At 42.4% G+C, this 113,015-nt stretch overlaps 2 protein-coding genes and 2 pseudogenes across 4 annotated transcripts; all 4 read left to right on the forward strand.

Moving 5' to 3' along the window:
- Nucleotides 1-20,443: 20,443 nt before the first annotated feature.
- On the forward strand, nucleotides 20,444-21,191 carry LOC127024213 (myosin-1B-like; annotated as a pseudogene).
- A 1,231-nt stretch (nucleotides 21,192-22,422) lies between these two features.
- Nucleotides 22,423-24,537, forward strand: LOC127024214 (myosin-8-like). Its single transcript, XM_050908670.1, is given in 5 exon segments — nucleotides 22,423-22,614; nucleotides 23,278-23,379; nucleotides 23,466-23,570; nucleotides 23,811-23,906; nucleotides 24,418-24,537. Coding segments are annotated over 5 exon segments (615 nt in total).
- Nucleotides 24,538-36,558: 12,021 nt separating this feature from the next.
- Nucleotides 36,559-56,719, forward strand: LOC127023889 (myosin-1B). Of its 3 annotated transcripts, none has more exons than XM_050908195.1 (38): nucleotides 36,559-36,762; nucleotides 36,854-36,997; nucleotides 37,343-37,499; nucleotides 38,093-38,120; nucleotides 38,219-38,333; nucleotides 38,413-38,505; nucleotides 38,619-38,682; nucleotides 38,765-38,863; nucleotides 38,969-39,072; nucleotides 39,154-39,292; nucleotides 41,156-41,274; nucleotides 41,374-41,523; nucleotides 42,159-42,329; nucleotides 43,014-43,341; nucleotides 43,964-44,037; nucleotides 44,340-44,427; nucleotides 44,514-44,631; nucleotides 45,452-45,575; nucleotides 45,652-45,788; nucleotides 46,517-46,772; nucleotides 48,346-48,588; nucleotides 48,694-48,870; nucleotides 48,957-49,102; nucleotides 49,194-49,284; nucleotides 49,373-49,762; nucleotides 50,408-50,534; nucleotides 51,426-51,544; nucleotides 51,869-52,065; nucleotides 52,484-52,667; nucleotides 52,754-52,919; nucleotides 53,092-53,216; nucleotides 53,413-53,721; nucleotides 53,823-54,026; nucleotides 54,951-55,076; nucleotides 55,170-55,340; nucleotides 55,427-55,531; nucleotides 55,812-55,907; nucleotides 56,567-56,719. In XM_050908195.1, the coding sequence occupies exons 1-38, from the start codon at nucleotides 36,559-36,561 to the stop codon at nucleotides 56,717-56,719; spliced, it is 5,841 nt and encodes a 1,946-aa protein (XP_050764152.1). The 3 variants fall into 3 exon arrangements, with proteins under 3 accessions (XP_050764152.1, XP_050764153.1, XP_050764154.1); XM_050908196.1 differs by having other exon boundaries at nucleotides 43,014-43,323; XM_050908197.1 differs by having other exon boundaries at nucleotides 43,014-43,319; nucleotides 43,966-44,037.
- Nucleotides 56,720-77,104: 20,385 nt separating this feature from the next.
- On the forward strand, nucleotides 77,105-112,390 carry LOC127023904 (myosin-4-like; annotated as a pseudogene).
- The last annotated feature ends 625 nt before the right edge of the window (nucleotides 112,391-113,015 follow it).

The raw sequence follows: 113,015 nt of genomic DNA on the forward strand, positions 1-113,015 counted from the left end.
GGGGGGGGGGGGGGGGGGGGCGGGCAGGAGGGGGTAGACAATGCAGGTTTCTTTCTGGATCTCAATAACAAAGGTCCAACAACAAATGGCATAATAAAATAGCCAGCTGGATAAGACAGAATAAAAAGATGAACATAGCTGCTGAGTAAATCTTATATCCCTTCAGATGCTGGGCACCCTGTGTACATGCAGCCTCGGGTGGACCCAGGATGGATTTTCCCATGGTACAGTGCACAGATCCCACCTGTGGAGAGGTTCCTTGTTTTCAAGTCACTCGTGCTACTACAATTTTCTTACAAAAAAACAATTCCATTCATAAAGGATGTCCACATGAGAACTTCTTTTTGCACTTTTAGATACAGGCAAGGCCATGCAGATGGTGTAATCACCGGTACCGAGGGGAAGCTGCCTGCAGGGTCTTCCCTTACAATGATCTGGCTGAGTGTGCCCTGCAGCCAAGGGATTTGTGCAGCACAGCACAGCCCAGCCCAAAGGCCATGCTGGATGGGCAGCACAGCACGGTGCAGCACGGGCCTGGGCATGCTCAGGTTAACTGTGATGTGGATCACTGATTCGTCCATGTATAATGGTCTCCTGGTCAGGATCAAGACATTTCACCCCTTGATGCAGACACAGTTTACCTTTCTCATAGATATTATAAGTTAAAGCTTATGTTAATAACGTATGGCATTCTCAAGCCCTAAGTACAAGGACCAACAGAGTAGACATGGCTTGTTCAAGATCACTGACTCCTCAAGTACAGTGTCTTACACAAGGCTTCCAATACAAATGGCCTCTAATAAGATTCATATTTTAACCCATCACCCCAAATCAAATCTCTGGCACAGCTCTAAGGTGAATTTTCACTGGAAATGAAATATAACTGAGGAGTATGAAAATAAACAAATTCACACATTGGTGACTGTGACTTAAAGGATGGATGCTAGTCTGGTTTTTATCTCTATGGGATCAAGTTAAAACCATCTCAATTCAGAGATAGATTCAGTCTTAATCATAGTTACCACAAAAATCCATAGACTCCAAACCCCAGTACACACAGAGTCACTCTCGCACTTTTCAGTGACAAGATACTATATGAAATGCAACTGCTGCAAGACTGCACAATAGTCACATAAATAAACCTGTGTCATATAATCACTCTACTAGTGCCCACGAATTTGCAATCTCATTCATCTCTGATGTGTTTTTAGTGGATATTCTTTATCTCCTAATTCAGGACTAAATTCACAATTGCACTTGAGTGTTACAGAGCCTGAAGGGGACTGGTAAAGTTAAGGATAAGAAGTACAGGGACACAAAGAGGCGGCCTTCCAGTGCTGTAAGACGAAAAATGGAAAAAGCTATTATCTCAACACATTTGAGATTTCCTTTTTTGTTTAACACCAATTACATAGTCTTCTTCCACTTGCTTGAACAAACTTTTTCTCTCTTCAGTAAAACACATTTTCCTTTGGACTAGCTCCCCAGAAAGACTCACTTTCAGTTAATTGCAGTGCAAAGTTGTCCACTAAAATGAAGATGCTGTTGCTGTCATACAGGTGTGGTGTCCTCTGCTGCATCCTGGAACATTAAGATTCTGAAAACTCTGAGTTAACCATTTTAAAATTAGAAAAATGTCATTAAGGTCTTTCCACAGAATTACAAAACAGAACATCACATCTCCTGATCCCTTCTATAGAAATAGAGAGACAAGCTGAGTAATGGCCTAAATGGACATTACTGGGCCTTGGAAAGGCCAATGGGGAGGGGTGAGTACTGACAGAGCCAATACACAAAATTTAGATGCCCAGATTCCCACTCTGCTTCTGCCTAATTCTGAAACTGAGGCTTATGGGAACAGACCCAAAGCATGCAAGATTCTCCATCCCAAAGTGGAGAACGGTTTAGCAGAAAACCTGCACATTATACCAGCAAGCAGCTATCAAAGGTTAGGTTCTTAAACCTCTGTTCTCTCCACATGCTTTCCCCACCCCACCAGACACTACTTAACTGCTCTACTTCTGACCAATGTTTAATAGAAGTAAAAATTATGGCCTTCTTTAGCTTGATAGGAAATCTGGAGATAGTAATGGAAGCAATGGCAGTGAGAAATGATTTATGAGAGTTACATAGTGATGCCAACTTACACATCTTAGAATTCACAATTCCTCATTTAGACGTTGAAGAAATGTAGTATGGAAAATGTTTTTGTTTTTTTTCTGAGAAGACCTCTTTGTGTACTTCTAATATGAGCTCCTCAGTGGTGAAGGTTAATATTCTTCAGTATTTCATCAGGAGAACATCAGATAGGAACTGTCATTGAATCTATATAGTGTGTGAAAGAAAGGCATGAAAGTGCATCTTAGACTTGTGCACTACTAAAACAACACATGGGAAAGCATTGGACCAGCATATGCATGTGGACATGACTTCCAAAGCATCCATTTCTGCTGTATTTTCAATTACATGCCCTATGGTGATTCTGTCTTGTGGTGTCAAAGATAGGCAGCCTGCTACCTCACACTGCAGTGCAACCAAACCTCATTTTGTCTCCATCAAGCCTCATTCAGTGAGGGCCCAGCTGTCCTGTGAGGATATCTAGAACTGGCTTCCTTTTCAGGTAAACTTTATGGTCCTCAGGTGAACCTTAGTAAAAATTTCGGAGAAAATATCGCATCAGTCAGAAAACAGCATGTGCACTTGGTCATGCCAAAGCACCATCGAAATGCTGTGATGTATAGTAGCTTGCATCCAATCCTGTCCACATACTGCATATTATGCGCTCAACTGGAAGCTGGAGATGGAGATTCATGTATATGCTTCACGTGCCAAAAACTCTGTACCAAAAGGTAGGTTCAAGATATGAAAGTCATCATACTAAAATAGCACGTTTAGTGGCTGACAACAAAAGTGAGCATATTGTGGCAAAAGGTCTGCAGGTGCCTGATGTTTTATCTTTGGGAAGAATAGGTGCCATTGGTGTGGCACTGCTAAGAAGACTGAAGGAATCTTACAGAGATCCTATTAGATGTTCCTGATATCAGAGGGAACCTGTTGTGATTTTGTCACCTGATTATAAAACATGTTGTGTTGTGGTGCTTGTTTTCAAGGTACTCCATTATGCTATCTATATAATTGAGCACTGGCACTTAAAAAAATAGATCTCTAAAGAGGAATACCAGCACCTCTTCATTTTTTGCCCAAACATCTTCAAGACAGCTTTAGTTCATGTATTTGGCTGTCTGAAACCTGACTGCTGTTTCCTGGACAGAGCCATGTTTGCCAGTTTGTGTTGCACAGTATTTAGTGGAAGAACGAGACAACAAGAGATGAAGGCTAAGAATGTGAAGCTAAAGAGGGATCACAGCCACGTGAGCCTATTACTGCATTTTCATTCTGCCCAAGAAAACCTAGAAGGCTGCATCTCAAACGATATTTTAGCAAATCATTTTGTGCAAAATGTCTGTCTATTATGCCTTTGAAGTTCAGTGGGGTTTTGATATTCAAATAACAATTATGCAGGCAGTAGCAGCTCAGATTTCTGCCAGGAAGCCACATTAGAAAATCTGTAGGTACAGATCTTCTAAGTGATACCTGTCCCCCATCACACTCTCAGAAGTGAGGTTCTCCAGGGTCTGTATCTAATGGGGGGGGGGGGGGGAGGAAGAGGGAGGGGAAGAGAGGACATGAGGAGAAGATATGGAAAATGGTCTGGAGAGATGGAATGTAGAGTTTGAAGGCTCTGCCTAGGAAGAAGAGATGAAGAGGAAGGGTCATCAATCAGTGTTGCAGCTGCTCTCTCACACACAGTAGCTTTCTCCTGCCTTCCAATCCCAGAGTCTCTGTCTGTACAGAATACTAGGTATTACCAGCTGCTGGCGGGTCATCTCCTTACTGCCTTTCTCCCACTCCTGTCACTGCTGCTTTACCCTGATGTGTCCTGGCACATTCATATAGCATGAAAAAACTTCTCTTTCTGAGGTCATGAGCTTCTTCAACATGATTGCCAATCTGTTCTCTGAAGTTCTTCAAGTCCTTTTATGTCTCTGGCTGCACCCAACAGCAGTGGAAAATTTTCAATAAAAATGTTAAAGTCTTTCCCTCATCCTGTTTATGAAAGGACATCACCAGTGCATTTCCCAGTTCAAACCAGCACTAGAGATGGCACAATCTACTTTACAGTCCCCCAGATATAAAACATTCTCACACAAACAAAATATCGGCCAAATTCCACTGTTCAGAGAGAGCATGATGGATTGGGGAAGGAAGAAATAAGAGAGGAAGAAAGAACTGATGCCCAGTACATTGAAAACTGGATACAACAATGGGTAACTGTCAAGCAAATGAAGAATCCATGTCAGAGTAAAAGCTCAAGGTTATGGTATTGGTCTGATCATGACATGTCAGCAAAAGAACCCGTTCAGACCAACCAGAGAGACATATCCTACTGCTACTTTGCAGTGTCTACTTGCAGTTGGTTAGAGCTGCTCCCTGTCCTGGGACACTTGCCATGTGTATTTCTTGAGCCCATGCTGAGAGAGATGCTGCTGCATTCTTATAGGCTCAAGCTCCAACTTCTCTCCTCTTGGCAGACTTGACAAACAATTAACCATGAATAGACACCACTTGGTATGGATTGCCCCAAAGAATGCAATGGTTACTGGTCCTATGCAAATATCCTGCCCAACTAAAACAAAGCAAGACAATTTTCTGTTCATCAAAGCTGATGGAGATGGAGGAGGGACAGGACCCAAAGCCAGATAAGGTAACAGCATCGGTAAGGCTGGCAGTTTCTGTTTTGCTGTGGTGAAAGCAGAGATGCCAGTCAGCCCAGAAAAGGTTCAGCCTGGGCAATGACTAACATTACCCACTCAGTTAGACTGGGCAGAGTAGAGAAGCTTCAGACCACATCAGTGAAGGGCAGGATCAGAATTTACAGTCTGGGACAAAGAGCCCAAGAGGAAAACTCTAGGAGTCCATCAGCCATGGGAAAAAAGGAAAAAGCACCTAATACATTAACTAAAGAGAGCTTAATATAAGCTAGAGCCCAAACACCAAAATGCCTCCGTGTGAATTTTAGTTACAGAAGATATTAGTGTGGGCATACCAGAGCCTGCACGAGCTATTATATTGCACCTACATATCATTAACCTTCACAGATTTCTTGCAAGTATTAATGATGACTTTTCTGTCTTTGACTGTCTAGTGTGCTACCTTGAAATCAGTGGGAGATATTGGATGAGGATAGTAGCATAAAGACTGTATTGCTTATGAGTAAATGCTCCTTTCAGAACAGTGCGTTGTTCATATCAGTTATTCCCACTTGAAATGTAAAAGTCACTTCCACGGCAGAATGAACAGGGGAAGATTATTTCTCTCAGGGGTCTTGGAAGGGGCAGGCCATAAACTGAGAATTTTGAGATATTTCAACTTTATTTTATCTGAACTGCTGAAATCACCTGTCTGTCCTTTCTGGCCCCTCTCAGCATGGGGGAAGGGAAGTCATATCTTCGGAACTGGCAGAAAGTGAGGCAGCTGCCTGATTTCCATCTCAAGAAGGATCTGTTTTCAGCATAGCCGAATCCCCCCTCCTCTGTAGGGAATGTCAGCACTCCAGTGCCTTGCTCACACTGCATTGCTGTGCAGGATATTCTATATCCAGAGATGGCTTTCAATCAACCACTTCTTTTTGGCTGTGCTGTGTTTTGCTTCTAGTGCCAGTGGAGTCCAATCCTGCATAGATGGAAACAGAAATGGCACAAAGTCAATTATTGGCAGGACCCTACTTGTTTTTCTTTTCACATCCAAACATTGCTGGCTCTTTCAGGACTGTCTGCATTGTCTAGCTGAATCTTGATTAGATATGGCATGTGGATTCACAGACTGAATGCAATCCTATTGTCAATTTCAGAGGCCATTCTGTATTTCTGTTCATAATCACCTTCTCTTTTGTAGGAACAATTTTTGTGTTTTGTTTTAGGGGTTTTTTTGGCTAAAACACACAAAGTTATACACCCCTCCTCTCTCCCAGAATTGTCAGCTTCCCTTGGATTGTACCTACCTGACACTAACCTGTGCACATTATTTGCGTTTCCCTTTGCTGAATATCATGAGATTCCTGTCTTCCCATTTCTCCAGCCTATCAAGATCCTTCTGAATAGAAGCATACAACACAATAAGAGCATTCAATAACATCAATTCAAGCAACAGTCTCTGTGACTGATCAACAAACCCCCACAACAGAAGAAGGCCCAGAGATGGTAAGCAAGGATGATGTGCTCATGAAGCTCAGAAAAGAATGTAGGAAGTGATCACAGCTATCCTAAAGGGAGCTGAACTTAACACAAAGGGGACCTTTGTTTTAGATAAACAGCTATTTCAGTTGAGTGGCACAACTGTTTATGTAAATGATTTTCCCTAAAACAACCAGTATAAAGTATAATCCTCCTGAGCCAGTCAGACCAGGCAGGAGGGGAGAAGGGGTGAGGGGGAAGTGTGTATGTGGCTCAGGCCAACATAGACTATAAAAATCAAACAAAAAGCAAAATGAACTTTGAAGAGAGCAATAGGCTTGGGCTGGCTTCAACCCCCATATTCCTTCCCAGTGACTGGGGATGCCCAGCATCATGATGGTGAGCATCTAGAGACTGGTAATGGGAATCACGTTTGTATTGTGATTCAACTGTATATTGCAATTGCTATATTATATTTGTGTTGTGATTTCCATATTTTGTGGTATCACTCTGCTAAATCAAAATACTGTGTAATGTCAAATATCTTCAAATAGCTAAATCTGGTATTAAAACTTTAAACCTTCTTTGTGTGGAATATCCAAAAGAGCCTGGTCAGAGAGTATTGGAACCTGACAGTCTGGAAATTTCCCTTTAAAACGCTTTATTTAACAAAAAGGAAATTATAATTATTAAAGTGCGAAAGTAAAAAAGAAAGCTAAAATTGGTCCTAAATGCTTTATCAAATTAACCTTCTTCTTAAGTTTGTTTAAAAAAGTGTTTCTGAATACTGGCTGTGATAGCAGAGCTAACAGGATCAAGTAGGTACATAGCATAGCATTTGGTGTGATGCTCCCCTGGTGCTGAAACACAGTAGCTGTTTTGCAGTTTTCCAGTTCATAGACCTCAGTACAATGAGGACTAAGCTGCAGCTCACTACAGCGACATGTATAGCATGATGAGGAAGGCATGTGTTGCACTACGTTGCATTAGGATATAGGTGGCCTATTCAGTAGCTATATTGTCTGTCTGGAACAGATCCTGGGGTGAACTCATGTATCCCATTGTGCCATAGCTGCCAGGTGGAGAGAACCAGCTGGTGTGCTCCAGATTGGATTCTGGGAGCAAGGTATCATGTCTGTATGCGGAGTCACATTGGAGCAAAACAATGAGACATGCTGACAGTAACAACAATTTCAAAGAAATCTCGCCAAAGTTCTCCATCACCTCTGCTTGGCCCTGAAAAGAATAATGTGCATCTCCTCTACGCTATTCATTTGACAGCTGTTGATACGAAAGGTTTAGTGTTTCCAGAGAGGAAAGCCGTGATTATGCCATGCTCCAGACTGAGATGAGATGTGTAAAGATCCCAGGGATCCAAAGAGTGGGAAATGGCATTGAAAAGGTGGGAGCTAACTGCAGGCTGTTTTAGATTGGCAGGCAAGCTGGCATCCTGATGATGCCACGGAAGAAGCATTAGCTCCAGCTTTGGATAGTCCCATGTTATGCATGATATCCAGTGACATCCCTGAGATACCGAAGTTTGTTTGGGATCCCCTAGTTTAACAAAAACATGGGCGCAACTGACAAAACTGCAAACAATACGCAATACAGGAAATACAGGGCCAGAAAATATAGGTTCAATAGCATTTAACATCATCATTAACAAACTGGATGATGGGACAGAACACTCAGCAAGTTTGCACACAATACAAAATTGGGAGGAGTAGTTGATAAGGACCTCGGCAGCAGGCTGGAGAAAAGGGCTGACATGAAGTTCAACAAAAGGAAACGTGAAGTCCTGTACCCGAGAAAGAATAGCCACATGCACCAGCACAGGCTGAGAACCAACTGTCTAGAAAGCAGCTTTGCAGAGAAGGACCAGGCAGTCCTGGTGGACAGCAATGTGTCCTTGCAGCAAAGAAGGCCAAGCATCCTGAGCTGCATTAGGAAGAGCATCACCAGCAGATCGAGGGAGGTGATCCGTCCCCTCTGCTTAGCACTGGTAAAGGGTAAAATAAACTGCAGAAATCATCAGAAAAGGGAATAGAGAAAAAAACAAAACAAGTCCCCAGATTTTTGCTGCATTGCAATATAGGTATATAATACCTGAATACAGCGGCTGTTCTCATCCCTCATCTCAAAGAGGAGATAGCAGAACTGGATAAGGTCCAGAGAGAACAATAAAGATAGTGGTTTAGAGATTTGAACAGGATTGTCTACCTGGACGTGGACCTATTCTCAAAAAATTAGTCTAAATTTTTATGAAATTAAAAAAAAACCCACACAACAAAACTTGTTAATTCTTTTTAACTCATTTATCCTTTGACCTTCACAGTGTTCTGTGGAAATTATTTCTACAGTTCAATTGTGCACTCTTAGAAAAACTACTTCATTGGTATCGGGTGTCCCTTAGCTGTTTTTCATATTCACTTTGCATGCCTGTCATTATTTTCCAGATTTTTTGAGACCTAGATGGAGATCAGCCACTTCCATTCCAAAAAAGAAGGGTCCTGTCCTATGTAGTGTCCTTTATGTGCAGGCTACTCCTGATCCCTGATCACTCTCCCCTTTTTTTTTTTTTGGTTTCTACTACATACATACGTTTTTAAGCGGCATAATCACTCCCTAGGCGAGTTGTGGGTGCCCAATCAATTTAATAGCATAGCATAGTAATGTTTCCTGGTTTTACATTCTATTCTTTTAAGTGCTGCCAAGCTCTGACCTATTTTCTTCTTCTTTGAGTACCACATTTTTTACTTCCTTTTTCTAAAGTTTCTGAGATGTCTGATTATGCCAGGACCCTGAACTGATCAAAACTTGGCAGCTGATCTGCACAAATAATTTTTGTAAGGTGATGAAATCAACACTATTATAGGACTATTATAACCCCAAACCTGATCCTACTATGAAGGACAGTTTGTAAGAACACAAAAATTCAGATACAGACAGATTGGAAGCATAAAGATTTTATAAATAAATCTCCCCTATCCTTTACATCCTGGCAGGCTGCTTCTCCCATTCTGTGACTTTCAGATTTGTTGTGAACTCTCTGTGATCTGCTGTAAGAACATGGGGAAAATACATCCAGAGTCAACAGTCATTTTGTATACTGCAATAAATTACAACTTTGGGTGAAAGAAGCCTGGACAAAGAAGGGACGTAGGAGTACTTGGGAAGTTTCTTCAGCAAGGACTACCTGTGGTCATGCTGAAGAGGGGATATCAGAGGAAGCTGTAGAGCTATTAAAGAGCAACTTCGAAGGAGCTGTGAGGACTATTCATGGCCAGGTGCGGTTAACAGGATGGCCAGCAGCGTGGAGCTGCTACAAGGGACAGCAAGCAAAGAACACTGACCTGCAAATGACTCACACTTGTGGGCATTCATGTCCTAAACTCTGACTCCAGGAAATGCAGAGTCAGGTAGTAGCCAGAGAGTCTCAAGAGAAAGAGGACACTAGTGACTAATTGTGCCCTTTCACATATTACTCTGTTTTCCTATCATCTTTCCAATAATGCACTCTTTAATTAAGCCTGTTTGTTTGTTGATACACTAGCAATAGAAAAGGGAGGGTGCTCAGATCAGCTGATCAAACTTTCCTAGGCTTCTGGGTGAGGCTTTGAGCTGGTGTTTTAATAAAGGCTCTTAGAACTCAAAGCTTGTCTTTTTCCACCAGCCAAGTCATGGTGATAGGGTTATCGCTGTTCTTATCTATCCCTGGAGTTGCAGCTGAGAAAGAAAGTTTAATTAAAGGCATTTTCCAGAAATTCTTACGGCCAAGGTATACCGGCTTCCCTGCCTAGCTCCAACTAGCAGGGAGTCAGGAATTACCTTGCCAAAAATAAAAATTTATAGAGGAGTTCTTAAATTAAAGATTGAGAGAATGGGGGTGGATGCAAGAGAGTCATAATGGTGAGAATACACACCTGAATTTCCTGAATTCTCATCATAGTTGGGCCCCAATAAATGTCAGTGACTGATTCAAACAGTTAATGATGCTGGGAATGTAAGTACGGGATCAAGGAACTAAAAAGGAGGTCACACACGAGCCAAGGAAAAGCACCAGGAGCAGAGTTCTGTGTCCTGCCTTCTCCACACAGCTAGAGGAAAGCCCTGTGATAGACATAGAGACTGTTGTCCCTTCCCCGCCCCCAGCACTTCCAGCTCTGGGAAGCAGCCAGGGAGCCAGGAGATCCAACAGAGGCATGGCACTGGGAAAGATACAGTCCAAGTGTCCCTAGCAAAATACATCAGTACACAGGACGGATGGTCATGTCTCCACACACTACAGAGGGCCCCATCCAGACTGCAACATCCACTGTCCCAGTTCCTCATTCCTCCGCTCTTATATCTCCCCAGAGGTGTAAAATGACCATCAATATTTCTCACCTTTCTCTGTACCCTCATTATCTGTTTTTGTTGTATATCACCTGGTTTTCTGAATTTACTTACCAGTCTGTTATTCTGTGGATGTTCTAATATCATTCAGACATGCCTGTCTTGAGACAGCGTCAAGTCTGGCAAGCCCATGATAGTGAAAAAACAGGATCACGTAGTTGAGTAACAGGGAATATCTGACCTTAATAAAAAGAAACTCACAGATTCCTGTCCTTATGTATGTTGAAGTAAGGCTATCTAAGCACCTCTCTCCAGTCCTTCCTGTCTCAGACCCACCATTGCAGAAGAGAGGTCCATGTTACTTAACTCAGCATCAAAGAGCAAACTGCTATATAAAATGAATGAGGAGCACCATATTCTAACACTGCACTTGATGCTTTACAGCTACTCCTACATCTGTGAAAGCAATTGTCCAACATGGCAGAAGAAAGAGCCTCAGGAAGCTTTTCTGCAGACTCCTGGAGAGTAGGAGCATACAGCTTCGCACTCTTTCCCCACTCCACACCCAAAACCAGCATTGGCAGAGACCTCTGATGTGTCTGTGGAATTCTGTGCAGCAGTAAGAAGGGGCCTGACATTTCTGTTTACTGGACCTGACTGGTTTCCAGTCTGCAAACTGTTTACATTGGTTTGGCTTATCAAATTAAAAACAAAATCTGACATTTAAGTAGCCTGTCTGTCTAAATTCCAAAGAACACCCACATTCCCTGTTACTGAACATGCAGTGCTTCCTTAGGATTTTCCAGCTTTAGTTTGGAAATTCCTGAATCCTGCGTTGCTTTGCCCTTGTCTGTTTTCACAAATAATTAGTATACAAGGAAATACTTGGAAGTGCACTGTAGCAGTGTTTTAACCTACAGCATTATCCACCCTTATATGTTGTTTGCTTACATTTCTTTCTAGAGTGTAACAGGTTAGCCCTGGCTAGCAGCCCTCCCACACACACACTCTCAGTGGGACATGGGGAGAAAATAGGAGCCATGGAGCCCCTCATCCTCCACTTTCTCTGACCTTGGTATTCCCTCTGCTGTTTCTCACTCCTTTTGTTCCCGCCTCCTCTCTCTTTCTGACATTTTCTACACTTTTTAAAATATACTTCCACAGAGGCACCACCAGCTTCACTGATGGGCTCAGCTGTGTCTTGTGGTATGTCCATTGCAGAGCTGGCTGGAACTGTGTCCAGCAGGGAGGGAGCTCCTGGTCTCTTCCCACAGAGGCCATCCCTGCAACCCCTGCTACCAAAACCTTGCCACAGACACCCAATACATAGAGTTAAGTCACTTACCACTGTTTTTTTTCTTGCAGTAGAAAATGTCTCTGCTGTATGTTTAAATAAAGATCAAAACAAGAACCTAGAGAAGACAGCTGGCATAAAGTTAATGGGGGATTTTAACCACCCTGATATCTACTGGAAGGACAATAGAACAGTGTACAAGCAGTCCAGAAGATTTGAAGGCATTTATGATAACTTCCTGACACAGGTGATAGAGACACTAACAAGGGAAGGTGCTCTGCTGTATCTGATACTTAGAAACTAGGAAGAATGAGATATGAAGGTCAGGGGCAGCTCTGGCTGCAGTGACCATGAGATGCTGGGGTTCAGGAGCCTGGGAGGAGGGGAAAAAAGCAAATTGCAGGATCACAACACTGGCCTTCAGAAGAGCAGTCTTTCACCTGTTTGGGGATCAATTTGGAAAAATCCCATGGGAGACTGTCCTGGAGAGAATGGTCCAGGAGAGCTGGATGATTTTCAAGGACCAGCTCCTCCAAGCTCAAGACTGGTTCATCCTGACATGCAGGAAGTCAGGGAAAAGTGGTAGTGGCATGGATAAGCAAGGAACTCCTGACTAAAATCAAACAGAAAAGAGGAGGCATACAAGAGAGGGAAGCAAGGTCATGTGTCCCAGGAGGAATATAAAGACACTGTATCAGTGCAGGAATTGGGTTAGGAAAGCCAAAACTCATCTTGAGTTGAATCTGGCAAAGGGATGTGAAGAGCAAGAAGGGCTTCTACAGGTATATCAGCAGCAAAAAGATAACTAGGGAAAACATGGGTCTGCTGATGAATAGGGCAGGGTGCATGGTGGCAGGGGACATAGACAAGGCCAAGGTACTGAAAGCCTTCTTTCACTTTCATTTTCGCTGGTAAGATATGTCTTAGATATCTAATCCTCAGAATCCTAAGCCCAGTGGGAAAGTATGGAGCAATGAAGACCTACCCTCAGTAGAGTAGAATTAAATTAGACAAAAATTAAAGAATTCGGACACAGTCAAACCCATGGGACCTGATCGGACACACACGCAAGTGCTGAGGGAGTTGGCTGATGTCATTGCAAAGTCATTATTGATTATCTTTGAAAGGTCATGGTGATTGAGGAGGTTCCTGAGGACTGGAAGACAGCAAATGTCACCCTTCAAGAAAGGGAGGAAGGTGCAAACTACATGCTAGTCAGCCTCTCCTTGATTCCTGGGAAACTGCTGCAAATCCTCATCGAAATTATTTTCATATACATTGAAGGACAAGAAGATCACTGGGAGTACTCAGCAGGAGAAATAACACCTGATCAACATAATAGCCTTCTGTGATGAAATTACTAGCTTAGTGAATAGGGAAAGAGCAGGGTCTGTTGTTCAATTTGACCTTTTGACCCTTTTGATCCTGTGTTCCATAATGTCAGAGAAGAAGGAGGGGGAGGAGGTGCTCCAGGCACTGTGGCAGAGACTCCCCTGCAGCCCATTGAGACAACCACAGTAGAGCAGATATTCACACTGCAGCTCATGAAGGATCCCACACTGGGGCAGGTGGAATTCTCCTGAAGGAACTGCAGCCCGCGGAGAACCCGTGCTGGAGTAAGGGAAAAGTATGAAGAGGAAGGAGCAGCAGAGAGGAACAGTAATGGACTGACTGCTACCCCCCATTCCCCATCTACCTGCACCACTTGGAGGTGGGGGCAGAGTCGTCACAAATGAAGAAGTGAAGTTGAGTCTGGGAAGTGTTGGGGAGAAGGTGGTGTTTTAATTTTTGTCCTTGTTTCACACTAACTGCATCTATTTTAATTGGCAAAAATTAAATAAATTTTCCTCAACTTGAGTCTGTTTTGCCTGAGGCAGTAACTGGTAAGCAGCCTCCCTGTCTTTATCTCGACCCGTGAGCTTTTCCATCCTATTGTCTCCTCTTGTCCTGTCAAGGAGGGGAGTCCAAGATCAACACCGTATCACAATGACTTTTCTCTGTGGCATGCTGTGACAAGGGGCAATAGGCACAAATTGAAACATTGGAAATCCCATTTAAACATAAGAAAAAATGAATTTAACAGTGAGGGCATTCAAGTGCTGGAACAGGCTGCTGAGATAGACAAAACCTGGAACAAAGTCCAGACTCCTACTTATTCCATTCAACACTACAACTTGTAGTTGCAACTCCAAGAAAATTTAAGTTACAAACTTTTTGATTATTTCAGTTATGACTTATCTGTTTAATCATTTTATTTCTGCAAGAGTAATCAGATTTTTAGAAAACAGAACATGATAAAATGATAATTAAGCAGAAAATGGGATGAACCTTGTAGTTGTTCCAATCTGTGTGAATTTCACTCCTCTACATCCAAGGTGATCTAAACATGAAAAACAATACAAAGTGCTGACTAGATTAAAAGTAGTTTCATTAATAATTTATAAATTAATTTCACTTTGAAATTGAATGAATTTTCAGTTGTTGGTTATATTTTCCCCTCTTCCTCCTTTTTTTTTTTCCTCTGATCATTGCAACATAGGGAGAATGAATAGAGAAGAAGGTTTTTTATTCTTTTCTAAGTATTTTTTACTTAATTTCTCTTTTTCCTCTCTGTAACTTTTAAAAACTTAAGAGGCCCTCAAAAGTTACAGGACACTTAGTGAAGTGAAGAAAAGGAAGGAAAAATAATTGTGCTAGAAAAGATTGCTTCTATGATTAAATAAATAGATAGGGGAATGAGGGGGGAAAAGAAGGGAACTTTAGTAAGTATTTTGACATTGTATCCTACAGCAATCTTATTCAGAAGAATGCATTGAATAGATGGACTATTAGGTTTACTGAAAATTGGCTGGACCCCTGAGTTCAAGGGATAGTGATGAATGGCTTGATATTCAGTTAGCTGTCAATGACAAGCACAGTAGTTCAACACTGTGGCTCTTATTGTTCAACATTTTCATCAGCACCTTGGACAATGATGATACAGAGTGTATACTTGGCAAATCTTCAGATGACAAATGTGAGTATGAGCCAGTAGCGCACTCTTATTGTAAAGGAAAAAACCCCATATATTAGGCTACATTAGGAAGAGTGTCACCATCAGATTGAAGGAAGTTATTATTTTCTCTCTATTCAAGAAGGATGTGAAGAAACTGGAGAGTGCAGTGGTAGGCTACCAAGTTGGTCAGCACACACAACTCGCAAGGAGTTCAGTCTGGCAAAGAGGCTGGGCAGTGGTATAGCAGCCTATAACTACTTGACATGCCATTAAAAAAGTGATGAAGACAAACTCTTCTTGCTAGTGTCAGATGATAAAACACAAGTAGTGGCTTGGAAGGTTCAGCCTGGACATTGTTTTTCAGTAAGAGGATAGTGCACCATGGCAACAGATTTTTGAGAGAGGTGGGATGTTTTCATGACTTGAAAACATGACTAGGGACCTCCAGAGGTCCTTTATCACCAACACTTCTGCGGTTCTGTGAAGTTATTATTTTTTTTCTATTGCAGACATGAATTTGGGGAGTAAAAACCTGCAAAGCATCAAGTAGAAACTGGCAAAGGAGAAAGGTGCGTTGAAGATTGAGATCAATGACTTGGCCAGTAGCATGAAGTCCACCTCTACAATCAATCACAGGAGAAGTAGAACCATCACTCCTCTGTATTTATGAATTTTTTTTCCATCCACAAGTGAAAAACTTTTATGCAGTCTTTTCCAAAACTTGAAAACAGCAGGAAGTGGCTGAAGCACAAGTTGACACTATACCATCCCAGTTTCTGTAAAAATCCTTGAGTTTAACGGGAGCATGAGAATGTCATAAACATGAAAAATTATTCAGAAAATTCACAGAACATTAAATTGTCACTTTTTTGTAATAATAACTTGCTGGTTTCTTCTTTTCTAGACATTGAAGATTACAGAGATTACTGCAAGCAATAAAAATCCAAATTTGAGGGTATACTATGGATCTGGCCAGCTTTGACTTAGATTCTACAGATACTTGCATTATGATGTTGTCTACTATGCTGTAGCATTTGTTCATTCTCTATTGCACCCTTATGTTGTTGGCTGTGGGAAAAAACATCAATGCACCACGAAAATAAGAAAGATGCTTGAGCTTGAAAAATTCCCAAACTGACTTTTGATAGTTGTGCCTTTCCATTCCACCAACTGTTTTAGACCCAGAAAGTGCTGAGTGTAGGGTAGTGACCTTGTTTAGGAAAGCCTTTATCTGACCATAGCCTTGCTTCTCTAAAGGTCTCCTCAGGAATGGGAAATCTGATATTGAAGACCAGAGCAGTGTTTCCTGGCTGGGACTGAAGATGCCTTTTGTGACTGTCTTCCTTTGCTGTGTTCTTACCTGGTGTTAACACCCCAGGGAGAATCAGTCTCACTCAGCAGATGGAACAGGGAGTTTTAGGCCAAATCATCCTACGCAAAGGAGGAATAGCTCACATCATTGCTCTTTATCCCCTCAGCAGGCTGAGGGTCAGGATAGTGGTAAGAGGAGCACCTCATCTCTTATACAACAAAGTGAGGAGAAATGCTTCTGCCTTGGCAAGTCCTCTTTCCAAACAGGTAACGGATAGAACCTCTTTCCAGACTATTCAGAGTCTCACTTTTCCAAGCTAGATGGAGAGGCAAGGCAATCCACAAGAACTCAGGGCCCCAGGATGGCTTTGGGACCTGATGGTGTACTCACTATGGGGAGAATATACGTGAGGTGTTATTTCCTGAACCAGGCAGATGAAAGTCATGCGTTGTAGAAGGTGGTCCTTTATTACGAGGTTTCTAGCAAGGGAAGTTAAAGACACAGGGAACAGAAAAACAAGTCTTCTGTCATTCCCTCTAGAATCTGTTGCCTTCCCAGATGATTCCCATTACCCTAGGAGGTGAAACAAAATACAAGATGTCAAACTGACAGAGAGGATGATATATCAAGTATGATCTTTGAACCAGTGTACTGGAATCCAAGTCATCCTCTTTCATTAACATGTGCAGAGGACCCAAGAAGGAAGCTGAAATATAAAGAATAATTTTGCAGCTACTACTAGACACATAAACACAGCAATGACTGTAAAAGTGGATATTACTAGGGCCACAGAAAGCCTTAATCAGAATTAAAAGGATGAGAGGTTTCTTACAGCTGTATGGATTTCAGCTGCTAAGCTTTCAGTTCCTGCACATCTTGGAAGTCACTATGTCAACAGTCAGAGACAAGTTTATCAAAAAACTACAGATCCAACTTGGAGTTAATTTCACGTGTCATATAAAGAACAGTAACAGTTCTTTGTTAAACAATTATATAATGTGTTAGAAGAAGAGGGGGAAATCTATCCTTTCTTTCTCTCCCTTTATCCTGTTTTGCATGCTAGAGGATGAATGAGACCTTTCCATTTTCTTCAATGACATTTCTACAAGTACTCAATATTATTTTTCAAACAGAAACTATAAAATCTCTACATTCATTGTTCAGAAAGACATTAGCAGCCTATGAAAGAATACTTGATCTTAGATGTTTCAGCTGTACATGCAGTGTTGGAAACATACAAAAGTTCTTTAAAGCAGTGAGTTGAGAAGACTGGTCATCCTCTCTGACCCTTCTTACAGTGCTTCACCTCCCAGACATTTGGGGGAGAGTGTGAGCCTTCAGAATATGGTACAGAATCACAGCACCTCACCCTAGCTCCATGGAAGAACTTCAAATAGCAGATCATACCTAACTCTTTGCAAAGGAAATGACAGCTCTGCAGGACCCAGAAGGTATTCCCAGACACCTCATGAATCTCAAACTTTTACTATATAGAGCAGCTAGAGTGTTCTACTTGTGTCTTTTCCCCCTACACCCTTCCCACAAGATATGATACAAATTTTCTGCTGTCTAATGTATATCTGTAGCACCAGAGATATGGTCACACCACATTCCCTAAAGTGGCCATAGCCTTAAAATTCCCTATGAATTGCTAAAAGCCATGTGAGTGGCTTTTTCTCCCAATTACTTAATGCATCTCTTCCCAGGTTTACCTAATGTTCACCTTCACTGAGAACTACCATGCTTAGTTTAAAAGCTATCATCTGCACAACTAAACTTAGTTGTACATAGATAAACAACGTGCCTGTCTTAAGACACAATGCATTGTCATTGATGTATCGGAACAAGTCAAGTGCTCTTCTTCCTCTATGTAAACAACATCCAAAACCTTCATGAATTTTGCTTAAACTAATGATTCTTTTTTTGTTTGTTTGTTTTAGAAATGACAAGGCATTTTCAGATTAAGAAAAAACTTCCTTCTTGATCTAGATTTGTATTCTTAGGGTGAGGTTTAGGTTGCTTTTGTTAATACTTTCTGTTGAATGAGGCTTCTGGCAGAATAAATGTACCTAGAATACTTAGGATTTGCACTGGACTGCCATGGGAAAAAAAAAAAAAAGCCGTGTCTACATCCACAGGTTAGACATGTCAAGACCCGGAGCCTCCCAGGAGTTCTCTAACTTTCTGTGGAGTTTGTGTTTGTGCTTGGGAAGGCTGGAGGAGGTGTGCTTGTGATCTAAATCCCATTCTTGCATTTGGTAACTATAGCCACTGTCCAAGGTCTCTACAATAGCAGCAAATTAGCGAGTTAAAACTACCAATAAATCTAAAAGATGAAGGACGCAAAATGCCAGTAATCACTGCTAATCTGACCTTACTGAAACTTCTGCTAGACATATGTCTGAGCAAACCAGCACAGCCAGATATGGAGAACAGCAAAACAATACCTTTAAAATCCAATTTCAAATTGTAGCCAGTTGGCAATACTTCAGAAGAAGGTAAAAGATGTAATTAAATACATGAATCAAGGGGGATAAACAGTCTTCTCTGATCTTTTCAAAGTAGCCAGCAAAAAGCTAAGGAGTTGTAAATAGGTGCAGTAACACAAGCATGATATTGTTGTCTAAACTTTTGGAATTAGATGTATTAGATTGTTCCTATTTATTTCCAGAATATTTCAGAATAGAATCTCCCCAAAGCTCTTTGTAACAGTAATCCTTCTCACTACTGCTGAGTCCTGAGACACACAAATCTTACATGTCAAACAGCAATTCAGAGTCAGGAGAAGAGAAGCCAACAATCCCAAGTCCCAGTGTCCTGCTCTATTTCCTGGACAGCACTTCCTCCTTTCAGATTCCTAGTCAAAATATTTATAGATTTATTCACATAGCTAGTAAGACTTCAAATATTTCTAAATATATCCACAAGCACGAATGGGAATCGTGCACTCAGTCAAGTTTGCCAAACAATACTTTGCCAAAAATTCTTTGATCTAAGAAAGAGGAGGAAGGAGTTGTATGTGCAGACCAGAACCTATAAAAGTGCTGGTAGGACAAGTCTGTTCTGTCTCCACGGAAAGTTCCAAGGTAAGAGTGTGAAGGGCTGGGTGCTGGCAGAATCCCACTGCATTCCTGCTGCCTGTGGAACTGCTTTCCTCAAAGGACTGTCTGTATCAATAGAGATTTTCTTTCTGCTTTCAAGTCACCGGCATATTTTTGCCCTGTGACTTATCCTTGGCATTCTGTGCAAAAATAAAAAGGCAGTTGTCATTTCTGTTTTTCGGTATTGACCAGCTTCCAGCCTGAGAGCCAGCTGGTATCACAAGAGGTAAGACTCTGATTTACCTACTCCATAGGAATAGACTCTTCAAGATGGTTTTTTTAATGCAGCTGTATGGGCCCTTCCCATATTCCTTTACATCTGTGCATACTAATGCCGTGCAATTCTACCTGAGCTGTGGTGTCTAAAACAGCAAATTTCCTTTCATAACTGGGTTGGACGCATTTGTTTGGTACCTGCTGGGTAATAGTTGACCTCTTACCACACAGAACTGTTAACAGGAGATTGCCTGTAAACAGAAATCCAGGAAAGAGAAGATGAATGAATAGCACATATATAGTTAAGATTTGTCAAATCTCTCTGAGTGTTTTTCATTGAGAAGTTTTCCTCTTTTGGTACAAGTTAATCTTAAAGGATCAGCTTGAACTGGAAAAGGCAGAACAACCAGAGAAGCTAAAACTCTGATTTCTAACTGAGGAAAAAGTTTTGCATAGAAAATTCACACCTGTACTTCTGCTTAATCCACAACTTTTTTCTTATGTTGCTCCATCTCTATAGTCGATACAAATTACATGGTCTAAAATGTGCAAGAGAGAAAGGATATAACTGAGCTTTCATAATTACAATAAGATTACTTCCCTTGGTATCTCTGCTGCTTCGTATAGAAAATTTTTAATTGTGCCAATCAATCCAATTTTTCTGTATAGCCTACTGAAACATACTAGATCTAAAGAACCGAACATGTAAACTGGAATAGGGGAGAGAAAGTTAAAACAATCTAAATCAAAGACACCTAACTTCTTTAGGATCTAAATAAATTAAAGGATATCTAGGGTGAAAAGCAGACAAGACAGAGAGGGAGACCATAAGAATAGGCAGAGCAGAACACTACGGAGTCAGGTGTGTCGTACAAAGTCATTTCTTCCTTCACTCAGCACTGTAGTATGTCTTTCCACTTCAGCCCCATGCCGTGCTGCACTCAATAAACAGCAGCCATGTCATCAGACTCTGAGATGGCCATCTTTGGGGAGGTGGCTCCTTACCTCTGAAAGTCAGAAAAGGAGAGAATCGAGGCCCAGAACAAGCCTTTTGATGCCAAGACATCCGTCTTTGTGGTACCTGCAAAGGAATCCTATGTGAAAAGCACAATCCAGAGCAAAGAAGCAGGAAAGGTCACTGTCAAGACTGAAGGTGGAGAGGTGGGTAAAATGCAAGATTTACAAACAGCATTTAATTCCTACTCTGAGATCTTAGCTGATATGCATGTACCTTTCTTTCCATTGACAGACCCTGAATGTGAAGGAAGATCAAATCTTCGCCATGAACCCTCCCAAGTACGATAAAATCGAGGACATGGCCATGATGACCCACCTCCACGAACCCGCTGTGCTGTACAACCTCAAAGAGCGTTATGCAGCCTGGATGATCTACGTAAGTACCAGCAGCAGTCTTCCTTTGGGTAGCTAGGAGGAACTGCTCTGCCAGGCTAAGTGGAAGCCAATGTGCTCTCTCCCTTCCTCGCAGACCTACTCGGGTCTCTTCTGCGTCACTGTCAACCCCTACAAGTGGCTGCCGGTGTACAACCCAGAGGTGGTGTTGGCCTACCAAGGCAAGAAGCGCCAGGAGGCCCCTCCACACATCTTCTCCATCTCTGGCAATGCCTATCAGTTCATGCTAACTGAGTGGCTCTCAGTGCGATTCTATCAAAAAGACATTTTAAAACTAATCACAGAGTTTCCCTGATAAATATGCTGATATTTTCTTAAGACATCATTAGAATTTTATTTCAGTCATAGCATTAATCACTGCTAATTTAAACAGGATTTTTTCACATCAGTATTTCTAAAAGGGAAGTGTATTACCACAGATAGTGTGGCAGGAAAAACGATAAGCCAAATTGACTAGGTGGAGCAAGGAATATAATTATGTCTGTAATGAAATAGTGAAAGCAAACAGGGTATGAAATCCATGTGTGATGTGAAAATTCTGTCTAATGATGTGAAGTTAATTCAATAAAGGGCTACGAGAATCATCAATATCACAAATGTTCAGATTTGTCTTGATAAAACCATGGCATGAAAAAATGAAATAGAATTATGTATTGCTGCTGGCTTTGCTTCCACCTTTTCATTCCTTTCTTTCTCTGTGCCGCTGAGTTCAGAACTATTACCCATGCTCAGGATTCCTTTGCCGTGGGTCCTTACTCTCCCTTTCTCTACCGCTCTAAACACAGTCTGTGTAGCAAAAAATTAAAAAACCAAAACCAGAAACAATTTACTGTATGCAAGAGAAAAAAGACCATAGAGTACAGTGGGGAAGAAGCATATAGCCCTTAAAGGGTTTTCAATGTTCATGGAAAAGCATTATAGTATCATAGAATCATAGAATGGTTTGGGTTGGAAGAGACCTTTAAAAGTCATGTAGTCCTTCCCTCCGGCATTGGGAGGGACATCTTCCACTAGATTAGGTTGCTCAAAGCTCTGTCCAACCTGACCTGGAGTACTTCTAATGATGGGGCATTCACAACTTCTCTAGGCAACCTGTTCCAGTGGCTCACCACCCTCATCATAAAAATTTCTTCTTTATATCCAATCTAAATCTACTCTCTTTCAGTTTAAAACTGTTGCCCCTTGTCCTGTCACTACAAGCCCTGGTAAAAAGTCTTTCTCTGTCTTTCTTATAAGCCCCCTTTAAGTATTGAAAGGCCACAGTAAGGTGTCCCTGGAGCCTTCCCTTCTCCAGGCTGAACAACCCCAACTCTCTCAGCCTTTCTTCATAGGAGAGGTGTTCCAGACCTCGGATCATTTTCGTGGCCCTCCTCTGGACACACTCTAACAGGTCCATGTCTTTCTTGTACTGGACACCCCAGAGCTGGAGGGAGTATTCCAGGTGGGGTCTCACAAGAGTGGAGTAGTGGGGCAGAATCACCTTCCTTGCCCTGCTGGCCACGTAACTTTTCATGGAGCCCAGGATTATGATTGGCTTTCTGGGCTGCAAGTGCACATTGGCAGCTCATATCCAATTTTACATCCACCAGTTCCCCCAAGTCCTTCTCTGCAGGGTTGCTCTCAAGCCAGTCATCCCCCAGTCTGGACTGATATTGGGGATTGCCCTGACCCAGGCGCAGGACTTCGCAGCTGGCCTTGTTGAACTTCATGATGTTCATGTGGGCCCACTCCTCAAGCCTGTCAAAGTCCCTCTGGATGGCATCCCTTCCGACTGGTGTATAAACCGCACCACTCAACTTGGTGTCATCTGCAAACTTTCTGCGGGTGCACTCAATCTCACTATGTATGTCATTAATGGAGGTATTAAATAGTATTGGTCCCAGTACAAACCCTTGAGAGACACGACTCATTAAACATTTGGACATTGAGCCTTCGACTGTAACTCTTCGGATGCGGCCATCCAGCCAATTCCTTATCCATCTAACGGTCCACTCATCAAATCTTTATCTCTCTAATTTAGAGGCAAGAGTGTTGTGGGTATGTTTAGAGGTAAGAATGTGGTGCAGATTGCTTTGCAAGGAATTCAATTTGAAAAAAAATTATTAGAAGTAAACAAAGGAAAAAAAACCATGCAGAATTTTTTTCTTGTCATAGTTTACATTTACTGCATTAATTTTCAGTTTTTTGTATTCTTCATTTACAAAGTCTATTTGTTTCTGCCTCTTTCACAGATCGCGAGAACCAGTCGATCCTGATCACGTATGCACACCCCTTGCTCGGGTCCCTGCAGGGCTGCCCAGTGCCAGGGGACCTCCTGCCTCACCACTTGCTCTCTGCCTCTCTGGTTTGGATCTGGAATGGACAGTTCTGGTTTGGACTAGAACCTGGACTAGATGGTGAAGGACCTGCAGCACCGTCTGGATGAGGCCGAGCAGTTGGCACTGAAGGGAGGCAAGAAGCAAATCCAGAAGCTGGAGGCCAGAGTGCATAGGGCTTTTATTTGTGCATGAGTAAGCATGTCACTTGGAGAGATACCAGGGAAGCTCCAAAGATGGGCTTCTCATTGCAGGTGCGGGAGCTGGAAGGGGAGGTTGATGCTGAGCAGAAGCGCAGCACTGAAGCCATGAAGGGTGTGCGCAAGTACGAGAGGAGGGTGAAGGAGCTGACCTACCAGGTAAGGCAGGAGGCTTCTTTGTGTTGACACACTCTTCTTCCAGGAAGTCAAAATGTTGGCACATTGTCTTCCAGAGGGATTTCTTTCTATACCTCAGTCAGTGACACAGTTAACAGGATTTTGACGTCTGTCCTTCTGGACAGCAATGCTCCATAAGGAATTTTACTCGCTCTGTTTCACATTTATGAAATTTAGAGAAAGAGGCAAACAAGGGTTTCTATTACTTGCCATTCTCTGTAGTCTGAGGAAAATTGGAAGGATGTTCTCAGGCTCCAAGATCTAGTCAACAAGCTGCAAGTGAAAGTGAAGTCCTACAAGAGGCAAGCTGAGGAGGCTGTAAGTACCACTCTGACCAAGGCCAGACTTCCTTCTGGTGGAGGTGGAATTCTGTGTTGGTGTTTTCTTCTGTCCAACTTTTTGAAACCTTGACTGTTTTGATGCATTTGCTGCTACAAGACAATGGGGAATATAAGGCTAAGAATTGCTAGTTTGGGGAGGAATTATACTTCCCCAGCTCTATCTGTTTTGCTCTAAACCTCACTTCCCGTCTCTGTTTCTTCCTTCCTACCCTACTCTGGGTGTCAGAGGCAGCTGCTAGTCTGTCTATTCAGGACTCTGCCATGAACTCTGCCTAGACCATGCTGTGTGTAATGTGGCCATGGCCTTTTTGACACTCCAATGTTCTTTTCTCTTCTGGCACACTTAACGTGCTGAGCAGCTTCTTACCTTGGTTTTGAGCCTGCCCTGCTTGCCCAGCTGTGGCATTTAAATTTTTGTTTGCCCAGTTTTCAGATATTAAATGTCCACACACTGCCTGTTGTTTTCACAACTCCCTCTCCCCGCACAGGAGGAGCTGTCCAATGTCAATCTCTCCAAATTCCACAAGATCCAGCATGAGCTGGAGGAAGCTGAGGAGAGGGCTGACATTGCAGAGTTGCAGGCCAACAAGCTCCAAGCAAAGAGCTGAGAGTTTAATAAGAAGATAGAAGAGGAGGAATGAGGATCCCAAGGCTAAAAAGTGACCTGAGGCATGCATAAAATGTAAATCTCTGTGTTGCTTTCTTCTGTAATTATCATTTATGTCTAGGTAATAAAGACAGTAGAGACCTTTACATATGCATAGTGACTAGCATGCTTTATTTATTTATTCTAACGTTCATTACTTTTCGAGTACATGTACACAGCTCATGTTCACATTTAAAAGTATATTAAACAGCAATAAGTTTTTACATTTACATTTTTAAAAATGCATGAGGAATAATAAGACTACTGTGCAGACTCCTGGGCATAGGTAAAACCAAGTATTTTATGGACAACTGAAAGATAATTGAACATATATTAAGACAGATAAAGGTGATGGACTGTTTTCTTTTTTTTCATTATAGATACAATATAATGTAAAAAAGTAATGTCATAGATGAAAAGAACAAGTTTAAGTGAAAATCACTTTCAAGAATGATAACAGTTTCTACTGAGGTATTAGTATGGTATCAGGAAAGTCTGCTACACTTAACCAGAGATTGGATTTGGATATGGATAGGTTTTGATATGAAATCATATTCATATGATTCATGAATATGAATATGATTTCTATATCATAAAATAGAGATATAATTCTGGAAAGTGTGTTCTCATGTTGACTTCCCTCATACAGACTGAAGATCAAACATGATTGGTGGTTTTGTATTTCTCTAGCAAGCTGTTTGTGAAACATGAGGAGGTCACAATCTACCACTGATTTTGCTAAGTAGCAGAATTAGAAGCAAATATTTAAGTGCAAAATAATAATCTTGTAAGTGATAATAGATTGATTCAGTTTAAAAGAAAGGATACACAGAGTCTACTTAAATCACCTTTTTAGACAGTAAGGAAATATTTAAACATAAAAATTGATGGACATAAAAGTTGAGAATATAAGAGGTGCAGCAACTATCAACAGTGGATGGAGCACTCTGTTGACGTGCTCATACTTAAAAACTGCCTTCTACAGAAATCAAACATTGTTTCATAATGAAATACATGTTCTGGGTGAGATTCACCTGTCATATTCTGACACAGAGTAGACACCTATCAAAGAGTTTATCTCATCTCACTGCTTCATTTCACTATTCCCTGCATGCATGCTTGCTGTAGGGAGACTTGCAAAAGAGTCTCTGTGAAAAGCAAACATACTCTTCAGGGTTTTCTATATTCTCTGCATTCTGACATGCACAGACAATTTGTGTTTGGACATCAAGAGGGATGAAAGAGTATCTGCCTCTCCTGGAGGAGCAGGACCAAAAGAAGGAAGTCCTGTATTAGAAGAAGGAGTCCCTGAAGACAGATGCCCTGTGGAAACAAGAGGAAGATAGAACAGGTCTTTCCCAACAGGTCAAGCCCAGCCAGCCAGTGTTGCATGCAGCAGCCCTGGGAGAAGATGGACTGTTAGGTACAGAATACTGCTTTCCTCATCTGGCAGCAAAGGAGAGAGATCAGTCACACACCCACACTAGTCTTTACAGGTCTAAATCTTGGGAAGGGTCCCATGGTCAAGAATACTACAAGAGATACCCCTCAACAAGATCCCCAAATACATTGACAATCCCCAAATACAATGACATGAGGAAATGGAATGAAGCCGCATCAGGGGAAGTTCAGATTGGATATAGGAAAAGGTTCTTCTCTGAGAGGGTGGCTGGTCACTGGAACAGGCTCCCCAGGGAAGTGGTCACGGCACCAAGCCTGTCAGAGTTCAAGGAGTGTCTGGATGACACTCTTCATCATATGGTTTAGTTTTAGGTAGTCCTGTGAGGAGCTGGGATTTGGACTCTATGATCCTAATGGTCCCTTCCAACTTGAGATATTCTATGATTCTATAATTGACAATATTGTGCACCTCACGGTTGAGGAATTGCACTGATCATCTTCAGGAACCCCACTGACCGAAAACCTGATGGTAAAGACAGGGCAAAGACAGTCCAGTTGGGGTACTGAAGAATATGATAAGGGAGAAATAAGCTGGAAGATGACCAGAGCCAACACTGGCAGATTTCTGCATTGCAACAGAAACTTTCTAAGGTGGCAAAAAATCTCTCTCCTCCTAGCTAAGAACACTCCCTTACCCCTCTTTCCCTATGTGCATGCCCTCCTGCTCCATGACCAGTGCTCAACACAGGCCAAGTCCCAGCCAACTTCACATATACTCCTAAGTGATTCCAGCCAAAGTTCAAGGAATCTCATGCAAAGGCCTAAGAAAAACAATCTGTTCTTCAAGCTCTTACGTTACAGTAATGTCCTGTAATGTTGGACAGTAAAGTTGGACAGAAGAACAGCTGGATGGTCAGCTTACTGGGACAACTGAGTGAGGACTATCGAATATACACATGTAGTAGTGTACCTGTACCACCAAAGCAGGGAAAAGGTGCTTAGTGGAGAACTGTCTTGTGCTGTTCAATTGTGAGAGGCAATCACCATGGCTCGTCATCCAAAAATCATAAAGTAAATCAGACAATCATCATGGCGATATGTTTTGGCAGCAAGCAATGCCCTCTTAGAAGAATGTGTCAGAGGAGGAAGGTACCAGGGGGGATTCCTGGGAGCACATCTGTTCTCTGAATTGTCTCTACAAGTAGAATAGTCACTTTAAGGAGATCCCTGCTCAGGCCAGTCTCCTAAAGGTCTCCTGCTCTCACAAACCAATGTCTTTGTTCTGAAATATCCTGTGTTGTCCAGAATGTAGGGTACCAGCAGAGACTGGATTCTCTGAGGGAGAATATAAGGGATGTTGTGACCATGGCTGGAGGCTCTTTCTACCACACACTGTGTGGGAACACAGCAGAATCAGGCTGGATAAAGGAGTGATACTTGCTACAGCCTCTGGGTTCAGAGTCCTTTCACCACAGGGAAGACTCACTGGGTAAATAAGGGGCAGAAACCACAGGGTGATTTTCCTCAAGCCCCTCATTTGTTTTTCACACTGCATTGCCATTTATTTCACAAGCTCCTTAGAGGGCTGAAGGGTGTCCTAGAATTGGTGAGCATTTGGTTTAGCCATCACAGTATATTTAATCTATTTATAATTTGAGTCAAGCCCTCCCCTGCCTTTCTAGGAGTCTTTACTCCCTCTTTCTGTCCAGGGAAAGTCTATTGCAGAGCCATCCAAGAATGGGCCTAGGAAATGGTGGTTTTACCAATGTCCAGATCCATAGCAAAGGTACAGCTGCCTCCTCATAGAAGAGGAATGACACGGCAGTGACTGTTGCTGTTGATCATTCACTTCTAGATGAATATGCCAGCCAAGCAAGGTGGTCCTCTCTGTCAAATGCAGTGCCATTGTCTTATCACACAGGTCCACCACTATCTTCCTGCCTACACAACAAGCTCCAGGGCAGGGAAGCCTCCAGTCTGGGCAGTTGCTTGAAAAATTTAGTTCTTTTCCCTGAATGATTAAGGCTACGTCTTGACACCAGATGGAAGGAGTCTATGCTCGTTACCACAACTTGACCACTAAGGCTAGCACTGTGGCCAGACATGCCATGCTGTAATAAATGTTAGGCTTCCAGCCATCCACAAGAAATTAGGTGGTGACAAGGGGGTGATGCATTCATTACCCTCCTTAGCAGGTAGAGGAGGCTGCTGCACTGTGTTAAGATCCTCTATGAGCAAAATGAGCTGACCTTTTACTCAGTCCATGGGCTCACTTCAAGCCTTGGTACTAGTGGCTCTGCCTGACCTACTCAGGTCCACCAACTCTCCTGCCTTCTCTCTCCCCTCCTCTCCTCACCCCTTCCGCTCGCCTTCCTCTGTCCACACGCTAACTGTCTTGCCTGTCATTCTCAACATACTGGGACTGTTCATTTTCCTAAGAACAGATTATTAGCCCAAAACATAATATTTTGTGTTAAACTGAACTAGACATTCAACATTCATATGTCGATTGCAAATGTAACATAAGATAAAGTACAGCATTGATTGTGTAAGGTGTCTAACCACTGATCACACTTTACAGACAGGTAAGTAAATTAGATGGTTTGGGAATACATTAAATGTGTCTAAGGGCTCTGGTAAATTAGAAGTGAAGCAGTATAAGGACTCTTGTTACTGCTAAATAAATCTGGTTTTGCCAATCCACAGAGTGTGAGATTGACTTGGTTGGTATTTTTGGCATATGTGACAAGCTTCAGCAGCTACCTCAAACTTGCTGTTTATTTAAAGCAAGTGCTAAACATCTTTGGCCATGCCACCAGAATTGTCAATCCCTAGCTGACCTTCATATGTCCTTTTTGGACATCTTTTCTAATCCTCCAGCCAGCCTTCAAGTGCTGTAAAAACCTACTGCCTTCAAATGCTAAGGGTTCTTAATAAAACATGTAAATAACATTTGGGCAGCAGAAGACAGTTGGAGTTAGGAAGGGACACTACTCCATCCATTTTAGAAATGGTAGTTCAGGATCCACCATAGCTGGGCATCTCTGGTGCTTTTAGTGCCCCCTGAACCCTTTGCGTTATTGTGGCACCCTTTGTATGAGCAGCACCTGTTTTCCCTGTGACACTGGTAATGCTAAACACAAACTGCAGTGAGAAGAAGCAGCGCCCATCGCAGGATTTGTAAGTGTACTAACATATGACCTGCTATTCTAAGGGTTCATCAGAGACTTCCATTAATACGTCACAGTTTTTGGTACCAGCCACATTTCAGAAAGGGTGGCAGTAGGTGAACAAGCTGTTCTGCTAATGCACTTACTCATTTGGCCATGCACCAGGAGAGGGATCGTTTGTATTTCCCCTCGTAGCTGCTCACCTGCATCCAGCTCCTCTACCACAAAAGCAGGGCATGGGAGGAGAGCAGTGGGAGGCAGGCAGCTGATGGTCGAGCGCAGCAGGAGAGACGGGAAGCGTCTGTCAGTGCCTCACACTGCCCTCTCCTGTGAGGCAATGGCCGCCGCCCTGGTTGGCTCTTGAGGAGAGGGACCCTACCAGGGGAAGCGTGCAGGGACGTAGGCCCGTGAATGCCAGCTACAAGCTGGTTTTAAAACCCCTTTCGGTGGTCTGTTCAGCTCTCTGGGAATTTCAATAGTTCCCTTTCTCTTTTCACTATTTTTTCAGCCTCAGTCACCCCGTGCTCTGCGCCTGATGCCTCACACCCAGCACCTGCCTGAGCTCTGGCCTGCTCTCCTTGCCCATGGCACAGCCTGCTGCAGGCCTGGGCAGGCCAAGGGCCCCACCAGACAGCTCAGAGCATCGCCAATGTCAGGCCTCTCCTTGTGGCAGTGCTGCACAGCAGCATGGATGCTGGTGACACTGCTGGAGCCCCACAGACCATCCACACCGCAGCCCCTGCCTCTGGGGTCTTCTGCTTAGACGTGGTGCCCATCCAGGTTGGCTGCAACCTCTGCATCGGGGCAGCAGGATGAGGGAGGGGAGCATGGGGTGAGCCTGTCAGAGGTCGGGGATGAAGAAAAATATTGTGGCATGATGTTTATTTAGTGCTTTCTTCTACTAGTCAGAAATGACATTGCCTATGTAGTACTGGTGATGATAGATAGGAAAGTATCAGTGACATCAATAGACACCCAGACAACTTCTGGAGCATACCTAAAATGGGAAATAATTTATTTTGTCCTCTATATGCATTTACTCGTTATTCTGGAATGTATCATATATAAGCTAGTCCTTATGCCCTTTCAGTTTGTAGTAGTTTGTTTAGTGAACGTTCAACAGTGACCAGTTGTAATTGCTCTCTGGTTGACATTTATCAGGGATTACAATTTATCATTGTTGACTTCTTGGAAAGCTGCATTGTTAGCCCAAACTGAATATGTTATAAAGGTAAAGCATGAAATAGTTATAATACAAAGGAGAGATTTTTATTGGCATAGTTTTGCCATTATGCTCAACAAGCAAAACTTGTCCTTTGTAAGTGCCTCAAACATTTTCCTTTTGAAGAAGCCACCACCTTTCAACAGGTCTGAGAGCTGGCTGAAGAGGCTGCTCAGGGTTCCCATTTCACTGCAGCCTCTCTAGAAGGATTTATAGGTTCCTCTGCGCTCAGACAACTGCTGCTTCCCCTTTCTCAAGCAGCACTGCAGCAATTTTAGCTTCAGTAACTGTTGCCAGCGTGGACACCCTCAGAATGAATAAAGGGGCAAAATGAGCAGGAATTGGACACAAGGAGAGGAATTTCAGTCACAGATAGATGTGCAGTACTAGGTTTGGGTTTGTTACATGTGTGGGTGAGATTCAATTCCAAACTCAAATATCTACATTTAGTCATCTTCATGCCTAAATGAATATGTAGGTGAGTGAGCTGAATGTCTAAACTCCCATTGTAGACACTACTATTAGAGTCAAGCAAATGTTTCGGTTCAGTCTAAGGTAGGCAACCACATTAGGACAACTGAATCATTCTCCAGACTCCATTAGCTCAAGCTCCATCAATGATAATGGGGTCTCAGATGCCTAGCTCGCAGGTATGAGAGTATGTCTGCATATAGTTTGTTGTGAAGCGTTCTTGTGGATGGAAGACTTGAGTAAATGGGGAGTGCGTGTATACAGTAGGAGGGCTATACTTGTGCAGGTAGTAGAGAGGGGGTTGCAGTGGATTTGGTAGAGAAGGGGAGGCCTTGAGAGAATATTATAGCTGGCAAAAAAATGCTACAATGCCTTTTGTGAAAGGCTATGAAAACTTGTGGCTGTTTTCATTCTGCTTGATTGAAACAAAACTGTTATATTAAAGCAAAAGATTTCCTGACATTTTGGAGGGGAAAAAAACCCACATTTTTTATGAGCTGCCACAATTATTTTTTTTTTATTTGACTTTTTTTCTTTTACTACCAAAGGTAGCAAAATAAATTTACAAGGCTTAATCCCCCAGACACACATACACAACATGCACACACACACACTTTTTTTCTTGACCTCCAGCTTTTACTTGTCTGTATTTTTTCCAAGTTTTTCCAATTCAGAAAGTCACAGTTTCAGTTTTTCTTTGACAGCTACAAGGTTTTTCCAAACTAAGAAAACTTTGCTCTTAAAATGACAAAAAGGAAAAAGCAAAAGCAAAAATACATACAGATGGAAAACCAATAGTCACATTGTATTCTGTTATATTGACTAGCAACATAAATGCAAACAAGAGCAAGGGAAAAATATGAGTGAAAACAGACCAAGCAAAATGTTACAGGTTGTGGAAATTTTCAATTTCAATATAATTTTGAAAAATACTTTGAAAAATTATTTCTCATATGTCCTTTTGAGTCTTCAAAAAGTTATGAATGATTCTTTTTCTATTTGAAAAATTCTTGCAAATAAAGACTTCTGGCCAGCTGTTAGCTTTATGCCAGTATTATATATGACTGTGGGAAAACCATTAGTTTTTCTTTTTTTTTGTAGCCAATTTTAATCCAGGTCAAAACTGCATGCAACAGCAAAATGAGACAACATACAGAGTCATTGAAATACCTGAAATTCACAGTGAATTCCAGTTCTCAGACAATGTAATTGCATTAAAGACATGAAAAAAGTGCTATTTTATACTCAGGTGAGGATCTAGCTGTTAGGGTTAAACTATAGGCCTCAGTCTTACTCTTCAGTGTGCATTTACTCCAAATGTGAAGCTGACCTCTGCGAATTTCCTCCCCACCCCCAGGATTACAGTGCCATCACAGAGACAGAGTCAGCTGAGAGAAGAGGAGGAAGGAATTTCCTCACTTTCTTATCCAGACCTCTGAGTAAGTGATGCTAAGAGGGAGTGGAGCACAACAGGTGCTGTAAGTGGGGAGGCAGTACTCAATGGGATCATGTGAAGCTGCTGAGATGTCATTCAGTTCAGATTGCATTGTTTGTCATAGGAACTGTAATTCGGAAAGTGAAGACCAACACATGAAAAAAAAACCAAAAACAAATTAAGATCTGTTGCATAGGGATGAAATTGTTTCTCAATAAAGCTAAGGGTTCCACTGCCCTCTTCACCACTCTCCTCCTTGTACTGTTGCAGAACATGTGTAACCCCCTCCTTAACCTGGGTGGGCAACATCCCAGGGATCGGCACAGTAGATATTGGCTTTTTTCACAAACTAGCATGGGGTTCAGCTCCTTCTAACAATAACTGTCTCTCTTCCAGACTAGCATAGGACATGACTGTTTCTCTTCTAGAGAATGTAAATTTATTAATTCTTTCCCTAGCACACTTCATCTAGCACACTTATCCCACAAAAGTAGTGCTGAATGACTTCCCTATGTTGAGACAGCACCTATTTCTCCTGCTTCCAGTGGGATACATGTCTCAAGTTCAGTACAACGGTTCCATAGTCCTGTTCATATGATCTTTGAAACCCTTCAGCCCCAGAAACAAGAGTTGAATTTCTATGCCTTTCCTCTGGGATCTAACGTGGTGACTTAAGTCTTAGAGGCTTCTGTCTTCAACTCCAGACTTAACTTGTTTTGCCCTTTTATTGGTCCTTGTGTCCATGGTGACTTGCTGTTATCCCCTTGGAATCACACCCCTATTTACTTCCTCTTCCTTAATCACTTCCTTGTCACTACCTTCAGACTCATCTTCCCCCCCTTCTCTTGCTTTGGCTTTGGTCCATTTTACTACTTGGTCATTCATATCATCCCTTGATTCTCACTCCTGCAACTTCTGTTCCTATTCAGATGCTTCCTCCTGCATTGGGATTCCCTTCCTCTAACAATGACCCTGCATCTTAGTAGGACCCCTCATGCTTTTCTACCTTGCAGACTCAGAGCATCCGCAGCATGCAGGAGCCTGTGCCTTCACCTCTCCATCCCTATTGTAATGTTTCCTATTACAATACACTGGCTTTTACTCTTCACTTCTCTGCTTGAGTCAGCATTCGATGGATTACAGTACCAATGTAGCCCCTTTCATCTCCTTTAGCACACTCTCCTGCTTTCCCCGTTCTCAGACTCTCTTGTCAAATTATTTATAGGAGGTTGATTCACAGACCTGTTATGTCTAATTATATCCATTCAATTCTAATATGAACGGCAATTCTGCTAGGAGTTAAGATTGCCAAAAATGTTTTGACCTAAGAAAGAGGAGGTGGTGGCTACATATGCAGATCAGACCCTATAAAAGTACCCCGGGACCAGTGTGTCTTGTCCTTCCTCAGAAATCTCTAAGGTAAGAGCGTCACAGGCTTTGGACTGGGGAGGTGGGGGATGAAGGGAAACTGACCCTGCATTCCACAAGCACCAGTGCATTCCTACAGACGCTCACATTCATTCAATGGGGGACTGCCAGTGTCAGCTGGGATTTTCAGTCTGCTTTCAAGGCATCCATATGTTTTCTGTCTATAAATTTTCTCTGGAATTCTGTGCAGCAGTAAGAAGGAAGTTGCTAATTCTGTTTTACAATATTGACCAGCTTCCAGTCTGCAAGCCATTCGTCTTGTCTCATAAAAGGTAAGATCTTGATTTATTCACTCTTTAGGAACAGATAGAGATGCTCTAAGGCAGGGCTTCTACGCAGGTGCTGGCAGTCCCTGTATTCCTCATATTTATGTCCATTGTATAAATACAGTACAAGAATTGGGCTGGATTGCTGATATCTTTGCCACAAGATTCTCAAAGACAGTGGTCTTAAAAGTAGTCATCACTGCTGCATTGCCTACATTCTCCCCAGGATTCTTCCATAGAGAGCAGTTTCCTACTTTAACAGACATTAGGTCCTAAGCTTAGGAGAAACTGTCCTAAGAAGAAAAACCCCATCAGGAAGTTTTTTCCAATTACTTGTCCATAAATTAAATATATTCTCGAAGCAAACAATTATCTTTTTTTTTTCGCATTTACCTCAAACATCAAGGGTCACTGGCATGAGCTGTGAAGCAACAGGAAAAGACATATGTATTTAAATAATGTTAATATTTTCTTTTTTCACAGGGAAGCTTGGGGAATGGGGTTAGAATGTTGTGTATCAAAACATCAAAGTGCTAAAAGAAAGCATTTCAGTCTGAGCTTCCTTATAAGCTTGCTTGTGCCTATGAAAATATTGCACAATTGTGATATAACTATATAAGCAAATATTAATAATCACCGGGAAATGAAGAAAGGATGATACCTACTTGGATAACTAGAAAAAGAGAGATGGAACAGCAACTAAATTCAAAGTTTTAAATATTTACACCTAGGAAAATTAACTTTTCATATTTACTTTTTACATTAATCTATATTAATTTTGTCAAATATTGTCACTGAAATATATTCCTCAAAATTAGAAAATGTCAATAAGCTATCATGTGTAAAGAATATAACTAGAATGCTTTGAATAAGTGGAGGAGAGTTAGCATATCATTGATTTCAGGAAAAATCATATAAAACAGTCAAAAGAAAACAGTCATCAAATACTTTAAAAAGGCAATCTACTGACATATATATATAATATGCTAACATAATGTATACTAACCTACCATATATACTATACATTGTAATAATACCATAAAGATACATTGTAATAATAGCATACAATATCTATAAAAAAATACAATATACAATACATATGCGTTATACATAATATACACCAACATACCATAATATTTACTAACGTAATATATACTAACATAGTATATACTAATACATATAATATGCTAGTGTTATTCCCCTTAGGAATCTTGTAAGAAAATGTGAGATATTATAGGCAATGATAAAACTGCTGGTGAAAAACTGGGTCCCTTTCACAACCTTATGTAACTATTTTGTGAAATGGTCTGATTTGATTAATAACACTTTAATGAAGTGGAAAATCATGCAGTTGGAAACAAAACCATCAGTCAGGAGATTGTACCCGTGCATTTGAATTGATAACACTAAGTTGTGTCTTGAAGTCTGTCTTTGCTGGCCAAGAGGGCAAAGCAATTTTTTTCACGTATAAGCAGTGGAATACTGAGTGGAACGAGTTTTATAATGTACAAAAATACTGTGATCATTATCAAAACACTATTTCTGTTAGGCTGGCCATACTGAAATAATGAGGTTGCTAAATGGTAAAGAGTTCAGAAAAGAGTTTAAAAAAATATTCTAAGTTCAGAATATCTTTCCTGTAATCAAAGTGAAACTGTTTCTCAAGGAGAAGTTAACCAATTATTTGATTTTCACCTAGAGATCTGCCAAAGGTGAAAGTATTGATAGAGAAATGAGCTTCTTAATTTATTCAGAAAAGCTACTCAAAATCCAAATTGTAGGTGATGAACCTAGATAAAATTAGGCTAAAAAAAAAAAAAAAAGAATAAATTTGTAACAGTATTAAGTTTGGAACAATATACCTAAATTCCAGCTTCACAATTGCATGAAACTTTTCAGTCAAGACAATTGTTTGGCAATAATAAACAGGGTTACTGATAATTTTTTTTTAAATAGTACTGGATGAATGCAAGATTACTTGGTTTCTGTTATGAAAAAGATCAAAGTGGAGAATATCAGCTTTGTTTGTTAGCAGATGGATCTGTGGAATAATTGAAATATTTGACAACTTGGGCTCTTTTATCCCAAGGGAATGTCTTTAATAAGAAGTGCTAATAATATTAGCTCTCTGCATATCCAGCATACTGTGCCTCTTCCAGTGTTTTATTGTAAAAAAATCTCATAGTCTGAAAGGTGCTAAACAAAAAAGACATGAGAGGGCTTTCACAATTCCAAAATTGGGAATATCTAGTGAGTGCAGTGTTTGGAACCTTGGAAAGGATCTGTTTAGCCTGTTAATTCAACAAATGGAAAAAAAACCAAAACAAAACACAGAAAGCATTCCTCTGTAAATGCAGTCGTCCAGTAGGCCTAAAGATCTGACTACATAAAACAGAAATAAAGGAAAGAAAATTATAGAACAGAGGTCTAAATTAGCAGAAAAATGAAAGAGTCAGTTCAATCAGTTGATACATACAGCAGAGCACCATACAACACTACACTGTAGGGGTGTTTCTTCTATCATGCACTATTGTAACGTGTTTTCTAGCCTCACAGATACTTGCTGCATTACCCTTAGTAAACAGCAGCCATGTCATCAGACTCTGAGATGGCCATCTTTGGGGAGGCAGCTCCCTATCTCCGAAAGTCAGAAAAGGAGAGAATCGAGGCCCAGAACAAGCCTTTCGATGCCAAGTCATCCGTCTTTGTGGTACATGCAAAGGAATCCTATGTGAAAAGCACAATCCAGAGCAAAGAAGCAGGAAAGGTCACTGTCAAGACCGAAGGTGGAGAAGTGAGTGAAAAAAAATCTAGGTTTGAGAATACAATCTAATGCTGCTGTGGACTTCTAGATGGCAAGTATGTATCTTTCTTTTCTTTGGCAGACTCTTACCGTGAAGGATGATCAAATCTTCTCCATGAACCCTCCCAAGTATGATAAAATCGAGGACATGGCAATGATGACCCACCTCCATGAACCTGCTGTGCTGTACAACCTCAAAGAGCGTTATGCAGCCTGGATGATCTATGTAAGTACCAGCAGGAGGAGACGACTCCTGCTTTTGAGGAGTTGAAGGCACCTTTCAATCTCTCTGAAGAGCTTCCTGACTTCTTGCCTTCTTCTTTCCTCGTTTTTCTATTTCTTCTTTCTTTCTCACGTTATTTCCTCTTGCTGTCTACATCCTCTCCTTCTTCTTCCTTCCCACTTTTGTCTTTCCTTGTCGTATGCTATATCTCACCCATTCTCTGATAAGTCATTCCTCCACTTTATTTTCTTTCACTACCCTGATGTCCCCAGAACATCACTCACTTCTGCCTTATCTGCAACTCTCCTCAGCTTTCCAAAATCAGCATCCTGTCCCCCCTCCTTACAGACTTATTCGGGTCTCTTCTGCGTCACTGTCAACCCCTACAAGTGGCTGCCGGTGTACAACCCGGAGGTGGTGTTGGCCTACCGAGGCAAGAAGCGCCAGGAGGCCCCTCCACACATCTTCTCCATCTCTGACAATGCCTATCAGTTCATGCTAACTGGTGAGTGCTTGACCTCCCTCACAGCAATCTAAACCAAAAAGCCCCACTGATCTCACTGGAGCATGTGACAAGCCAGCTAAAAACACCTAGGAGTGTGACTCAGAACTTGATCGAGTTATGCAGGAATTAATTTCAAGTGAAACTGACCCAGAAGCATGCATGGACTCAGCAGTGTGTATTATTTGCACTTTATCGTATGAAATTCTACACTCCCCCACTGCAGAAATACTACTTGACTTTGTTTGCTACTTTTTTCCATTGATGGGACAGAAAGAATTATTATTCCATATAATCCCCTATTTTGAATACAGATAGGCAGTTTGATTAGATTTCTTGTTGAGAACTGTGTGAAGGGCAAGAGGGTACACAGCTTGTGTGAGGACCACATGCGTCTGACAGCTCTATGCATCCATTTTGGTTTATACTTTCTACTGTTGGGACCTGGAAGGGAATCAGGTAGTCTTGGACTATTTGGACTACTACTCTTGGGCTTGGAAGAAGCCCCAACTTCCATTTACAGCTTTGTTTCTCATTCAGCTTAGTGTTACTCAGGACAACTGCTAACACTAACTTTCATTCTGCCTCTTTCACAGATCGTGAGAACCAGTCAATCCTGATTACGTATGTACACTGCCTGCTCGGGTCCCTGCGGGGCTGCCTGGTGCCAGGGGACCTCCTGCCTGACCACATGTTCTCTGCCTTTCTCTTTGGTTTGGCAGTGGAGAATCCGGTGCAGGGAAGACTGTGAACACAAAGCGTGTCATCCAGTACTTTGCAACAATTGCAGCGAGTGGGGAGAAGAAGAAGGAAGAGCAGCAGGCAGGCAAAATGCAGGTGAGGTCCCAGGGGTAGGAACCTGCAACTGTCAGATTTATTTATGAGCTATATCAAGACAATAAGATTTCTATTTTAGGGGACACTTGAGGATCAAATCATCAGTGCCAACCCACTGCTGGAGGCTTTTGGTAATGCCAAGACGGTGAGGAACGACAACTCCTCACGCTTTGTAAGTTGTTGCCTGGGACAAAATTACTTTTTTCGTATCAGCACACTGACTCAAATATTCTTGCAGTCAGGATTGGTAAAATAGATCTTGATTGACTTTTCTGCTTCTTTCAGGGTAAATTCATCAGAATCCATTTTGGTGCCACAGGGAAACTGGCTTCTGCTGACATTGAAACGTGTAAGTCACCCTCCTGGCCTGATGCCTTTCCTTCCAGCCTTCCTCAGTTCTTGTGCTAACTCTGTCCTACCATCCTTGCTAGATCTGCTCGAGAAGTCCAGAGTCACTTTCCAGCTCAAGGCAGAAAGAAGCTACCACATATTTTATCAGATCATGTCCAACAAGAAGCCAGAGCTAATTGGTAGGAAAGATCACCAACTTCTCCAGATAAAGGTCATGGAACAACATCTAATTCCTTTACGTGCCAATTACATTTGATCTGTATGTGTTTTGTCCTTCTTTTCAGAGATGTTACTGATCACCACCAACCCGTATGACTATCAGTATGTGAGTCAAGGTGAGATCACAGTTCCCAGCATTAATGACCAGGAGGAGCTGATGGCCACGGACGTAAGTAATGCACAGAAGTTTTCTTAGGCGGACTCTGACCTTTAGCACGCATGGTACTTACTCCAATGATTCTTTCGTCAGAGTGCCATTGACATCCTGGGCTTCACTCCTGATGAGAAGACAGCCATTTACAAGCTGACGGGGGCTGTCATGCACTATGGCAACCTGAAGTTTAAGCAGAAACAGCGTGAGGAGCAGGCAGAGCCAGACGGCACAGAAGGTACCAGCACAATATATACCGGAGCACTGTATATACCGGAACACTCACTAATACAAGCAGTAATTCAGGGTCCGAATCATTGACTCAGCCTGTGCATTTCCCCAGATGTTAGTATTGTGTCCTAACCAGAGGACTTTCCTGGAAGAACACAACTCAGTGGACGACGCAGATAATTTTGAACTATGCAAAGTATAAGGTCCAGTGAATCCTAAAGCATGCTTCCATTGGCTGACAGTAGGAGTTAGGCAGAAGAAAAGCAAGCTTTGCTGCTATACTGAATGGCAGCTTCCCAGACCTGGCACAGAACTGGGAGCCACTCTGCTCACTGATTTAATTTTGTGTACCCAGGTAGCTACTATCATTTACCATCAGCTGTAGTCACCTCCTAACAGTATTTTTCCCAGGGGACAAGAAGCCAGAGTCCTGAAGCTGCTCTGCTTCAAAGCTTATATTCTGGAGACAACTCACAATGCCTGAACTGAGAGCATTGTGCTACTTCATTGTACATGGGGGGTTAAAAAGGAACATCAGTTGATACTGCAGCTGTGGCTCATAGATTCAACATTTTCTGTAGAGTCTCAGCATGTCTCCAGGACTTCTGTTTGAAAAATAGACATCTAAGATATGTGTATCATTGCGTTTGCTTTGCCTAGAATTGTTCAAAAGTGCATTCCTTTAAAAGTTCATGGAAGTATTTCCATGAAACCAGAGTTATTTGTATATATCATAAACAGGTACTATTAAGGGGGGTTTTTTTTGAGTTGTTTTTGTGTGTGTGTGGTTTGGGGTCTTTTTAGGAAAGTTAAGACATAAGTGAAAATGACTGCAAGGAATACAATTGCAATGAATCTGATAATGATGAATAGTAATAGTAAATAGGCTACAAATAATAGCTGTAATCATTGCACGAATATAACCAAAGGAAAGAGTTATAGAAGAAGTATAATAGAATTAGATTAATATTTAATGATTAAAAAATAACTCTACAAAAGTGAAATAAAACATAACCTCCAATGTTGTTCTTGTTTCATACCTTACTCTTTCTCGTGATAAATGTACATTAAATACTTAGTTGTAAATAACATATACAATAGAAGCAGCTCAAAATTAGCATCTGTGTGTATATATATATTCTATAATGAGGTTTGGCCTTCTCACACTAAAGGACTCTGTAAACCCTACTGGTGCTCACTATCATCTTTGCTGTGAGAAGAGACAGGCAGCAAACTGGAAAGTGATGACAGGGTATATCCAGTGCTCTAGTGCTTGTATTTAATAGTCTAGATTCAGAGAAAACGAGAGCTGGAAAAGACCTATGTGTGTGATATTTAACTTTAGGGAGAATGTGGTCCCACCATGAAAGTTGTATGAGATATCCTATTCATACTTTTGACATAATACTTCACTAATCTATCTCTCTATCTCATTAGAGTTTCACTGACTACAATTTTCAATACAGTGTACTTCAATACCAACCAGTTTCCTTTTCTGTTTATTCATAAATTGTGACTTGTTTGACCTGCAATTTTCATGGCCCTTTGCCCTTTTCATGGCCCTTTGCCCTTTTCATGGCCCTTTGTCCTTTTGATGGCCCTTTGCCCTTCTGATGGCCCTTTGCCCTTTTGTCTGTCCAGTCACTTGTTTCAAAATTTGCATGTTCATTGTAAAGGCATTTGGAAGAATCTTTACATTCACAAATCATCTAAATTAAATGGGAAAAAAATCAGTAAATCAAGAAAAATTACAATATTTTAAAGTATGTGACAAAGTATATGTGGCTTCTGCAGAAACAATTCTGAATTACTACAAGATACATCTACTGGAGAGCTAATATTAGATCCTGCTGTATGCTTGTTTCCTTAGTTGCTGATAAGGCTGCCTACCTGATGGGTCTGAACTCAGCAGATCTGCTCAAAGCCCTTTGCTACCCCCGAGTCAAGGTTGGGAATGAATATGTGACCAAGGGTCAAACCGTGCAGCAGGTAAGAAACAAGTGATGAGAGAAAACAAATGACATAAATTAAAAACTTTGAACTTCCTCTTTTGCCCTTGATGGTAACTTTTCTTTTACTTTTCTTTAGGTATACAATTCAGTGGGGGCCCTGGCAAAATCCGTCTTTGAGAAGATGTTCCTGTGGATGGTTGTTCGCATCAACCAACAGCTGGATACGAAGCAGCCCAGACAGTACTTCATTGGTGTCCTGGACATTGCTGGCTTTGAGATCTTTGATGTAAGAGGAGGATCTTCATACAAGTTTCCTGGAAGGGGCATTAAGAAACTGGAATAGTTTTGGGGTTGGTTTTTTTTTTAATTATGGATTGGTTTTATTTATTGGATAATCCTGACATTCCTGTAGGAATGGCACTCTTCTGATTCTCATAGTATGTATTATGCCACAAGGGCTGCAGATTTTTATAGATGTCTGTTGTTGCATGCAGAAGTGAAAATTGCAATGAAAACTGATACGAAAATGTTGAACAATGATAGGTAATAGCAGAGACAGATTTTGAGGAAGTTTAAAAATGCCATCTTGAAGGAAGATTTTGTTAATGCTGAAGCCAGATTCGCTCTGAATGCTTGGGAATAGACTGGCAGTGTAGACAGATTCAAGCAGATGAAAAGCTGGACTTGGACTAAGCTCTGCAACTCTTTTCAGAGCTCAGAAATATGTTGAGACAGTGCCAGGGCCTGAAAGGGTAGATATATTAGAGGATGGAATATGCCAGTCACCTGTCCAGTCCCATGACTAGAAATTCAGAATCTCACTCATGGAGACCTTAATGGGTTGAAAATAAAACCTATTGGAAGATGGAAAATGTTCCTGGAACTGAACTTTGCAAGTAAGTAAATCTCTGCATTCTGCAGTTCAACAGCCTGGAGCAGCTGTGCATCAACTTCACCAATGAGAAGCTGCAACAGTTCTTCAACCACCACATGTTTGTGCTGGAGCAGGAGGAGTACAAGAAGGAGGGAATTGAATGGGAGTTCATTGACTTTGGGATGGACCTGGCTGCCTGCATTGAGCTCATTGAGAAGGTTTTTGGGTCCTACACACTTAATAGTTTTCCAGATGTAAAAAGTAAAAGGAATCTTCTATGTTCAAATTAGGCCACTCTAATGTGTGGCACTTACACTTAATGCAGCACATAAGACGATTTTTTCTGGTCTTCATGCATTTCATATACATTTTCATTTGTCTGTTACTTCACTGCTTGTGGGATTCTGTCGTGTAGTACAGTTGATTTACATGCAGCGAAAATTTCAGTCCTAGTCACTGTTCTGGAGTTCATACTCAAATGCATGTATTTTTTAATGCATGCTGAGTGAGTAAATACACTGAGCAACTTCTATTTTACTATGTTTAAAGAAATTTTCTATCTTGTTTCCAAGAAAAAGCATTTAGGAAGTGTAAACTCTTCCTTATATCTGAATGCTACTAATTTCATTCATTTTGCTTTCCATCTTCAAGTAACACGCACATAGTGAATTTCTACATGCTAGATCTTTATTACTTCACAACCCTGAAACTTATGGGTGAGCTTGTTTTCATGTAACTGATGGCTTATCCACTAACAAAATGCCTTTTCTGGAAAAACATAAGATTACGCATTCTGAGGATGGTTTTTTGTATAATTTTTATCTTCCATTCCTCTCTCATATACATTCTCTCTGCTTCTTGCTTCCACACTGTCTTTCTTCATGTGTTGCTTTTTCTCCCAGCCCATGGGCATCTTTTCCATCCTGGAAGAGGAGTGCATGTTCCCCAAGGCAACTGACACCTCTTTCAAGAACAAGCTCTATGACCAGCATCTGGGCAAGTCCAGCAACTTCCAGAAGCCCAAGCCTGGCAAAGGCAAGGCTGAGGCCCACTTCTCCCTGGTGCACTATGCTGGCACGGTGGACTACAACATCACTGGCTGGCTTGAGAAGAACAAGGATCCCTTGAATGAAACTGTTGTGGGGCTGTACCAGAAATCATCCCTGAAGACACTGGCCTTACTCTTTGCCTCTGTTGGTGGGGCAGAAGCAGGTGATTTCTTTGAAATCAGTTCTACTATAATTTACAGAAAAAAAACTGTGCAATAAAATTTTGCTATAATATTTACATTTCAAAAATAGAAAACCCAAAACCTCATCTACTTTTTGGAACTCAGTCACTCAGATTAATAAAGGATATTACATTTCCCTAGAGACCTTAACAGATCTGTAGGTTTTAAGACCAGACAGCTGTACTACAACATTAACACAGGCTAGTTGACAAACCAAATTTCTGCAATACGGGGCATTCCCAAACACTTCAGGGAATACAATCAAATGTATCAACATGATGCTAAATTTATGCACACCCTTAGATGTAAAGATACATAAAGACTGCATTTGGTGTATTCACTAGTGATTTATTTAATTCCTTAAATATCTCACTATGCAAAATGTTAAATTTTATTTCCTGTTTGCATTTTCTTAACTTCAGCTTTCAGTCATTAGATTTCATTCTGCTTTCATCTGAAAAAAATTGTCTCCCATTGTAACTTTAAACACTGTATGCATTTGCAAATTTTGATCATATTATTACATTTTCTATTTTTTTAAGATGAACACACAAAGTTCTTCAGATTCTAACTGTGTGCTTTTGTTGTTCATTGCTTTTTTAAAAAAATATTATTGTTTAGAGAGTGGTGGCGGTGGCAAGAAGGGCGGCAAGAAGAAAGGTTCTTCTTTCCAGACTGTCTCGGCTCTTTTCCGGGTACTGTAGAATAATCATTATAAATTTTATCGCATTGTGAAAAAAATATAGAAAATTCAGTTCAGAAAAGCTTTAGATTGATCTAATATACAAAATCTTTATGTTCAGAAAGGATAAAGGCACGTGCTTCTTAATAAAGAAGGATTTTCATTGAAACCTTGGAAGTATTCTTTCAGAACTGCCCAAAAGTTCTGTAAAAAAAAAATACTGATCATGGTTTTATTGCAGTGTTTTTACTCCATCTAATATTGAGATTGTGTAAGCGACATTTTTAAACCTAAGTATTTGCTCTTGCTCTTAAGGAAAATTTAAACAAGTTGATGAGCAACCTGCGAAGCACACATCCCCATTTTGTGCGATGCCTTATTCCTAATGAAACAAAAACACCTGGTAAGTTGTTAAAGTTTAAAGATGTGATAAATCTGTTCTTCTCTGTGCAGTACAATGAAGTACCAATTCATTATGTCATTTATTAGGTGCCATGGAGCATGAGTTGGTGCTGCATCAGCTGCGGTGTAACGGCGTGCTGGAAGGGATTAGAATTTGCAGGAAAGGATTCCCCAGCAGAATACTCTATGCAGACTTTAAACAGAGGTTTGATTCCATGTCATCTACCATCCACCATATCCACTAATGCTGAATAATTTGCATTTCCTAATTGTTTTAACTACTGTGGGAGTTATGGGAGGCGTTCACTGTACCTACATTTAGGCATACAACAGTCAATTATCCAAGTTAGTCATCTAGTTTCTTTCTATAGCTAACTAGAAGAACAGGCATTTTCAAAGGGCAATTATTTATTCCTGTCCTTGATTCATATTCTGGTATGGGATAAACCATTTTTTAATTAACTATCCAGAAATGAAGTTGACTAGCTTAGACTTAGTTAACTTCTGGGTAGCAAAGTAATATGACTTGCAGCCATCAGCACAGAAATGTCAATAAAGAAACTACAAGATATTCTAGACTAACTTGTTGGAAAACCAAATAAAATAAAAAGATCTTGCTTCTTGTTCTATATCAGCTGGAAAATACTCAGGCAGTATGTACTGCCACTATTTTGGATGAAGAATTGCTTCTCCTCTCCACATATTTTGTTCTTGCACATAAAGTTCTCATTTGGAGTTAAGGCATTAGATAACACGGCATGTGAAATATGTCAGCAGTTACCCATGGAAATCAGTACCCATTCTGTGTCAAGAATTTCTGGACTAAGGAAAGTGCAAGATTTTTCCTAAAAACATATTTACCCATGAAAATGTGATTTCTAAACAATGGAACAGAGTTCAGACTTATTCACCTCTCTTCTGCTCTTGATCCCCCTTCAGAGAATCTTAACAATGGCATCAGTTGGTACAGGTTTGATTGAGCTTTCAGGAATCTGACCTTCTTCATATTCTACTTCCTCCCATAGGTACAAGGTGCTTAATGCAAGTGCCATCCCAGAGGGACAGTTCATTGATAGCAAGAAGGCTTCTGAGAAACTCCTTGGATCCATCGATGTGGACCACACCCAGTACAAATTCGGTCACACGAAGGTATAAATGCTGCTTGACTGATGTACTGTGCTTGCAATACCTGTCAATTATGAAATGCAACATCCTCTTTCTCAAGGTGTTCTTCAAAGCTGGGCTGCTGGGACTCCTGGAGGAGATGAGAGATGAGAAGCTGGCACAGCTCATCACTCGCACACAAGCCATGTGCAGGGGTTACCTGATGAGAGTGGAGTTCAAGAAAATGATGGAGAGGAGGTAGATACTTATACTGATTTGGCCTGCTGGGCCAATCCTCATCAGATACCAATGACATAAACAAAACTGAAAATAAGCTGCTTCTCACCAAATCTCATTTATTTCTCATTAATTCAGTTTACAAATATGGATGTATTTGGGGGTATACCCTGGCAGTACATGAAGCAGCATAAAACCCCGATTCAGGAAAAAAATTATCGTTTTTAACTTATATCACCCTTTGTACTAATTTTTGCTAAATTCAGTAAATGGCTACATTATGTGTATGTCCAGAAAGCAGATATCTAGTCTAAGCTAATTATTTTAGGTCACCATTATAATCAAAGGTGAGAAACACATACTTCTAGCACAAGAGAAGTAACCTCTTCCCTTGGATAACTTTCATGAAAGGGACCAAGTCAGCTTCTGGAGGTGTTCCTTTTCTTTGGCCATGAAAGTGAGCCAAACATCTGGACTTCAAAAATGTCCATACAGGTTGACAATCTACATCACACTAGGGAGTTTTCTTCAGAGATATATATTTTTATATAAAATTTAAATATACTAAATATTATTAATAAATATATATATAATAATATATAATAAATATTTTTATACACACAGATATATAGAACTATAACTATAAAGTATTATATGTAGAACTTCATGTTAGACATATCAATATATACAATTAAATATGTATTATAAATTTAAAAATATGTAACAATATATTTTTGATTACCTTTCAGGGAGTCCATCTTCTGCATCCAGTACAACGTTCGTGCATTCATGAATGTCAAGCACTGGCCTTGGATGAAGCTGTTCTTCAAAATAAAGCCTTTGCTGAAGAGTGCAGAATCTGAGAAGGAGATGGCCAACATGAAAGAAGAGTTTGAGAAAACCAAGGAAGAGCTTGCAAAGTCTGAGGCAAAGAGGAAGGAGCTGGAGGAGAAAATGGTGGCCCTGCTGCAGGAGAAAAATGACCTGCAGCTCCAAGTGCAGGCTGTGAGTATTGCTAATGTTTTTGGCTTCTAATGTCCTGCATAAAATGATCCCAAATGTCTCCGTAACAGACACATTATCCCAAAACAGTATTTATTTTAAAAACATACACCTATTCTATAAAATAGGAAGGAAAACTGCATAGAAAGGCTAAGCTGAAATCTACAAATATTAATAAATTTGCAATGAATTATTGCAGCTGGTTCCTTACGCTTTTAAATCAAGAAAGAAGTAATCATTTTCCAGTCAGTAAATACTACAGTTTACAATATGACATTTTAAATCATACATGGCAACTTACAGCGGCAATTATCATGTCTTTATAAAACTTTATATACTATATAATTTTGATATGTTATCATCTGATCAATGAAGGTAGTCTGGAGGTCCTATTAACACCTTTTATTTCGAGAATCACAAGTGGATTCAGGTGCAGTAGGAGGGGCTGAGAGCATCAGGCATTTCTCTAGCATTTATGGTCCCTGTCTCCTCAGGAAGAACAGTGATGAAAGTGGAGTCCTCCCCTTTTTCCCTGGAAATAAAAAAGTAGCAACAATAATCCCCTTAAAACTGTCTTTACCACCAAGGATTAGGATTCATCTGACCCCACTCTGATGTCTACAGCCTAAAAGTCTACGTCTGAGCTAGTAGCCTCAGGTTCTCTTCATCTTCAGCAATGAGAAGCTCATCCTTTTAGAGTATCATATAATTTGTCCAAAAATGTAAATTTTTTTGGTTGAATGGACTGCATCTTGATATCATGGCAGGCATCTAAATCTACATGAGACAAACCCCAACCTAGCTATCTTGCTGAGCTATAAAAAGTCTTCTGCCTGGATGGTATCATTGCTCTTCACTAGAACAAAGAGGAAAAGAACAAGCAGTATATAGAAAATAAAGATTACTTCTTAGTAACTTGCATCTTAGAATGCATGTAAATTCAGGTAATTGATACTGCTCTGGTAAACACCAGTCTCCCTTCCAAACTGTTCTTCTTGACCACAAGGGCTAGAAACATGCCTGGTTCAACTACTGCCTTTGACACAGTGATCTTAACACAAAATTTTGCCAAAACTAAAAATCAAATTCATTCTCAGTAAATCTTTTTGGGAGAGTTGTAATACGATTTTCTCAGCTGAATGTTGGAGTTTTTAGCATTCAGGTTTTAAACACTGTATGCTAAAAAATCTGCCTACATGGTTCTCTTCACTAGAACTCTGTGCCAGTTTCCAGTCCAGTCAAATGCAACGTAAAGCAAAATGATGAGAAGATACAAGAAGAGAGATACTGCCATATCTGATTTCAGGCTCTATCTTCACATTAATGTTGGAGTTGCATGAGCATTTAAAGAGTATAAAAAAAAAAAACAGTCAAAGCCTATATTTATAGTGTGATAATATATTCCTTTATTTTCTGGGCTGGAGACAGTCCAAAACAAATAGATACTCTTATAATAATGAGTTTTAACTACAAAGGGCATTGTAAAGCTGCTTTGAAAATAATAATTCCTTATTTGACAATAAGTAAGAAAAAATAATTATTTGAAAACTATTTTATTTAAATGAATCATGTGTAGGAAGCTGATGGTTTGGCTGATGCTGAGGAAAGATGTGACCAGCTCATCAAAACCAAAATCCAGCTGGAAGCCAAAATTAAGGAGCTGACAGAGAGAGCAGAAGATGAAGAAGAGATGAATGCTGAGCTGACGGCCAAGAAGAGGAAACTGGAGGATGAATGTTCAGAGCTGAAGAAAGATATTGATGACCTTGAGTTAACACTGGCCAAGGTTGAGAAGGAAAAACATGCCACAGAAAACAAGGTATGAGGCAGAACCTGTCACTCATGCTCCAGAAAAGAGCACTGTGCTGTTACAGGACTTCTATATCTACTTCCTTTATCTGCACTTGCTCCCTTCTTCTCAAAGGTGAAAAACCTCACAGAGGAGATGGCAGCCCAGGACGAGACCATCGCCAAGCTGACAAAAGAGAAGAAAGCCCTCCAAGAGGCCCATCAGCAGACACTGGACGACCTGCAGGCAGAAGAGGACAAAGTCAATACGCTGACCAAAGCTAAGACCAAGCTGGAGCAGCAAGTGGACGATGTAAGCACACCGGCAGACAGCAAGAACAGGACAGGTATGGAGTTCAACCTGGCTGGCAAGAGCCCTGATGGTCTTGTTCTGTTTAGCTGGAAGGGTCCCTGGAGCAAGAGAAGAAACTGCGCATGGACCTTGAGAGAGCTAAGAGGAAACTCGAAGGAGACCTGAAGCTGGCCCATGACAGCATAATGGATTTGGAGAATGATAAGCAGCAGCTGGATGAGAAACTGAAGAAGTAAGTGTGGCTGTGGGGCCACAGTGTGAGTGCTGGGCTGGTGCACTTGCCTTTTCTCTTTGAGCTCTAACACGGTTTGCTTTGCCCAAAGGAAAGACTTTGAAATCAACCAGATCCAGAGCAAAATCGAGGATGAGCAAGCCCTGGGCATGCAGTTACAGAAGAAGATCAAGGAGCTGCAGGTAAGTCTCTGTTCCTTCCCCTCTCTCACCCAGACACAGGTCAGGTAGGAGGAGGGCATGGGTGTGAAGGGTGCCTAATGTTCCCCAGGCTCGTATTGAGGAACTGGAGGAGGAAATTGAGGCTGAACGTGCCTCTCGGGCAAAAGCAGAGAAGCATCGGGCTGACCTCTCGAGGGAGCTAGAGGAGATCAGCGAGCGGCTGGAAGAAGCAGGCGGGGCTACTGCAGCTCAGATCGATATGAACAAGAAGCGCGAGGCAGAGTTTCAGAAGATGCGCCGTGACCTCGAAGAGGCCACGCTGCAGCACGAAGCCACGGCTGCCGCCCTGCGGAAGAAGCATGCGGACAGCACAGCTGAGCTTGGGGAGCAGATCGACAACCTGCAACGAGTGAAGCAGAAGCTGGAGAAGGAGAAGAGTGAGCTGAAGATGGAGATTGACGACTTGGCCAGTAACATGGAGTCAGTCTCCAAAGCCAAGGTACTGAAATATTTCTTTGTAGTAATTCAAACATAATCAAGTATTTATATTTAACATAGAAATTTAAGTTAGTCATACTTTAAAATAAACAGTTGCACTTTACAACTTGAATTTGAGTTTATATATTCCAGTATTAGTATAATAATATATTATATCCTTCAGGTGAGAGCTAAAAAGCTTCACCTAAAGCACCTAACCTAAGGAACTATAGGGTCTCATTGCTTGGTTCAGAATATTATGATAGTGAAATGGAACACACTGACCTTATCAGTTTTTTAGTTTCTTCTAAAACAGAGATTATTCCTACCGTACCCTTTCCTTTTTGTTCCTATTTTTCCTTTCCTCCCTTAAATACTTCAATGACATAATCACTAAGAGCCAAACAGAAATTTAAAATAATTCCTCATGTTACAATGTCCCATCATCCTTTTTATCTATTGAAAAAATGGAGTGTATATTAATAAATTATACAAATGTTGGAATTAGGGATGCAAATTTCATAGAAAGATGTATCAGTTAACTGAGACATTTTGACTTTACTTCTAAATCATTGGCTTCTTTTTTTGCCCTTTGTAAGACTTCAGAGTCTCAGTAATTATGTGTTGAACCACTAACCATCTTTTACTCTGTTCTTCATGCAAATAGGCAAATCTGGAGAAGATGTGTCGCTCCCTAGAAGATCAACTCAGTGAGATTAAGACAAAAGAGGAGGAACAACAGCGCACAATTAATGACATTAGTGCCCAGAGAGCTCGGCTACAAACAGAATCCAGTAAGACATTTGTGTTTTTTAAGAGAACAGTGTATATGACCTGGGGCTTTAAAAAAAAGGGTCAAAAAGACCTGGGGGTCTTGGTGGAGCCTAAGTTGAACATGAGCCAGAAATGTGCTATTGTGACAAAGAAGGCCAACAGAATCCTGAGCTGCATTAGGAGAAGTGTTGCCAGCACGTTAACAGAGGGTGATCCTTCCCCCTACTCAGCACAGGTGAGGCCACACCTGGAGTGCTGTGTCCAGTGCTAGGCTCCCCAGTACCAGAGAGACACAGACATCCTGGAGCAGGACCAATAACATGTTTAAGGGACTGGAACAACCAGTCACTGGAACAGCCTCCCAAGGGGTGTGGTAGAGTCCCCATCAGTGGAGGTGTTCAAGACACGACTGGACAGGGTGCTAGTAATCTCATGGCTCCCTTTCCCATGAAAGATTGGACTGGATGACCTTTCAAGGTCCCTTCCAACCTGGGCTGTTCTATGATTCTATGACTGGAGTTTCAAAGAAGAATTCATCTATCTCACAACCTAGACTTCATCCTTCTGCTTCCCAGGAGACATTCAGCAGAGGACAGTGATATACCTGAGCACATACACCATATAGTACTCATTCTGTAAGCTCAAGGCTTGAAGTGACCACTGGACTTAGTGCAAACACACAGTAAGACTGGTCAGATATTGGACAACGGGGAGTGACGTATCTCATTTCTTACCTCTAAGAGAAATACTTTGGCATACTCAGAGATATGGATAGGTATCAGTGATTAGGATTCCATGAAAGAAATAAAATTTTGTTTAACTCAAAATATTTTTATGTGCATTTAATTATCAAGGTTAACACTTCTAAGTAAGTCATAAAAAGGTTCTTTTACTCATCTGAACTCCTCCAGGTGAATATTCACGCCAGGTGGAGGAGAAAGATGCTCTGATTTCTCAGCTGTCAAGAGGCAAGCAGGCTTTCACCCAACAGACTGAGGAACTTAAGAGGCACCTAGAGGAAGAGATAAAGGTGAGAAGGCTTTCCATATTCTGTCTTATCCATTGGATTCCTCCTGTCTAGGAGGAGCTTCAGATATATATGGAATTACAGAATCAACAAGATGAGCGGGAGGAAAAAAACACTTAGGTAATGCAGTGCAAGTCTTCCCATATTAGTTTTGCTCCCACTTCCCTGCAGTCTATCCGTTAATTATTTTGCAGATTCCAAGATCTTTCTTTCTCATTCAGTAGCTGCTATCACTCACAGCAGAATAATCCAGTGTCCATCAACATTTCGGTCAGGAGATTTCCCAGGACATTTCTATTCATTGTCATACTACTATTTTTCCCCCAGGCCAAGAACGCCCTGGCCCACGCCTTGCAGTCTGCTCGCCATGACTGTGACTTGCTCCGGGAACAATATGAGGAGGAGCAGGAAGCCAAGGGGGAGCTGCAGCGTGCCCTGTCCAAGGCCAACAGCGAAGTGGCCCAGTGGAGAACCAAATACGAGACGGACGCTATTCAGCGCACGGAGGAGCTGGAGGAGGCCAAGTACGTGGGGAATGTGGGGAAGGCTGGCAGAGACTAAGAATGAAAATTTGGGGAGACCACTGTGATATTGTCAGGAGGAAGTCACTGTTCTGCTTTGGGGTGGGGTGCCAGGAAGAGAGAAAGTACAACTGAGAGCAGGTATGCATTGTGGAAAAGCAGAAGCAGCAAAGGTCTTCAGATGCAGAATAGCAGAGAGATGCTAGTGTGAACAGCAGAGTGAATAGCAGAGAGTGAATGGCTGCAGCCCAGGATTCAGACATAGAAATACAGTGGCTGGCTGGGAGAGGTCTACACCTTTGTGTAAATGGGGATCACACACTACCAAGTGGCTAAGTGCGCTCTTGTGAAAAACATACTGGCTGCACACCACAGGCTCCCATTTGCTTCCTCACCTGGACCTGTGCTTACCACCTTCCAGGAAGAAGCTGGCACAGCGCCTGCAGGATGCAGAGGAACACGTCGAGGCTGTGAATGCCAAATGTGCTTCCCTGGAAAAGACAAAGCAGAGGCTGCAGAATGAAGTGGACGACCTGATGATTGATGTGGAGCGATCGAATGCTGCCTGCGCAGCTCTGGATAAGAAGCAGAAGAACTTTGACAAGGTCTTTTGGGCTCCAGGCCTGGGGCTCCTGGGCAGAGCATCCCCTCCTGATTGCCACATCCATACTCACACCCCATTTCCCTTCAGATCCTGGCAGAATGGAAGCAGAAGTATGAGGAAACGCAGGCTGAGCTGGAAGCCTCCCAGAAGGAGTCTCGCTCTCTCAGCACGGAGCTGTTCAAGATGAAGAATGCCTATGAGGAGTCCTTGGACCACCTGGAAACGCTGAAGCGTGAGAACAAGAACTTGCAGCGTAAGTCCCTGGCCCTCTGCTCCTGGCTGGGCTTTCTCCCTATCCACCACTACCCACCGCTCCACATGGGTCTGTGCCTGCAGGTCGGCAAAGATGCCCGTCACCGTGGTGGGGCAGGGCCCTTCCCATTCGGCTCTGTGCCTGACCATGCTGTTGGTCTTTGTTCCCACAGAGGAGATTGCCGACCTCACGGAGCAGATTGCCGAGGGAGGAAAGGCGATTCATGAGCTGGAGAAAGTCAAGAAGCAGATTGAGCAGGAGAAGTCTGAAATCCAAGCCTCACTGGAGGAAGCTGAGGTACACAGCATTATTTATTGCTCTCTTACACATCTTGGATCTCTACCTCATTATAAGTACTGTGAAGTTATTCCCAGACACAAGAGGAAAAGAGCGATTGTATAAAAGTGTAGAGATATTATCTTTCCTTTTTACTCACAGAGCTTCAGGTTCAACTTTTGTCACATAAAAATTATTTTAATTTATTCTTGTCCAGGCCTCCCTGGAACATGAAGAAGGCAAGATCTTGCGCCTCCAACTTGAGCTTAACCAGGTGAAGTCTGAGATTGACAGGAAGATAGCAGAGAAAGATGAGGAGATCGACCAGCTGAAGAGAAACCACCTCAGAATTGTGGAGTCCATGCAGAGCACCCTGGACGCTGAGATCAGGAGCAGGAATGAAGCCTTGCGGCTGAAGAAGAAGATGGAGGGAGACCTGAATGAAATAGAGATCCAGCTGAGCCATGCCAACCGTCAGGCTGCAGAGGCACAAAAGAATCTGAGAAACACACAGGCAGTGCTCAAGGTCTGTTGAACAAAAGTTGCCTACAGAGAAATGTCTTTGCTGATATTTTCAGTGCCAAACAGCTCTGAATCTGCTTATAATTTCATTCAATGGCTCTACAGGATACCCAGATACACTTGGACGATGCTCTCAGGACACAGGAGGACCTGAAGGAGCAGGTGGCCATGGTGGAGCGCAGAGCAAACCTCTTGCAGGCTGAAATTGAGGAGCTACGGGCAGCACTAGAACAAACAGAGAGGTCTAGAAAGGTGGCTGAGCAGGAACTGATGGATGCAAGTGAGCGTGTGCAGCTCCTCCATACCCAGGTGAGGTCACTTGGTGAGAAATGGCACTCCTAGTAAGTAGGAGAACACTTGTATGCTTTATTCCAGTCACCACTGGAGGCTCAACTTCAAAGATGAGCGTTACCTTTTCTGAAGTAATCATCATGATACTAAAAGAGATCTTTGCTGAAAAAGTGCGTACACTGGTTGTGTTCCCAGGTTGCATTCGACGAAACCCATGCTTCTACCTTCTTTGCATCCTAACATAATCTCCAAAGGAGATACACTTAGTCACAGGGACCAGATTTTTTAGTCACACATGCCAATGGTCTGCCATCTGAGCAGTCAGGGACTGAAACTCTGAGACTAAAGAAACATTCATTCCTTGCTCAGTTGAAATGTAGCACTGGGGAATCCTCATATTACTTCAAAAATGTGCTTGTCCACTCTAGCAATAAAGTGGGGATGAACTCCTGGCTCTGATGTAGCCCATGTCAAACAGACTTTGACATGAGCTACATGTCATAGCAATCATCCAGCAGTCAAGTCCTGAAATCTGTGGGAAGTGTCTGGTTTCAAACGCTGAAAAGATTCTGGAAGGAATCCATCCTATCTACATCACAAATTTTTCTCTTTTCAGTTGATGGGAGTGGATTACTCTTCCTTAATTATGTTGAAGAGAAGGCATTTCACTGACTTTCCTCACTCTATTATTATTACTTTCCTGTGCCAGCCGTGGTGGATGAGATGTGGCACAGACTATATTTCTAAGTATTCTTTTTCAAATTAATAAAATTAATGGTTGGAGAAATAAAAACCATTGTTCCTCTATGATAAGAAATTTTACAGAAAAATCTGTGGTATCAATTTTTCACATAATTATGTCTGAAACAATTCAAAATCCTGTAATGTTCTTGATTTGAAATAATAAGCTAACAAAAACAAACCTCTGATGCTGCTCAACAGAACACCAGCTTGATCAACACCAAGAAGAAGCTGGAAACAGATATTGCCCAAATTCAGAGTGAAATGGAAGAAACAGTCCAGGAAGCCCGCAATGCTGAAGAGAAGGCCAAGAAGGCCATCACAGATGTGAGTCGGGGGCTCCTTTCAGTGCTCATGGTGGATGTGTGCTCCCCCAAAATGTCTCCAGCCCCAAAATGGCTTTGATCCTTTGCTTTCCAGGCGGCCATGATGGCAGAAGAGCTGAAGAAGGAGCAGGACACCAGCGCCCACCTGGAGAGGATGAAGAAGAACCTGGACCAGACGGTGAAGGACCTGCAGCACCGTCTGGATGAGGCCGAGCAGTTGGCTCTGAAGGGAGGCAAGAAGCAAATCCAGAAGCTGGAGGCCAGAGTGCGTAGGGCTGGTATTTGTGCGTGAGTGAACATGTCCCTTGGAGAGATACCAGGCAAGCTCCAAAGATGGGCTTCTCATTGCAGGTGCGGGAGCTGGAAGGGGAGGTTGATGCTGAGCAGAAGCGCAGCGCTGAAGCCGTGAAGGGTTTGCGCAAGTATGAGAGGAGGCTGAAGGAGCTGACCTACCAGGTAAGGCAGGAGGCCTCCTTGGGCTCACACACCCTTCTTGCAGGAAGGCAAAATGTAGCCCTTAGGGATTTCTTTCTGTCCTGAGTCACACAGTTAAAAAGGAGAAGACTGAGAACATCAGAAGAAATTATCTTTCTGGTTATGTTAGGAAGATCCAGCTTATCACTTCTGTCGTACTGGACAGCAATGGTCTATAAGGAATGTTACTCTCTGTTTCGTGTAGAGGGAATTTAAAAAGGAGGGACAAAGAGGTGCTCCTCTTTCTTGTCCTTCTCTTTAGTCTGAAGAAGACAGAAAGAATGTTCTCAGGCTGCAGGATCTGGTGGACAAGCTCCAAATGAAAGTGAAATCCTACAAGAGACAAGCTGAGGAGGCTGTAAGTATGCTGTGTGCAGAGTCAGTCTCCGTCCAGGTGGAGGTGGAATTCTGTGTTGGTGTTTTCCCCTGCGTAGCTCTGTTTGAACCCTTAACTTTTTTGTCTTTTTCTCACTGTGCACTCAGGAATGAACAGCTGAACAGCTGTTCTGGCTGAACAGCTCAAGGGTCTAGAGGGGTGTAGAATACATTTTCTGTGAGCATTATTGCATCACTGGGAAGAGCCCCGAAGGCTCAGGTCAATGCTGTGGGAGTAGGTCTCTGCTTCCCTTCACTTTCTTTATTTCCTATTTCTGCCTAGCAGAAAAAAAAATTACCTTCAAAAATTGTAATACATAATTTTTTAGCAGTAAAGAAATGGAAAATGATTTAATGGAAATAACTGTAATTATATATAATTATTCAAAAACTCCAAAGTGCATTAGCACTTCATATCCAGAGAGGGATTCTTGGTATATCTTATTAACCATCTAAACATTTAGCATTTAAGCTATTACTTTGGGTTCCTCCTAGAAGTATTAGAGAGAATTATATACTCACAGTCTTTTTTTTTGTTTTTATTATGTAAAGGCAAAATACCACAGCATGTCCAGTGCAGTGTTACAGTAGGAACACTATTAAACATTTTAAAACCTATTTTACCTCTCTTCCTATCCCCAGGAGGAGCAGTCCAATGTCAATCTCACAAAGTTTCGCAAGATCCAGCATGAGCTGGAGGAAGCCGAGGAGCGGGCTGACATTGCAGAGTCGCAGGTCAACAAGCTCCGAGCAAAGAGCCGTGAAATTAACAAGAAGGCAGAAAGTGAAGAGTAAATGCCTCCAGTGGTGCGAAGTGAAAGAGAATTGCACAAAATGTGAAATTCTATCACTTTGATTTTGTAATCACTGCTTAGTCCTTCATCCATCTCTAGATAATTAATGCCTAGATAATAAAAATTGTATAGATTTTCCCATGGAAATAATGAGAAGTTCACTGTTGTACTTTAATCATTATCCTGAATTCTTATAAGGTTTACATTTTTCCTTACTTATTTAAATTCATCCAATGAAAAATCTTGCTTCAGGTATTTTCAAAGTGTTTCAGCCACTGTTAAAGTTGTCTAATCAGACATCCTGCTTCTTTCTCACCATGGAATTTCATCTAAGAATCCTTCAGGGAGAAAATAATTATTTCTTTGCAACAGAATGAAATTATCCCTTATAAATTCTGCTTTAGGAATACAATACATTTTAACTCAAAGGTTCTGTCCAAAGAATAAGAACTTATTGCATCTTCTAGTAATCCGGTCTAATCATTGATTATTCTATTAAATCATGTGTCTTATTTGCAAGAAGATCTTTTTTCAGGTTAAACCTCTTCAGTCCTTCAAGCCACTTTGAAACATAGTTTAGAGGACATTTAAACTTAAAATGAGATCTACATTTAACTTTTGTTATTGAAAGTGATGTGCAAACCAACATTCCAAGGGCAGCACAACCAGCTAGCTCGTATAGTTGTTCATTGTCTATATTCTGTTCCCAAAAGTCCTCTGAATCTTCTAAGCTGGTCAGGCAGCCCCTTAGCTCCTATGTAGTCTCCAGGGTAATCCAGGTAACTTTGTCTAGGTTGGCCTCACGCAAAATGTGGGTTTTCATCACAGAATCCATGGTCACCTCTTTGAAAACAAGGAGAAATAGGTGTCACTTTCTCTGTCATAATCTAGTACTTTGAGCACTTGTCCTCCCACAGTCTGAAGGGATTTGAACCACTGAGACTTTCTCAGGATTGTGTCATATTCTACCTGGAAATAAGATAATTTGAGAAGCCAAATCAACCATTCCTGTTGAAGATGCACTGCTATGCCTTCAGGAATAATTTTTATTATCTACAATGAAAAATGTCAAAACAGTCTCTGTAGGATCACAGAGAAAATACTCATCTGGGAAAAGAATGACTGCATTCGATAGACCCAGCAGTACTACTGAATGGCTGGCAATTCACTAATGTTACATGGGCCTGTCTAACTTCTTTTGATTGGTATGATGAACCTGATGACTTGTCAGAGTTCCCAAGCACCAAGGAAATTCAATTATCTTCATTTTCGGTTGGGCCATACCCTAAAACTTTCTTCCTCCTCTCTCCCATCTTCTCAGGTCTCGTATCATCTTCTTCCTTTCATATCCCAATGCTAATTGGAAAATGAGACTGTGGTGCTATCTATCATCTGCTGTGTTTTGAAGAAGTCCTGAGCAGAAGGCTATGATAAACAACACAATGTAGTCGCTTTTCTCACAGTAGACTTCTGTTTGTAGTTTCTTCATTTGGCTTCTTCTGAAAGGAGTGATCTAGCCCACAATGCATATGTCATTTGGCATTGAGACACCACTGTCTCAGACCAGTCTTACAGCCATTGTACTTCTCAGCGAACACAGCTTAGACTAAACAATATCGCAGGTCTCAGAACTGATCAACATTCTAAACGGTTTGCCAGTCATTCACAACCCTCACGTTTCCTCTTAAAAAAAATGAATTTATTAAGCTTCCTAACCATGGAGTGGTTAGGAAAAGACAGAATTATGACTGGTGTTCAGTCTACCACAGTCACTTCTGATTATGTATTAAGTTGTATAACCTTTAGTTGTTTTCCACAGGTCTGATTCTTAATTTAAGACACATGAAAGACAGCATTCAGTGACCGAGAGCTATTCAGTAAGTTTTCCCCTTCGTTTTCTATTTAATGAGTATTACTCAAACCAAACTTGAAGATGGAAGTACTAAATTCCTCATAGGCTTTCCAAGGTTATAAGATACATGTGTGAAACACTACATATTAATGTATTTACTGTATGCAATTTATGCATATCTATTTATCTATGTGTGTATACATACATATACATACATATATACGTGTATATATATACACATACACACACACATACATATATATAAAGTTTCCAAAGCTATTTTTTCAGCAGCAATCCAATAACATGAAGATGTATGTTACTGTTTCATCACTGATATGTAATCAAGGTCAAAGGCAGTCACTATTTTTAGCATTCAATTTCAAGGCTTTCGTAAGCATTTTACAGCTTTACAGGACAGCTTCCCCTGACTGCAGTCCTAGTTGAGTGTCACCATATCTCCAATCCCATTCCTGGAGTGACATGTCAGACACCTGAGAAATGAAGTCTGTGGGATTGATTGCCACCTGTGAAAAGTATTGCTATCAAGTTCCTTTCGGAGGAAGAAAAAAGATGACAAATCAGCATGCAGCCTTTATACTATGTAGACAGCCCTGTTTTCATGTATGCCACAGAAACAAAAAAAGTAGAAAGCCTCCTTGCTCAGTAACCCCCTTACCTGCCAAAGAACTGTTCAGGCTTTTGGGGGCCCCACTTCCTACTTTTCATGATGTTTTTTTCCTGCCTCTGGCTCAAGCAGATCACCTCCTTTCAGGGAGTGAGTGGACTTCTAACTAGATTGTAGTCCAAACCGTTACTGTCCATAGATACAAACTTTATAGATAGCAGCTACCTTCTTTGAAAAAAGCTTTGCTTGCATTCCAGTATAAAGACAGGATTTTGCTTTTACACAGGCTCTTTCCTATCTACTTTGCAGTACGTGCACAGGATGAAACCCTGGCTTACATAACGTGCGCTGCAAAAGCCCTCCGAACTCTGGGATCTGTATCAGTTCATTACAGAAACTGAGGCTGACAGGTCCATTTTATCAACCTAACAGGACAGCTCAGCTATGAGGGGGAATTTGTAAGCCCACATTATTCCTGTGGGACAGTGTTGTGGTTTAACACCAGCCAGCAACTAAGCCCCACCCAGCCACTCGCTCACTCCCCCCCGGTGGGATGGGGGAGAGAATAAAAAAAAAAAAACCAAACCTTGTGGGCTGAGATAAAGACAGTTTAATAGGACAGAAAGGAAGGAAAAATAATGATAGTGATAATAATAATAATAGTAAAATGACAATGATAATACTACAAGGATTAGAATATACAAAACAAGTGATGCACAATGCAATTGCTCACCACTCGCTGACCGATGCTCAGTTAGTTCCCAAGCAGCGATCTGCCCCTCCCGGCCAACTCCCCCCAGTTTCTATACTAGGCATGACGTTCTATGGTATGGAATATTCCTTTGGCCAGTTTGGGTCAGCTGTCCTGGCTGCGTCCCCTCCCAACTTCTTGTGCCCATCCAGCCTTCTTGCTGGCTGGCCATGAGAAGCTGAAAAATCCTTGACTTAGTATAAACACTACTTAGCAACAACATCAGTGTGTTATCAACATTATTCTCACACTAAATCCAAAACATAACACTATACCAGCTATGAGGAAGAAAATTAACTCTGTCCCAGCCGAAAACAGGACAGATGTTTAAGGGAGAAACCAAAGGTGTGGAAGAGGAAGGGACTTGGTGATCTGGGCAGGAAGAAATGTAGGAAAATAGAGGGGTAAGGAGATAAAAAGGGCCTATGGCATGTAAACAGTGGCTGGTCAGTACGCTTGTCTGGCCATGCCCTGTGCCTGATCATTGCAGTCTGTCCTGTCTTGTTATTAAACTCCCTTCTAGCTCTGTCCTGGGTGAGGGCTCCCTACTCAGTGTGTTATGGGGTGTGAGTGCAGCACCTGGAGTCAGACAATGGGCTGGAGGGCCTGTGTGTCCATGATGCAAGAACTGGACTGAGTGTGGGTGTGCAAGCGAGTGTGTAATTGCTAGTGAAGATCAAGCCAGACCAGCTGGTGAGCAGGTGAGATGGCCTGGGAGCAAGGGGTGAGTGGATCTTCAAGGGCCAGCCCTGGGTGTGAGAGTGCTTGTGTCTTGAGGGGCAAGAGCATCGAGGCGGAGTCGCCTATGGGACCAAGGGAGTCCTGGTCAGCTGCGTGTGGTGGGGGACAGTCTGTACCAGCAACTGGAGTGGGGCTGCAGCCTCGGCGGCCTGTATGTCCAGGTGCCAGCAACTGGGGAGATGGCCATCCAGGGGCAGCTACTGGCCAGCTGCTGGAGGGATTCCCCTTGTACATATGTATTTATATTCTCGCTAGTAGACCCCCATCCTGCTCAGCCAGGTGCTGGCTACTACTCAGTTGGTGCTGGCTGTGTTTGTGTAAGCACTCTGAGTGTCTGTTTGTGATCTGTAGGATCAGTCATGTAGATATGCATATAAGTATGTATGTATATATGTATGTATATATAGATTTATATATGTATAGATGCATTTATGTATGTAAACGCATATACGGGGCAAATACTTTCATTCTGTGTGTGTTTGTGCCTCCTGGGAATACATCTTCAACCTTGCCACGGGGAGCATGGACCAGGGGGCATGGATCTGGAGGCACGGAGCTGCAGCAGCCTTGCCTCTCTCAGGCTGTTGGATCCAGCATGGTGTATTTTCCTTTAACAGCTGGCATGGATCAGCATCGGATTTAACATCGGCAGGAGCCAGCTGGGCTGTGAATATTCCCAAAATAGCAAATTCAATATTCCCAATATGGGGAGGGAACCGATCCTTTTGCAAATGTGTTCTATCTGTTAGAATTATTTATCAAACCTTTGGAATACTGTGAGGGAATACTCGTGGACTGATCAGGGTGATGGACTGAGAAATACATACACAATATTGTGTATGTGAAGACTGGTGTGTAAATTGGCTTTGTGAGTAGAGTTGGTTTCTTTCGAAAAACCGTTAGCCACCATAAACTGAGTCCTAACTATATTGACCACAAAGCAGGTAGAGACCAGAAAGCTAAGACCAGGTTCTCTGCAAACCACTTGTCGGAAGTTGAGTTACAAAAAGGTATTGACAACTGCAAATGAGTGTCCTCAACTTACAGCAGAGTTCCTAATTTTACAGAGTCTAGTAATAGGGCTCCAGTTCATACAGGAACACTGTGGGCCTTTGGGAGTGATGAAAGGTGCCAATTTCAGCCTCACCTTCCTATTAAGGTTTTTGTGCTTTTTGCGCTTTCCCTACCTGCTTTATCTCTATACCCTGCCTTTTTAATTCTTTCTTTGAAATTAAACTTGTAGCTGTAAGTACTGTAAATATGGGGATAGTGCATGTGTGAACACTGTCAATAATGTGCAGAGCATAGCTGTGCAATTCCCCCGGGGGGTGTATACACGTGCTCTGTGTGCGTGTGCCTGCTGGGAATACATCTGCAGCCTCAGTACTGGCTGGACCTGAGGGCATGGAGCTGCGGCAGTCTTGCTGCTCTCAGGCTATCGGATCCAGCATGTTACGTTTTCTTCTAAAATCCTGGGCTTGCTGAATTGCTGTCACAAAAGTATCCAGGAGTTCCTTCAAATGGCTTGAGCTGGGAAGAAGGGGAAGGGAGCTAAAAAGAGTTGGTGCAGGGTCTTCCCTGTTAAATGTGGAAGAAAAGGACAATGCAGAGTTTTGTTTGTTTTAAAAACTAGAGAATTACAGCACATTTCACAAATGCCACTGCTTCCTATATCCATCCTCCCAGATATTTTCATAGAAAGGAGAGTAGCAGTGCTTGAGAGAGCTGGATTCAGCTTGGATCCACAAAGATGCCTTGGAGAGCAGCTTTGGACTGGATGACTGGGCAGGTAGTGCTGCGCGGCCACCAGAAGAGCAGAGCCCTGGGGTCAGCCCAGTGACCTGTGCAGCTCTGCAGCTGACTGCTGTCAAGACTACAGGAGAAAGGTGGGGCTGGTATGGGCAATAGGAGTGCAACAGAGAAAAGCAATCCTGACTGTGTCAGAAGGTCACTTCTCCACTCTGTCTTTACTGCCTACTTTGAATAGGAAAGAGCTCAAGCACAGCACAATGTTGATGTCCCAGATGTGGAAGATAGATATTTTACAAAAAGCAGTGGAGTGCTTAGCACTAGGCAAGATCCTTCTGACACCCTGGTAATCATCACTCAGTACATTAATGACTTAAAATAATGATAGCTGTTTCATAACCTGCTAGCAGGCTCTACAGAGAAGGATAGCAAGGGTATATGGGACATTACTATAGGAGGGGTGTGAGGTACATAAGGAGTGTAAGGACACAAGGCCCATTGAGGCAGTACTGGAGGGCTGTGTTGGGCTCTAACACAATATATATAAATAGAGCTGCTGGAGAGAGCTTTCCCCCAAACTGCTCCTTGGATTTGCTTCAGATCAAGCCACTTTGGACACTCAAGAGACCATGCCCAGGGACACTCATATGTCTGCAGCAATGATTATTGGCCTGTCCTTGTCCAGGATCACTTCTCAGAACTATCTTGTGTAACAACACTGACACACACACTTAACTTCTCTAAGAAAGGTGATATACCTTCTCCCATGGCTTTTAGATATTCATTAAGGCAATATCAGCTGGTTCTCTCACCTATCCATCTATTTTTGATTCTCCACTAGGTTTGTGGAATATGACTTCCCTTTACAAATGCTATTTTTCTTATTATGTTGGATTTACGAGTGTGTCCTCAAATTCTACTCATTATTAGCTTCTACTCTTTTCCCAGTACAGGCACCAGGTTTACTGGGCCACAGTTCCCTGAAACACTTTTTAAAAATTAGCATTCTACTAGACAACTTCCAGATCTCTAAAAGCAAGGCAGTTTTAGTAAGAACTCACACACCACAGCCAATAGCTCAGCTGTTACATCCCTGCGCCTTTTTGGAAATCTTGTGTGAATCCCATATGGTCTTGGCCACTTGTTACTATTCATTTTGTCTATTTGGCAACAGGCAGAATGTACAATTGTCATCATTTTATTAGCTGAACAATTCTGGCATGGAAGTCAAGCCATTTTATTCCCAATACCATTTTTTTTCTCTGCTGCTACTAGATAACATCCCAAATAAGCAATATAATTTGCTCTTGTACAAGAGGACGGTACAGGTGCGAGACCAGCTCTAAGTGGGAGCAAACAATCTGTATTGTTTCAATTGCTCCTGCCTCTACTTCTGCTTTTGCTGCCAGAATTTTTTGGGAAAAAAGTGGTTTGTTGCCTTCACAATGCCAAGGAACAAACGATGGCCTGGTAATGAATTGCTGTCTAGTTTGATTGCCTCAGGAAGGGCAGAAGGAAGGAGAAGACTTGTCATTTAAGGTGAAATAGCCCCACAGTCCACACAGTAATAAATAGTTCTTGTCAGTAAATTGCACAGAATATGGATTGCTGCCAACTTTACAACTGCTGAAACAACCTGAAGATATGATCATATCACTGCTTTATGCTGGAAAAAAAGATAGAACAATAAATTTAGGATAGAGATCACCTTTCCCCCAAAATACACAACATATATCATTGACCATTTTGCAGTGTTCAGTAGCTAGCTGAAAAACATCTTCAATGCCCATGTTCCAGTATTACAAAAGAAGCTCTTCTAGACTGGGGGTAGTTGACAGCTGTGAAAAAAGCTTGCAAATATATTTTTAGAAAGGAATCCCTCAAAGATTATCATTAATTCTATTTGGCCTTGGTGCAGTGTCAAACTCATGCTCAGTGATGCAGAAAATCAGCACACAGTATCATACACTTTTGACAAGTTTAGATTAACTTTCTTTTCCCTTTACATAAGTTATCTTTCAACTTTCATTAGAAAAGAGTGACATTTAAAGTCAGACTGAGAAGATTAACTTTTAGTACATATTTTCAAAGCTCAATACATCTGTTTCTATTAAATGCAGGAACCCTTGCTGAGTTCAAAAATGTATTTGAAGATACATCTTTCCATGAATATGCATTTATTCTGCTATCACTGATCATTTGAGCCTAAAAATCATTCTGTCTAATCTGAGAAGAGCTATGGAGGAATTCTCACTCTTTTGCCCATGGAATAGGAGACTGTATGCCAAAAAGCTTTCAATAAACAGGATATTACCAAATGACACTGTGGGGTTACCATGGCATGAAATTGCAGTGAGTCATGTCACAGTTCTGCGTCTTGTGGATGGTGTTTCTTTTCCTCCTTTTCTCCAGAACCAGTCCCACACAACTTTGCAAACACATAATTTAAAGCACAGGGAACAGGCTTTATCCCATAGTGAACACTAATAACGTATATGATAGAGTATCTTCGCGGCTTTCAGAGACCTGCATGAACAGTTAAGGATACAGTCCAAACATATAGAATTACTAGTGCAGATTAATGATCTTAAAGGCCAGGCAATTTTGCATCATTGAAGATGTAATGGAAGAATCCTACATGAAGGCTAAAGCCACAAAAAATTGTATTTTCAGAAGCTGTTTAAATTGATGGGGGACAACAAGAAGTTAGTTGCCTCTCTTCCCCTTTCAGTCTTCCCGGTGTACTGCAATAACAGCAACACAATAACCTGTTAAGACGAAGTGACAAGAAGTCTGAAAGGTGGATGGTATGAGGAACAAATATGTATCTGCTTAAAGGCCTAGGAAAAGGGGATTGGGTATGAAACATGAGAATAGCTACACTAGTTCAGACCAAAATGTCCATCTGTCCCAACAGTGTCAGACAGTTGCAGATGATATATCTGCAACCATCAATCAGTGGTTTGGGGACTTAGTATAGGCAGGCTCACATCACTGGCCACTTGCACTAGGAAAATTTTCTCTTCATGAGCATTTAACGGAAAAGATACTGGGTAACTGTAATAGGATCAAAGCTATTTAGTGCTATGAACAGGTGTGGTGTTGCACCCCGCACTAAATCCAAGGAACTGAGAAGTCCTGCCAGAAGCACAGGAACAGAGAAAACAAACACTCTTTTATCCACAAAGAGCAAAGAATTTATAAGATAATCAAACGCACAAATTTTGCAGGTTGTGCTTTCCATGGTATCTGACCTTTCAGCTACCAAGACAGGCTTACATTTACATTTTATATATTGTTTGACAAAGCCAGAATTATGAGAACTTGTGAAGATGTTGTTTGCATGATGATGCCTTGATTGATCAACCTATGTAAATAGCAGAATTTACAGAATTCCATGAATAGCAGAATTTACAGAAACCATGCAGATGAATCAGCTGGTACAACATGTGTTTAGAAACTGACACAATAAATGTGTGGCACTTTTCTTGACAGATAAATTGCTGTCAAAGACTCCAGCCATACTTATGCTTTTGATAAATTCACATCTGCATGTATCATGTGCAAATAAGTAATATGAACAACAACACATTAGTCAAGATAGACAGTAGACTCATCACATCAGTATCATATCTATATCTGTATAGATATATACAGTACTTCTAGAACTTACCTGGTATGTTTACCTGAATTGACTTAAAGTGTGCTTTCAACATATCTTCCTGGTACATGATGTTTTCTGAGTCTTTACCTGCAACCAGTTTGGTTGACTGCTTTTTCAACTTAAATAAACTTTGAAGGTTCAGTTTATCTAAATAGAAGTGGAAATTTTTACTTGGCCACAGAGAAGAAGTCTTTTATATTCCATTTGCCCAAGGAGACATTATTCCCCCACTCATACAATGGGAAGCAAGGTAGACATCAAGACCCCTGAGTCATTTAGCTCCTCAGTGCCTTACTGGGATGCCCCAAAAAGTCAGCATGCTCAAGGACACACGTACAACCTTTCCTTGTCTTTGTATACTCTTGTTCTTTCAATGTAGTGGCCCTGCAGTCGCAGGAAAGCAGGCCTATTGGATGGTTATCAACAGGGGACACTCTCCTTTGGGAGTAACACTGACGTCCCTAATAATTTGTGAATTCCCAGCCATGCTGGAAGATTATCCTTATTGCTTCTCCTTCATTCTAGAGGTCCTCCTTTGGGGTAGTCAATCTCATTGACCCTTGCAGTCAGATGCTTTGCATAGGTGCCATCCATTATGCCTTCTGGCAATGAATTACATCTCCTTTCATCTGTTTTGAACCATCATCCTGCTATTTTCATTTGCTGTTGCATAGTTCTTACATAAAAGAGACATTGAATACATCTATGACACTCAGGATTTTTCAGATAATATAGATATATTACGTCCTCCACTGAATCTTTTTCAAGCTGGAGAACCAAAGTCTACGTAGTCATTCCTCAGGTGGAGGTTATTCCATACCAGTCATTTCCTTCTGCATGCCTCTTCTGAAGTAACTTGTTCTGACAATCCGGCAAGCAGACACTATATTTCAAAAGCATCATTAATACTGATTTTCAGTAATTCTTGAAATATTGGGGAAACCCCAGAGGGCAGGTAGTAATTTAAAACTCTATAAATATTGTAAATGTTCGTAACACTTACAACAGTGTTGTAAATAATGTTAATAATGTAAATAATAATAAATAATTGTAAATAATGTAAATAATCATATTGATATTGATTTGAGTCAAACACTGGAATACTTGATATGCCAAACTAAATACAGTAATTTGTACTGTCTTTTTAAGGTAGCTTAAACTGTGTTGATATTTATGAGTTTATATACTTTCTTGTTAAAAGTAATAATACTAATAGCACATGGATCTGTTACCGGTTTTCATTTGTATTTTGGTAAGGTAGAACACCACAAAACCAGAGCAGTACACACTACACAGATTAAAAGTTGCTTAATTGACAGGTGTCAAATTGATTCTGTATGTGTAGGGTCACCAGTGGCTGGGTGTGACTTTGGAAAGGATTGGTTCTTCACCATATACTATTTTGACAAAAAAATGACCCAGGAGAAGATGCAAGATCACTTTTATTACAAAAAGAATTAGATGAGTCATATAGAAGACAAGATAGTCTCTGATAAAGAGTAATCATGGTTCCATTATTCCTATGGTTAAGCTAAAGATGCACATAATTAAGATGCAAATGTAAGTGCATATAGCAAATAATGAAAAATGCAGCCTGTAATACAGATGGGGGGGAGGACCAAAACCAGGTCTTGAGACTGCTAAAATGTAAAAAGTGCATGCAAGTTCGGTGCTGCAACCAGCACAGCTAATTTGAATGTTTGATACATAGCAATTGGTCAAAGAAAAATACAGTAACAATATTGTCTCCACATCTGAGTAGTTATCATTGTCATTTCATACAGTGTCTGTGCTCACACTTCAGGCCAGACTGTGACAGACTGGCAAAGACTCTGATTTGAAAAAGCCCAAACAATGTAATAAAAGCATTGAAAAACATACTAAAAAAGACTCAAGAAGCAAGAGAAAAGGCCTAAATAGGACACGTCTCAACACTGCATGTTGCAATGCCAGACTTGAAGGAGTTCATTTTCTGTAACAGAATCCAATATACCCTCTTAGATGCCTTCACTTCCTATACAGTGTACCTAAATAGTAGGCATCATGAACATAATCCAAAACAAACAGCCAATGAGAACTGTGTAAATGCACCAAGGACATTCCCTAGATCGAGCCAACATGAAGTGATGACAACAATGCATCTGAAAATCCATCTCTTTCCGGATAGGGACCTGGGTCAATTCTATAAAGAGGTGATAAGATTTCATGGCCTCTAAAGTTTAAATTGTTTTCTGACAAATGTTTCTTCTGCCTTTAAAATAAAGAAAAGATGAGGTAATGATGACAAATCTACTTTGCCACCTCATCTCCTGTACAAAATAATCTAATGGTAAGAGCATTTACCCAAGCTGTGAGAGACCTGAAATCAACTCTTACTGTCTCCTGAGGAATTCAGATCCCAAGATCTCATTCCCGTAGCTATATGGCTCTCAGCAAGCTCACAGCATGTGCATAGGCCCATGTGGGAACATTCTCAACATTCCTTCTGAAGTTCTACTCTCCAAGAGAAAAAAAGAAGAAAAAATAGTCTACAGGAGTGCTTGGGACACAGGCAGAAAAGTAGGGATGACTTCCTAATCTACTCTTTATGAAATCCATCTGTTTAGCTCTACATGCTAAATCGTGTTCAAAAGCCTCTTTCTGTATTTATAGCAAGCAACCACTGATTAAATAGCATAAATGGACACCTCCTTGCTGGTGATCCTACAGAGCTGTGGTTATCTCTGGCGCTCTCATGTTTGTTCTAACTCAGAACACTTCAAAGTTTTTCTTCATATCAGAGCAGCTTCACAAAAAAGGATGGAGAGTTTCATTCCTTGCTTTCCTCATTGTAACTATCTTGTAATTGAGTGATGAAGCTGCAGACTAAATTAATAATAATAAATGTGAAATGATGCCAGTGAGAAAAAATTAATCCCATTTTTACACACAGAAATGGGTTCTAAGATGACTGTCACAACTCAGAAGAGTTGTATCACACAAATACAATAGCTATTCCTCTGAAAACATCAGCTTCTATGCTTGGTAATGGTTCAAAAAGGGAAATCAATTGTTTTACATTGATTACATTATTGGAAAGGAATAGAGCACAAAGAGAAACTATTACATGAGTGTATAAATACACGATGTACTCACAGCTTGAATATTGCATGCAGTTCTAGCTACATGTACCCCAAAAAGATGAATGAACTGGGGAAGGCTTAGAGAAGGACAACAATAGTGAACAAAGCAATGTGATCACTTCTGAATTAGGGATTATTAAGGAGTATAGAAGCATGGATGGAAAAAGCGAGTAGATAGGAAATTATGTTTCACTGTAGATGACACCAATTAATTTTTCAGACGGGTGGCTCAGAACTAATAAAAGTGGTTGCTCTTCATACATGTAATTACGTTACTGACACAGAATGTTGTAAATGCTAAATGTTTACAGGAGTACAAAAATGACTGAATCATTTCATAGAAGAACTCCATTAAGAACTATTTAATCTAAAGGCGTAACATCAGGATCAGGGATTCCTTGAACCATTAGCTTTTGCAGGCTGGGAGAGCACTTTGGGTAAACAGCACTAAATGTGTCCCTCGTTCTTATATGCTTTCTTGTACATCTGTCCTGGCCATGGCTGGGGACAGAACAATGGGTTTGAGGGACAAAATATGGCTGTTCTTTTGTTTTTGTCTAAAGGTTTTATGGATTGAAGTGGCCCATGGCAGAGGAAGAAATTATATCTCTGTCTCTCACTGAAGGAAAGGAAGGTGGAAGGAAGAAAGAAGCTGATTTTAGGAGTTTTCAATCACATGTACTTTGGTGTGTAAGGCAATTTTGTGCCTTCTCTGATTAATAGCTCATACACTGAGAAAAAGGAATAGAGAACAGAAATATGGGATACAATTCATGTGACTAAAAGTAGCCAACTGACACCATTTTAGACAGCCCTGTATTTGACAACAATTACTTTCAACTACATCCCATCTCCCAGTCAAAGCTCTTAGAAAATGCTGATCTCCATCCCTATGTGTCAACATTTGTGCACCCAACATAACACCACTGAGACATCTACACTTAGAAGACACTGTTACTTCTATGCACCACTGCCTTCATAGCTAATATCCAGTAGCTACCACCGTTGCTAGTCTTGCCAGGTCAAAGCTCAGGCCAATGAGCCCCTCCAGCAAGAGACCTTGAGAGAGTGATTAGACTGTTGCAGAAATGGCAAGCACACACAGACTTGGGAATCGATAGTTTAAGCAGAGAGAATAGGAGATTAAAAGCAAGCAAACTTTATGATGGATTCCTAGGCTTATCTAGGGCAATAAATAGGCTAGATTAAGTAGGGACTACAGACTGGAAACTAGTCCTGTCCCACTAACTGGGACTGTTAGTGCCCAACACTAAGAACCTGAGGAACAACAGGGGCAACACACAGACATGGATAGTTTGGATTAGAGATAGGTCAGGGTCGAGGACCCAAAGACAGTTAGGGACAGACTTGGGCTAGGTAGCATGGAAGGACTGCAGGTGAACATGGGGAGGGATGTGAACTAGGAACGAGGCTGAAGATAGTTATGTGTAGCAAAATCCCAACATGTTTGGAGAAGTGTACATCCATGACTAGAGAGGATGAAAAGAGGAGTGAAGAACACCATCCTACCATAATGTTCTATCTTCACACAGCTTCTTCAAACAAATCAGTGTTGCATTTATGATCAGGTACTGCCATATAATACCTCTTCACCTGTGACAGGCTGAGTTCATAGTATGCTGCCTGTGTCGCCATTTCCCTCAAATATGAGTTGGCTATGCTGTCATCACACTGGTAACCACTTGTTTACCACATGGCTTACTAACGACTGCCATCAAACAGGGAGTTTGAAGGTGGACTGGCTTTGGAAGATGTGGTATGGATAGGTGGTCTGTGCAAAAGATGAAAAAGGGCTTTTATGCAATATATGAACCAAAACTTCAGAGACAACACATAAAACCAAGCATTCACACTTTCGCCTTCTACCTCAGTGAGACATCCTCACTGAGGCAGACAGCAGTGGTGATAACACTTGTCCAATGGTGTGTGCTGCAGTTAAAAATGGTTACAGTGGTTCAAGAGGTCAAGGATGCAGTGGAAGGACGATGGTGAGCTCCCACTGGTGGCACCTTACTGGTACGGGTGGTGAAGTGGGAAGTTCCCCCAGCAGTGACAGTGTCAGTTGTGGACAGCCACCTCTGAGGGGCATGTAGTACTTCTTTGGGAACATTCCTCCATTCTTGACAGTGGAATTTCCTCCTCTACTCATGACTTGGCAGGCAGCACATCCTCAATTCAAAAGCCGTCACCATGTCCAGCTGAAGCTTTTTTGTGAATGAGGTCTCCACCTACATGCGTCTAACACAGGGAGCTGGTATCCAGCAGGGCTCCAGTAAACACTTGTTAAAAACTGAAGTCTCCCACACCTCCTCCCAAAACTATTGCACCTCTGTGGTGGAGCATGCTAAATGATGTTAGAACACATGGCCACCTCCTCCAGCCACTCCAGCCCAGTAATCCTGCCTGGCCAGTGGAGCCCAGCCGGGTGCCCAGGGACCCAGGGTCTCTGCCCAGGCTGAGGGACACATTCCCGTGTCCCTGCCACTTTCCCGTTTGTGGGTTCAAGCAGTAGCAAAGCTGAGCACGTGTCCCAGAGACACAGACACAGACGATACTGACACAGGTGGTCACAGAGACTGCCACAGCCAAGGTGCTGCCATCAACAGCACCCACGCAGGGTGCCATCAACAGGACCCACATCACACGAGCACAGACAGACACATCCCCTCCTCCTCTGGGACTGACAGAGACAGGAGGTCACTAGTGCAGGCACATACACACTCTCACCAGGTTCACAAGCACACACACATTTGCAGCTCTCTCAAGTCCAGCACAGCCCTTCTGTTCCCCCAGCACCCCTGCTTGGACCCCAGCCCTGTGACCCGCCCCGCAGTTACCTACTTGGCGGCTGGCCCAGCTTGATGCTCGCAACCACATACCACTCACACACTCATCCCACAGGCACCTCATATTCACAAGTCCCCCTGGGCATACCAGCACGGACCCCCTGCCTGCCTGATACCCCAGCCTGGACCCGAGGCCCCCCTACTGACCAGGGTCCAGCTTAAAGTTTGCTGGTGAATGCACACGCACACACCACACACACCAGGATTGGGGAAGACACAGATGCTCAGCTCCCCGCAGCAGCCGGCACCAGGCACACGGGCTGTTAATTCTGGTCCCACTCCAGCCACCGGCACTGAGCCCTTCACTCACCTCACTCACCCTGGCATCCTCCAGCAGCTGGTTTTAGGAACACACACCGTTCCCACCCAAGTGGCTGGAAGCTAAAGACCCCAACTCACTCCAGTAGCTGATGTGGAGACCCCATTGGCTCCAGCAGCTGACACCACAGGCCAGGGGTGCCCCAGCCTGATTCCAGTAGCTGGCATCAATTTTTACTCACACACACGGAGGCCTCACCAGTAGCTGGCACTTAGTCCATGTATGCACATGCATACACGGGATAGAGAGTGAGATTACACAAAGAGATAGTTAAGAAAAGATTTAATAAGAAGATGTAAGAAGACAGGACAGACTGCAGTGATCAGGTGCAGGGCTCAGCCAGACAAGCACACTTGACTGGGCCCATTTTACATGTGACTGGCCCCTTTTATACCCCTTTCTGTTTACCTCCCTGCTCCCCCTTCCCCTGCACATCCCCTCATGGGTTTGTACAGCTTTGTCAGTTCCTGCACCCAGCCCAACCCTGTCTGGGATCTCCCCTGGTTCACAATTTTATCAGTCATGAAGTCCAGGTTGATCTTCCTGGAAGTGGTGCCTGTAGTTTCTTGATAGCCCATCAATTAGTGTCACTGGTGAGATTTGTTTCTTCTCGTTGTCTCTATGTTTGTTTTGCCAGGTCTGTGTCTCTGTATATATTGTTTCTGGTTCCCCCTTTTAGCTTAGTTTCCCAACTGAAAAGATCCCTGATGTGGTAACCTTGCTGGAATAAACATTTTCACGCTCTCACATGCCTTCATCAAGTAGTGTGACTGACCGGGTTTGGTTCCCGTCACCTCCTCCCTTACCATTTGTCAGTCAGGTTTGTGGCCCGGTATGTTCTTGTCTATGACTTCCTCTCTTTCTTACTGTCCCTTGTGGTGTCAAAAAAAGGTCCTTAACCAGATACTCTTAAAGGAGCAGACACTCTCCTTCCACATACCCTTGCAGAGCAAGTCAAAGTTATTCTGGTTCGTCATTCAGCCTGCTCCATGACATCCTCTGCAGGATAATGGAGTGGCACAGAAGCCAGGCTCCTTCCCACAGGCTGAGACCTTAAGTATGCCTGCAGGCCTCAGGTATTGTAAACCTACAGGCCAGGACTTCAAGTCTGTCTTGTGGTCCATAAGCTGGCAGTTGTCTTTCTTACTCTGTCCCAAGCTTGAGGCTGGTTTCAGGCTTGCCAGCACCCCATACAGAGGTATAAAGAAATTTAATGAGAGAAAAATTCTGCCTCACGAAGTCTTCCTCCTTCTCTATCAGCATGTGTAGATAGACAGAGAGGATAGGATGGGATCCGTTAAAATCATAGTCCGTAAAGAAATAATTGTGCATTATTAGAAAAAAAAACATCTTGTTGGTTAAATCAAGCTCTTGAAGTCAGGAGCCAAGTGTTGCCTTATTTGACATTATCAAGCAGAGCTGTCTTTGGGTTCCGCCATCCTCCATCCTGGCACAGAGTAATATGAAAAGAACAGGTCAGTGCAGCTGACTCCATACAACCTTAAACCAATCCTGTCTCTGAGTAATTAGCAGAGAGATCAGAGCTTCAACACGTTTACAACTAAAGAGTAAATTATTATTGACCAAAAATAGAGTGCTTGAATGCTGTGTGGGCAGGAGGTTACATATAAAGAGCCACAGCTGAAGGCGACCTTATTCTTTGTCACCTCAGCATCTCACGGTAAGTCCCATCTGCTTGCTTCATACTCTGGCCATGACATCTCCACAGCTCTGCAAAGAGGTGGACACGTAGGGGCATTTTCTTCTCATGCCCCACTTGTAACATTCCAGGTCATGCTTTACATGCAATGTCAGGGTTATACAACCCAAACCACTCCAGTGTGGTGGCACAAGCAGAAGCAGAAGAGCCATGCCATGCCATTCCTTGGAGGGGCCTTCTACAAACTTTGCTACCTCCAAGTCCTATGAAAGGCACAGGAAAACTAACTCTGAAGGCAGTTGAAATTGATTGGGAAAATATATGTAATGTAGTTGATCTTTTCCTAGACATTAGATTTGTTTTCAGCAGATCACAGTAACGTGGGGCGGAACACAAGATCTCCTGTGGGATTTGGCTCTAGCTCAAGAGTTGTAAGGCTCTGTGTACAGCTCAGCTGTTGGGAGAGACTACACAAGGTGTATAAATGTATAAATTTGATAGAACATATGCTCAAGACAATGGACTGGTTTTGATTTAACTCTCTCTGTCCTTTCTTTAACCATTCTACACAGATACTGAAAGCGGATTTCCTCCTGGGCTCTCTGAAGGTAAGGGTTTAACAAATAACATGTAGTTTTGCTGATTGATCCTGAGCAATGAGTGAAGCTCACCCAGACAATGGTAAGGGCAGGTGGCAAAAGACCGTGTTGTAGAACCAGGTTCACTGAAAAGGATATATGCTATTTTAATCAACATGAGTATATTCACAGTTCTTGGTAGGAAATACTCCATTTATCAGGAAAGAAAAGTGACAGATACTCAAGCTTAGCCAAGAGGACATGAGAGACAGCGACAGTAATGTCTTTTTGTGGTGTAACCTGGGATTCCGGGATTCATAGATGATTAAAATTCACCCCCTGCCCTCTGCACAACTGCTGGAAGCCTGAAACTGAGGTTGTGTTCAGAGAGGAGGCTCAAAGTACAATTCAAGAAGGGTCTAAGCTTATCCTGCCTTAAGATAGTTTCCTCTGGGGTAAGGTCTAGACTTTATATGCTGACTTTGGCTTATCACAGAGGTCCTGAAATCAGAACAAAGTTCAGGACGATCTTGTCTCCTGTCTGATAGACAGATCTGTTTATGTACGAACAGTCACCTTCACAGAGAACTTAATATGCACCATTCCCTTCTAGGTTTTCTGGGGAAGGTTAGTGATTGAGTGACTGGGAGAGTTCACCAGAGCAACAGAAGGAACCCTCCACACATGCGCCTTCCATCCTAATACCAAAAAATGCTCACTGAAATTGGAGCTGAAAGGGATGGAAGTACAGGTTATTCTCCCAGAGAATGCTTTCTTCTCTGTTCATGAAAGCGTAAAGATCTAAATTTTACACTATTTCCTATCAAAGACATTCAGTAGTTTAACAGACTGTGCCCCTCGAGAAATTTTCTGACAACCTATTGGCATTTTCTGATGCTCTGCTTAACCTTTTCATGGACACTGTGAAATAATTTCTCTCTTTCTTTCATGTTGCTTCCCTTGAGCCACTCAAAGGCAGGATCATGTAGGCAAAAATGCTGGGCTCTATATACTTACAATAATACTTTCAAAGTAAGTTAAAGGTTCTGGATTCTGTGTTTTGAAATTCCTGGGTATTAAAGGCTCTTGAGAGATGCAGTCCCTCAAAGTCCTGCAAGGTGCATATCCCATAGCAGACAGGTTTTGCTGAGATCAGCACTTCTACAGCAATGTGTCCAAAGGCAGCATTACAAATGCCTTCAGACTCCTTTCATCAGTTTCTTGCACATAAAACCACTCCATGTTGATTATTTCAGTACTGTGATGCCTTGAAGTATATATCTGAGTTGTTCAATTCTGTCCCTTTATCTTTTTTAGTACCACAGTGCATCAGACAGCCCATGAAGTAGCAGGGGTTTAGAATTTTTTTTTTTTTGCTAGCCTGTATATTAGCTTGCCTGGAGAAGAACATTCTGTTTATGCTAGTTCCTGCCTACATTATTTCTGCCTGTGTTATTTCCAGATGTTCTTGAATTATCCACGCCAGTCATTCTGACTGTAGCGACTAATAGCATCTATTTGTGTTGAAAAATTTTTATTAGATATTGCTAAAAATGTAAAATAAAACTGAGCATAAAGCAGTTTTCTGAAATATTTCTACTAGACAAATCCCTAACTGAATGTCTGGTACATATTGGTACACATTAATTGTCTTTTAATGATTCATAACCAACATTACTCTAAATAATATGTTAAAGCCAAAAGGTACTTTGTAATGGAAATTCTTTGAAATGTTATATCAAGTACTTATTTACCTAGATAATACTATGCTATTAACTATTACCTTCAATATACATTATATTCCTTTATTAGCTAATTTTGCCACAAATCTGAAAAGATGTTTTATATTTGGTTCATATGATAAACAGGTTTGGCTTTAGACAGGTGATGATTGACCCTCACAATTTTTTCCAGTGTTTGGTGTAGACAGAAACTAGTTGAACTTTCCCTGCTTGCTACTAAAACATAGAAAACAGAAGGGTGCCAAGAATACCTCCACTTAGAAATTATGTGTGAGAGCCAATCTGCTTAACTAACGGATCTTACTTGTGTCTAAATTTTTAGATGTGTAATGAAACAATCTATGTAAGTGGCTATGTGTATGTGGCTTTGAGAAGTATGTGGCTGTGCACCTATGTGAATACCAGGTGAAGATACAGCAGGAGAGGCTTTTGAAGACTTCTAGCTTGATATTCTCTCTGCCCTCACTTGGGCACACAGGCATCCTGTTTAAGGGGGATGTCTTCAAAGACAATACACCTCTGTCTACAAAAGGAACTTTCTTTATTAGGACTTCCTCAGTGGATACTTAAAATTAAGGCAGAAGTTAAATGCCTGACATTGATTAGTCCTCTTCTTCCTTTTAGTCATTGAGCATGACCATTTTCTGGACAAATATAAAGTACAAATGCACAGGCTCTCTGAAACTTTTCTGAATTCCTCCAGAGCAACTCCAGCCATGAGTTCAGATGCAGAGATGGCAATCTTTGGAGAAGCTGCTCCCTATTTACGGAAGCCTGAAAAGGAGAGAATTGAAGCCCAGAATCGCCCGTTTGACGCTAAGGCAGCCTGTTTTGTAGTGGATGAAAAGCAAATGTATGTGAAAGGTACTATACAGAGTAGAGAAGGTGGCAAAGTCACAGTTAAAACATATGATGATACAGTAAGTGATACCAACTGTTACTTATACATGATCATCCAATTCAGGCAGTTCCCTGGCTTAGATTTCTTCTCCTGTTGTTCCCTTCTGGTCTTGTCAGACTGTGACTGTAAAGGATGATGAAGTCTTTCCCATGAACCCTCCCAAATTTGATAAAATCGAGGACATGGCCATGATGACCCACCTCCACGAACCCGCTGTGCTGTACAACCTCAAAGAGCGTTATGCAGCCTGGATGATCTACGTAAGTACCAGCAGCAGTCTTCCTTTGGGTAGCTAGGAGGAACTGCTCTGCCAGGCTAAGTGGAAGCCAATGTGCTCTCTCCCTTCCTCGCAGACCTACTCGGGTCTCTTCTGCGTCACTGTCAACCCCTACAAGTGGCTGCCGGTGTACAACCCGGAGGTGGTGGCTGGCTACCGAGGCAAGAAGCGCCAGGAGGCTCCTCCACACATCTTCTCCATCTCTGACAATGCCTATCAGTTCATGCTAACTGGTGAGTCATTTGGCAAGAATGGGAAACCCTGATATACACAGGGCTGGCTGCTTGGTCAAGGAACACTTGACAGTTCAGGCATCTTAGGTGCTGTTCTACTCAGTGCCTGATGGCAACAGCTCCCATAGTCCTATGGCACAACTCAAGATTAGACTGCCTGTGGCATCTTAATAACGTCTGTGCTCTCAGATAATGAAGGAAAGGCAGTAGCTAGCTGTATGGCTTTGTGCCCACTCTCCTAGTAAGGAATTTAAAGAAACAGTAAAGGAGGAACACAGCAGAGAATCTGATCCCGATTAAACAATATTTAAGCCAAGGTCTATACATAAAAGAAAAAAAATAGTAAGTCGGAAGCCTTATAAAGAACCACCACTTGGAGTTAGATTTTGGGCTGCTCCATCCCTCTGCGCACAAAAAAATCCACATGCAGACTGATGCAGAATTTACCTTATCTGTTTACAAAGTGGTAAATACAGTTACAATATAGTTCTTTCCCTTGAAGTCAGTTAGTTATGTCTGAGGAACAGAAGCCCTCCACATCTCATTTGAACAGCTCTTTCTGTGACTTTGTTTTCAGATCGTAACAATCAGTCAATCCTTATCACGTGAGTATATTTTAGTATGTGTGACAAAGCTGACAGAGAAGTAAAAATGTTTCCTGTTTCCTGTAACAATTAATATTTTCATTTCAACAGTGGAGAATCCGGTGCAGGGAAGACTGTGAATACAAAGCGTGTCATCCAGTACTTTGCAACAATTGCAGTTACTGGTGAGAAGAAGAAAGACCAACAGCCTGGCAAAATGCAGGTGTGTCATTGGCTCCCCCTTCTAGTGTTTGCCCAAGACTGTGCCTGCAAAGCAGAAACTATCAATGCATATTTTTGGGTTGCAGGACTATCAAAAGGCAGAAAGTGTAGCACAACTGAGGAGACAGTCAGGATGCACAGTCCGAGCACACCTACGCTCGTTTACCCCTGCTACCCGGCCTCCATCCCTCTGAACACTAGTGGAACTCTACTTAAAGAAACATTTTCTTAATGTAGGAAAGGCCCAAGCCTCAGTTTCTCTCCAGTCTCCATTTACACAGGGGGAGTCTTCACCAGGGACAGGAAGATAATGTAAGACAGCAGTTTTCTCTGTGCTGACTGTTTGTCTATATATCTATCCATTAGTATCCTATGAGATCGGCCACATCCACAGCACCTGAGTGGCTGCAAGTGTAAAGAGAGCAGTCGGTTCCCAGTGGCACGTGATTGTGCCATTCCTATTCCTTGGTTCACTCCTATTGACAGGGGAAGTGCAAGAACTCTGCACTCCAGAGTGCTTGTGCTGAAGTTAAGACTCATTTCAATTGCATCAGGTAGTAGTTTCCACTGGCTTGTTCTCCTGCCTGTGGTCAACGTAACAGCCCTGAGGGGCAGCATAAGAAAAGGGACAGATTTGGGACAGCTGGGACCACTTGCCTGACAGTTAGAAAATAACCTCAGAAAGGATCCTTCCAGGGAAGAAAGCACATGCCCTGATGCCCCTTTCTGCTGAGCAGCCCAGCTGCTGCAATCTGAGCCCACTGCTGCATTTGCAAGGCGTGGGCTTCATTCCCTAGCACAGAGCAAGCAACAAACATCCTTGTGGCACAAGTGTGTGTCACCAGTCTGTGAGATGGTATGTGCATAAAAGCGGGTGACACATGTCAGCGTGTTATTTGAGTACCCAAGGACACAGAGGAACCTAAGGAGATTCCAAGGCTGAATATTCTTTTCGCACTCAGAGGCAGGTGTCTGTGATTGATGGGTTGTTATGGCCAAGGCAAGTTCATCACAAGCACTCTTTCCATCAGCACCATTTCAGAATCTCCTGGGCTCAGCTTTCACCAGCTGCTCACTATGCCAGGACGGATCTCAGAAAAACTTTGAGACAGCTGAGAGATGTACTGACCGTGTTTGATATAAGGAAAATCACCTGGCTTTCAGATGGACAACAACCTGTTCTGCCCTCTTCCGAGTTTATTCACAGAATACACTATATTTTAGTATTCACAATCTCTGTTACAGTAGTATGTGCCTCTTCATAAGAACAAATAAAAAAACGTTATAATTCTGTCTAGGCCAGCATCCTATCTTAGATGCAGGCTGAAATCAGATGCCAGGCAAGAGTATGTGAATAAGGGAAGCATGTAACAGCATTTCCCCAGAATACTGTCTCAGCCTCCAGCACTTTGTCACCCAGCCTGTAGACAGGACTCCAGAATGACCTTGTGTAAAGCATTGCCATGTCTTCTTCCATGCTGTTCTCCATGTACGATGCTCCCTTGTGAGTCCCCTGGTCACCACTGTGCACTAAAAAGAGGTTTGGTGTTAGTGTAGTCAGCTGCGCTGACACACACATCCTCTCCTCCCCTCTCCTCTTAAATAAGGAAGTTCATTTAGAAAGCTGTAAATTACACGTGAGAGGGCGTTACTCTAGGGTTTTGGGATTTAAAAAAAAAAAAAAATAGAGAGAGATTCATATGCTACTGTGTTGCCTTAATTTTATAAGGTCCATCTTCATGGTGGACTAACAACTAATTTAAACCCGTTGTGCCATCTGCAGACAGTGTTGGGAATGGCGCTCCCTCTCCATTCCAAGATGTTAAAGGCTGCACTGAATACCGCATACAAAGATGCAGCAACTAGAGCTGTGCTGGCCATCTTTCATCTGGATAAAAGCTGATTTTTTTTTTTCCTCATTCTTTGTTTTCCATCTCTGTCTTGGAAATTATCCCTGGCAACACTTTTATGCCCTGACTATGTAGGGATCAACCATGACTTTCCTAGAAGCCTTGAGAAAAGCTTTGCTCTATCATTCCAAAAAAGCACATGGTGTTTTTCTGGACCATATTGCACAGAAAGCGAGACATAATGTCACAGAAGCTTCTTTCCTCCCATATTTTTGCAGTTAACAAGGGTGATGCAATACAGTATCGAAGCTTTACATGTTGATCATTCCTTCTGCAGTCATGCAGCAAAAATCTCAAAGAGTTTCTGTTCGCTGCTGGTTTAAGCTTGGTATTTGAGTCTCAGGCTTTGTCCATGTCCCACTCTTCTTTTCGAAGCATGTCTGGAGATGTATTTCTGCATTCTGAAAGGCTGCTGGTTGTTTGAATGCAATTGCAAAACTTTACATTGTCCCTTGCTACATGCTTCCTACTAAAGGCTGTATCTCTCTCTGTGTGTCCTGGGCTTGAGTAACCTCCAGAAAAAATCCCAGAATTTTCACATTTTCTTTAGCTGTCATGGCCTTTGTGAATGGGAATGTGGAAGCACCTCTCTCATACAGATTTCAAACTCCCTGAGCTCCACTGGAGTGACTCTGTATATGATACCCAGTATATGATAGCAGGTACAAGAAGGAAACAAAATACAGATCTGTCTTGCAGCACTCTTCCCTTTGAAACCAATAGCAATATTCATGAGTGACGGCTGATGAGTGCTTAAAAACTCTGCTAAATTCTAGGTTAAAATCACATATGAAGTGTAAAAATGATCTGTTTGTAATATCTCCTTTGCAATATTTGTAATTAAGCAGTAGTGAAGTTTGATAAGAAGCTTTTTCTCCTGTAACTAGGGAACTCTGGAGGATCAGATCATCCAGGCCAACCCACTGCTGGAGGCCTTTGGCAATGCCAAGACTGTGAGGAATGACAACTCCTCACGCTTTGTGAGTTCATTTCAGATTTGCTGGAAAGCAGACATCTAATACATGTCTCATTCATTGATCACTATGACCAATGGTTTGATCTGTACTGCTTGATAGGGAAAATTCATCCGGATTCACTTTGGAACAACTGGGAAGCTGGCCTCTGCGGATATTGAAACCTGTGAGTTGGAGGAAGTCAGTGCATGTAGAATTTGTGCATTTATGATCTCAAGTTTACCAGGAGACTAACGGTGTCTCTCTTTTGGTTAGATCTTCTGGAGAAATCCAGAGTGACTTTCCAGCTGGCCAGTGAAAGGAGCTATCATATTTTTTACCAGATAATGTCCAACAAGAAGCCGGAGCTCATTGGTGAGTGCCAGCGGTGCTGGGCTTGGCTCAGCGCGTGCCTTCTCCTTCCACCGTGACCTGCCCCGGTGCCACCAAAGGTGTCCCGTATACCTGCAGATCTCCTCCTTATCTCCACCAACCCCTACGACTTCCCCTACGTGAGCCAAGGAGAAGTCACCGTTGCCAGCATCGACGACAGCGAGGAGCTGCTGGCGACGGATGTGAGTACGGCGGAGCACCGCGGCCCGGCCCCGCAGTCAGACCGGCTGCGGCCGGGGAGCGCGGCCGGCGCGGGGCCGCCGAGCGCCGGGCCCTGCCCTCCCGGGGCCGCCGAGCGCCGGGCTCTGCCGCCCCGGGGCCGCCGAGCGCCGGGCCCTGCCCTCCCGGGGCCGCCGAGCGCCGGGCTCTGCCGCCCCGGGGCCGCCGAGCGCCGGGCTCTGCCCTCCCGGGGCCGCCGAGCGCCGGGCCCTGCCCTCCCGGGCCGCCGAGCGCCGGGCCGGGCCCTGCCCTCCCGGGGCCGCCGAGCGCGGGGCTCTGGCGCCCCGCAGCGGCGGCGGGGCCGGGCCGGCGCTGCACACGCTGGGTGCGGGCAGGGAGGCGGGGAGGCAGGGGGAGAAAGCCCACCGTCGCATCGCAGCACACGCGCCCGTTAGCAGCACCTTGGGCTTCGCTGAGCGTCCCCGACCTGCCTGGTGCCTCTGCAGAGCGCCGTGGACATCCTGGGCTTCAGCCCCGAGGAGAAGGCGGGGATGTACAAGCTGACGGGGGCCGTCATGCACTACGGGAACATGAAGTTCAAGCAGAAGCAGCGGGAGGAGCAGGCGGAGCCGGACAGCACAGAAGGTAGTGTTGACTGCAGAGTTTGCTCGTGAACTGCACGACGAGACAAGCTAGCAGCCCCGTCCCGTAAAGTGCCCAACACTTTGAAAACGATTTTCCCTTCCAGAAACTAAATTTTTTAAGTTTGTTGCAAGTTCCACAAAGTCAATGATTTAATTTATGCTCTGCAAGGAAACAGACAGACATAAAGATGAAGTGTTGCTGCAGCCCTCCAGGCGTGGAACAGGAGCGTGCTGCAGCTGAGACACTGCCTGTGTTGGGGGGAAAACATTCTCCATGGGACTGGAGAGGAGCTTCCCTTGACAATAGGTGCATTTGAGTAGCGCTGAAAGTAGGCTCCTTGTAACAGAAACATCCTGGAGGACCAGGACACCTTTCTTTGTCTCTTTTTAACTCGTTTGCTGTCTCTGATCCTAGTGGCTGACAAAGCTGCCTACCTGATGGGTCTGAATTCTGCTGATTTGCTCAAGGCTTTATGCTATCCCAGGGTGAAAGTCGGGAATGAATATGTAACTAAAGGACAAAATGTCCAACAGGTACCTAGACAGCTGATCAGCTTTTCATTTTGTTCAGAAAGTTCTTTCAACTTTAAAGCTAACTCAACTTTCATTACTGCCATGACTGTGTTTCTTACAGGTATACAATTCAGTGGGTGCATTGGCTAAATCAGTCTATGAGAAGATGTTCCTCTGGATGGTTATTCGAATCAACCAACAGCTGGACACAAAGCAGCCCAGACAGCATTTCATTGGTGTCCTGGACATTGCTGGCTTTGAAATTTTTGATGTGAGTTACAGTAGGTATGCTTGCCCATTGATGACTTTTCCAAATTAACTGGCATTTTTTTATATTTTGAATTTGCAGTTCAACAGCCTGGAGCAGCTGTGCATCAACTTCACCAATGAGAAGCTGCAACAGTTCTTCAACCACCACATGTTCGTGCTGGAGCAGGAGGAGTACAAGAAGGAGGGAATTGAATGGGAGTTCATTGACTTTGGGATGGACCTGGCTGCCTGCATTGAGCTCATTGAGAAGGTAGAGGAAATATTTTCATTTTAGGAGAGCACATTTCTTTCATGGTCATTTATTTTAGTCCAGTCATTCTTAATAAATTGACACATTACTGTTGAATGACCCTCTCACATAAGAAGAGGCAGTTTATAAAATCAAAACTTTTGGAATGACAGGCTGCCTCTGCACAAACAGTGATTTCCTGAACAACATGGCTGGGGTGGAAGGGAAAGGGGGTACATGATGTTAATTTGGTGCCTTTAACAAGACTGCCTTTAACAGTATGGTGAACCTCAAGTCTTACTCCCTGCGGTAATGGATAGCATTAAGTTCTTGGTTCTAGCAACACAACTCTTTCTGGCCCCTCTGTCACTGCCCACTGCTACTGCGCTGGGGATCTTAATGGAAATTAACCCCTCACTGCTACGTTACAAGCCAGTGTCCAGTAGTTGTGCACAGCACTTACACATCATGTGCAAATCCAATATGCACATACCCAAACATCTTCTTTCTCAGGAGCATACAGGTACCTGCTCCCAGCACTATCATTCACGCCCAGTGCCCAGTGACTGATTCAGCCATCCCACATGCATGTTCACTGCTTAACATTCATACCCATGGGTTACGCCTTTGCACACGAACTTCACGTTTCTTGCTAACCTCCCACACGTCCCACCACATGGCAGCATCTACAGGCAGCGCTAGCATTCACAGCTGGTGCCTGTTGCCTATTACTATATTTAACACCCAAAATCCACACTTACTGTTCAGTGACCACACATTTTATGTCCCGTATCTATGCAATACAGAGCATTAGAGCCAGAGGAATCAGAACACCTACGCTGATCTAACATTGTAGTCTCTTTTGCAATGACAGGAAAGAAGTAGGTACTTCTAGGATGCAAATCATCTCCTTATAAAGTATGTTCTGTTAGTGATTCTGTGAAATGTCTTTATAATGCTTCCATTATAGAAGAGCAATCTGGACAGCTAACTGAGATCTAGATTCTGTTTTACAGAGACCTACAGTTAGGCAAGATGAATGCTAACCCCAGAGCTCTCACGCAGCAGCCACACCTAGAGGGCAAAATCTTCATTGAAAGCATGGCATTCCTGCCCCACATCCACCTCCTGTGGTTGCTGCTGCTCTGGAGGGTCCCTGATTCTATCTCTGGCAGCTATCTAGCTGAAATCAGATGTAAGCATGTAATGGCATCTTACTAAATTAAAAAAAAGAAAAAGGTTCACACAAAGAAGGAACTCCTAGAATTCACTCTAGGCCAATGAAGTGCAGGTCACATCAGTGTCTCCAGGAAAATCAGAGGACACGTGCTTATCTGCACTATCAGAAGATACCTAATGTAGCTCAGATGAAAGCTCTGATGTCGCTGAGTGTGCCTACATCTCTGTATTGAAACACTTCCAATTTTAAATACAATTCTGAGACAAATTAAAAATCTATGGGTATTCTAAAGTGCCAGATTATTGCCATTTACACTCCATATAAGGTGAGGAAAATCTGATCCATCATGCACATTCACTAGAGACAGCAGTTGTTAGATATTAGTTATCTATGCACATTCCTGAGGAGCCATCAAATTAAGTTCACGTTGACAATTGCAACCTGATGGCTTGTAACAGACATACACAACAGCGTCGGTCCTGCAAACAGGACGCTGAAACCTACTTCCTAATGATGTAGGGCAAAGATGATTGAAACAATTAATTATAATATGTATATATACATATATATAGCCTTTCATTCAAAGATGCATGTCAACAGTATTGTCGAGTTGCCATGTTCACGAGTAGTAGCTTGAGCAACACAGACTAATTATAGTTTGCCTGATTATTATAGTAACTAGTGATGTATTAAGAACTTGTGCAATACAAATTACAGTCACTGAAACAAGCCACAAATCATATGCAAGGTGACATTTGATTTACTTTTCCTCTCCCCACCACTTACTTTCTTCATGTATTCATATCTCTCCCAGCCCATGGGCATCTTCTCCATCCTGGAAGAGGAGTGCATGTTCCCCAAGGCAACTGACACCTCTTTCAAGAACAAGCTCTACGACCAGCATCTGGGCAAGTCCAGCAACTTCCAGAAGCCCAAGCCTGTCAAAGGCAAGGCCGAGGCCCACTTTTCACTGATGCACTATGCTGGCACAGTGGACTACAACATCTCTGGCTGGCTTGACAAGAACAAGGATCCCTTGAATGAAACTGTTGTGGGGCTGTACCAGAAATCATCCTTGAAGCTGCTCTCCTTCCTTTTCTCTAACTATGCTGGTGCAGAAACAAGTAAGTGCTTTTTCAGTGATGACCAATAAGGCAAGAATCAACTAAAGTCTACTTCTGCTTCTCCTCTCTGTGGTATACTCTATAGTCTCTATCATCCCCTAATGTGACCTTGTTCTTGTGTGCACCCAGATATGCCAAAACTAACATACCAACATGCAGAACTGCTGAAAACACCACATTCATGTGGTGCAGAGAAGTAAAACTCAGCAAGTCCAAAACAAAGTGACAGGAGATGTATGTTTCCTGACTTCCTGTGTTGTGAATCATGTGCATGCTTACTCATCCTCTAGACAGGTGCCAAATATACGTGCAAAGTGCAAGCACTTTGTGTTTCTTGAGGTGAACTGGAAGAACTAAGAGACCATGGAACTATTTCATATCCAGCTGAGCAGTCCTGGTGTTGCAAGGGAAAATGAGAAAGACAGACAATATAATTTAGAAGTCCTCTAAGGGCATCGGAGAGCAGTCCAATCTCTTGCCCTTTTTTGTGGCTGAAGACCATCAGGTTGGACAGTCAATAGGTCTGCCTTACCAAAAATGGCCACACAGATTTCTACCAAAAAACCCAATATTCTGGCAGCCTGGATGCTGGACAAAAAGAAGAGGCAGTATACAGTAGTAGGCAACTCAGCCATCAGGCATATGGACAGCAGGGTTTGAGGCTCAAGAGAGTACTGCATGGGGACTTCCCTGCAGTTCAGTTTGACCGACATAACAATGTGTCTGAGCAAGCTCCTAGGAAATACTGGGGATGAGTCAGTTGTGGTCCTTGCAGGTATCATCAATATAAGGAAGGCGAGAAGAAAAGGCGGGGATAAAATTTTGTATAAGGTGTGAAGTTCAGAGCACAAAGACTCCATTTAAGTCTCGATTTAATTGGCTTCAACAGTGCAGCAAATATGAAAAGGCACTGAGCTGCTTGGACTTGTATTCCTGAGACTATAATTTGCTTCCTGCCTTGGGGTTGCTATAACTCAGAACATTGGATTAGGAGATTTTTCTAAAGAAGACTTCACTGCACTGATAAACAAATGTCCACTGCTGAGCCACATTCTTGTGGCCTTTCACCTAATTAAAAAAAAAAGGGGGGAGGGACTATAAGTAAAAGCAATGTGACTAGTAGCACAGAGTACACTGTTATGAAACTTATGCCAGGCCATAGTGTTCCATACCACCAAAGCCATATACATTATGATGCAACCTAAATCATGAATCTGAGACCAAATATACCATACACTGATCAAAAACCAGCTGCAGCAGTTCACTAAAACTCTCATGCAACAGTGGATCAGTATTTAAAATTAAAAATTAATTATTTTATTGGCCCATGACCAAAGAAAGGGAGGTGAGGCCTACAAAACATACTGCTTACTCTAACCATTCACCTCCTATCTACTTCTTCCAAGGTGATAGTGGTGGTGGCAAGAAAGGTGCTAAGAAGAAGGGGGGCTCTTTCCAGACCGTGTCTGCTGTGTTCAGGGTATGTGAATTTCCTTTTAAATGAGCCATGCTTCCACAAAAATGATCTGAGGGCTGGAACACCTCTCCTGTGAAGAAAGGCTGAGATAGCTGGGATTGTTCAGCCTGGGGAAGAGAAGGCTCCAGGAACACCTTATTGTGGCCTTTCAATATATAAAGGGGGCTTATCAGAAAGACTGAGAAAGACTTTTTATCAGGGCCTGTAGTGACAGGGCAAGAGGCAACAGTTTTAAAATGAAAGAGTGTAGGTTTAGATTGGACATAAGGCAGTATTTTTTTTACGATGAGGGTGGTGAGACACTGGAACAAGTTGCCCAGAGAAGTTGTGGATGCCCCATCATTGGAAGTGTTCAAGGTCAGGTTGGATGGGGCTTGGAGTAACCTGATCTAGTGAAAGATGTTCCTGCCCGTGGCAGGGATGTTGGACTCGATCTTCAAAGGCCCCTTCCAATCCAAACCACTCTGTGATTCTATAACTCCTTGAGATTTGAATAAGAGTGCAAAAGCTTTGTAGCTCAAAGCTCAAACCCATGTTTTGTTCTATCACAGGAAAATCTAAACAAGTTGATGACTAACCTGAGAAGTACCCATCCTCACTTTGTGCGTTGCCTGATTCCTAATGAGACCAAGACACCCGGTAAGTCCATTATTATACTCTGAAGACATGGGACTGACGGGAATTGGCCTGCTTAGCTTCCACACCAACTTCTTCCAGAACAGCTCCCTTTGCATGTGAAGTTCTTGTGGGGGTTGGCCTGGGGGACAGTGCCAAAGTAAACCTTGTATTGTTTACTGTGACTGAGGAATTTTGAGCACTACACGGTCCACAAAACTTACACATCTTTGCTTAATGTGTGTACAGAGCTGAAGATGATAAAGATGGGATTGATTACAGCTGATGAAATTCTGTTGTGGGTAACAGTGTTAGCAAATCCCTAACAAATGCCTAGTTTTAAGGACCACTGTGTCATTCAGAATTGTTGGGTTCAGCCCAAGACCACTTACCAATTTCTAAATATTCAGTGTTAGGATCTGATTCACTGAGCTGGAGGACTGTCAAAGAAATCATATATCATTTGTAGAATTCCATGTACAAGCTGCTGGGTGCTGCTAGCACTTGGAAAGCATTTTGATATAAAGTTACTTTTTTTCCTTTATTTAATTAAATTTTAAACTCTCTCAGAGTTCAGTCTCTGAGAACAGTCAAGTTTGGGAGTATTTTCATGTGGCCATTAAATTAAAGTACTTGGGGGAGAGACTTGCCTCTGTGGGTTTTAGGAGTCTAATCATTATGAGGTCTGATACTGCTAGAATGATGAGGTAGATACTGGTAGAATGTAGTGGATGTAACAGGAGTACCAGGAAACAGGAGCTTAGCATCTGCTTAATCTGCTCCGGAAACAAAAAAACAATTATTTCAGAATGTTTCTTACCTTTCTTGTCTCTCTGTGTAACCCTGAAGACCACAAGCAGGATTTAAGCAACACACATATGTATGACATTCACATTTCAGCTATTCATCTAAACTCCTTTTATATTCAGTGGAGAGAAGCTGGCATTTTAAGGTATGACTCATCTGGCCCCTTTTATACATCTATCTTAGGATGAGATGAATCACATCCTAGAAGAAACTGTTTCACTCCACTGACTATAAATGAAGCCCAAATGGAGATGTCCACACTTCATATCCTGAAGTGAAGAAAGAGGAATCCCACTGGGGTCTTGACAGTCGAGAAGGTGCAACAGGGGAATTAAGGAAACCTACGAAAATAGAAAAGTATGATGAATGATTTTGCCAGATATGGCTGTCATTTTAATGTTCAGTTGGTTGTTTTGACAGAGGTGACTCAGAGGGAATCTTTGTCTTTTAAGAAAAAGAAAAGTAGTACTGTGTGAGCAAAATTAAGGATGGTGAAGTGAAGGAAGAGAAACTGGACATCTTCCGATTTTTAGCTGGTTTTAGGCTGCTTATGCTCAACTTTTTCTAACAATTCCTTTGGGTACAGCTTTACTGATTACACTGAAAAGATAAAGTTAAGTGTATGGACCATTCTGTACTAATATCTCTGGCAGCTGATGGAAATTTCTGCATGAAAAGAAGTGATTCCAAGAGGGTTTTATTCTGCCAGTTTTACTTTGTTTGTAATACTTGGGAATAAGATTTAGAAATACAGTTGATTATTATATCCAATAGATATTTTAGGAGGTGAAAGATAATTCTTCCAATTTTAATCAACTGTCCTCCACAGGCAGACTGAGAGCTTTAAGCAACCTGCTTATCCACTCCTGTGTTGGAATCTATCAGATTCCACTCCTGTGTTGGAAGCTATCAGATCTAATCAAGTTTGAGTATAGTCAATACTTGCACGGCAGATCCAAGGTAAAATCTTACATAATATGAAGAGTTGATTGTCTAGATGGTACTACACTCTACATTACGCCACCTCTACCTACATCCAATGAGGATGCTGATGCTGTTGAAGATTTTTTCAGCTGGTCTCCTAAAGCATTCTCCTGCCATTTTTGAGTAATGTGGCCTTATGCCTTCTGGCCATTGGCAATTCACAAGCACTGCCAGCCCTAGCATTCTTAGTAAAGGTCAGCTCGCTCACTGAAGCAGCTCTCTGCAACTTGTATGAATTGAAGGCATGTTCTGTCTTCACTTCCTGCATCTTTAATCAAGAACTGGTTGAATTTTATCAAAAAAAGGGAGGTCATTCTGGAATGCTAATACATATGGAGATTCTTCGTAAGAAAAGGAGATTCATGATGGATGTATTTTGTTTAAGGTGAAATGGACCATTACTTGGTGATGCATCAGCTGCGGTGCAATGGGGTTCTAGAAGGCATCCGAATTTGCAGGAAGGGGTTTCCAAGCAGAATCCTTTATGCAGACTTTAAGCAACGGTAGGTCTTCGGTTATTACTGTCTGTTAAGATAAGGCCTTGGTAAACACACAACTCAGGTGACAAGTCTGGTGACATCATGGAGAGACACCCTCTGAATCAGACTAGATTAGTGGCATTTGAGGGAACCAGGACATTTATACTGTCATTCCAGTCTTTCCCTCTTTGATCAGACCAGAGATTTCTTGATTCATCTTAACCAGTATCATTTCTAAACTGTAGTCAATGCCTGGTAATTCAAAGAGATGCAAAATGCTTGTAGTGTAATGAACTAAGTGGCATTATAGACTGCTCTTTGTAAGTCTCCCAGAGTATACATACAAAAACAATACAGGTCAGTGCAGCCTCCTCACAGTGCACTGACTAAGCATTCAAAAATCCAAGGCTTTGCCAGTGCTGTGTCACTGGCCTGCATCCTGTGCCTTGTTTTCCTCATCTTTAAAATGGAGACAATTAAACTGGTTCATGTGAGCTCAGTTGCTATAAAGTGCTGAATCAGAACTGGCTGCTGTTATAATTAAATCTAACAGTAGCATCTTCCATGCTGAACTGGTGTGAAAAGGATCCAAGACCTCTCTGAAAATGCCCTACAACCTGATGTTCAGTAAGGCATTAGCTGGTCTCAATTGTCAAATCATAATTCAATGTGACAGGTAAAGGAATCTATAATGGCCATGGTCCGGAACCACAAAGTGCTTTACAGTTCAAAGAAAAAGTGCTGAAGATCAGGAGGACCTACAATGGAAGCCTAAAATAGAGAATAAATTCACTGCACCATTATCGCTGTCTTGATTTTACATATTCTCTTTCAAGGTAGACTTGAGAATAAGAAGTGCTCCAGTGTACAGTCACACATTCTCACTGATGTATCTGAAGAAACCCCTTTAGAAGGATTAGGTGGTCCTGTCCATGACACAGGATTACCTTAATCACTAAGTTACCTTGCAAAATGCTAAGACTGCTGTTAGCATTTACAGAATAATACCATGCCATTTTTAGTCCAAACTCAAGGATTCAGTGGTACAACTTGCAGAGACTGTGAGCTGTGCAAGATCTGTATTGCCTTTGAAATATATCTGATTTTTGTTAGTATTTTTAATTCATCTTCAACTTTAATTTGAGTAGCGTTCCTCTGATCAATGAAACAAGATGAGAAGAGGTTGACATGTTCTCACTACGTTCCTCCTAATTCCTGGACCTGCAGACACTCTTCAGTATGCACATTAATTCTGTATGTAACAACATACTGTGTTGTTACACAGCCAACAGATTCCTCTGAAGAGTAGACGTGTCCCCTTGTCATCACGTTCTGTTCTGCCAAGGCTGTCTAGATTTCAGATGGCATATTCAGCCGCTTTCAGATAGCTCAGCTTCCGTGTATTTTATGATATATGATGGATACTATTTTCCTCACCCTGTTTGCAACCAGTCCTTGCAGCCTGTCTTACCACAGGTACAAGATTCTTAATGCCTCAGCCATTCCAGAAGGCCAATTCATTGACAGCAAAAAGGCTTCGGAAAAGCTTCTTTCCTCCATTGATGTTGATCACAACCAATACAGATTTGGCCACACCAAGGTAAAGCCCTTACGGAAGAGTGGGTATAATTAATGGCAAAAAATTTTGTTCGTTGAAAGTATTTCTTGCATAGGAAATCAGCCTTCATGACGATTAGAAATGAAGTACACCACTAGCAAGGAGTACAGAAAACTTGTCTGGTTCTCGGGGTATGTGTGAGGGGTAGCACTCAGCCCTGGGACCACCACACTACCAGAATGACCCAGTGTGGCTGCAACTAGAACTAGAGCTGCCCCTTTCTCCTGCCAGTTGAATTCATTTATATCAGTGCATGTTAGACAAGCTCAGACAAGTTTGGACAGCCAGACTTTGCAGGGGATTTAGGCACACACACAAGTCTACCTTCCATATCCAAAGCAGTGTTAGGTGGGACACTGATTCTCTCATCAGCACAACTAAGGCAGTACTATCTCTGGACAAAAACCCAATCTCCTACACTACTGAACACACATCATCATGTATGCTTCTCAAGCCATCTGTAAGTTTACAGAGCAAATCTTGAGCCTGACATAGAAGGGTAGAGTGCAGCAAAGAGACAGAGTAGGATATAGTACTAAGTTGAAAGTTAACTCTTTGTTGTAATAACTGCTGATGAGCTAGATCTTCCACAACCTACGCTGCAGCAAGCATCAAATAACACTCAATAATGTGATCAGATCATACGTAGAGTGACTTGTCATGAATCATAGGAACACTGAGGATAGGAATACTAACACAAAATTTCTCTAGCTGTTAAACCTTTACTTTGCAGGCATTTTTCCAAAACTGCCTTGTACTACCCTGCATCAGCTGCCAACGGTTGTGTATCTGCCTAAGCCTCAAACTATTTGACCCTCTTTTATGTTCTAGGTGTTCTTCAAGGCAGGTCTCCTGGGACTCCTAGAAGAGATGAGAGATGAGAAGCTTGTGAGCCTCATCACTCATACACAAGCTATGTGCAGAGGGTACCTCATGAGAACTGAATTTAAAAAGATGAATGAAAGAAGGTAATATAAGAAAATACTAACAATCATACTGTGTCAGACCAAAGTCCAGAAATGCAGTATACTGTCTCAGGCAAAAATCTGTCCTTTGGGAAGACCCTTAGAAAGACAAGGGGAAACAGAGCAAGCACAAACTAATAGTTTCCTTGTTATAGCCTCCCAAATTCTGGCAATGGCTATTTAGCAACTGGACCATGCAGCTGGACCATGACATTTAGTATTTAACAGTGAACCTTTTCTCCAGGAATGCACTTACTATTTTCAACCTTTAAAGAATCCTGTGACGGAGATAGCCAACTGAACAAGTGCTAAGGTTTGTCTGTTTTGAACATGTTGTCTGATAATTTCATTGAATCACATTGGTTTTGTTAGGAATGGCATATAATCACTCTCTGCTCTCCTTCTCTTTATTTTTCTTTCATGGCTCCATTATCTAAGATGAACAATTCTAGCTTGTACAGAGAAGGTACTCCATACTTTCGACCATCCCAGATACCCTTCCCATTTCAGCCCTCTCCCTTTGAGATGGGATGAGTCATGCAAAATTTAGAGTGTAGGAGTGGCAGTACTGGGCGAGCCAAGCAAACTTTCTCAAATGTTGTTGACAAGTGAAAGCTTTAGGGGGAGCAAAGATTGCATAAATGTATAGGATGCTCTGCCAACCAGATGCTTTTATTCGTAATACTCTGCAGTATATATTTAGCTCAGGGGCTTCCTGAGCCAGGGATAGTTTCTAAGAATTCAATAACTCTTACTGGATTTCTCTGCAAGGAATTGTCTAATCTTCTCTTGAACTATGGGCATCCCTCTTGCATTCAATACCATAAAAAGATTTCATTTTTGTTTTCAGTTTCTGTCTTAATAATTTCTAATATGTTATTTGCTATTTTGAGTGACCCAAAAAGCGTCAAGCTGCTGTTTCCACAATTGACAGTAACTCCCAGATTTGTAATCTCAGCAGCAGTACTTCAAGGAGGTCAGTTTTCACTCTAGTATTCACCTGAGCACTTGCACTTTCTTTGAGACCGAGGAAAGTCTCAGAGATTCCCAGGCAACTTGCCAGAGAAGTTTGTCTGTTTTGGAGTATTTCTCCCTCTTACATTCAGACATAGTTATTGTTCATGCTACTGAACCAGCCATTCTGCAATCAAGGGCCTAGAAATGACTCTTCCATAAAAGCAAGGGAGATGAGGAAAAAAGTTTCATGCAAAAGTTCCTTGAGGAAAATACTGATGCTGTATGGCCAATAATCAGAGTCCGTTTCCAACCCAAGTCTCACCAGCCTCATAAACTGTGTTTTCGTGTGTTTTCAGAGAATCCATTTATATCATCCAATACAATGTTAGAGCATTCATGAATGTGAAGCACTGGCCCTGGATGAAGCTGTACTTTAAGATGAAGCCCTTGCTGAAGAGTGCAGAATCTGAGAAGGAGATAGCCAACATGAAGGAGGAGTTTGAGAAAACCAAGGAAGAGCTTGCAAAGTCTGAGGCAAAAAGGAAAGAGCTGGAGGAGAAAATGGTGACCCTGTTGCAAGAGAAAAATGACTTGCAGCTTCAGGTTCAATCTGTGAGTAACCTCCATTTTCAGATTCACCCCACTTCCTCTTATTCTGCTGGTCTTTCCCTTCTCTTTTCCATTGTCCTTCATAAACAGACACGTAACAGGGCCAGATTCTCCACTGCTTTGTATCTGGTCTTGTCATTTACACCTAAGCAAAGTGAGTACAAAGCACATATAAAACATTACTACCAGTAAGAATACAGGAAATTCTGACTGGGCTCCCATATAAACCCACTTCACTATTAAGCAATCACCAGTGGAAGAATCAGATGTTCCACAGTATGTACAATGTGCTCCTAACAATGATATCTGATTCTGGATGAAATACAGGCTGTTTCCACATCTGCTGACCATATTATAATATGTAGCCAGAGCAGGGGTGCTTTTCTGTCAGAGACAGGACTGAAACTGTGGAACAAAGACTGATGATTTTCTCTGGAATACTGCTGAGCAGAGACTGAAATTGCACAAGACAGGAATACCGTCAGGTTTTAAAAAGTAATAAGATACTACGTGGCCAAGGGCAGTCTGGTGCAAGTGGACCTGTGACTTGTTTCCATGTGCTGTCGAACCATTTGGGTTTCGACAAGACCCCTGTATTGTTTCAAGCACCAAGGCTGTAACTGTGCATGCTGAAGATCAGATTCATTACCTGAATCCTTCTTCAGAACTTCAACTTTACCTCACCCAGTTTTCTCAGTTTCTTTGTACCCTTTTTGGTACTTAATGCTCTGTTCTCCAGAACCCACCTAGTTCACAAGCATTTGGGGCTTCACTTTAACCCCTTCATGGATAGTAAGCCAAAAAACCCAAGAAGCCCAGGTTTAACTAGGTTAACTAACTTCCAGGTTAGGATACCTTTCAAAGCACTCAGATTTCAGATTTTAGAACATAAAAGAACTCCTAAGGTATGATAATTGCCCTCAAGTGTGTTGTCTGACTCTTTCTCGACTCCCAGTTTCTCACTGTTTCAGTACTGGAAGAGTCCTTCCTGTCTTCTCGCTAAGTCCCATTTTCCTGGGGGAATTTCTATCAATCAACTCTGCTTGAAAGATTCCTCAAGCACCATCTTCTCCAAGTTTGTCTTCAGAAGATGCACACTCACTAGCCATGATTTTCAGTGCACTATGAGTTTTCAGTCAGAATCTGAGAGAGAATTAAACATACCATCTTCTGTTACTGCAGTGATGGCTTTCAGCCATAACTCTTCTGGGAGGCAACAGATACCTTTTCTGGTATTCTGCCTAGAATACATCATAGTAGCATTAATTTAGACAAAATTTTATCTGTTAATCATGTGTCTCAAAATGTTAGTTATAGTAAAAGTTGCAGGCTACAATTTAGGTTGAGCTTGACCCTGTCTTGGCTGAGAGAGAGGTTAGAGAATGATGGAAGCAAGGTTAGCTTCATGTGAATGAAGTGGAAGAAGAAGTTTGGGGAGAGACAGTTTGACCTGTGTCATTAGAGTTGGAAGAGCTTATTAAAGGTAGAATCATTCAACACTCTACGACAGATGACTTTGAAATGCTATATGTTTTATAAATCCATGTTTTATAAATTTCATGCTTCCATGAAATCCAGTTTGCTGCCCACCTATTTATCTCACTGATTCCTTGCAGGCTCCTTCTTATGACTGAACCCTGTGACTGTGTTGCATGGTATTGTAGTCAAACCATCTGACCAGCTGAAAGGAAGTGTCTCTACCATAGGATTATGGTCCACTTTCCTAGCCATGACTGAGCAGGACAATTTCCTCATGATCGAATCGCGTGCATTACTGTGATTTGCATAGGAAATTCTGCCCTGATTTGTGTAATCAATTTCCTGGAGATGGCGCTTGAACAACGTATGTTGTCTTTTGTCATTTTTATGATAAATATAACGTGCCTTCAATATGTTCTGACAGGAGAGTGAAAATCTAGCTGATGCTGAAGAGAGATGTGAAGGACTCATCAAAAGTAAAATCCAGCTGGAAGCTAAAATTAAAGAACTAAGTGAAAGAATGGAGGATGAAGAGGAGACAAATGCTGAACTGACAGCAAAGAAGAGGAAACTTGAAGATGAGTGCTCTGAGCTGAAGAAAGATATTGATGATCTTGAACTGACTCTGGCCAAAGTGGAAAAGGAGAAGCATGCAACAGAGAATAAGGTGACAGAGGAATCAGGGAATTATTCTTCCTCAGACAGTTTTCCCAGACAATTTTCAGTTTTGTGTAAAGTTGCGGTCATTCCTAAGTGCTCTGAATGGAAGTGATATGTGCCCAAGGCATAGGAGAGAGGTATTGCCACTTAATCACCTGTAACAGAAAATTTTTTGTTAAAATTATAACTTCCTCTTAGGAAAAATGTATTTTCTGTGACAGTTCAAGAACAGTTAAGAGGTTGTTATGGTGCTTGATAGAGAATTTCCATATTTGGCTATTTGCAGTCATAAGGAACCAGTATATTTGTGTCTCCTGTGGATAATGGAGGACTAGTATGCTTGTGAGTAGCTCAGCACAGAACGGCTATGCTGGTCCTTTCTCACATACATTGAGGAGAACTGATTTTGCAGATGTCAAATGTTTTCTTATAATTCTCTTATATTTAAGAAGCCCAGGTCTCAGCTAGGATGGACATCCTTTCCTTCCATTGACTTCACGATATGATGAGAGTTCTTCCTGACTTCTAAGGTTCAGACTGTCAATGTAGCAAGGAGGGTCTATATGAGGTGGTCATCGCCCAGTAAAAGCACAGGTTTCTTCACGTACATCTCAACAATCAATGTGAAGAGACAGAATTGAGATATACGTGTTAGAATTCAAAAGCCCACGTCTGTGGTGACAGTGTTCAGTCCTGCTGTGGAAATAATACTAGCAGAGATGTAATTACAACCTTGAGATGCCCTTCACTGCCATCACTGAGAACAATACTGGATCCTAAGTTTGCAATTACAGATGTGTTGGACATTTCTATGCTAATGCTTAGAGGAAATCTAGCTGGTGCTGGGTGTTAGGATGAGGGAGTGTCTTATCAGATATCAGGGCCATATAGCTAAAGCACTTAGCAGAGTGTACTCCCCTTATCCCTACTGTCAGGCTTTCCCATCCGAATCAGACAAACGGGAAGCAAGGGTCAGGCAGGCTAATGCACAGCTCCTGATGTGTCTGAGATAAGGTAGCTGGTGTGCAATGCTCCATTGAAGTACAAGGAGTAGGTTTCTAAGATAAAGCTAGCAGAGCTGGTATGTCCAGCAGCCCAGTTAGAAGCTCCTGCCCTAAATTTGTGATGACCTGTTCCAAGGGCATAAGGTTCTTTGTCATGTTATCGTGTTCCTTTCACTTTTATGGAAAACTTAACATATCTTTGGCTATGCCTGGCACTTGATAATATCTTTTTAAAGAACCTCACTTGCTGAGAATTTACAGCTGTTTACCTAGCAAATATATCACATGCAGGAAATACATTTTTTGAGCAAGAGCAACTCAAAGACCTTTTGTAAATCCCAGTGGGAAAAGCCTGCAGAGGCAAGTGAAGATCTAGCACATGTTCCACTACAGAATTCAGCAGGATAGGGCTGGTAGTCAAAAAAAACTAAAGCAAGAATTCCTACCATTGCAGGACCAGAGAGGTGTGACTGTCAGGCATGACACTTCTTGCTACCCTCATCATGAACGATATAGACCTTCTGTGGAGAGCATTTTGACTACATCCATGCAAGACTTTGCAAGGGTGCACTCACTGTGTTCTCAGTCTGTCATTTCTCAAGGCACTCCCTCATAGTATGGATGCTGGCTGTCTAACAGGTTAAGAATCTTACTGAAGAGATGGCAGGTCTGGATGAAAATATTTCTAAACTCACTAAGGAGAAAAAGGCCCTCCAGGAAGCCCACCAGCAGACACTGGATGACTTGCAAGTTGAGGAAGACAAAGTCAGCACACTCACCAAAACCAAGACCAAACTGGAGCAGCAAGTAGATGATGTAAGAAAAAGTTTTTGGGTTGTGCAGGTGGATGCTCTGACAGATTAGAAGAGACTAGAAATCTGTAGTTGGGAGTATAAGTAACACCTAAAGCAGCCAAGCCAGCTCTAATAATTTCAGCTTGCCAGTTGACACGGTATTGTGGAATCCAGTACATCTTTCATCTTTCCCTGCCTGTTTAAACTATGTTCATCACTGGGTATTTCAGCATTGTAGACTTTTGTGCCCCGTTTTAACGAGTTAGCTGGAGCAGTACATCTGTGGCAGTTTGAAGTTTGCTGCAGAGTTATTTGTGGTCTCTTACTGTGCAGTGTGGATATACTCCAGGAAGTTACGAACACAGGGAATTTGTCAATATTTAGCAGTCTATATACTAGGAACTGCAGCCACTGGAAAATTTTAATTTCTGTATTTTTCAAAAACCTGCGTTTCAACTGTGCAGAGCCAAGATGTGGACAGCTTAATATCTGAAACCACATCATAATGGCAGCTCTGATCTTGCAGCAAGAGTGTAGCACAGGTGGAGATGAGAAGATTCATCAATTTCCAACTCTAGTTAGATTTTTAAATCAAGAATAGTTACTTTCAAAGTATAATTTATGTGTTTCAAAGTATGTTTTATGTGTTTTAGCTTGAAGGTTCTCTGGAACAAGAGAAGAAACTGCGAATGGACCTTGAGAGAGCAAAGAGAAAACTGGAGGGAGATCTGAAAATGTCTCGGGATTCCATCATGGATCTGGAAAATGATAAGCAACAGATGGATGACAGGCTAAAAAAGTATTGCACTGACTTTTTATGCTCTGAATTCTAAAATTCAGATTTTATCTTAACCATATTGAATTTGCATTCTTGTTCTTTAACAGAAAGGATTTTGAAATTAGCCACTTGCAAAGTAAAATTGAAGATGAGCAGGCTCAAAGTTCTCAGCTGCAAAAGAAAATTAAGGAGCTTCAGGTAAAGTCTAAGAGTTATTGATATTTTTAGTAGCCGAGCACAAGTTCCTTAGAATTAATTGATATTTATTCTTAGACTGTTCTACAAAAATATTTTCCTACACATGAATAAAACAATTAACATGCACTCTGGGTGCTGTTCCCATCTCAGGGCACTTTTACAGAAACTCTGGCCTCTAATCATACATAACTATGTAAGAAATTTCTTAAGCGAAGCTTGTGGCAGGCTTTGAAAATGGATCAGATACTGAGTTATAACAGTAGTGAAGCCACGGAGAATTACTTTTCTAAGAAAACAATAGAATGTGACATAATCTGTCATGATCAGGACAGAGATCACCTTCTAAATGCAGAGCCAGGAAGACAGTTCTCTTCAGTGCTATTATCCCATGGTTGCTCATCTCAAGGTTCCTTCCATCTTGTTTGCTAATGGAGAGAGGCCACTGCTTTGTTTTGGCCTGACCTTTGGGAAATTTCTACGAAACTCACATTCCTTTACATTTTCGAGTGACACATCCCCTATTTCTTCAGAAAAGTGCAATACTAGATCCTTCATAACATAATAAATCCATTCTAAGCTATAACATAAAATGAAATATCAGATTTTACATTCACTGTTGTTCCAAAACTGAATATTGCATGTCCTAGGACACAATTCAGTGAAATTTCTAGTGGTGCTTCTTCACTCTCTATGCTGATATAAATGGATGTGAATGTTTGCTCTTTATGCCTTAATGATAATTTGAAATCTCTCTATTCAGAAGTCCTCATTTAACCAATTAACTTTCACAGGCTCGAACAGAAGAACTGGAGGAAGAAATTGAGGCTGAACGTGCAATCCGTGCAAAGACTGAAAAGCAGCGAGCTGACCTCTCGAGGGAGCTAGAGGAGATCAGCGAGCGGCTGGAAGAAGCAGGCGGGGCTACTGCAGCTCAGATCGATATGAACAAGAAGCGCGAGGCAGAGTTTCAGAAGATGCGCCGTGACCTCGAAGAGGCCACGCTGCAGCACGAAGCCACGGCTGCCGCCCTGCGGAAGAAGCATGCGGACAGCACAGCTGAGCTTGGGGAGCAGATCGACAACCTGCAACGAGTGAAGCAGAAGCTGGAGAAGGAGAAGAGTGAGCTGAAGATGGAGATTGACGACTTGGCCAGTAACATGGAGTCTGTCTCCAAAGCCAAGGTTGCTGCACAGGAAGAAACATTTCTACCATTGTTCTTCTGAACAATTAGATGAGCTGAAGGATATGCTTTCTATCTCTTAACAGAGCAACCTGGAAAAGATGTGCCGAGCTCTCGAAGACCAGTTCAGTGAAGTCAGAACCAAAGATGATGAACATATACGACTAATTAATGATCTGAACATGCAGAAAACACGTCTACAGACTGAGAATGGTGTGTCCCTAGATGAAATGTAACAGTCCTGTGCCAAATACTTAAATATGGTGTCTGAATGCCTGTGTATTTTGTAATATATTCATCACTGGGTGATCTGAACAAAACTCCGACTCCTGGTGACAGTCATAGAAACTCCACTCAAGGAAACATAAAACCAAACCAAAAGAAGCACTGTCAGTCAAAATGAATGTGTGAGTTTGTGGTCAGTTCATCCCCTTTGATGCCAGCACGTTTCTCTTTGATAGCTTTTTCCTACTGGTGGGAATGAAATTGCTACTTTCCCTTCATTTTACCACCTTATATCTTGCAATCACTTTCCATATGGCTAGCTCTTCTCATTCGTATGTTTTATGTTTCGTATCTCTGTTTAAAAAAATAAACATTTTCTCATTAGGTGAACTTACTCGGCAACTGGAGGAGAAGGAGTCCTTGATTTCTCAGTTGACTCGAGGCAAACATGCTTTCACCCAGCAGACTGAAGAGCTAAAGAGGCAACTAGAGGAAGAAAATAAGGTGACTTGTTTTCATTTGGACCAACAAATTGTAAAATAAATCAATGAGCTAAAACAATAAATGAGATTTCTCCTCAGAGAAAGGTGGAGACATCAGAACAGTGAAACTTTTGAACTTTGCCTTGGAGTATATAACACAGAGAAGAGACATTAGAAATTAAATAAGGAAGACAGTTTAAGTCCTTCTCATCATGCTTTCTGAAGTTCAAAAACATGAGAAGTGAATGAAAATAGCTCTGTGTGCATACCTTACTGCTACAGGAAATCCCTGAGGCAAAGAAAACAGCAGCAGCCAAAAAAAGGAAAGAGAGCAGGAGTGCAGGCGTACCCAGGGTTAGATATGACAAAACAGTTTAAGTTTCTTCCACCTTAGATAAACACCAAACTCTACCTGAAAAGCTTACAGGGAAACTTCCTGAGAGATAATTCCCACCTTGTCTGCTGCTGGATTTCTTGTGTCTTTGCCTGAAGCACTTGGTGTAGATGTGTTTGAGAAGCAGTATCCCAGACAGGATGGACAAGCATCTGATCTTGTTTAACAACATCAAGCCTGAAACACAAGAGTCCCTAATGTTATTCACTTTGCTCCTTCTGTTACTCTAGCAACTGTTGCACACGGGCAGTGAGATGTGGAGTTTTTATCAAAATACAGTAAAAAAATCCAGTCGCAAATTGTTAATGTTTTGACAATTTTTATAATTTTAACTACCAAGGCCAAGAACGCCCTGGCCCACGCCTTGCAGTCTGCTCGCCATGACTGTGACTTGCTCCGGGAACAATATGAGGAGGAGCAGGAAGCCAAGGGGGAGCTGCAGCGTGCCTTGTCCAAGGCCAACAGCGAAGTGGCCCAGTGGAGAACCAAATATGAGACAGACGCTATTCAGCGCACGGAGGAGCTGGAGGAGGCCAAGTACGTGGAGGGATGGTCTGGAGCAAGTAGAAGGATATTTAAGTATAAATGTGAGAAGGAACTGGAGGAAACCAGAATACACTTGTAGCGGGAATATGCAGAGCAGTGTGCTTTGTGATGTGTTAGGAGTGAAAAGGGGAGTGAGCAGAGGTTTAAAGGAGGAGAAGGAGTAGAGGCTTGGGAGCATCTACAGAAAGGAGAATTCCAGTGCATTAACTATGGAGTTAATCATAGTAGTTGCGAAATCCCATTCTTTACACTGCCAATATTTGGAGACCTTATAGTGGCCTTCCAGTACCTAAAGCCTACAAGAAAGCCAGAGAGGGACTTTTTACAAGAGCATGTAGTGATAGGACAAGGGGTAATGGCATTAAACTGAAAGAGGGTAGATTTAGATTAGATGTGAGGAAGAAGTTCTTCACTGTGAGGGTGGTGAGGCACTGGCACAGGTTGCCCAGAGAGGTTGTGGATGCCCCATCCCTGGAAGTGTTCAAAGCCAGGCTGGATGGGGCTTTGAGCAACCTGGTCTAATGGAAGGTGTTCCTGCCCATGGCAGGAGGGCTGGAACTAGATGATCTTTAAGGTCCCTTCCAACCCAAAACACTCTATGATTCTATGAATATTTTAAGTATGTTTCTGGTTCCTCTCCACATTGGTATAGTCTACCCCTTGGGTAAGTACGCTCCCAGCCTATGCACCACTCCAGTGTGCTGTGTCATCCCAGGCTCCTATCGATGCTCTTTGTTCACACTACCACAGCTTTCTATGTTGCTCTCTCTGCCTATCTCTCCCATGCCAAACTCCTTTCCTGTCCACTTTCTGAGAAAGTCAGAATTTTCCTTCTCTCAGCGCTGATTGTCTCATCCTGCAGAAAGAAGCTTGCTCAGCGCCTGCAGGAGTCAGAGGAGCAGATTGAGGCTGCCAACTCAAAATGTGCTTCACTGGAGAAGACGAAGCAGAGGCTGCAGGGGGAAGTGGATGACCTCATGATTGACGTGGAGAGGTCGAACGCAGCCTGTGCAGCATTTGATAAAAAGCAGAAGAATTTTGACAAGGTTCATTTAAAGAGCCTGCCAGATCTGAACATCATTAGACATTTGATAGGCCAGGCCAGTTCTGAAATTATGAAAGTTCTGCACTCACAGTAAGATAAATTACATTTTATCCAAAGCAAAGCTATGGTAAGGAGCACATAACGGGACATATCATAATGTCACAGTGTGAGTAACCCCAGATGACCACCGCAAACAATAAAGTAGCTTTCTGATAGTTTTAAAAAGCATGAAGTCTTCGCAAGGGAGATTGGGAGGATCCATATGTAGTCTTTGATCAAGCAGACTGAGCAAGTATTCACATGCAAGCTAACAAGCCCTGACTTTTGCCTGGTGCTAGTCTGCCAGCCTTGTATTTGGGTTAGGCAGAGCCTCAGACTCCTTTACACAGTTCCAGCCTTCACTGCCTTTAATAACATTTAAAAGAATAAACACTGTTTGACCAAGTGATGTTGCACAGCCCTGTGCCTTGGCCCAGTCTTGTGTGAGTGATTTAGGTGAATGTGCTAAAAAAGATGCCCTGCAGGGCTGTGGTATCAAACTCAGGAGACAATCAGCAGAACATGATCTTTCATGGTGGGCTGAATGCAAGACCACTGGCTCCTGCAATAATAAAAAGGCTCACACAGCCTCATTCAGCTTAACCACATTGTGTCCACGCTGGTGCCAAACCAAACTCCTGCCTGAGAGCTTGGGGTATGCACTAGTGCTGGCTGAAGAGGATAATTTAAGTAGCTTCCACCAAAACAGCCAGAGCATGTAGCACAGTGAATTGATTGTCACAGGCAGAGAACAGTCCAAAGCAAAAGATTGTAAGACAGGCCATGCCTCTTGGGTTCTTGTCCTGTAAACGTGCAGAGACAGGAGTGTTACAGAATGGGTCATTCTTATGCTCCTGTCACTCCAGGTCCTGGCTGAATGGAAGCAGAAGTACCAGGAGAGTCAGGCTGAGTTGGAAGCTGCCCAGAAGGAGTCTCGCTCTCTTAGCACTGAGATCTTCCGGATGAAGAATGCCTATGAAGAAATGCTTGACCAGGCTGAGACTGTCAGACGGGAGAACAAGAACCTCCAGCGTAAGTTCAGATCTCTGTCAGCTGGGATCCACCATGAGTCCTAAGATGCTTCCATGCTTCTGGGCTACCAGAGCTCTGCCTCTCCCCAGGGTTTTGTTCTTTATGATTTTCCCCACAAAGCTCAGGTCAGGCGACTTTCTTTCCTGTTCAGCTGATCGCAAAGTCACCTGTAAGCACATGCCTACAGCTCATTACAGCATCCTACTTCCTCATGGTATTCCCCCTCCTTCATACCATCATAATCCTGTTCACGGATAGGGACCAAATTAACTGAATGGGCAGAAATGATGATGAAACCAGATACTCATTTTTTTCAGATTACTTCAGTCACTGCCATTAGAAAAAATCTGGAGGGCTGTTGTCTATGTCCTGATTATTGGAGGACCATGCAGCTGTGGCACAATGGACTGGCATTTAATAAGCAAACTAACTGTATAAAGGAAACACAACTCAGTTCCTTTTTGTGAGCTGAACGATCCCTGGGGAGTATCTGAGGATAAAGACAGCAATCAAATAGGACTGTCTCTGGACGTGTCATTTCACTATCCAGAGGAAGTTGACATTATTCTCTGAGCTCACTCCAGTTGGTCCCTCTCGTTTTCAAATTGCACACTGAACTGGAAATAGCAGGTAATCAGAAATAAAGATTGCACACAAGACAAGACCTATTATTTCTCCTCACTGCTGCATCACATTACATCATTATCTCTTCTGTCACTCCCATTGCCAAACAGCAATTGCAGGTGCCATTGACAACATTATCTAAGATGAGTTGAGTGCGTGTTTTCTGTGTTGCAGAGGAAATTTCTGATCTGACTGAACAGATTGCTGAATCTGGAAAAGCTAATCATGGACTAGAGAAAGCAAAGAAGCAAATTGAGCAAGAAAAGTGTGACCTTCAAGCAGCATTAGAAGAAGCAGAGGCAAGTGTCCTCAATAAGGGGGCTTGGTTTTAGAGAGATCATGAATGAAGAAAATTTGGAGATTATATATTCCTGTTCATCCTGATACTGTCACAAAGGTGCAGTATGGGAGTACAAGCAGACCAAATAGCATAGGGACTGCTCCTCTCCCATACCAATGTGGCATTCCTTGCTGTGTTATTATGCACAAAAACACTTAGTTCCAGCCTAAAATTGAGCTCATTTTGCACCACCTGATTGAATTTGCTCCTGTGAAAGGCTGAAGAAAGGTCATTTGTATTTCAAAACTCTGACAATTTTTGTTTTCTAGTCAAATTAATCAAGGATGTTTTCAGAGCAGGTCTAATCCATACTTAAAAGTCATCTCAATGTCACCTCCTGTTCAAAGAAAGCTGAACGTTGAAGAGAATTAAGATTATATTTCTTCAGTTCCTCCACTCTGAATGAATGGGAGTCAGTAAGACATTCAAAGAGGAGTCAGTTCACAGGACATGGGTTCTGATGAAAATGGAGAGGTTGCTGGGGATCAGCTGAACCTTGGAGGTGCCACTGATACACTGACATGCTTTGCTGACACAGGCTGCATACCAGGTCCCATAATTCCATGACTTCTCAGTCTTCCTTACTGTCTTTGGCTATTCCTCAGCTCTTAATAACTTTAGATCTCATTTTTTTCCCAATCCATACCAGATTGCAGCTCCTTCAGTTCCCTCTTGTCTAGGTTCTGCCTTTCGTTCCCCATCTGCCCTGACTGTCTCTTGGAAAAGCTTTTATTACTTCTGTTTGACCATATCTGATTCTCCAGAAAATGTCTTTGAGAGCATTTCATGGAGCTCCCCATGGTATACTTAGGGCACAGCTCAAACACAGAGACACAGAATTAACTTAGGTTGGAAAGAATCTCTGGAGGTCTTTAGTCCCACCTCCTGCTCAAAGCAGTGCTAACTTCCAAGTTACATTAGGTTGCTCAAAGCCTTGTCTAATTGGTCTTTATAATTTCCAAGGATGGACATTGCATAGTATTGCTGGACAACCTTTTTCAGTGTGGCATCATTCTCATGGGAAAATATTTTTATCCTTATATGCAGTCAGGGTTTCCCTTGTATCAACTTTTGACTGTTGCATTTTGTCTTTTTGCTGTCCATCACCAAGAAGAGCCTCACCTTGTTTTCTCTGTAACTCCCCTTAGGTAGAAAAAGAAGTAAAAAACAACTGACCCATCTCTAATCTTTAGATCTCACTAGATGGGCGGGCAGTAAGAGCAAGAGTTATAGTGGCCATGCAAATCCATCTGCTTTAATTTATGCATCAAAATGTCATCAGTCTAATCCTGAATTAGTCACCATAGGCTCATTCTAGAATCAAAAAGGAGAAATAGGCATCTTTAGAGGGTCTGTTCTTAAAAGGCATGCCAAGGCTACATCAACTGTTTCATTCTCTGGATGTGCTTATTTCTGTCCACTGGTTATAAAGACCCAGCCTCAGGCTTTTAACTCCTAGACCCTCAGGCTTTTAACTCCTAGACATCTGAAGCTAGATGATACGAGTATCAGAGGAAAAATGCTGTATGGAAGGGGAACATGCCCACACAGTCACTGGGGTGGGACTAAGTGCAGAGCCCCTAAGCAGAATTCAGCATGGAGATGCAAGAGAAGGCAAACTGCTTCTGAGCATGAGGCTTGGCTGTCCTATTTTATGTTTTCACGTTTTGTTATCTCTGCAGTGTCAACGTAGCCCTCAGTGCCCAGACCTTGTGGTATTGGAGGCATTTTCCTAAGAAGTCTTATTCCTAAATTACCGATTAATATCCAGCTGAGGTATAATGACTCTTGCGTATGGTAATAGCAGTCAGCTTTTTCAGTGCTAGGCCTTTTCTAAAGGTCCACAGTAAGGCAAATATATCTGCATTACTGGCTGCAAAGTGTCAAAATTCTGCATAGGCATTTCCCAGTAATGGACACTACAGAGACAAATGATATTATTTCAACCCTGCCAGGGCTCTTTAGAACACGAAGAGGGAAAAATCTTACGTGTTCAGCTGGAGCTGAACCAGGTGAAGTCAGATGTTGATAGAAGGAGTGCAGAGAAAGATGAGGAAATTCAACAGCTGAAGAGGAATCACCAGAGGGTATTAGAGTCTATGCAGACCACGCTGGATGCTGAGATCAGAAGCAGAAATGATGCTTTGAGGCTGAAAAAGAAGATGGAGGGAGATCTGAATGACATGGAAATACAGTTGAGCCATGCCAACTGTCAGGTAGCAGAGACACAGAAGCACCTCAAAGCCGTGCAAGGGCAACTCAAGGTAGGGACCATAAGGGCTACTGTCCTACAGGTCTTTGCCACTCACTCTGCTTGCCGCTGAGTCTCATGGTGCTTTCACCTTCAAAGGATTCCCAGCTCCATTTGGATGATGCCTTGAGAGAGAATGATGACCTGAAGGAGCAGCTTGCTATGATAGAGCGTAGGAACAATCTGATGACAACAGAAATGGAGGAGATGCGAGCTGCTATGGAGCAGACAGAGCGAGCCCGGAAAGTTTCTGAGCAGGAGCTGACGGATGCCAGTGAGCGAGTGCAGCTTCTGCACTCACAGGTATTTGGTATCTCCTTTACAACAGGCATGTGGGAGTGGCATGAAATGGGGTGGGAATGACCTGTCTTCGGACTGTCCCAACAGAACACAAGCCTCCTCAACATCAAGAAGAGACTGGAAGTGGACATCACTCATTTACAGAATGAAGTCGAAGACAGCATTCAGGAAGCCAGAAATGCAGAGGAGAAAGCAAAGAAAGCGATCACAGATGTAAGTCCTTGCTTGCCTCTCTTCCATTTTATACTACTGCAGTCACTTCTACACTTTAGAAAGGCAGCAATCAGGTGGAGGAGAACCAGTTCTTCAACATAGGAACAGAAAATATCGGTGACACACAATCCCTCACACATGGGCCTCACGCAGCCTCTGCCCTACTGCTTTCCACGGAAGACCCCTTCATTCTAGGTCCTCTACTCATGTTCTGCTAGCAGTCTGTATTGAAGAGGCATCCTGTCTCCCCTTCCCCGTACCCACATTCACTTTTGCTTCCAGGATAAATGTAATAGCCAGGATAGAACAGATGCTGGCAAAATTTAATAGGAAAGGAGTAGTCTGAACCAAGTCCTGTTTAGACAGACCACAGAAAGGCAGAAATTAAGACTAAAATCATACATGCTTCTATACAAATGCTAGACATGTAAGAAATAAAAAGAGAGAATAGAAATGTTTAGTTTAAACAAAGCTACGGTTCCACAGCATCAGAAGAAATAAATCTTAGGACTACCTAGGAAAGGTGTATGAAAATGAAACAGAAAATGGTTACACTATTGCATCAAGTCATGGTGCACCTGGGCCTGAAGTGCTGTGTCTAGTTCTGGTTGCCTGCCAGTGGCAGTGCTGCAAGTTCCCCTCTGCCCTCTCTGCCCTGCCACATTGGTGACAGCTATCCGTCCCGGGTTCTGGAGATCTCAGCAGGCACAAGCTTTTCATTGTAGTTCGAGATACTCGGGGTCGTTTCATTGGCAAAAACTGCTTAGGAGTCTGACTCTTCGGCAAATTTAGGCCCTAAATGGCCAGATATTCAGAATCATTTGGGAGCCCAGAGATGCAGAGTGCTAGCTAGTGATACTTCAAGGTGCCCCTAATTTCCACTGACTCTTAAAAACCAAAACTTTGGTATTGAGTCATTTGCATGCCTTAATTATTTTTTTCTTGTCATCAACCCTGCCCGTTCTCCAAGGCAGAGTAGTTTTAGAAATACAGATACTGAGAAACAGTGATCCTCTTTATATGACAGACCCTTAGCACAGTCATGGGCACTGACTGAGAATGTGGAGAGCCATACACCAACGTGAATCTGGGCATTGCTCCCAGGGAGAGCACAGAACTGCCAGGGACGGGGAGGCATATTCATAACATAACTGTGCACTACAACCAGGCAGCCATGATGGCAGAAGAGCTGAAGAAGGAGCAGGACACCAGCGCCCACCTGGAGAGGATGAAGAGGAATCTGGAACAGATGGTGAAGGACCTGCAGCTCCGTCTGGATGAGGCCGAGCAGCTGGCACTGAAGGGTGGAAAGAAGCAACTCCAGAAACTAGAGGCAAGGGTATGGTGAAGACTAGGATAGGCTAAGGTCATGTTCCTGAGTGGGCCCTTGGTTGCTGGAACCTCTTGGGAAGGTTACAACAGGGACAACCCCAGGTATCTCCAGCAGGTGTGATGAGAGTTACACTGAGTAGTCAAACGTTGCACTGTGGGTGAGGAACTTGAGAATGACTGCATAAAAACTGAGTGGGCAAAAATGCTGGCAGATGAACATCAGGGTAGACATATACGGTAACTTATCTAGGGAAAAATAATTTAAAACAGACTTACTTGGGGATGAACTTGGAACTGGCACTTACAGCTCAGCCAGGAGATCTCAGTCTCATCCGTGACAGGCCTCAGAAACTGTTTGTTCAATGTGCAGTAGAAGCAAAAACCCAAAAGAGAAAAAATTTTGGGCTTCATCAGGAAAGGCCCTGAGAACAAGACAGAGAGCATCGCTTGTCCCTATATTAAATGTACCACGTGCAGTTCTGGTCTCTGCAACTCAAGAAGGACCTGACAGTTAGAGAAGCATCCAGGGAATGGCAGCTGAGTGGGTGGAGCCCTATGAGGAGACACAAACAAGGCTAGGACTCTTCATTTGGAGAGGAGATGGTTGAGGGGGATGCGATCAGAGTTTACAGAATCATGACAGCAGTGACCAAGATGTATTCTGAATGGTTATTCATCAAAATGCACAACATGAGAAGTAAGGACACATGATGCAGATCAGGACATCTTCACCTGGAGGTCCATTTAAAAGAAATAAAAGGAAGTACTTTACAGAGTGGGCAGTGAAATTCTGGAACCTGCTGCCATGGGAGGCTGTAGGGGCAGCTGGTAGAATGTTCAAAAAGGGGTTAGAAATCAGCAGGTTTATAGACATACTTAAGGGAACAGGCATAGATATGCCACTTTACACCTCTAATCTAATGACTGTGGAAGCTGGACAAGTGTGAGGGGAGTAGACAGCGGCCAGGTTTCCATGCTGCCCCTAAATAGTATATGCTGCTGCCACTCCCGGAGGCAGAGCATTGGGCTAGACGGACCATTTGCCTGACCCACTTATTGCACTCTTCTGCCGTTCCTGTTCCAAAATACAGCACAACTGACTGGGAATTAGGTGCTCGTGGCTTTGAAAGGAAATATCCACACAGAAATAAAAACATTGGTGTCCAGGTTTCACTTACATACACTGCAGAAGAGCCATGGAGCTATGGGAGGTTGTTAAGGACTGTTCATGAGGATGAGCTGGACTCGAAGATTACAAATGAAACAGATTTTTCCCATTTACCTGGTGGACATTGACAAAACCCTCCCTTCTCTTTCAGTTTCCTCTTCTCTGAAAGATTTAAGCCTAATCTTGATTATAAATACCCCAAGTATGCACAGCTAAGTACCGTCTATAAATAACTACGCATTCACACACTATGTCACTACTAATATAGCATGGTGAGCAGTTTTTAGCTAGTCTAGCCCCAAGAAGCCGCTGCAGGAAGCTGCCCTGCGCTGCCACTTTCTCTGCAGCCTTAGTCCGCAGAACCCTGGTTCCCAGGATCCTAGAGCAGGATCAGCAGCCATTCTTGGCAGCTTGCTGTCTTCACCATGATACTGTGTTTCAGATTAATGAGTTAGAAAACGAGCTTGATGCTGAGCAGAAACGAGGAATAGAGTCACTGAAAGGTGCTCGCAAGTATGAACGAAGGCTGAAGGAGCTCACTTACCAGGTATTTAAAATCCTCTGCCCTCACATGTGCATCACCTCGGTCCATCTTCCAAGGCTGACTTGATTTTCACTTCCCACAGTCTGAAGAGGATAAGAAAAATATTCTCCGGCTCCAGGACCTGGTGGACAAGCTGCAGTTAAAAGTGAAAGCATACAAGAAACAGGCTGAGGAAGCTGTGAGTGCAGGACTCTTTTTAAATCTTTGTGGGCCCTGGGTGGAGATTTCCAAAATGTCTGGGCTCCCAAGTTCATTAAAATAATTGAATACTCAGTTTGACAGGGCAGCTATGGCCGCTGCCTTTGAATATTCCTTACCTCGTAAAGACTTACGGCTCACAACAGAGCAGGCACAGCTGTAATTATGCGGGAGTTGTTGCACTTTTGGAGCCACACTAGCCAATTTTCCCAGCTGGAACTGAACAGGACTGATTGTTCTGTCCCCAGCTGAGTGCTCATGTTGTTGACAGTACTAGATAGAAATGCACAGCGTGCTGGCAATGCAGGGATGTAGCTGTGAGGCTAACTAGTAGGTGATGTTACTGTGGCACAGCCATAGGGTGTTCGGTTAATGGCAACAGGGCAATGTCACTTTGTGTCCCTGTCACTGATGGCACTGCATGACTTTCAGGAAGAACAGGCAAACACTAATCTCTCACGATGCCGCAAGACCCAGCACGAGCTGGAAGAGGCTGAAGAACGAGCTGATATTGCCGAACGTCAGGTTAACAAGTTGCGAGCCAGAAGTCGTGATATTGGAGGACAGGTGAGTTGGAGGGCTGCAGAGAAGGACCGTTCCTATGCAGCAAGTGCCACAGGGATCCCTGCCCAAACACCTGGCAGCCACAGCTGTATTCCGCCCACTCTTGCGCTGGAGTGTCCTCATAAAGGAAGGCCAGAAATTGGCACTTATTCAAAACCACTGGGTTTTGAAAGTCCTTTTGGTGCCTCCCAAGAGACAGACCAGACACGATCGACTCTAAGAAGCCAGGTCTTTCAGCAGAATTGGGAGATACTGGTTCTTTGCCAGTAATATGGCAGAACATTTGCAATAGCCACAGACCTGAAGCAACCCCACAAATAATTCAATTGCTCCAATAACCTCTACATTATCTTTCTTTTTTTATATTTAGAAATCAGAGGAATGAGGTCCCTGACCAGAGCTGTGCCAGGCTCCCTTACAATATAGACTTCTGTGCATCCAGCAGAGAGATTCATGACTTGCTTCAAGCAACTAGGTGTGCATGTAACCGATCTTTGACCTGGTCATATTTAGCCAACCTTAAGTAGAAGCTGTGAGAAATAGAAATAAACCTGGGTGATGCTCTGGTGACTGTAAGGACTATCAGTTTGTTATGAGATTGACAGTGAGTGTTTGTGAATGGATGTAGCAGGTACAGCAGCAGTTCCCAAAGTGCAGGTTATGTCCTATGCAGGGAAAAGGGTTCCCAGGGCAATGGGAACACACTCCTCAGTTGTCCTCCACGGTTTCAACTTTCATGCTTGAGAGGAGCTAACAGTTAAATAGGAAAAATGCAGAAAAGATGTCTCCGTAAGGCTGTAACCATACCTGTGACTTGAATCGCTCCATTCTTCTGCCTTTGCAGTCCATGGCATAACGCTGTGGGGATGGGGAGAGCGTCTCCTCCAGACAGCGCATGTGTGTGGGGGTCTGCCACGAGTGGAAGGAATGGGTGGGCATCAGCACCCTACACTGTGTGTATGCATGTGTGCATGCTGTGGGATCTGTTGTGTTTGTGGAAGGGAGGGAAAAGGAGGGCATCTGCTCCATGCAGTGGGGGGGGGGGGCTGGGGGGGGATCTGCTCCATGCAGAGTGTGTGTGGCTCTACTCCATGCAGTGTGTGTGTGTGTGTGTGTTGTGTGTGTGTGTTGTGT

This window comes from Gymnogyps californianus, chromosome 19, assembly GCF_018139145.2.
Source record: "Gymnogyps californianus isolate 813 chromosome 19, ASM1813914v2, whole genome shotgun sequence".
NCBI classification, from domain to species: Eukaryota; Metazoa; Chordata; class Aves; order Accipitriformes; family Cathartidae; genus Gymnogyps; species Gymnogyps californianus.

Coding starts and splice junctions, on each gene's coding strand:
- LOC127023889 (XM_050908195.1), top strand. CDS start 36,559: ATGTCATCAGACTCTGAGATGGCCATCTTTGGGGAGGCAGCTCCCTAT. Junction 38,121..38,218: donor AACCAGTCAATCCTGATTAC/GTATGTACACTG, acceptor TTGGTTTGGCAG/TGGAGAATCCGGTGCAGGGA. Junction 44,428..44,513: donor TAATGAAACAAAAACACCTG/GTAAGTTGTTAA, acceptor GTCATTTATTAG/GTGCCATGGAGCATGAGTTG.